Source organism: Atractosteus spatula, chromosome 2 (genome assembly GCF_055471065.1).
Source record: "Atractosteus spatula isolate fAtrSpa1 chromosome 2, fAtrSpa1.hap1, whole genome shotgun sequence".
Taxonomy (NCBI): Eukaryota; Metazoa; Chordata; class Actinopteri; order Semionotiformes; family Lepisosteidae; genus Atractosteus; species Atractosteus spatula.
Genome location: NC_142707.1, coordinates 32,065,523 through 32,175,034, shown reverse-complemented (window position 1 = coordinate 32,175,034; position 109,512 = coordinate 32,065,523). Strand labels below are relative to the sequence as shown.

The window sequence follows — 109,512 nt, the reverse complement described above, 5'->3', positions numbered from 1 at the left end:
AAGACAGAAAAGAGAGTAAGAATTCATTAATTTCTGAGAAAGTAATTAAGGATCTGTAGAGATTAATTGATAGTACTGCAGTCCTGTCACCCACAAGTAAGTTACTAGGGATATGATAAAGAAGTGAATGGAATGTTTTGGTACAAATCATTTCAGTCTGGATATACGCCTGTGTTTCTTCTAAGACTCACTGGTAGCTTGATTACAGTTTTGCCCAAAGTATTCATTTAGTTTCAGTTTAAACACTTCTATAAAGAACAGAAAAGTTAATATTTTGTTTTAATCCACACAACAAATTAAAAAAATATGAAAGTAGCTCCTTTAAGTCAGTCTGTATTCAGCTTTACAGAGAACATAAATAAAAACATTTTAAATAAGTTCCTCCTTAAAATAGATACAGTATACAGTATGTATCTATATACTGCACACCACCAATTTTTAGTGCTACCCATTTTAGGTTCAATTTATGTGTGTTCTCTACGTCATGGAATGCAGGTACATTAAGATACGGTCTTTATTGGTGAAATATATATTTAAGAAACTGGAGAAACTAACTTTCCCATTTCACAGCACTCATTTTCACAATGAGGCAGGTCAGTCATCATTCTGTAAGGAGTGTGAGGATTCTGTCATCAAGATAGTGACATGAAACAGTCATCTTTTCACAGATGAAAACGGAGACTCCTTGCCATTGCCAATGACGAAAGTCTGGCAGCATTGTTCTACGTTCATTAAACCTGAGGAAATGATGGGAAAGGAAACTATTGCATTTGTCAGGAATTCTGCTGCTCACAGATAAGGCCGCGGTTGCTAATTTTAAGTAGAAAAGCAGGAAATGTGACAGTGAGGCTTCCTTTTTCACAAACAAAAAACACACCAGACTGTCTTGTGGAAAGGTTTTGTGTTGTTGAGCTCAGTAATACATGAATAGCCAATAGGCTAGTCTACATGTGAATTGCACCTCTTTTTGTCCTTTTATTTTTCTGGGTGTTATGGCTGGAAATGACACTGAATTCAATCTCTTTGCAAACACAGATTCCCGTTTCATAGGTAAGATTTTTATTTGAATTATCATTACCGTTGTTCTTGTTGGTATCTTCATAGAACTTCATTAGTGTACGGTTTCTTTGGTGTTCTTTATAAGCAAAACCTTTGTGATCTGAGACAATAAAAAACTCCATTAAAACTACATTTTAGAGTACATAGAATATTTATGAAACCTTAGTAACCCATTTTATAATGTAAGTAATATATAAAATGTATTAATGAATTCAACATTCAACTAGTTATAATAGACTCATAAAAAATCAGTTACATTTAATTAAAATTTAGATTGGACTATTTTAAAATTCATCATAAGGATTTTGAAAATTGTACTATGTTTTGTTTTAAATTATTTGTTCCTTTGAATTGCTCAGCCTTGTGTTTGTGAATTTCTCAGCAAAAACTAAGAAAGTTTACTTACATTTTGTTTTTTTGTAAATTGGGTTCCTTAAGAGTCTGTTTGGCAGAAGTAAAAATTAACAACATTCATTTTTGTCCTACAACTCATATTTATTTATTCATTTATGTTTTTAAAAAAGTCTTGTTAATCTCAATCTCGAGAATAAATAGGTACAATGCAGTGCTTTGTATTCGACAAAATCTTCCACTATATCTGTTGTACCACACAGTGCCATCTTGTCTATGTTGATAACACATCCTGCCTCAGATACTGTAGTTGAAGCTACCACTGAGAAATAATTCAATTTTTATCATGAGAATATTTACTTTGCCAATGCTGAGCAAGTCAAGGTAAGTTTCTTTTACTTAAAGAAATTGAATGTAATCTTCCTGTCGCACTCCTGTTATAATAATACACTTAAATACATCTGTGGGTGTATGCCATCAGTCTAAGTACTGTAGGTATTTTTTCAAGCAGTGTGCTCTTGTCACAGGATAAATGGAAAAATATAGTATATAGTATTGTGCTATGTGCAGTAAAAAGTGAAGTTATATACAGTGCATGGAAAATGTTTCAGACAGTTCTGAAGGTGTTTTTTGTATGGGGACACAAAATCTGTGAAAATGCTATTTTTTATAGTAATAAGCCTGAGAGAAATGTCTCTCAAAACCATTGAGAGAAAGAATATTAATAATCTAGATATTACAGGATGGCGTAGCTGATAATAAGAGTAATAAAACAAATTGCGGAGAGCATTTGTAATCAAATGTACCTTACATCCCATTTATCCTGGGACAGTTCCATATTTTATGGTTTGTCTCATGGGTTCCATCATTTTTGCAAAATCCCATATTTCAGAAAAGCAAAAGGGCCTCCTCCCAGACAATCAAAAAAGATGCCAAATGGAAACGCCTACAAACCCCTCAGCAGGAAAGTGAAAAAAGATGGGAAGGAAACAACACATTCAATGTTTTATTACATGGATTTCTACTGTTTCTATTTACTGTGCAATATTTCTATTTATTCCACTGCAATAGTAAATGCTTTGTGTGACACTGTTTCCCTATCTCTCAGTGCTGAATCTATCGCACTTGCACCTTATTTTGGTTTGGGTCCTGTCTTCTTTTCCTTTTATGGTACTGTACTGTATGTGTGAATCTTAATATTATTACATACTGTCAAATTAAACGTCTTCTTTTGAACTGATAATTGTCATTGACATGAAATCAACATAAAAGAAAGGTTACAAAAAGAATTAGTTATCTAATTATTAGGTTAATTTGGCATTTTGCTTATTACCCAATGAGACATTTGTTAAATAGCATAAAATATAGTATATATATGACAGATATCATTAATTAATTCTGTTCTGGACTGGAAGTTTAGTTTAAGCCACTTAAACTTTTAGCATTTTATTGCATTCATTTTTAACATCATCTAAGCAGTACAGCAAAGCATAGTCTTTGATTGAAAGTTGCAGGCAAATATGTAAATCAAGCCTCATGGAAATATTATCAACAAAGAAATGCTATAACGATGAAGATTTTGACCACATGATAACAGACAGAAACTAAAAAGAACTTCAAACTACAAATAGTCCTACTGGCTGCTAGATGTGACCAGCTTTGTTAAGAATAAACAATGACCAGCGTTTGTTCTTCAGTTAAATAAGATTTAAATCACAAGAAAGCATTTTTAGTAGCCCCACCCTACTCTATTCATTAAGATGGTGTATGATCAACAGTATCAAAGGCAAAGGCAAAACTGAGGTCTTACAAAAGAAGGAAAGGTAAAAAGATCACTAAGTAACAGGACTGTTTCTGTACCTTACATTGATCTGAAGTCAGAATGAAATGGCTCAGAGATCTTATTGGAAAAGAACTAAGCCTGTACAGTAACTAAGTTGCAACAGCCTACTTTAGAACCTTTGCCAAAAAGAGTAAGTTAAATATTGACCAATAAGTACTGAATAGCCAAAGTTCTATTTTTAACAGATGGATAATAACTACATAATAAATAATTCACTGATTATTATTATGTATGATATTGGGGTTGATAATTATAAAGTTTGAAACAAGACGATGGAAAGAATATGTGGGGGGATTCATTTTACCAGTCATGCTGTATCTGGTGAGACTTAATTGTATGAATACCTGAAGCACTAAGCTTTCGAGTAGATAAATTGTTATCCGATTTAGAATCTTCAGACAAAATCTGCACATAAATCAGTCAATTAGACCATATGTTCTTAAAGGCTGGAGTTAAAAAAAAACAGATGAGAAAATAACTCTTTAACTCAGGCAACCACACCAGCAATGGAAAAATCTAAAAATATAACTGCATTCAGCTATAGGCTTTCACTGAACTACTAGTTAGTCAGTCTCATATGAAAGGGGAATTAGTACTCCATCGCTGTCCCAAACCCCCTCAGCAGGTGTCAAATGCAAGAACATAATAATCGAAAAGACATTGCATGTAGATGTCGCTGTACATAGAACAGGGACATCACGTACTACATACAAATGAGCAGCAATGAACATTAACTATGAACAATCATCAGTCCCAGTGTGCTAAGCAACAGGCCTTTTTGATTTTTCACATCATGACAATTCTGAGTGCAGTGAAACAGATGATGGTGCTGCACTTCTCCCATACAAACTACTGTACCTTACCAGCAGACAGCAATGAGCTGCTTCTATGCTGTTACATGTAGGTGTCTGACTCTGGGAGGCTGCCCTGCACAGTCCCAGACCAATCTTGTTACAGTATTGTATTGCCAGTGGTGCAATAGCTAATGCCGCTTGGTGCAGCTCAGCCTGAGTCTGCATGTCCTGTGGGCACTCAGTGCAGTGGATGAAGTCAGCATCATGTAAACTGAAAGACTACAGAAAGACTACAGAAACCAAAATTATCCTGCAGTTAGGATCACATCTTCCCCTTTCGCTTAACGACAGACTACTTTTCTTCTAAATTCTCTCTATTCATTGAAGGTTTCATTTCACACCTCTCTACACCTATTCTGACTTCACACCTCTTGATTGGTCTCTCTTTCTGTCCCCTGCTCCCGCCTCTCGCTCCTCCTCTCTCCCAGCTTTTGTTCTCCCGCTACATTACCTTTGCTTACTGCCCTGTCTTTCTCACACCTGAAGAAGGCTTCATGGCCGAAACGTTGTGTTTTCTTTCTCCCTTTTTTTCAGCATGGAATAAGCCTATTACTTGTATCATGTAAACTGGTGTGATGTAAAACCTGTGGGACTGGTAACCACTATGTAAGGAGCTGAGTATTGCTGTAATTCTGATTATTGTGACTGAAGTAAAGGTGGGGGACAAATAAATGGAAACACCTACAGTATCTAAAGTCAGTTAGCAAGGCTTTGGGACATCTCTAGGTACTGGGGAATAGAGCCAGCCTGGAATTCTGCATGATGAGGTGATGCCTGATGGAGATGCAAAATGTCTCAGGCATCATTCCAGAAAATTCCATAAATGCTTTCTTGGGTTCAGATCTGGTGACTGAGAAGGCTTTGATATATGGATAACATTAGTGTCACATGGTTGTGATGACACATACTCTGTGCATGGGGGTAGTGTCATCTTGGAGGACATCCTTCCCAACAGGAAAGAAATGCTGCAATATGGAGTGCAGATGGTCATTCATCACCACTTAGTAGTCATTTGCATTGGTGCTACCTTCTAAGGAAATGAGTGCACACAAATCATACCACGTAAATGCACCCCATAACATTAAAGAACCACCGGGACCCTTGACTGTTGAGAGTTCAGGTCTTTAGAGTTCTTTAGGTTTTCATCACATGTGGATTTACCCATTTGTTGAGAACATAGTTACTTTATTGTCCACTACTGTGGAAATTTGTCTTTGGCTTCTCCCATAAAAGAACAAAACACACAAGCAAAACATACAGGTCACATAAAATCACATGAAGTACATGAAAGTACATGGTGAAGAATGATTCACCTGATCCTATCACATTACGCAACTGCTTGGTTGTCTTTTTTTAATTGCTGCCTAGCTATAGTATCCGACTATGTGGAGTTCTTGGTGGAGCCTTTTTGATTGAACTGGGTGCTTGTGCCCCAGTTTAAAATGCGCAATCAGTTGAACCAAAGGTGCTCACCTGTTTTCCTTGAACTTCAAATGTATGTACATTTATCATGATTCTTTAATACACACCTCTTCCCACTGTTGCCTTTTTGCTGATGATGTATTTCCCTCATGCTTCCCTCCTATCCCCTTCCATGCTGACATCCCCTAAGTTTTGCTTAGATCTTGTGAAAAATCAGCAATCTGTGTTGTGCTGCTGAAGCTCTTTCCAAACTGCCCCAATAATCACCCCTCTTTCAGAGTCACTGAGGTCTCCTCTTGCAATCATGCTGCCCATAATGGTAGGTAACCAGGCCTGTCCACCATTTTAATACAGGACTCTATGCTTGTTTATTTGATAAGTTAAAGCATAAGTCACACCTGTCTGGAAGGCCTTTCAATATACTTGGTGTCCCTCATTTACTCAAGGGATTCCATTTTTTGTCCACCACCTGTATGTGCCAGCTCAAGTCTTTCTTGTCTGTCTGCACCTCCTGTTTACGTCCTGTGCTCCTGGGTGTGGGGCTGTGGTCCAGTTGAAGAGTTTTATGTTCCTTCCTGTATTGTGTGAGTTGAAGCCGTAAAGTTTACAGTTGATGGCCTGTAGGAGATCTGTTGCCTTATAAACAGTAACTTCTCAACAAGAAAATTGCCAGCCAGCAGCCATATCACTCTGCAACTCACAACTGGCAACCCACTGAAGCTAAGCAGGTGTGAGCCTGGTCAGTACCTGGATGGGAGACCTCCTGGGGAAAAACTAAGGTTGCTGCTGGAAGAGGTGTTAGTGGAGCCAGCAAGGGGCGCTCACCCTGTGGTCCATGTGGATCCTAATGCCCCAGTATCGTGATGGGGACACTATACTGTAAATAGGCGTCATCCTTCGGATGAGACGTAAAACCTGACTCTCTGTGTCAATTACAAGTCCCAGGGCGTTTCTCAAAAAGAGTAGGGGTATAACCCTGGCGTCCTGGCCAAATTTCCCATTGGCCCTTACCAATCATGGCCTCCTAATAATCCCTATCTATGAATTGGCTTCATTACTTTGCTCTCCTCCCCACTGAAAGCTGGTGTGTGGTGAGCATTCTGGTGCACTATGGCTGCCCTCGCATCATCCAGGTGGATGCTGCACATTGGTGGTGGTGGAGGGGAGTCCCCATTACCTGTAAAGCGCTTTGAGTGGAGTGTCCAGAAAAGAGCTATATAAGTGTAAGCAATTATTATTATTATTAAGAAAATGTAACCACTTTTTTAACCACCTGGGCAGTTATACTTAAACTGTAGTACATACCTGTAGTACATAACCATTCCCACTGTTATATCGCAAAATATGTCGTGTTGGTGGTAGTGAATCAATGTAAAAAACGTTAAATCCACAGTGTAATCAAAACAGAGGGGTACTTCAGAAAATACGTTGTACATTGTATTGAATCTTCAACTCAGCTTCCAACTTCTTTGCTCCAAGGCACCTTCTCAGATAAATAGTAGTTTGGTCTGGAAAAAATGGGCTGCAAGAACAAAAGCCGTAAGCAAGAAAAAAGAGGGACAATACCGATAAGATATTAAATTAGATTTTGTGGTATTTTACATGTTATGTGGCCAGTGTTTTATGGCACCCATGCTAATGAGACTCTGTTTTTGCCAGTAATGATGTTTCCTGCTTTTCTGTCCTCAGATAATTTGATCTTGGCTTTCTGCCTGTCGATGGTGGTGGGCCTGCTGATCGGCTCTTTGGTGTGGGTCTTCCTGACGTGGATGTCCAGGCGCAGGGCCTCAGCCAGCATCTCCACGCGAAACCCACGGCAGTCCCGCTCTCCCTCGCACAGCCGCTCCGGCTTCTACCGCAACAGCAGCTACGACAGGCGCAGCAACAACAGCCTCGCCAGCGCGGCCTTCACCTTTCACCGGCAGGCCTCGCTGGAGCAGCCAGACCCTCTGGGGCGCAAACCCAGCTTCCGGGCCTCCACTTTCCACCCGCTGTTGCAGTGCAGCCAAATCGCGCGCGAGGCCGAGGAGGGCAGTCAGACCACGCTGCCGCGGAGCACGGCCGGCTCCGGCTCAAATGTTGCTACCCCGGCCCGGCCAGACTCCTTCTGGTGCAGCAGCAGCCTGCGCGGCTTTCACGCCACTCAGACCCCCCCTCCGGCTTACGAGAGTGTGATACGGGCCTTCCAAGAGACTTGCACCTGAGACACTGTGGCAAACAGAGCCATGACTATGGTTTTCCACTTGGATACAGCTGCTTAAAAACAGCAATCCATCAGTCTAAAAATTGGGGCTTGTAAGGTCAATAACTGCTGGACACTTTGATTGGTTCAAGGGTTTTTGTTTTGATTACGGGATATGATTTGAGGATTGTGCGTGCATGTTTTGTCTGAGGTGGTTCTAGTCTCGTGATGACATCTTATTTTCTTCAACAATCTGTAACAGACCTGACTCTGGTCCACTTCCTTCTGTTAATGCCCTTCAGAGTCAGAATGTGCTCAACATCCCCGAATTGAGATACTATAACAGGCAGCACAATGCTGTTTGGTTTTTTGTGGGTTCAGAAATATCAATCTGACAAAAGCAAAACAACTCTGGAACACCACTTTCCCAATATTGCTAGGTTTCAAGAGGTAATGTCACGTTTCACAAAAACCAAGGTCACAAAAAAGGTCCTACTGCCAATCAATGTTGGCCCTATGGCTGAAAAACCCTTTTGACCTAGACATAACACATATAACATATCTGGATTCCAGCCAGACCATTAATAATTTCAAAATCAGCTCTCTTTGAGAAAGCTAAGAATTAGTTCATAATCTGTAAAAATTTCAAAATATTCAATTTCCAGTGGAAAAACACAGAAAGTGTGTCTGAGCTTAAAGGAAAAAAAAAACAATGGCAGTGTTCAGCTGTTTCAATATATTAACATTTTATTTTTATTTTAAATGTATGGGATATCAGTGATGCAATAAAAACAGGTTATCTCTAGAATTCAAGTGTTTTGATCGGTTTCCATCCAACAGAAGTGTAGACTTTATTGAACTTCATTCAACCTGTCACATTGACTGAAAGTATTCAATTACATCGGAAAGTATGTCCTAGATCTTATTGTACAGGAACACATTGTTAAAGGTCAAGTGCTATGTACTTGGGGTGTGTCTTTTGGAGGAGATAAATATGTGGTTTTATTATTGAACATATTTAGGTCTTTGTAATATTTTTTTAATAAAAAGCTGATGAATGTTAAAGTCTTTGCAGGCCACTGGATCCAAACATTCTTAATTAGTCCTGGATAACACAATGAAAGTGCAATTGCAAATTTGTGAATCCCAAATTTGAGTGAATTATAGATTAACTATATTTGCTATTTTTTCTTTTTTCCAATCTTTAAGAACATACAGTAAAGTATCAGTAAGCTGAGACAATTTTTGCCCTTCTTTTCATTACTTGTATCTTATTGCTCCAAAAATGCAATCAATCCAACTGCTCAGCTTCAGTGACTTAGCATGGAACTTTCCTTCTTTCTCAAGAATAGATAATAATACACTTTCTGTAATGATTTGTATACCAAAGGGCTATACTGTATGTTGCCTCACTTTGCACACATAATGAGTTAAAGAAAGACTGGGTTCTGGGCTTCAAAACAGTATATTGTTACACATAGGGGGCTATGAAAATAGAGTAATATCAAGAAGATATCAATACTTAAATTAAATGACCTCAATCCCCAAATTGTATATGATTTTTTTGCCAATAATATCCCAAAGCATTTGGTATGGTTAGAGGCACATGAGTTATTTGTTCCACTGGGCAAAACAAATGTTTATTAATAATGACAATACAATCGATAAACTACACACAGGCTTATATGTATACACATTTATAAGCATATTCTGTGTAAAACACAGACTTTACACTATGTATAAACTTCCCAATGAGGCATCCCAGAGGTCTAACATCCTAACCACCCAGAAAAACCCCAGACTGCTACCAAGTACTTGACTCTTAAATAATGCCTACAGAGGTCCAAAAAAGAGATAAGCTGCCTTCTAAACTAAACAGAATATGATCTGTGGTTCAATCTCTCTTTGTAAACTCAGTTATCACAAAATGAATGGGAAACTATGTCCCTATTCTAAAAATACACCCAATAACCAGGGGAGGCTGTTTTTAACCAAGGGATTCTTTACACATGAAAACAAAGTTCCTAACAACAACAAAATAACAAACTCTCTTAACAGGGACACTTAAAAATAAAAACTTAGCTCCAATCTGGTCTTTCCCGATGATCTGAACAAGGAGCTCTTGCCTTCAATATCTCTGTTTTTCTCCTTCCTTTACCCTGTCTTCTTCACTCTCTCTATCTGTATCTCTATTCCCTGTTATTCCCTGTTCCTGGACTGTTGATTGACATTTACCCAGAATCTATTTAACTAAGGTGTACAAAGGTAAATTTTGCAACTGCTTTGCTCACTGAATCTGGGACACCTAAATCTCAGCAAACATTCCCTTGCTTTGAAAATGGAAATGTTGACACAAGCCAGGTGCTCTTCATTGTACAGTATGTAGATTCACTTCATAACAACCTTTTCCAAAACTGTGCAGTTGTACTACCATAACATGATTCTAGATAGATTAAACTTCATGAATTAACAAATTATTCTAACCATTATCTGCTCGCTGTGTCAAAAAGTGATTTGGGTAGAATTTGATTTGGCTTTACAGTAATGAGATTGCATTTTCAGATTGTTTATTTTTAATATTATTATCAACAATTTATTAAGAGTTTGCTCCTTTATTTTTGACTAAACAGTTCTTAATAGGTGATCAATTAAAAAAAATATTTGTTACGTGTATTTTGCACTTTTCATCCAAAAGATTCCCAGAGCACTACACACAGATTGGGACCCCCTTCTGGAGTGTAGCTGTGCAGTAATGGATTTACCAATTGAATTAAGAGAAGTTTAGGAAAATCAACTTGTATAAGTCCAGAGTGGAGCTCAGGCAGGACACTGGGACACCTACTCTTTTAAAATCTGCCACGGGATCTTTAATGACCGAGTAATTAGGGCTCCAATTTAATGCTTCATTGCAAGAATGGAACCTCTTTCAACACAGTAATACCGATCAACATATTGCTGCACTCGTTTGGAAATTGAGGACCAGAGGGAAGACTCTGGTAGACTAGTAGCCACCTACTGGTCTACCAACACTACTTGCAGAAACAATCTGGATTTCCCTGTAGGTCTCTCACTCCAATACTCCACAACCCCACATCTGAGAACCACTGCTTCAGGTTATTCTTGTAAGAGTTAGGTACAGGTGGGTTTGGTGTCATGGTTTTCTTTTCCAAAAATTACATAATTCGTATTTTCAACTATTTTTTTAAAAAAAGAAAAGGAAAAAAAGCTTTTAGGTGATAAACACTGATACTTCGGCTTTACTTGAGCACATCATGGAATTTAATAAAACAAAAAACTACCAACTGCTCAAAAGTTGTGCTGATATTTCTAAACTTACGGTAAATTAATTCAAAATATAAAGGTTTACGGTAGGCGATGACGTAGATTTCCTGCGACACGTGTCGCCAACATTGGTGAAGAGTGGACACTATAGACAGTAGGTGAGCGATGTGGAAATGCTAAAGCTGTCTGCGAAAAAAAATAAAAAGGCTTCTGAACATTAAAACTCGAATAAATAGAGAAATTATTTTTGAGATGATTAATGCTGCAGTTGTAAGCTTTGATGTTTGCCAGTAGTTATGTTATGACACGTATTTATCTTTAAGCTACAAATGTAACAAATTAACTGGCGTTGCTTTCAGGGCTTTTGAGCTGTTCTGAAATACAGTGAAGACGTTTTAAAATAATTAGCCTTCTTCTATGCACGGGCAAACGTGCAGAATGATATCAGTAGTATTAAAAGATAATTCCAGTTACTAGTTTTTCATAAGTTTGCACAAAGTATATTGCTCGCCAGAAGTGTCATTAATCTAGCAGCTGTACTGCGTGTAAGCACAGATTTGTCAGGTTTTGTAAATGTAAACTTTGTGTTGCATTCCGGAATCCAGAATGGTCAAGAAAGAATGTACATATTCACAATGTGAGAGCTATGAGCTTTATTTTTTCAGTTCCCTTTTTCGAATAAGAATAGAATCGCAGTGAAAAAAACCACTAGAAGTTGTTTGAATTTGAGTCTACTGGGTGTACAGGTACGGCTCTCGGAAACGTTTTTTAAGCAAGTAGCACCCTGTTCCCAATTTATATAAATTATCGTTGCCTTTGGTCTCGTTTTTCACTGAATGAGTTCCAGTTAAATATAGGCGTTTTTTTCACAAACATATATTAAGTATTGCACGTAGCTGATCTCATTATTTTAACTTTTCTGCTTTTTCTGTCCCTGCGCCATGCCTTCCCCCCTCACCACACCAGTAATTTTAGGTATCTTATTTTTTATAAGCTACTGTATGTTTGCTGTAGCGAAATGTATCAACAGCTGTGTAGCATGTAATATAACACGTCTTCTAGCATAGATACAGCCTTGATAGTTCTTATTTGCTTTTCATTGCTGTTTTTGTGATACAAACAGCACCTTGCAAAAGTTTTCAAACTTTTTCTATGGGGTCCCCTTTTGTGAAATTACAAAATGATGCATGCACAATTTTTAGACTTAATCCTGATTTTTTTAAAGCTTAAACCTGAATGCTCAAACTAAAGACTTCTAAGGGCAAATCAGAGTACACATGAAAGAGTACAATGATGTGCTCACATGTCAGAGTACAATGAAAACTATAGAGAAAAAAAATAAATTTTGTTCTTTGCATAAATATTCAGACTAGTGAACTCAATATTGGGTAGAAGCACCTGTGGCAACAGTTACAGCTGCATATCTTTTTGGGTAAATCTCTCCAGCATTTTACACATTACTCCTTGTTATATTTGCTCAAGCTCTTTAAAGCTCTGTGGGCATTATTTCTAAGTCACTACAGTATACTGTAGATGTGGCCATCCTGCTAAAGAGGGAATTTACATCCCGGTTTTATGTATGAAGCCTGTTTGTTCCACTCAGTCTTAACAAGCTTCCCAGTCACATCTAATGAGAAGAACTACAGTGATGTGAAAAAGAAAGTACACCCTCTAACGATTCTATGGGTTTATATATTAAGACTTATCTGACCTTCCCCTCGTCCTCACCAAGTGTTAACAGTAGAGAAATCTAACCTCATGTGACAGATAACACACAATTTTACCAAAAAATCAGTGGTGCACCCTGTGATTTAGTAATATGTGGAATCCCCTTTAGCAGCAATAACCTGAAGTAAACATTTCCAGTCTCAAACCTCACCTGGGAGGAATTCTGGCCCACTCCTCCTCACAAAACTGCTTCAGCTCGGTGATGTTTGAGGCCATCTGTTTATGCACAGCTCTGTTTAGGCCCCGCCACAGCATCTCAGTGGGGTTGAGGTCTGGACATTGATTTGGCCATTCCAGAATCCTAATTCTTTTCTTTTTCAGAGATTCGGTTGTAGGTTTACTTGTGTGTTTTGGATTATTGACCTGTTGTATAATCCATTTCCGGCTAAACCTTAGCTGTTGAACAGATGGTCTCACATTTTTTCTCTTGAATGCACTGGTATAATGAGGAATTTATGGTGGACTCAATGGTTATGAGGTGTAGATGTCCTGAGCTGCAAAGCAACCCAAATCATTACCCCTCCACCTCCATGCTTGACATTTGGTATGAGGTTCTTGTGGTGATACGCAGTTTTGGGTTTTCGCCATACGTGTCATTTTACTGAGACAGCTAAACAACTCCACTTTGGTCTTATTTGTCTAGAGGACATTGTTCCTGACATCTTGTGGTTCACTCAGGTGCTGTTTTGCAAACCTCAGTCTTGCAGCAGTGTTCTTTTTGAAGGAGGGTTTTCTCCTGGCTATCCTTCCACTAAAGCCAGTCTTTTCCTAGTGATAGAATTGTGAACTCTATTATTTACCATATCGACAGAGGCCTGTATATCCCTGCATGTAGCTTTGGAGTTCTTTGAAGCATCATACAGTCTGATCTCGGGGTGAATTTGAACTCCTGGGTAGGTTGGCAACTGTTTTGAACTTTCTCCATTTATAAATTATCTTTCTCAATGTGGAATGATGGACTTCACATTGTCTGGAAATGGCTTTGTAACCCTTCCCTGACTGTTGAGCAGCAAAACAATTCTTTCTCTGAGACTGTCACAGATATCTTTTGACCTAGGCATGATGTGTTATCACAATTTTGAATGCTTCAGACCAAACTGGCAGTTTCTGATTTCATGTACAGGTTGGAAGCACTTCCTGCTGATCAACTAATCATGTGCACTTGTTAAGCAGCACCTGATTCTAATTACCTTCTTAACTGATAATGAAGCAGACAGGGTGCACTTACGTTTTCACACAAAGCTTCTGAATGTTGGCTGATTTTTTTTGTTTAATAAATGATGACCAAGTAAAAAGTGAGTGTGTCATTTGTCTCATTAGGTTAGATGTATCAACTGTTAGGACTTGGTGATAACTACAGTAGGTGAAGGTCAGAAATGTCTTACTTCTTAAAACCATAGAATCTTGAGAAGGTGTACTTTCTTTTTTAACATCCCTGTATCACATAATACTGCCATCATTATGTTTGGCAGCAATTGCATTGTGTTGAGTTTCTGTCTGATAGACCAAAAAAGTTCCTGTTTTGTCTAGTTTGACTACAGTACCTTTTGTCTCATGTTTGCAGTATCCCATGTTGATTTGAGATTAGTTCAGTACAAGTACCCATTGTGAAGAGATGGCATATTAGCTGTTTTATCCCATTTCAGCCACTGAACACTTTCAAATGCTAATATGTTAAATAATGTATTAAATGTTTTATTTCAGGTTACTTGTTACTTATACATATTGTGTATTCAGAGGATGTCTGTCTTGGCCTACTGTATGATTTGTTCTCGGAAAATGAGCAGTTCTACACCTGGAGTGAAGAGACTTTTGCTGTGGAAGGATATCTGTAAGTAGTCTATTACATCTCCCCTTTCTAATATGAATTACACTTACTTAACATGTTTCATGAGTATTCATTCCACTTAATTAACTTGGCCTAAGAAACTGGAGTGTACATGTGGTTGATTCAGTGAAATATATATTCTAAGGGTGGCTGAAACTGAACATTTGTACCATTTACTATTTTCTGTACAAGAATTAACCCTTTGCCTGCACTGAATGTCCTTTATTTCTACAAGGCAGTGAAATATTTATCTTGCCACATGACCTCAGATGAAGAAAAGGCCTTGCTGCAGGGTTACCTCCTGAATAAGGTGCTTATTGACGAATAGCTTGTCTAACCTATAATATTATTTATTCATCTTTATACAGTCTAGCATCAAGAATTCCAAAAGGTATTTTTTGTATCTCAGGAGGCCCCAAGGTTATCGGATCCTAGCCCTCATTGCCCGTACTGCCCATGAATGCCATACTGGTGTCTAAAGATTCAATAATCTTAAAGGCAAGAATGACATTTTCAAAAGAAGTATCCATTAATTAGTTTACTATTGATTGATACTGTTTGCAGACAACAGCCCTCTATTCTCACACACAGGTCTGTCACACTCAGTCCAAAGAGATGTGCTTGCATAGTGAAACAAATACACTTGGTCAAGACTGATCATGGGAACTGTTAGGGATTGAAAAGTATACTACTACTGTATGTACTAGCTTATGAATCAAAGGGCTCCAATGCTATGTTGTCTTTTTTGGTGTGCCATAAATCTTTATATTTCACCCCTTATAATGCAGGGAACTGTGTTTAGACATACCACAGTTAAAACTCCTTTCTATATTGTTTGGCAACAATAGTTTTATAGAAAACATAGTTTTATAGAAGTACTTTATTGTTGTAAAAAATTGTAAAAAAGAAATAGATTTGAATCTCCCTCCCCAAAATAAGCAATGTTAATTGAGCAAAAATTTTGTTATAGGACCTTATGGGTTTTGCCAATGAAACAAATAAAATTACTGACCAAACTAGGAGGGCCCCCTCCTGGGAAATGAATAAACTGTCTGAGAAAGTAACACAGAATATGATTACCTGAAGAGGATGAAACAGAACTAAACGACACCTAGACATGCACATTCTCAATTTGTCTACATTTTTTGTTGTCCATTTTCTCGTCTCTGTTGGCATTCATTTGGTGTGGAATTTCTTTTCTGAAAATAGTAAGTTAAGTGGAATGCAGTGTTGCTTGCTTCTCAGCCACACCATGTACATTAACCTAATGCTGTGATTAAGTGTTTAAGACTTAATAGTTCAATCAACAGTTTAAAATGTTCTGTTTGGATATAGATGATAATTACACTATCTGTAGATAAGAAAGTGATGACTTACACATAATTATATATTTACTGTATATCCTTTTGTTATTTTGACATGTGAAGATTGAACACACTGATAAAACAGTTAAAACCTACAGTAAATACCTTTGAGTGACATTGGCATGATGTTCTTTCACCATCATTCAGCAATGACATTGCATATTATATTTAATGTGTGCTTCTTAGCTTGATTTTCAGTGTCTGTTTTCGAAGTGCAATTCGATTGGGCCATTCGATCTTTTTTTCTGCACATTTTAGTTACAGTATGCATTCAAGTAAACAATAGAAAGTGTGTGATGCTTGACGGATCATGGTAAATCTGAAGAAAACAACATTTAAACCTGTTTTAGACATTGATAAATTTGGTTATACACTTTAATACTGAGGAGGTGAATAATGCATTTCTCTTTTTGATCATAGGTAAAATGATGAAGTTGTCCGGGGCTGTTATTTTAGGGTAAGGTCTGTTTCTTACTGGGCTTGCACCTTGCACATGGCAGGAGAGGAAGCAAGTAATTTTCCATTCACCGGCATCAATAGCATGACTTCCCAAGCAAAGTTTAATCAGGCTCAGGCATTATTCAAAATCCATCTCCAGGAAATTTGGAACAGAATCGATTTGAATATAATGGGTGTGGTCGTTACCAAATGTCCATGTGTGCTGCTAACAGCTGCTGCGTCTTTTCCTTTCCAGTGGCTGTGTTTTTATCACATATGAGATTGTATCTTTGAACAAAGCAGTGACTGTCGATACTCAAGCTGTCCTTCAAGAGAAGCTTAAGTCATATATCTATCTCAACGCCGCCCCCTTCAAGGAGCAGGAGACCTTTGGTATGTTTTCTTTTCTGTGCTGGATCTGTCTGCTTTTTTGAGTTAAGCTGTTCCCTCAGGCACGCTGTCTTGAAGTGTCCAGTTTGGTAGTAAGACTGCTTAGTAAGTAAGACTGCATGAATAGAAGCTTGGGTCTAAATCTGCACTGAAGGATGGACCTGGCGGGGACACTGCGACTGTGGCCTGGACTGACTGATAGCGTAGGGTAGGAAAATTAGAGGGAGCTTTCCTTCCCTTGTGACAAAGCCACCCACACATGATTCATGTGGATAACTTTAATGAATGCAATTTGACTTCTGTTGTTTTTCAAGGTAAAAAGTGTGATTGAGGCACACAGAGACGTTATTCTTGTTGTTGAAGTTAATTAACACATGCCACGGTAGAACTCAACTGTTTAGGCAGAGAGCTACTTTTTAAGGAAATTTTAAAAAGCAGACATTACTTTCGATCTTCAGTCCTTCTTGAAAGTCTATTTATTTAAATGTATCTGTTGTCTTACTTCTTCGTGCTAATAGACTGTTTATTATAGAATATGAACTTGAAAAGTAGAGGAGTAAGAGAAAACGTAAATAAAGCTAAATGAAACCAAAGGGGAAACTTAGAAATTGTTGCAGTATGAGTGTAATTTCCTTGAAAATCTTTCCAGGACTGATAGCTCCAGAAGGCATAGATAAATATCAGGTCCAGATTCAGGTCCCTTTCATTGTATTATGTGAACCATGAGAAAATCCATAGGAAAACAAAATCTCCTTGCAAAGAAATGTACAGTTTAGCCAATGATCAAATCATATGAACTCATTTAAAGCAGGCATGGACACTGAAAGGATATGAATATAACCCAAGAACATAGATGTGAATGTTAACTGGTGAGGATAAGCAAAGGCAGTGTAAAAAAATTGACTCTCTGCTGCAAGGCTGAGGGCTCTGATATTTTTTTTATTGTCTGTGCTTTTCTTCCGTTTGATTAAGTATATTTTAAGTCTTCTGTGCTTCTAAAAGTTCCTTCTAGCTTAGTTTTTTTTAATTTGACATCTAGTATTTCTTCACAGGCTTCCCAAAGAAAAAAGGCTTAGATTTATGTTGATATCTGTATCTGTCTTTTCTAATGTTTGGGAAAAGTGTGTTATATCTGATATGTGATGTATATAAATGTAGAGGATAGCAAAGAGATTAGACCATATTGTTTAGGATTGCATGTCTTGCATGAGTATTCATTTATTTTTTTCATTTTTAAAAACAATAGTAGTATAACAGTAAACGTTCTATTAACATAATAGTACAGCCTTAAGCTACAGTACTTGTATTATGTTTAGATCTCCTTGTAACCTTATTATGAAGGAAAGCAAAAACAAAACATTTTTGCAAACTAGTGACACCCATGTATACGCTGATGCACAAAGCCTAATGCATTAGTGTTCAAAATCAGCAAACCTCAAGCGCATTATAAAAAATAAAATCCTTTAGAGATTCATTTGTCTCAGTGGGGTGGAGAATTTCAGTAAACAAATTATTCCTGTTTTGCATTTTTCATATATTTTGTTAATAAAAATATTTTTGCCCCTTTGAGTATGAAACATTGTGGCTGTAACATGATTTGTAATTGCTCAGGAGGGATAAATACTTTCTGTATATATTGATAGATCCATAGGCAAGTTAGGTAGGTTTCTGTCTTTTCAGTATGGCTCTGTTGTGAGCAGGGCTAAAAGGAAGCAAAAACGAATAATGCAAGTAGTGGTGTATCTGTTGAAACCAGCTAGTGACAGTTTGTGTCATGTTCAGATCAAAATCTATAATCTTTAAAGGAACAAAATATGTTTCATTATCTTTAACGGTACCTCAATACTGCTTGTTTAGTAGCTGATTTAGACTCTAAGTAACAATCTGTTTTTCTGGCCCACACAAGAGGCAACACACCAACACACCAGTGTAACTCTGGTACACTGAATTAAAAATACACTAATTATTTAGGCAATAATTAATCTTTTAGTTTAGTATTACATTTCTGGATGTATCAGTGTAGTTATAGACCTTTCTAGGGATCTAATGCATTACCCGTTGTGTTTCTGCATTATTTAATAGAGCTTTTTCCAGTCTCTTTGGAAAAGTCTTATATAACATTCTTTTCCCACAGTATTCAGTACAGTAATGCAATGTACAGTACAAGAGCTGTCTTATAAATGGTGCACTTTAGTGTTGGCAAGGATGTACTGAGTAAGCAGTTTCTTTTTAAAGCAGTGTGATGTTATTCAGTGCTTAAGTGTTTTTCTTGGTTTCATTTAGTGTTTGAAAAAGACTCTGAAAAAGTCAAGATAAAAAAGATGGTAATTATTTATTTTTATATTGTATGTTACAGAATAGGATATTGAATACTTTAATCATTGTTTGTCATTGTATGTTCACATATTCATGACTTTGTCCCCAGGCATCACATACAAGGTGAGGAAGGAGCTGCACAGAGCAGCAAGAAGATTGCTAGAAACATCTACAAAGATCCTTCAGAGGCCTTTGGATGGTAAGAAAGTTTCCCTGATGTTACAATTGAGATGTTCTCTGAAAAGTGCAAAACAACAGCTTAAAACTGTGAAAAGGGTCTTTCATGTGAGGAGTGAAAGTGTCACAAGTGTCACAAATAGAAATGTCTTGACACTCTTTTAGAAGTCTTAAAAGAGCAGATGCTCGTATTCCTACTTGTAAATGTTGATAAATAGTTTTTAGGAAGCTTGAAATCTTCTCCAACAATACTGAACAGAAGGTATTCAGATTGCACATTGCTGTTCTTCACTTATTCCTATAGGAAAGCTCATTGAAAATTCTCATCTGAGATTTTACCTTGAATCAGAAACTGACAAAAGCTGCTTACCTTGAATACTATAAACAAAGCAAGAGCTCTCTTTTAATCTTGTAAAAAAAAAAAGTCAGACAAGTGCATAGGCGTGTCATAGAAACATACTTTGTTGGGGAAGAGACCAATTGGTATTGCTGGCTTAATAATACTATTCATATCTAGTTTTTGTGCTCACGTTTTTTTACAGGAAGTCATAACTCTATGAAAACAAAATGCACATGGAACCTTCTATTGGAACACAGCACTTCCTCACAGTATCCATATTACTGTGCTTATGAATCTGAATAAACTACGATAGCCTTACCCATAGTGCTCCTGTCGTCAGGAAGTTTTGGTCTGTCATAGACGCACCAGAACAGTTTAAAAAATTAGGCTATGCAACTTTCTGCTCTGAGGGTCTGCTATTGTACAGGTTCCTTAAAGGTCCAACCCTGCTATTAATGGATCAGATTAATGTCAGGAAACACCTGCTCCACTCTTCCTGTGCCATTCTGACCATTTTTTATAACTCTTGCTGTTGTGCTGCAATTTATTCATTATTAAAATAGCATGATTTTTACAGAGGAGATTTATCCCTCCATACATATTACATTTTATATTGTGCCTACACAGGTGCAAAGGTACAGTATTTGTAATTTCAATACTGTGACACAGTAGTTATTCAATATTTTCCCTTTTCCAAAACATATGCTGATAGCAGTATTCTATTTTTAATGGAGTTTCTAACTGGAATACCAGAATGACTCACATCCTGTTTAGTATAAATTAACTCTCTCTCCCATTTGTTTTACTTTGCTTCCTTCACCAACTTATGCAGCAGCTGCCTTTTACTCAGCTGAGCAGGTTATAGCCAGATCTGTATCTCAAGCGCCAAACCACTCAATACCCAGGCTAGCTGAAAACCCTTGAAAGACTTTTGTGAAAATAGCTATCCTTCTCTTTTCTTTCTTTCGCATTCAGTTATGTAAATACTATATGGTTTTTGGAAAAGCATTGATGCGCTGAACACTGTCTTTCGATGACTTATTTGCATTGAAAGAACAACTGAGCAAGCTGGATGTGGACCCCCATGAGTGCTCCCTCTGGCTGCTGCTGAAGAGAACCCGCTCAGCTGATCGAGACGAGCGCCTGCAGGCTGTCCAGCAGCTGGCGGAGAACTCGCACTGGCACGGTACGCAGGAAGGGCTGCAGGATAACTTGAAGCCCACTATGCGCTCAGTCGTATTCCTGTTTTTTTACCTTGGATTGCACAGTCGTGTCCCGACGTCTGCAAATGTGTCATTGGCAAATAAAGTTCTTCTGTGCTTCTGTCTGGCCGACGGGCTCTTGAATGGCAGGAGAGCGGAGCGTTGATGAAACTGAGCCTCAGGTTACGTGCAGTTTGCTTTGAAATTAACTGCACAACTGACTAGGATTGTGAGGCGAATCTAGCTAGCGAATGGGCTTCTCCCTGCCCAAGTACCTACTACCCAGAATCCACATCTCTGTAATGTAATGAGAACTCCCAGTTCTGTTGCAGTAGCTTGGGGAATGACAGGCTGGAGTCGAGTTACAGGCTTTACAGGCTTGCCGACAGCTTTATTGCCTTCTCATTAAAGAGAGATGAAGTACAGACATCTGCTGGATGCAGGGGAAGATCCGTTAGTTTATGATGATAAGTTTGTGATTCCTGTTGTTTTAGTTGATCAGTGTTATTTTAATTAAATATATTACCTACTTCTGCTCATTTTATCATATAAGGGAGGGTTATGTATGTCTTTTCACCATACATACTACTGTATATACTATACTTTAGTCCACTATCAATGGTATAGGGATGGACTCGTTATATACTGTATGCGAATATGGCTATTTGGGACACTTCTCTGCACCAAATCTTTGCAAACATCAAGACCCCGTTAAACTTTTCTTAAAAGGGTGTGCAATCACAGGAGGGTGAAACAATAAAAAAAAAAACCCAGAGGGGTTTTGATTAATGTCCCAGCTGAACTTTCAGTCACTCACAGAATGACAGGCAACTCCAGGGTGGACCAGAACAATCAGCCTTTGTCAGCACATTAAACATCAGCCTTGGGAAAAATAACTAAACAGGAATGGAAGGGGAAATGCCCATATTCAAAGAGTGTCAGGGGAGCTCTAAAGCTCGGAATGTTGATTCCTCATCGAACAGACTGGGCCTGTACTGAGCCTTCTAAATCCTGAGATGAGGGTGCTTTGGAATTTTTTTAACACACTTTCCTGCAGCCCCTGGTTGTGTAAGCCAGGAGCTTCATTTCATTTGAAAGAGCAAAATGATAATCCCCTGGGTAACATTTGGAAAAAAAAAAACATTTTCAGTTTCCCCGATTTCTGAAAATACCTCATCAATAGATTAAATGTGCTTTTAGTTAGTTGCATCTGGGTTCTTCCCCAGGCATGCCAAACATTAGACTTATTTAACTCTATTGTCATTTTAATATATTGTGTATCTTGCAGATTACCAGTACAGAACCGTGGCCCAGGCCAGTGATCACCGAACAGCAATCGGTTTAGCTCGCACAAAAGATGTGGACCTGCGCTTCTTTCTCCCCCCACCTCTCCTTCCTGCTGTTGATGATGTGGGTATACATAGTTTTTTAATTTGAAAACATGACGAGGATCAACTTGGAAATAGAATTGAAGAAAAATAGCAAAGGTTGAATGAACGAAGATCCACATGTAGACGTTAGAAATTGGATTTTGTATATTCAACTAAAACACTGTGATATTGTTTTTAGGTTATTGTCCCCGATGTCATTGTGTAAAACATTCTTCTAAACCCTGTCTCCTTTATATCTAATACAACATTTATTTGATTTAACAAGAAAGAAATCCATCTATTCATTTTCTAATAACTTCAAAAAGCACAGGTAATAGGGGAGCTGGAGTCTAACTAGGCAAGCAACAGGCACAAGGCAGGGTAGACTCTGGACAAGACGCCAGTCCTGTACATAGACACAAACACAGACATGCACACATTCACAACAGGGATGTGTTTTCTCAGAGACCAATGGACCTACCAGTATGTACATAGACTATGGGAGGAAACCAGAGCACCTCTAGGAAACCCTCTTCAACACAGGGAGAACATACAAGCTCCACACAGATAGCAGCCCGGGAATTGAACGCGGGCCCCAGTGCTGTTTGGCAGCAGTGCTAACCACTGTGCTCAAGAAGGAAATGTTTTTTCAAAAATTGTGCTAAGATAGCAAAGTTGTAAAGCTTTCAGTTCTCAGAGGCACCATTCTCTGAGACAAGGATAACAACAAGAGTGGCTGTTTCTGTTCACTGCATCACTGTTTTGTCTGGGGTATGAAAGTGGAGGTAGGATTCAGTTTTGGTCATAGAAAGACTTCTCCATGATCTCAAGTAGGGAAATTTCCCTCAGTTGCAACTGGGCAGTAAGATCCTTATCAGAACCAATTTCTTTTTTATGTTCATGAACATGCATTAAACATTTTGTTGAAATTCCAGATGTTAACCCTGGTTCAAAATTTTAACTTCTTTCATGATCAAATTCATTCATGATCAAAAATAAATTTGCACACCAGTCTGGTGCAATTTTACCTTTTCCTCTTAGCAGGTTTGCTGACGCTCTTTCAAGCTGCTTGGGATTGCTTATGGACAGCAGTTTTCAAGTCTTTCCAGAGGTACCCAATAGGATTCAGTTCAGGACATAAACCACTCCAGTGCTTTGGATCATTAATCCCCTGGAAGGCTGCCCAAAGCATGATGCTGCCATCTCAATGCTTGACTGTAGATTAGTGCTAAGTGGCTGGGAGATGTGCTGGGTCTGCGATAAACCTGACTAGTTGTCATTCAGATCAGTTGTTTACAGTTTGACCTCATCTGACCATATGACATTTTGCCAATGGTTTGCGAGGCAGGCTTTGAGATGGCTTATTTTTAATAATGTTTTTTTTTTCTTTTCATCCTGCCATACAGGAGAATTTTATGAAGTGTTCTGCATATTGCAGACTGACATACATTTTCTTCCATCTCAGCCATTAGACACTGTAGCTGTAGCCTCACAGTAGTCAATTTGGAAGATAGATGCACCTCCCGCTTGCTTCCTGTGCTCACGGGGATATTCAGAGACTTAGATATTTTCCTCCTGATCTGTAAGTTTCAATAACTTTATCCTTTACTTGGTGTGAAAGCTCTGAGCCTTTGAGTCTCTGCTTGGAATTTCCTACTTGACCAAACATCCTCACAGAAGCAGGTATTTGTATTGTGAAATCATAAGAGCCATTATTATTGCACACAAACACGAGGCACTCAACTAATTGTGTCTCATTAGGGTAATTGTGTCTACCTACATTTATTTAGGACTTTCACAGTAAATGGTTTGAGTATTTAAGCAATTGTGGCTTTTCCATTGATCTTTCATATTTAACATCCAAACTGGCATTCTGTCCAGGGTGTATCCTGTCATGCTCCTGTTGCTTACCAGGATAGGCTCTGGTTGACCTGCGGCCTTGTGTTGGATAAAGCGATTGGAAAATGTATGAACAGATTAAACATCTACAGTATTTACATGCTCTGTGACATATGTTGAGTACTGTACATAACAAACATTAATTGCTACTTCAAAGTGTCATGACTGCAAGCTTTAAAGCACCAACATACAAAAACTCTGCAAGGGTCTGAGTATTTTTTCAGTGCACTGTATGTACATGTTGTTCTAAAAAATGGACAGAACAGATTATTTTAAATGGTATGATTGCAAAATGTATTCAATTTTAATGCCACATCAGAAGTCTTTTGCAATACTATAGAGAACATTAATACTATGTTCTAAAAGATTATTACCCCATTTTTTCTGAGGACTCACTGAGAAGCTTTAAAGGAAAAACTAGGTCCAGTATACTGTCCGTTTTTGGTGTCATTGGCTCTGTTCCTTTGCAGTTGAAAGTACTTTTTTCCATGGCTTCAGACCCAGAGTTATATATGGATGTTGAGCTGGTAGGAGAGTCCAGGTTCACAAGTATCAATGAGAATGTTTCGTTTATATGTTGGAAAAATGCCAAATTTATCACACATGAGAAAATAAAATAGCAGGATCAGATCTTGATTTCTTTATGAAATCTGGCTGTCACCATAGTCAACGTGTTGTGTGGGCTAATACATTGTATACAGTGAAAACTAATGTAGTGTAATTTCCTGGATAACTACATGCAATGCAGGCATCTAGTTTGAAGAAACCAAACTAAAGTAAATATTACAGAGAAAGAATATGAAATGGTAGGAAAACAAAATAAATCCTAAGACATTTAAGTCCTAAAATTATTAGATAACTGTTAAAGTGATGCAAAGGAAGAAGGACCAGTAGAACAAAAGACAGGCAAGTGCAGACACCAAATTATGTTTAAGTAGCAGGAAAAAGGGACCTTTAACAACATGGTTTAAATTTAAAAAAAGAAACTACAGGCTGCAGTTACATAGAAGAGAAGGCTAACAGAAACTTATTCCAAGTGTAACAGAAAAAATGTGAATTTTGGGAATGAATAGAATGAAAACACTACAGGGTAAAAATGTCTTACACAGTGAATACGATGCAGTAGCTTCTCTTCTGGAGCTGTATTCACAGGTGTGTCTCAACCCAGACCTGGTTTTGCAGACTGAAATCTTTGTCACAAATGATTTTTTATTTGATTTTGAAGTAACAATAAGAGCGCAAGAGCAGCTCAATCTCATTTTTGGTTTTTGACTTCAAACATCTTTTTTTATGTTAGGTTAAAAACAAAGTCTGACGAGCAGTAAAATTAGGCAGGCCTGTTTGTTTGGCTGACACTTTTATCCAAAGCAACTTGCATTTTTTCAAATTTTTCCCATAGCGGGACATTTTACTGGAGCAAGCTGGGGGAAGCATGCTGGGGACAACAGTAGTACCCAGGGGATTTAAACCCACGATATTCCACACGTTGAGAGCCATGGCTGCTCCTACACCATATTAGCAGCATGTCTATGATCTTGACCATTTTTTTTGCACATTGATACTTTATTTGAAAAAATCACTGAAAGTGAAATGAAATATGGTGCAGGTCTCACTTTAAAACCGAAGGCAAGTGGAATGGCAGAATAAAGAGAACTTTCAGATATCTTAAATATTAAAAGGAATAACTTCTTATCTTATTGCAGGTGTTTTGTGTGTGGTTTTTAGTGTCCCAAGCTGCTCTGAAGTTAGATTTTGGGCTGTAGGTAATGAAATGAAGATTACTTCTTGGTTTTGATTTGGAACCTTTTAGAGTTACTCCATAGAAGACAAGCTGAGACAGCTGCTGGCGTCTCTGCCTCAGTCTGAGGTGGATCAGTGCATGCAGTACCTCACTTCTCTGGCACTGAGGGAAAGCAGTCAGTCACTGGCAGCCCAGAGAGTAGGTGACAACACCGTCGGCATCTTTTATTTTCACAGTTCACAGTGAATTGATTTTGATTTTTGTGTTTGTTGTGGATTCTTGCATACTCCTATGACGTTATCATCTCTCTAGCTGTGCATGTATTTGTTCCTCTAGTGTGCTTGGCTTAATTTTCCTGCCTTGCTGCTTCACTTCATGCTTTGCTGGTGTTGTAATGCTTATTAACTGATCGTGTATTCTGTTTTATCTATTTATTCTTTATATCAAAAGGAAATTAATTTAAGCAATTGTTTATAATATTATTTTTAAATCTGTGCACATATACATATTTATTAATATAATTATGTAACATGTAATCTTATTGCATTCACGTGTAATTACAGTCCACAGAAGTTCTCAACAATAATCGCATAATCAAATGGAAGCTTCTCTCTCCGGTTTTGCCTAGGTCAGAACCTAGTAGAAAGAAATGTTCCTCTTTGATTAGATTTCGTTCACGTCTGCTCGGTTGTGTGATTTCATTGCCTAGTGTGGCAGCACATTTAAAAATCTGAAGAAAATTCTCAAGTTGAAGCATGTTCCTTTGTGTCTTTAGGGGGGGCTTTGGTGCTTCGGAGGCAATGGGCTACCTTACGCTCAGAGCTTAACGTCGGTGCCTTCAGAGAAAGTGGAATCTTTCTGTGTGGAAGCTTTGGTGCAGCACTCTAAGGTAACAAATTCTGTTGAGGTAGTGGCCAGAGAGAGTGAAGTGGTGGGCAGTCAGTGGGTTTGCAGTGATGTAGTGGGATAAATTAAAGTCCTTGTTACTATAGTGTTTTAATGCTAAATAAATTTGTCAATTTCAGAGAGAATGGGAAATGAAGGAAGGGCTAACATGAAAATGTCTATTATAGTTGTTCTCTGAATGTGCACTTTTTGCCAAACGGCTTAATGCTGATAACCCAGTTAAAGTTTTCGGGGCGTAGATAGTGAAATTAAGATTATTTAGATTTGGACCCTTTTAGAGTTACTCCATTGAAGACAAACTGAGACAGCTGCTGGCAGTCAGCATCTGTTGTTCCCTTAATGCTCTGAAAAACAAATGTTGCAAAAATAATGAGATTCACCTTGGAAAGCTCCTACATTTCATCATTGTAATGAGATTACTGTGGTGAGAGAATAAAGCTGTACATTTTTGTTGCTGTACCAAATTTAAGAAACTTTGTAAAACAGTGAAACATTTTTACTTTTAAAGGTTACCTAATTTAAGTCCCAGCAATTGATAAAATATTATTTATGATCTGACACAGAGGATACGTATCAAAACAATTAATCAATTCCTTGCATTTATGTAGTGCTTTTGAAAGCTACAAAAACATATGTCCAGTAAGATCTGGAGATACATTGTGAAATTTTATTTTTACATTTAATTCCTGTAAAATGGTGAATTAGATGGCAAAGAAATAAACCTAGTGCTGTATACTGTATAAACAGAACAAGAAGAGGTTAATTCCAGGCAGAAAAGTAGATTGCAATAAAGAACACATAGAGCCTTCAATAGCCAAAACCATTTTTTTCTTTCTACTCTTTAACCTGGAATTAAAATCTACTTGTTCCTTTTGAGCCAGCATATTGACGCAGCTTCCTACTCAAACCTACTACTCTAAAGGCTTTTATAAAATTCAGTATTGCATGAATTATTTACAGCTCCTACATGTCAGTTATTACCATTTATGTTCTTGGTTCTGCACTTAAATCAGAAAGGTTGCCTCAACCTGATTGTGTTGCATCAGGATCATTTTCTCAGCTCATTTTACATGTAATGTATGATCTCAAAAATTAAATACAAAGGCTCTGACAATGAAGACAGTTTCATGTGTATTCAATAAGCAGATAACAAAGCTTTGCATCAATTTCACAGTAATAGTTTTTGTATATGGCTTATTAAGGGGTAAGACCATTTTAAAAATAGAAAATATTGTGTAACAAAGCATTATTCACTTGGAATATTTGCAAGAAAATTACCATCTCTACCTAAATGGATTGGTAATAATATTTGTAATTCTGCATTATTTACGGTTTCAACATCCTTTGATTTTGAAAAAGGCTAAATTGTTAAGTGTACTGATGGTCCTTTTTATGATTGTAGTTCATTATTGTACTGTAGTTGGGGTGGTATGTGGAATCTTCATGCATTCATGGTGACAGAAGATGTTTCTGTTCACAGGTTCCTAGTCATTGTGAAAAAATTGTCACAAACGGAGGTCTGCAGCTCTTACAGAGAGTGTACCAGTTCCGCAGAAATTCCCAGAAAATCCAGACGAACATCGTCCGCATCATAGGCAATTTAGCTCTATGTACAAATGTGCACTCAGATATAGTTCAGTCAGGTGAGTAACAGCTGTCTGCAAGGTCTTAATGAAAGGGTTTAGACTTGTATTTTACTTCATTTTATGCTTAGGCTTCAGTATTTGTCACCGAGATTATATAGGTTACTTTGATTATTGATTTCTCGAATGGCATTGAAGTAACAGAAATGAAGTAATGCTTTGTTTTCTGTCCTTTTCCTATGGAGCCTTGGTGCCTAACACACGTTAGTCATGAGTTGACCCACATTATGAGAACACAAGGTGGCATCCTGTGATAAGATTTTTTTTTACTTGTTTCATTTGGGTGGATGAGATGTTTAGTGCATTCTCTGATACAGATGACAGAAGCTCTTTTAAAGTATTCACAGGATTACTAAAGTACTTTGTGACATTCTAAATCAATACCCAACATTCTTTCTTTTTTAATGCTGTGATGCAGGTTGGATTTCTGTCCTGGCAGAATTAATGAAGTCTTCACATATCATGCAGTCCTCTCATGCAGCCAGAGCCTTAGCTAACCTGGACAGGGACGTGGTACAGGAGAAGTATAAGGATGGCGTGTATATTTTACACCCACAGTGTCGCACAGGGTGAGATTACTGGAACTTTTCTTCTTAGTCTGATTCTATTTACATGGTAAGATTGTAATAACTTTGTACACACCTGTTGGGGTCTTAGTGAGAATTTCAGTTCCTTTATTTTGGTGCTCACAGCTGTAATCTTTGTTGTTCTTCAGGTTTATGTTAAGTAATTTTTCAAGTAATTAGCTTTTATAAGTGTAACATAATACATTGTTATAATCTTATTACAGCATTATTATTATAACATTGTTATAATCTGTTTTAAAAAGTGAAGTTTGCAACATGAAAACTATACTTAAAAACTGATCAAAATAACATTTATATTTAACTACATATAAATGGGTCCCATATAAACTACATTAAAAAAATATACATCTTTCGCCTCTGTGATATGTTGCAGATATTAGATGTTCTCTCTCTCTTTCAACCATTAGAGGTTCAATGTCCATCAGTGCTGAAAGACACCGATACTCTTTCTGAGCTTCACACTCAAAGTGTCTTGCCCATTCCAGCCAGGCAATGAAAGCAGATGTCCTCTTCGTTCATGGCCTGTTGGGGGCAGCTTTTAAGACGTGGCGGCAGCAGGACTACATCCCTGTACGAGATGTGGCAGCAGAGAGCTTGAAAGATGACTACACGGAATGCTGGCCAAAGGTAACCTTCCTCAGCAATTTAAAGGCTTTTTTTTAGGGAGAAGTCTGGGGAAGGTGGTAATATTTAGCAAAACAAACCCCCTGCAAAATCACAATTAAATTTGAGTTTGCTTATAAGCTACTACCAATGATTTGGAACGAGAAGAGGGTAATCCATCTACAACTTAGACTTAATTATCTGTTTTCAGTGACTCTATATCTTTTATGGATTGCAGTGAGCCATAGCCTTTCCCAGCCCCACTGGTCAGACTTCACTTTGGACAGGAAACTAGTTAATAGCAGGGGTCACATGTTTATGTATTCACTCATACACTCACACATAAGGGGAGCAGTTTAGAGATGCTGTTTTACTTGGGCACCATGTCTTTAGGACTGTGGGGCAAAAACTGGAGTTCCTAGAGAAAACCTGAGACTCCACTCAGAACGTGTCCTAAGTACAGAAATGACCTTGGGACCCAAGAGTGGTGAGGCAGCAGTGCTCATCATGGGGACACCCACTTGAAATCATAAATCATTATCATCATTATATTGGTCTATCTACTGTATATAAAATGTATCAGTTGCATCAAGGCACATTCCAATAAAACAAAGCAAAATGCAGTAACTAATTAGAGACTCTGGTCTCTGGATCATAACAATACCATAATAGAATAATTGTGGGGGAAATAAATGAGAAAAAAGTCTGAAACTATAAGAATGGAAATGTGCCACAAAAGATTTCACAGCTCTAGAGAATCAGCAGTGCACGTTCAGTAGTGTCCCATCCATGTGCTTTAAGACCCTCTGGAGGAAGCCTGAAATTAGATCAGAGCTGAAGTGCTTCTTCCCTTTAGCTTATATAAGAACCTAGCTGCTAAGACTATACTGTATGAGAACCATTCTTGCTGGTAAGCAAACAGAGCTCTGGTTTTATATTCTCATTAATGTCGGTGAACACTCTAATATTTAATTTAGTTGTGCTTAAATTTGATCATTTTTTCTTCACCATCAAAGGAAACAATATGAATTTATTAAATCAGAACTGTTTTTATTTTCTTCTTAAAAATCAGTCACTCAAATCATCCTTTTAGTGAGGTGTGTATTGTTTGAAGGCTTGTAGGAAACCTAGAAAAAGCAATTTAGAAGGTTTATATAATTGCTTTATGTTAAAATAAATCAGATGAAGGCAAAAGCCTTCTCAGAAAGGCATTGTCCTCCAGCTGTGTAGTTGGAATATAAACGCCAAGTAAACACATTTAAGATACTTAATTCAAACTGATGGTTGAGAAGAAGAGACTTGATCATTTTAGTCTGTCACTTGCCTCTTCAGTACATTTCTTCATTGCTGTTAATGGAGCACTCTTGCTTCACCTGTCTGGCGTTTCCCTGAAGCATGCCATCCATTACAGTGGGTAAGTGGTAACTTACTGTTTCTCGTCTCTTCCTCAAATGTTAGACGTGGCTGGCCGCTGACTGTCCAAACCTCAGGGTCCTGTCAGTGGAATACGACTCTCATCTAAGTGACTGGAGAGCAACATGTCCTGCTGAAAAAGAAAGGTGCGCAGATTATTTGAAGGAATTACACTTTTCGTTATAAAAATTGTAAATGGTAGCACAATTTCATCAGAAGAAAAAACAGTGAGGAACTAAGACAATCTCAGATTTAAACTCTCTTACAGTACTAATAGTATGGGGTTACAGCAGACATTTACAGTAATTGAAGACATAAAAATTAAAAATCTGAAACCTTCTCATTGCCTTATAAAGAGAATTCCCTTAGATGGGGAATTAATCCTGGGAATTTAGAACTTTTATTTTTCATAACCATGTTTCAAGAAATCTTCACTTTGACTGATTTTTGTCTCCACTTCAGTGTTTCTAGTAAAATAGAAAGTTGATTCATTCGTCCCTTCGTTAGAAGTGTTTGCCCCATTGACAATTTATATACTGTATATATATCTTTTCATGCTTGTTTTTACCATTTACCATCTTCTTCTGTTTCAGAATCTGTTTCAGAATATACAAAGCTGTAACAGTTTATCATTATGAGAATAAAGTCTTATAATTAGCAAACTCTTGTTGTGCTGATTAATTATTCTGCAGATCAGTTTGATTAGTGCTTGACCCAACATGTTGATTTGGACTTACAGTAATTGTAGGTAGCCAGGCTGTTATAATTAACATAACTTTGAATTACAGTAATACTACTGTACAGTAATACTACGGGCTGTGCAGTGGCTCTGTGGCTAAGGATCTGCGCCTGTGGCTGGAAGATTGCTGGTTCATATACAGAGGCCAGCAGAGGAATCCTACTCCATTGGGCGCCTGAGCAAGGCCCTTAACCCCAACTGCTCCAGGGGCGCCGTATAAATGTCTGACCCTGCACTCTGACCCCAAGCTTCTCTCTCCTTGTCTGTGTATCTGTGTGTCTCATGGAGAGCAAGTTGGGGTATGCGAAAAGACAAATTCCTAATACAAGAAATTGTATAAGGCCAATAAAGTGATCTTATAAGGAACAAGTAAAGGGTTATTCCATGATCTTATCTTATAAGGAACTAATACTAAATTAACTGATCAGTGCATCATTTTTATTTTTTGCAGAAAGTCTCTGGCCTACAGAAGTCTTGAGTTTCTCAGAAAGTTAAAGGCTGCTGGGGTTGGGGATAGACCTATTGTCTGGGTGGCACATAGTATGGGAGGTAAGGTTTAAATTGTTTGGAAAAGTTCAGAAGTGGAATCCTTTTCATAATCTGGCACTGTTTTGTGTTATTGAATTGTAAAAGCCCTGTGATTAAAGTTTTCACCTGTTTTCTTGTCAAAAAGTACAGAGTGCTAACTTGAGCAGTATCGGAATTGTAAAATCACTAGCATTATAGTAAATCTCAATTTACTATAATACTAGTATAGTATCAATCTCCTCAGTTTTTTTGAAAGATTTTGTGATTTGTGTGTGTATTTTTTTACAATCTAGAATTGTAAGCAGGTTGTGTTCAAGTAGTTCATGAAAGTTAAAATAGTCATATTTATGGAGGAAACTGTGACTGTGGTCTTGAGCCTTTTGCGGCTTTCAGCTGAAGGAGGCAGGGAGCACTGTGTAAGAAATGCCATTCACCTGCAGGATTCAGGGGGTCTTAAGATGAGAATCAGTGATGTCAGACAATCCAATTAATCTTTGCATCATTACAACACATTCAAAAAGTCTGTGGAAGTTAAGCCCCTGAAGTTCCTAAAATGCAGGACACGGACACTCTGTGATTTTATAAATTGTACTTTAGATTTTGTACTAAAGAGATTTAAAGCTGCTTATCTCTTGTGCTCAAGACAATTTATAATGTTTTAATTATTGAACATTATTTTCATTGGAATATATATTTTTATTCAATAGAATTTATGTATATTTACTCATCCTGCTAATAGTGGATTACTAAATCCATAACAGCTGCAGTCAAATCACCAAAATATAGTAAACACCTCATATATGAATCAGTTGAATGACAACATCATGTCTGGTAAACTCTAGCATCAGTAAAATTCTGCAGTGCCATTTAGTTGATCATATCTCAGAATCTTTTCTTAAGAAGATATTTGCATTCCTATACTAAAACAAATTGGAGCTCATCTGGAATCCATAATTGAACAACATAAATGGCAATTGCATGATTTCATATGACCTGGATGTGATCAGTTAGAGTTTAGGCTGGAGACCTTGCCAGCAAGTGCTGCTTAACAGCTCCTGAATGATGGGGGCGAGTGCTATCATCTATCGGAATAAATGTGAGACCAGTAAAATGTCAAGATTGGTGAAGAATTTTGTGTTTTTGTGTCAAATCTGTTAGGTAACAAATGGTAACACTTTGCCTTCCATAGAAATACAACCAAACAAATAAATCTCTCCTTTTACAGCATATCTACAAGATATTATGTCAACAGTATTTCTCCAAATCTTACCCCAGAGCCTCACCTTCTTGTGTATATAGTCCAGAAAAAGGTTCTCCAATCTTCACCTTCATATGTAGCATCCAAGGCCTATGTGGCACATTTTTTTAATTTGATACTGTTGAAGATATCTGTATAATATCTGCATCCAGACACCTATGACATGTTAGAATTATCTTCTTAGTTGAATAGCAGCGAGTCCTACAAACACGCGTAGATCTTGAGAAAGAATCCTAGGGAAAGGTGTCATAACTCTTAGGTGTCTGCTTCATGTGAGGTCGTGTGGGGTCCAACTGGGCTGGCCAGCATCTTCTAAGATCATGAACAATCACCCTACACATACAATACTGATAAGTCATGCAACATGTGGTATTGAGAATCCTTCCTGCTGGTGTCTTAGGATTTCTTAGGATATATTTCCTCTCAGCTTATGATAACTAGTGCATCACTAGATGCAATTTAGCTTAAGGTCTGTTTTACAGTTTTTATATCTTATACAGTATGTCTTTAATCAAAGAATTTCCAGTTTCTGGGGGGGTTTTCTCTTCCATGACAAGGTGCAAGGCAACTTACAGAGACTACAGGGTGAATTATGCTACTCCTGCAAAGACACTTATGATAGGCCTTGCACTTAACCTCTCCTCCAAAGAATAGAACATAAGGAAGTCAAGTAAAAAGAATCATTGATTTTGAACTGGGCATCTCCTACCTTTTAATGTATGGATGGCATGTTCAAACTGAATCTGTTTGATCTTACAAGTTTGAATTTAGCAGTTTCTCTTTCAACCTTAGATGTTTTTCCTTATATTCACAGGTTTGCTGGTCAAACAGATGCTCCTTGATGCCTTAAAGGACCCTGACATGCAGTCCTTAATTAAAAATACACAAGGAATAATGTTCTATAGTGTTCCTCATCATGGAACCTCTATTGCTGAGTATTCAGTCACTGTCAAATATTTGCTGTTTCCTTCGGTTGAAGTCAAGGAGCTCTCCAAAGGTAAGGTCACTTCTTAAAGTCTTAAGTAAAGTTTTTATTCACTTTGTGTTATGATTGGATTTAGTCAAGTTAGTAGTTTAGGTTTAATATTTTCCCAGTGCTAAGAAGTATAATACATACTGTATGCTGTTTGTTATGATGTATGCAAACACTGCCCTAGTTGTTTTTTCCTGAGCTTACTAGTAATGATTTATTTGTTTTGCTCTCAACTGTTAGCTGTTGAAAATATTTGATGTTTTAAAAGGGGAACACCTTCCTGTTGTTAGAAACATGGAAATGACCTTCTTATATATCAAAGCCATGTTTACAACATTTCAGTGGCATATTTTAATTCTAAGATAATGGAATTTCGATTCCATTTTAATTCTAAGTAAACATGACAATTTTTCTATCCATAATACATCTTTTCCCATTTTTCAGATTCCCCTGCACTTAATGAACTCAATGACCGCTTTCTGTGCATGGCCAAGGACAGGAAGTTCAAGATACTAAGCTTTGCAGAAACACTACCCACCAGCATCGGTCCTATGGTGAAGATGCATGTAGTGCCAGTGCAGTCTGCAGGTATGTGCTTAGGCTGCTGTGGGGAGGTAAAATAGATACAGTATATTAAGGGAAATTAATAATAACTTAAATTAAGCAGCACAAGAAAAAACACATGGGATTGTATATTGTGAATTTCTTCTCATTTGTTCAGGAAAACGTAGCACTTGATTATTTTTGATGTAACGTTTAATCATGTTTACCATTAATTTTTCAGATCTGGGGATTGGCGATCTAATTCAAGTGGATGTTGATCATCTAAATATCTGCAAACCCGAGAAAAAGGATTCTTTCCTTTACAAGCGCAGTTTACAGTTCATCAGAGATGCGCTGGAAAGCTACATCAACAATTCATAAAAACTTATTAGTGTCGATAAGGACAACATATTGAAAGCACCTTCCCCAAGTGTTCATATCATAAAATTACAACTCAAATCCAGCGTATAAAAACCTGACATTATTTTGCCATATTGCATATGTATAAATAAAGATTTTGTCATATTTTGTTACTGAAAACAGATCTATAACATTATTAGTATTCAACAGAACATACTGTGTGTTATGAAAGTTTGATAACAAAGGAAAAGAAACTAAGAGTTTTGTAGTGTTTGCATTTTTAATAGCATACTGTATATGTCAGTGTTAATTAAGCCTCAGACATGGATACATAAATTACCAAGAGTTTACTATTTCATTGAGCAGGAAAAATAGAGCAGCGGTCTGTGTACAAGAACATAACTTATAATCTTCAGGTGATATATACTGTATATTTGTTATTATAGAATGTCTTTACTTTTACATGAACTAAATATTTGTAAAAGATACTAAGTTTACTGTTTCTGTTGTAAAATAGATTATTCATGAATAATCTTAAAATGTCATTGCACAGAAATGCAAATTAATTTGCATTGAGGAAAAACTATAAATTATTATTATAAATGATAAGAAATATATTTAACCCATGTTTACAAACCCTGGTACCAGATCTCAAATAAATATTCAGAAGTATAATTCCATTGCACTTTATATTCAAAGAATATCACATGATATTTGAATGCCATATTATAGAAACATTTTTTGCATTTGTATTTACATTTTGGGAGTTGTGTGGTTATTAACATTAACTGTGTGGTTATTAATACTTTATGTCTCTTAATGTTGCTTTCTCCTTTAGAATATTCTTATTCTTTAAATGTCCACCTTGTACCTACTTACAGTACATGGAATCCTGTGAAAGCCATTCCAATTACAGTATATACTATGTGAACAACATCCGGAAACATTTCCTGTCTGTATTTGCAGATATTTTGTCTGTCTGTTATTTTATAATATAATTGAAACTTGTTTATGAAAATCCATCAATAAATGAGAGACAACAAGCCCCTTACACTAACATATAGGCTGTTTAACAACAGCAGGCCAACAACCCCTCCCCACACACTTGTGGGTGAGATTATCAATGTGTATAATATGAACGCTTAAGGTGAGGATGTGAATTATAATTAATAATAATAATAATAATACCCACTGTGACTTCATTAGCATGTGTTGTGAAAACTGGTATACTTGTATAAATCTGTAAGGACACTGCACTTCTACAGTGTTCCAAAAAGACACTAAAGATCCTCTCTAGTAGTAGTCTACTAGGATGCTGTGGATCCACTGATTACACACTACAGTATGATCTGGACTGGGATGGCCAGTCTCCAAGGAAAACAGTTTGCTGCTGTAAGTGGTGTTAATGGATCAGAGGATGTTGATCCTCTGTACCAAAGTTTCCAAACCTGCTGCACCCCAACATGGTGACCAGGGACACTGTGCTGTATGAAATGTTGCCCTTCAGATAAGACACTAATTTCCTGACTACTTGGTTGTTAAAGATTACTTGATAATGTTAGCCAGGAATTCATTTGGCTGCAGGTACGCATCTTAAATGATGGCACATTCAAAGATGTAAAATAAAAAACTACTGACTTTCACATTCTAAAAAGCGCTTATTGTGTATATGACAATACTTATGATCACTGGGATGAACACAAAATATGTTTTAGGTATGTTTTGATATAATGAATATCATGTTATGCATGGAATTACCCAAAATAACATCTATTTATTCATATTAATCGCAAGATTCTCAAATGGATTGACTGTAAAGCAAAAATAAATCAAAGGTTTAGCTTTGCTGTTAAAATACTTTCAGAGATCGCAGCATAGTTCAAATAGTAAAGAAGGAAGATGCAATCCATTTTTAAGGTATTTTTTTCGCTCGACGGTGTACTTAAAGACCCTGAGGTTTATCCGGAGAATGTCAATATGTCATATGGCATTGTTAATGTGGAGAGATAAAGACAATTTTAAAAAGAGAAACATTAAATATTTCTTTAGAAGATAAAAGCTTGAGACTACCTCTTGAAACAGAAGAATTTAACAAAGTTGCTTTTCTTATGCAAATCCAGGCAAAACGGTCATGACAATTTCAATGGGTTGTGTACTGCGCCTTTAAATGCAGTCTATCTTGTCCTGTTTAGCTTTCCGTCCACATGTCCTGAACCACAATGCTTTTCGCATGGTTGTTTTTTAAGTAACCGGCTGCTGTTACATTAGCAAAGGCACGGGTATACTGCTTTGAAATTTAGAGCTTTGTAGCTCTACAGAGGTGAGTTTTCACTTATTCACCCTCTGGATATTTTAAAAAAAAAGTATTTAAGGGACTTTAGTACAGTTTATCGTTTAGCATTTCTGCTTAGCACGCCTTTAGGACTGTATATTTTTGTATTATAATTAAAGAAATAATCCAGCTCCGGTGAAGCTTTTACGGTCCTTTTATGAAACTTGACTGTCTAACAACCTTTACACGTAGCTATACAGCAGCTCATTGTGCTCTTAAGCATGTCTAGTAGTAGTATTTCAGTCTAATACTGTACATTAGTATTGGTAGTAAAACCCACACAAATAGGTTGTTCAATAGTAATGATGGTGTTTTTAATGGCGTTCATCTAAATGCTGTTTATAATTAATTCCTCTGATACAACAATTACCATGTCTGTATGTGTTATAAATGTCGAACTGAATGCATGTATTACTATTACAATGCATAAGTGTGTGTGAGAGAGGAGTTTATTCGCCGTATGTACATTGGGATTCGTTTTCGCTCGGTTTTCTCGGGACGAGTACAGTACAAAAGACAACATTTTCACATAATGTGCACAGTTCTTCTCAATATAGTAAATAATTAAATGGCAGTACAACAAAGCACAGTAATATACAACGGCAGTACAGAACAATGAACACGATGTAATTATTTCATATCATTGATACTGTAGAGTTGTCATGGTTTTCAACTTACCTTTCTCTAGGTACATATCACAAGTCTCTGAGGTGGGACAGCTACAAGTAGAAACATGGTGAATGTTATGAAAGGAGTTCTTGTTGAATGGTATGTATATCAAAAGCACTTAACTGTATTTCAAAAATATCCCTGTGCCTTTGCTTCCTTATTTGTAAAGGAAAATTTAAAGAGTTTAAAACACTTTGCTTTTTATATTATTTATGTGGCTAAAATTTGGTTTTTATTGATGTAGTCATTCTCAAGATACTTTAGTGTTCAACTTAAGGAGGCTATGCTCGGGATATTTAATGAGGTAGTAGGATAAATAATTGTAATGCTTTTAGTAAAACCATTTTTAAAAGAAACGAGGTTAAGTGAGGTGGTGCATTTGCAGTTAATGGGTCTCCAATAATTTTGCTTCAGATTGTAGTATTGTGTAATAATGATATAGGCTAATTGTCATTAAATGTGCATTGGGCAACTTTTACTGTTTGAAATTTACTCATGAAATCCAGGCATTTCTCATTTCTATTCTGAGCTCCATGTTAACTGCAGTTGCTAAAAAGGTTTGTGTGTAGTGACAATTTAAACATACAATAATTAGAAAATGTCCAAGATTGTAAAATCATATTACTAATGTTTTCAACTATTAATCTATAATATTTTAGGAGAAGAAAACTAAACACAGGTAACCTAAAATTTTCAAAGAAAGCTAGTACTTTTACAGAGTCACTCTGTATGTTGTCAGATTCCTGCATTTTTTAAAATGTTGTATTTATATTTTTTTTAATGTAGTGATCCTGCCATGAAGCAGTTTCTTTTGTATTTGGATGAAACTTCTGCTCTGGGGAAGAAATTCATCATTCAAGACCTGGATGACACGCACGTCTTCATTTTAGCAGAAGTAGTTCAAATCCTACAGGAGAGAGTGGGAGAGTTAATGGACCAGAACTCGTTTCCTATTACTCAGAAATAAAGCAACATGGAGATGTAAATGGAAGACCATGTTCAGCACAAACAACTTACACCCTTGTTTTATTAAGTGTACCTGTATAACAGAGTGTGCCCTGTACAATGTGTCCACATTATAATATGAACTTTTGTATTTTTTTCATTGTACAACTCATATGGATTATAAAGGTATACCTCAGATATTGTAAAAGTGACATTTTAAATATTTGAGGATGGTAAAATTTTATTACAGGAATAAAGAAAAATTCCTTGATTGCTGTAATGGAGGAAGCATTGTCCCACATATTTTGGGGTTCAGTTAATGTTTATATGTTCAAGGGCTTTCAGTTTTCTTAGCAATGCATTAAAGGACAACTGTGCATTATTTAGTTGGTTCTCAATGAATTCACATTTTTATTTACTACATGGCAAAATGTGTGCCCAGCTATTAAGAATCACGGGATTAGAATTTATAGTTTTTAAAGTAAAAATGTCATATATTGAAAAATTGAGAAGACCACAACCAGTTGCACTGAATCTGCAAATGTTCTTGAACATGTTGCAAGCTTGGTTAGTAGTTTTCTTAACAGTGCATTAAAGACAACTCTTCTGTTATGTAGTTGATTTATAATTAATTTACTGCAATCAGATGTGGGATTGCTTAAATTATGGTATGGGTGATAATGAAAATGCATTTGAAAATGACTAAATCAATATCTAAAACATGAATAATATTTATTTCTTCTTTCGTCATTTGTGGTGAAAATATCCTAGGTACTGTATTTAACAAATACTGATTATAGTAGTTGATCATGAACATCCACCATTATTGTATCTGGATGGCTGGGGAATCAGTGTAATCTGCTGTTCTGATAAAAGAAAACTTGATGCTTTTGTGAAAAAAAAAATGTTTATTTTATATTAACTGGAGAAATGTTGACTAGGTCCACAAACATTTAAACATTCTAGAAAAGGTAATATTTTTTTCAGGTAGTTTAATTTTGTAATATGACAATATTGACAAATACTTCACTAGATTCCATAACTAGGATAAAACCTACATCTTCATCTCCTGTAGTTCTGGATTCTTTTTGCTAGACATTATTTTATTTCCATAGCTGTGTTGGGCTGTAAATTACATGCATGTGCTCTGGTGCACCGTGTGTGTCATGAGGAACCAGGAGATTCTTTCCCATGAACAATTTTGATGGATCTGATGAGGTTTCCAGCATACAACTCCTTTCAGTGCATACCAGCATCAGGGCATACACAGTAGGTGCAAGATGAAGGCATTTTTTTATAGTTGTACTAGTTGTAAGTTTGCTAGAACAATATAGAACCACTAGCATACCTTAATATCAGAGCAGTAAAACTGGAACACTTTAATTTTTATTTGATTATCTCTTAATGGTGTTTGGAAGTCATAAGTCCCCATTACCTGTAAAGCGCTTTGAGTGGAGTGTCCAGAAAAGCGCTATATAAGTGTAAGCAATTATTATTATTATTATTATTATTATTAATATATATCCTTAAAATGTATTACAAAGTACCTTAACTGTCATTTAATCTTAAATTTTGATACTTATTCTCTGCATGATAAAATGTGTCCCTGACTATTAAGAATTACAAAACTAGAATTTCATTTTTATTTTAAAGTAAAATTTACATACATTGAAAAGTTGAGAAGGCCACAGTTACACTAAATCTATGAAAATTGTTGAACATCTTGCATATTTGAAAATGTGCTGTGTGCTGACTTTTCTGCATTAACTGTTATTGTGATGTAGTGGTCAGCATTGCTATCTCACAGTGCTGGGGCCCTAGGTTCAATTCCTGGGGTGCTATCTACATGGAGTTTGCATGTTCTCACTGTGTTTCCATTGGTTTCCTCTAGGTGTCCTGGTTTCCTCCCACAGTCCAAAGACATGCTTATAGGTCAATTTACCAGCAGCCATATCACCCTGTAACTCACAACTGCCAGCCCACTGAAGCTAAGCAGGTGTGAGCCTGGTCAGTACCTGGATGGGAGACCTCCTGAGAAAAACTAAGGGTGCTGCTAGAAGAGGTGTTAGAGGGACCAGTAGGGGGTGCTCACCCTGTGGTCTGTTTGGGTCCTAATGCCTCAGTATAGTGACGGGGACACTATGCTGTGAAAAGGTGCTGTCTTTCAGATGAGATGTAAAACTGCGGTCCTAACTCTGTGGAAATCCCGGGGCATTTCTTGAAAAGAATAGGGGTGGTACCTTGGTGTCCACCAAATTTCCTATTGGCCTTTACCAATCACAGCCTCCTAATTATCCCCATCTATGAATTGGCTTCATCACTCCGCTCTCCTCCCCACTGATAGCTGGTGTGTGGTGAGCATTCTGGTGCACTATGGCTGCACACTGGGGGTGGTGGAGGGGAGTCCCTATTACCTGTAAAGCGCTTTGAGTAGAGTGTCCAGAAAAGCGCTATATAAGTGTAAGGAATTATTAATTAGCGAATGTGAAAATTGGCCCTGTTGTGAGTATGTTTGTGTCCATGTGTGCCCTGCAATGGACTGGGGTCCTGTCCAGTATGTATCCTGCCTTGCACCTGTTGCTTGCCAGGACAGGTTCCAGCTCCCCAACTGCTACTGTATGTATTGGATAAAGTGGTTAGACAATGGATGGGTGATACTACAATAAAAGACAAAAAAGTCTGAATATTGATTCCCATAATAAATGATGAGAATAATGAATATAACAACTCGGAATGCCGAGACTGTGAAATAGCAGTAGGTGTGCAAAATGTCACTTCTAGGAGAGTTTAGAGACACAGTACTAGCATATTTATAGTCATAAACTACAGAAACCTACTTCTTGGTTTTGATTTAACAAAACAAATATTTTAGATATTGCATAACAGTAGTAAGTACGACAAAATTTCGACATCACTTGCAAAAAAGCCAACATGAAAAAAGAATCACAATAACTGAAGAAAATTCTAAAACACTTCATTGAAAGAAGATGGGAGTCTTCAATCAAATTGAGATGCACTCTCCGCGCGTTGCTGTGCTCGAAGCCTCGATGGTGCAGACAGGACTGGGGGGGGGATGGGATGGCAACCCGAGTCATGTGACAATCACGTGACACTGGAGTGGGGCCCAGCAGAGTGGCACCAACACACAAGAGGTAAGATAGGTTGATTGTTACATGCAGAAATCCCCAGAAATATTTGCAAAAAAAGTAATGTTTGCACGATTTTATTTGGCCTACAGTATTATTTATGTCATTTTAGATTTAACGTGAGCGTGACTTTTCTGATGATTTACAAAATATCGTGTAATGACGCGAAAATAGAAAATCGGGGCTGTCTGTAATTCACATATCCATTGTGTGCGAAATGAAGGACTGTGGCAGCTACTATTGATGTATGTAATTCAATCGACTTTTTGTTTGCATGTTTATTGTTAGTATTAGTGTCGATTTCATTTTTCAATGGTGTGGAATGAATTGGAACAAGAGCTGTACGGGCTGTCGAATCAGGTTTTATTACAGGTGTGTTCTGGGTTTCTGTATTACTGAATTGTTGTGAATTAATGTTATACAATGTTTTCATGAAATTAAGAAAATTGATTAAGTTTTGCTGTTTGTGAGTCTAGCGTGAAATTAGACATGTGCATGTATAACGGGTTATGTACCAGATTTACAGGATATGTCTTTTATGAGGGCTGTCTGCCCGCTTTTGGTCTCAGAAAACCCTTATGGTTTGCTAGAAAATATTAGTGTTTTTTATTTCATGTGAGGACTGCAGTGTTATAGAGCCTTTTGAACTTTCTGAATTTAACAATTTTGTTGCTGTCTTCTCTAGCATTCGTTGCGGATTTATTTTTGGGGACGAGAAAAGACTTTTCATAACCGCATTTATCTCAAAACGCGTGGTATTCAATTTGTGTTATGTTTTGTTAAACATGATCCAGTACGTAAGCGTGACTTACCTGATAGCTCTTTCTCGAGGATGCAGTGTTATGTTACTTTTGATTATTGTGTTTCCCCACTCGCATTCATTATGGGCAAGATGTCGAAATTGGGTGTTTACTTTATCATTGTGAGCTGCCTATAATTTGGTGCGTTAAAAAATCGATACCATCGATATATAATCGATAAACCTGAAACAAAAGGGCTAAATGGCTGGACAGTTGTGGTAGATGTGGTTTATGTTTTAGGTTATAAATATGATATACCACTATGCAATACAAAATATATGACTAGATGTAAACATGCTTAAAATTATTGCATTGCATGGTATGAAGATTTGTTCCAACGTCGACGTTTGTCAATGTATCTTCATTAAGCTTAAACAGCGGGGCATAAGCTGTTCTGGCTCCAGTCCACGGAGACCTTAACTTACGCTCTTCTCTTGTCATAGAGACCCTTGGCTGTTCCCGGGGATTCCCGACTCTGATTGGCGGCTGGCGCGGTGACGCAATGACGTTGCCGGGAGAAGGGACGCTCCTGCGGATGGCCAGTTGATACAGAATTGGGAGACGCGTAGATCACGCAGCTCCACAGGGGAGCAATCGTGCTGTCTGGAGAGGTGACACGCTTGTCCCAAATTCGGCTACATACGGTTTCCTTTAAACGCCGAAATCATTCTGGAACCTGAAGGCTGTTCTCACCTCGCCAAATCGCTTAAGTTTAAACGAACTTGTGTCTTTTTTTTTTTGGAAGCTTATCCTGGCTTTCGCGAAGACTCAACGGCACTTGGTTATATAGCGCGCTGGAAGTGTTGAGATGCTGTTTCCTGTGATGCGAGAAAGGAAATCTGGGGGACAGTTTGAAGAGCAGGATGATGGCACACGTCAGGTCGAGAAAGTGAAGATCCTTCAAGCTTCTCCTGTATAGGATGTACAGAGCTGACATCTGGCTGGCTTAATTTATCGACCGTGTCACATTGACGTTTTCGAGCGAACTTGAAGCTGAGATCCCGGAACGGCGCCGCCGCAGAGGTGCAGCTGGACCCGAGTCGCTCACATCCCGACCTGCAGTGTGGATGCGGGCTGTCTGGATCTAGCGTGACCGAGGGAGACCAGCTGTAAACTTCTTATAAACGAGGGATTAAAAAAAAAATCGAAACACTTGCTCGCTCATTTAAATGAAAAACATTGGTTTAGTTTTATACTAGATATTTGACTCTGCAGAATTGTTGAGTGTTGAATTTCCTTGAAACGGGACCGTCTATGACGTCTGTGATCCGTGGTTAAAAATTAACAACTATACGTGAAATTGCAAGTATCCACCACAAAGAGCTCCGTAGTTTGCGTGCCTTTTTTATTTATGCAATTTTAGTAGTCGAATGTCCTTTAAGATAAAGCATTTTTTGTGTTTTAATCTTCAAAGGATACTCAGGCGCTTTTGAACTTTTAAAAGGGTGCGTGTTGCAGGAGGCACGAGGTTGGTCTTGCTTTAGACAAACCTTTGCTTTTGCGGAAAAGTTAGGTTGCCTCGCTGAAATCCAAATTCTCTCAGATAATTCTGTCCTTCGTCCTCGGAAGAATTTCACCTTTTTACTATGCATTGGCTCCCTTCGCTTAGTATTGATGCAGCTCCCCTCTTCAAAAGCACTTAAAGAGTCGTCGCCAGTCATCCTAGCGCTACTCCTCTGAAGGGAGCATCCGAAGCGAAAAGCCGGCCGCCAGCACGATCCCTGTCCGAGGTGCTGCCCGCCAGGAGCGATGTTTGCGGCAGTGGAACATGGTCCCGTCCTCTGCAGCGACTCCAACGTCTTGTGTCTGTCCTGGAAGGGCCGGGTGCCCAAGAGCGAGAAGGAGAAGCCGGTGTGCCGGAGGCGATACTACGAGGAAGGGTGGCTCGCAACAGGCAACGGCAGAGGTGTGGTTGGAGTGACCTTCACCTCCAGTCACTGCAGGCGGGACAGGAGCACCCCGCAGAGAATTAACTTCAATTTAAGAGGACACAACAGCGAGGTGAGTCAACCTGATATTTACCGAGTGTAGTTAAGACTCGGCAGTTGCATTGTGCTACGCTTTGCCTTCTCCTTGAAATAAGTACAGTTATTTTCAGATGATTACAGTTCAGTAGTGCATTGCCTGTTTTTTTGGAGGGGAGAAATAAAAAAAAAACTAACACTTGCCTTTAGGTGAATTGCTGAAGACGCCTCTCATTGCATTCAGTATCTTACACTTTTCTTTTGAAAATTGACGAAGTTTTCACCTGTCAATATGCACTAATAATAGAAATTGCCAATTTGAAATTGATAGTTTAAATGTCAGTTTTTACTTTTATGTTTGTATCACACTAGTGCACATTAGTAAACTCAATTCAATTTATTTTTATTTTCAATGTATTTAATTCAATTTTTATTTTTATATAGCACCTTTCACAACAAGGTTGCCCCAAGGCGCTTAAACGTACTAATGTAAAGAAATGTATAATGAATAATTTAATCATGACTTTCAAAATTAATTTCTCAAAGGCCCATTGTCTTCTGGTTTTTGTTTCAACCCTAGTAGTCAAACAATGTACATTATTTTCTTAAGCTTTTTAAAAATTGGTTGCTCAAAACATTTACATCCTTAAATGTACAGGTGTCTACAAAACACACCAGAGTCTGGTTGGAAACTAATAGCTGGTCTAATTATTAAACTACAGAATTAAGCTGTGTACCTGAGTCCATGTGGAAAATACTCAGATTCATTGGAATTAAAGTTTTAAAACGTTCATTGAGACGTGTGAAAATGGTAGCTGTAGAGCTAACACTCCACTGATCCCAGTTTTGAGGATATTAAATCTATGAGGATAGCTGCTCATCTGACATCTGAATCGCCACGTAAGCATTTCAAAACCAAAACTGAAATGTTGCATGCAGATTGGTTTAGTCATCTGTTAAAAGAACCATATTGTAAGATGCTAAAAAGTGAAAATAACACTTTCCTATTTTGGGCTTGTCTACGGAAAGTATGGGGATCGTGATAAAAAAGGCTGCCGTGTTGTTGAAGTGTGTTTCTTGTGAGAGGTCATTAACTCTGCCTCATTAATTTAAAAAAAATGAATTCAAGAAAGGTCATAGAATAGGAATAACCCCCTTTTTACAAGCTACTTAGTTGACAAGATTGAACAATAAAAGTAACCAAAAATGGCAAAGGTGTGGCAATACCCTTTTAAAAATTCCTTTTTTACAATGATTTTTATTGCATTTTACATCAACAAAAGTACATGCTGTATAATTTACATGTCCTGTAACATTACCTTCATATGTAAATTGTTGATAGGGTGTTTTGCTGTAAATGGGGAATGCATTAAACAAAAGAAAAAAGAGAATTTCTAATCCCCTTCTCATGGCCCTCCCAAATCATCCCTCAAAAAGAAGGACAACTCCAGGAAAGAGACACAGGAGACACCAAAAGCACCAATAGCAACATATTAATTGTACTAAACAATCTCTAGGAAGCAAAAACAAACAAACAGAAGGCCAGTCCTCACTATCATCTGATTAGCCAATTAGTGAGAGATTGGGGTCTAGGGTGTAGAAGGGAGACCCAAAGTAGACCAGAAATGCTTGCCAAGCTTTAAAAACGTAATAGTTTACCTGCTAAGTGTGTCTCATTTTCATACTTTTATTGTGAAACTGGTATGTGACACAGATATATTGGAAATAAAAAGTAAAATTACACAGCAATGACCAGTAGAGAGGGATCAGTTCTGACTTCCCCTAGAACATGTTAAAAAGACTTCATTGATGTAGCTGATCTTACTGGCTATAGGTGTTGATCATTGTGAAGCCTGCTTATTTCCCCTGGTAAATTGCAGTGTCAAGCAAAATCCACAAAAATGCTTACCCCAAGTTATAGTTTGTGAAATGGAAGATCAAGTATGAAACGAAGCCAGGTGTTTGAATCCGGAGCTTTCAGTGGAGGGCAGAAAGCTCTGTAGTTCTCCAAACATTATAGGGATATAGCCCATGACTGAATGTTAGCACCTGGTTTGATGCAGCAGAGTCACACTTGGAAAATACATTAATCCAAATACTTTGATTTGGTGAGAGGTACGATGAAGTCTGGTTTTCCAAGTACTATTGTTGAGACAAAGTTGTAGGTCTGCTCATCAACTTCAGGAACAGTTGGACTGGCCAGATCATGTAGAAAGATGAGAGCTGTTTGCACTGCAAACCTGTTCTGTGTGTTGTTCCAAAGGGGGGTCTTGTTGGTTTGATTGGAAGATAGAATACTGGTCTCTGTTCTTTGCATGGATTCTCTTTTGTAGCCAGAAATAAAAAAAAAAGTGAGCAGCCAATAGTACTGTTTTAGCCCTAGGGCAAATTACCTGCATGTGAGGATTATAACAATTTATATATTTCTTATTTATTCATGTATTTCGTTTGCTGACAGTCTTGAGTCTAAAACAACTGTTTTTCAATGCAGCCGAAAACAACATAAATGCATATTTGCATTTGGACATTTGTCAAAATGCAAAGGAGACATCTTACAAAACCGATTTTACTCGTCTGAAGGCCCACAGTTTATTTGTCTTTTGCAAGAGGTTTTAGCTGTGCAATTATTTAGCTCATTTTTCAGTACTTTCATTATAAAGCCTTTTTGTGGGCTTATTAAATTAGATGGTAAAGTGGGTAGATAGTAGCTCAGCTGCAACCTGAACGTTGCATAAATTCTGGTCACACCTAAGCAGTTTAAAAAAGGAGTATCTCTTCAACTTTTGAAGGAACAAGCACTTAAAGATCACTTGGGAATTGACTGTTGGACCCTCCCCACACCCCAACCACACTGCGGTCTTAAAGTAGTGATACTTCTTGTACCTGAATTTGACAGAATATCTCCCTTGCTACCTGTACTGAAGCTACTGGCATTGGAAATATGTATATATATTATACAATTAATTTTAATTATAGTGCACTTTTCATAGGTTAATCTCAAAGTACAGTACAATAAAATTGAATATATGTAACAACATTAACAGGATAAAATCAGACAACATAAAGTACAGAACAATACAAGAAATAAAAAATCAAAATCAATACTACAGCAGGATAAAACCAGGTTTCACCAATGGCTTTCTTGTACATATTTATTTTTACTCTTGATTTAAATGCATCCTGATGACTTAATTTCATGGGGCAAGTTATTGCAGAGACAGAGAACAGCTATATCACCTTATAACTCACAACTGGCAGCCCGTTGAAGCTAAGCAGAGATGAGCCTTGCCAGATGGGAGACCTCCTGGAAAAAACTAAGGTTGCTGCTTGAAGAGGTATTAGAGGGGTCAGTAGGGGGCGCTCACCCTGTGGTCTGTGTGGGTCCTAATGCCCCAGTGACTGAGACACTATACTGTAAAAAGTTGCCGTCCTTCGGATGAGTCATGAAACCAAGGTCCTGACTTTCTTTGGTCATTAAAAATCCCATGGCGATTCTCGAAAAGAGGAGGGATGTTACCCCGGTGTCCTGGCCAAATTTCCCATCGGCCTTTACCAATCATGGCCTCCTTATAATCCCCATTCATGAAATGGCTTCTTCACTCTGTTCGCCTCCCCACTGATAGCTGATGTATAGTGAGCGTATTGGGTACTATGGTTACTGTTGCATCATCCAGGTGGATAATAGTTAATAATCACTATTATTGTTAGAACAAAAAGCACAGTCTCCCACAGAAGACAGATTAGTCTTTGGAATGCAGAGTTCGAATTGCGAGGTTGACCTGGAGTTGGAACAGTCCTTTGAGATAGGAAGGGGCAGTTCCACGAATACATTTAAAAATCAACAACAAAATCTTCTGAAATTCATAGGCAGCCAGTGCAGGGATGCCAACTCAGATGTAAAGTGATATTTTGCAGTGATTGTGAAGGAGACACGAGAGGGTGAAAACACATCTCTTCTGCATTTAGTGTAAATATTTGGACTTGATTCATAGCAAAATATTGTAATGAATTTGGGTTTCGGTACGGAATGGAGCAGGCATGGGACTCAGGGAATAGGGTTGAACACATTTATTAACTTGAACTTGAACCGGGAAAGGTACACACACAAGGACAGAGGTTACAGCGCTGCACCTTCACTAACACACACACACACGAAGGGAAGAGACTGTCTCCCAGCCTCCACCCTACTATATACAGTCCCGTAGTCCCGCCCCCAGGCGCTGTTCTCAGCCCGCCTTGCGTGCCCATGCTAAAGCACCCCACGTGGCGCTACAATATAATCTCACATATAACAGTATTAATGTAATATATGCAAACTGAAAAGTTTGTAATGGGAAATTACCTGAATTTTAACATTGAAAGACCCAGCATGAGGTTAGAAATGGGCAGCTGTTGGACATATCAGTGCTGTTTGATAGTAGCTAATTCAAGTATCTCATCCGGCCATTTCTTGAAAGAAGGGCTTGGCTTCTGCTCCACGACTGAGTTGCTTGTGCCAGACTCCCACAAATCTTTGTTTAAAGAAGTGCCTCCTGTTCTCAGTTTTAAATGCTCTTCTGCGTAGATTTCATTTGTGTCCTCGAAATTAAATATAGTTTAATTCCATTTGACCTCCTAGCTAGAAAGCAGAAGTTTCTGCATTTCTGCAATTTCACGCAGTAGAGCAAGAAAAATATTTAATTTTACATTTTGTTTTGGATGAAGAGATGTATGAGATCGCCTTTTTAGAACTTTATTCAGCACATCCTACTCTGTTTAGCGTAGATCATATTTTTGGTTGTCTTATTTTTAAAATGGGGATATAGCTGTTGATTTAATATTTCTGCTTGAGTTACAGATTGAAATACTGTATATTTCTCAATCTGGTTTGGTATCATTGAATTGCAATCCTGTGACTTAAAATGGGTCACATCAGAAATTTGCTTCATATCCCGAAAGAATAAGTTGTGAGATGGTTAAATAGAGGTTCTAAGGAAAGGAAGCACAGCAGACAAGTGACCTGGATTTGATGCACATATATATATTTAGTGGTGCTTCTTTTCTATGGGCATTATTCTGCCGAAATACTGTGGCACTGTATGCCATTGTCTGCTGTCTTGTAGCTTGTATTCATTGTATTCATTTGTATCCAAGATGTGTTTTGTCATGGGAGTAAATACTTCCTAGAAGACCTTCTGTAGTGTAATATATTAAATGCCTAAGTTATCCAAAAGATATAATATGGAAACTCCCCCCCTGAACCCTCTTTCTGATAGTAGTTCAGGTGTGTAGCTGCCTCAGCATGCGTAGGCTGCAAAGGAACAAGTAATAGGTTTATTCCATGCTGAAAAAAAGAAGAAAGAAAACACAACGTTTCGGCCGTGGAGCCTTCTTCAGGTGTGAGAGCTCTTTCTGACAGTGTCAGGCTGTTGGGGGCATTTCAAGTGTGTCCTGCAGGTCCACTGAATTTGAGTATCTGCTTAAACCTGCCGAAAGGAGACTCATTGCTGACTTATTCAGGAGGCCTCTTTGACTTTTCAGCCGCAGTCACGAAACGAGCGCCTCCAGGCAGTTGTCACGGCTCTGCTCTGAGATTCGGCATGCCAAGCCGCCAGTGATCACTGGGTTCCCATCTGCTCAGTGCTGGGCTTGGAGTTGTTCTGCTGGCATTCCCTCTCTTACAGGTCTGCATATTGTAATGCGAATGGCCTTGTTTCTGAAAGCTTTGGGGGTCACAGCAAAGTGAAACGTTTTGTAGAGATAATTTAGCAGGTTTGTTTCCCGTGATGGGTTGTCACTTTTATGCATAGCTGATGATAATGGTGACAGGGTTCCTGCCATCATCCAAGAAGAAACTGACTCTTAACAGAAAAAGAGTCCAAAGAGACCTTTAACAGGGTTGAAGTGTGGGGCTCCTCCGAGGTGAAGAATTGAATTAAGCCCGATAGCACTATATAAATCTGAACTTTTTTATCCCTTTACACACTTTTGGATAGTGTTTTTAAAAGCTTCTTGAATCCATCCGTTTTCTAACTGCTTCACCCAACTGGCTGAGAAGCCAGTCAATCTGCCAGTACTTCCTTCGACCAGGGAAGGAAACCAGAGCACCTGGAGGAAACCCATGCAAACGTGGGGAGAACATACAGTCTCCACACCCACAGAACTCCAGGTTCAGAATCGAACCCAGGGCCCCAGTGCTGTGAGGCAGCAATGCTAACCAGTTTGCCACCGTGTTTCTTTATCCTTTATTCCTTTCTATGAATTATCAGCATAAAGTCAGTTTTAACTACTTATTTGGCATGCCACAAATTAGCATCATTTTCACTGTTTTTCATGGTGAGACAACAGCATAAGCTACCAGTGAGAACAGAGTACGACTAACAGGTCTGTTGTGCCCTCCGTTTCTTTTCTACATCTTAAATAGTTCAGCTGGAGCCACCTGTTACTGTATAATGTAGAAAGAATTCAAGAAGGTGCTGGAGAAATCTTCATAATGAAGCTGTTATTTTCACGATGGAGGAGCGCACGAGCCTGGCAGGGTGATGCCTGCTTCTCGGCATGTTGTTTCCAAACCCCGTGGATCAGAGTAAGCCCTGCTGTTCGTGTGCTCAGTCCTCCTGTGGAACTGTCTGTCGCAGGCAAGGTGTCTGTGTTCTGAGAGGATTCAGCCTGAGAGGGATTTGAAAACAAATGAGTAACGTATACGTCACCTTGTAGGGAAAGGCAGTTCCTCAAAATATTTCCTTGCCACCCAATGTTTATTAACTTGAAAGAATTAATTTCTTTAATATATTGAGAGACTATACAGTTTGTGTATTGTAAAAACGCTGTGTACCTCTAGATATCAGTTGTGTAGTCAAAGTTTTTCCTCTGTTTTTTGTTTGCTGGTTTTGTTGTTTGTTACCTGCTCATTTTCTTTGCCAATCTCTGAATTTCCTTTGACACCACCATTATGGATTTTGTGCCTATTAATTCTGGCTATTAGCATTTTAAGTAATTAATTAGTCAGCACTCTAAGTAATTGACTAATCTGCTTGATTAAAGTGTTCAAAACTGACATTTGCAAAGCAAAAACAGTACATATGCTCAAAAGGCCTTGCCTGTCTATTTTAATTTGCCAACTTAAGATAATTAAAAGATATCTAATTTGGTCAAGTGGACTTTACTAATCTGCAGTGCTGTACTGTCAGTCAGGAAAGCCAAATGAGTTATTTAAAATACCCACTCATTTCTATTCATTTTACTGTACAATGCTTTTATTTTAGTCTGTTTTAATTAGCTTTAATGTAATTAGATGGATAGACTTCTTGCATCAGAAACTTTTTTTTCCCTTCATGTCTATCTGCTTTTTTTATCATGCAGTATGCTGAACAGAGCTTTGGAACATTAAATTAACTGAGCGGAAAGAAATGGTAGAATACTCTGCACCAAATCAGTGCACTAAAATGACACTGAAACTTGCTTATTTAAGTCATAGCGTGACCTGACCAATCCGTTATTTTATTTTTCTGGCAAGATATCCTGGCTAGGAAAACTTGCTTAAATTATTGTGCAAAATTTAACAGCTGTTTTAAGTTTATTATAATGTTTAATATTTTTATCTTACTGTTTGCAAAGGGCGTTTTTCCGATATCTTTGAATTTGTAGCATTTTACTGCATCCATGCAAAACCCTGCACTTGTCTACTATAACTGTGTTTTTCCAGGTGTTTGCCTAGTCTTGAATTTTTTTTGGATTGGTTTTGAATTTCATTTTTTTTACTAATCCTCCTAATCTGGGGTCATCCGCAAACCTGACTACTTTACTAACTGTACCATATAATTTATATAAATTAGGAAGAGCAATGGTCCTTTTACAGACCCCAGTGGAACTCCACTAATTACATAACTTGGGTTGTAATGTGGATTCTTGTTACCTAAATATTCAGTTTCAGAAATGGAAGCACCTCAATAAAGAAATATTTCAATGCTAAAACTAGGGATTCAGAGAAAAACTTTGGAATACCTGAAGTACAATTTTGTTGCATTAAAATTACATTTTAAACTTAAAGCACCATCTTAACATGAGTGAAGGCAATGTTCTTATCCAAATATTTTCACTGAGCGGTATATAAACGGACAGTTCAGACCGATGCTTTTTGCCTAATGAGTGAAATAGTTCAGTTCATTTAATTGCTTATGAAACACGACTATCGTAAGCACAAACAACTTCAACTCCTGTACAGGCTTCTCTCTCCAACCACGTCCCTCCAAAACCCCGATCAAATACTTAAGTATACTGGGAAATAGGCAATAAGGTTCCGACGGTTTCCCTCCTGTGCTACATGTTTTTTTTGTGAAGTGGCCATACAAACCTTGGATTATTGTACTGTGCATTCCACTTTGTCTTTAAGAGGACCAGCAGTGTGTCTGTTTATGCTATATGTAACAGGTCTCTCTTGTGCAGTTACTGCCCTGGCCCTTCTGAAGTCAAGAATACATGTCTTCCAGTGCTGGGCGACTGGTTACTATGTGGGATGTTATTTAAAATATGTCATTCTCTGTGTCTATGTTCCTCTTGACTCCACCACCTTCGTCCTCTGCTCTTTAAAGAATTTTGGTCTCATTTCAGATTGCTCTCTCTCTCTCTTAATCCCATCACATTTCTACTCTGGGCCGCCAGACCTGTCGTTTCTTTCTGGACATTTCTGCCACTGTTTCTTCAGAATACTACTGCTTGCCCGCTTTTCCCAGTCTCACGACGCGCTCTTACTCCTGTCCCTCCGTTGGCTTGCTGTAGCTGCATGCACCCATTTCTAGATCGTTCTAACTTGCCCGCTACCCCCTCCTGACATCCCTGCTCCTCCACCAGACTGTCCCTAATCTTTAGGGCCCTTTCATGCTAATTCCTGGTTCTCCAGTGTAAAAATGATCTACTCAGTCCCTGTCCACCTTTCTGCTTCTCTTCAAGACTCTCGCTTTTTCAAGAACGTTGACTGCCAATTGGTGCTGCGCTCTGTTCAGTGGCTTTCCTTCCTAGCTTGGATCGTTGATTCCTTCCACATTGCTCACCACCGAAGGGATGTTTTCAATGTTTTCTATGGCACTTCCAGCATATGTCTGCCCCACTTTCATGTTTCCTGATTTCCTGTTACTTGCATTTTTACTGTCTTTTGGATGATGCTTTGCTTGTACTTTGTTTTATGGTATGTTTTGTTAGCAACACTAGATAATGCCTGTTAAGAAAATGTTAAGTACAGTATGTCCCTTGGGCTATAAGGAATAGAAAAGACCTGTGACTCTTGATTTACTCATTGTTAACCTCTGACTGTGTTTGTGTGTCAGTACGATAGTTAATTTTAGACAGTCTCCATGTTTGCAGTGTCACCTTTCTGTTAGCTGGTTCGCAATTGCTAGGCCTTACTTGCTAGGCATTACAGTGAAGCTCTCTGATTAGTCATTTTCTCCTTCATTTGTTTAAAACTGACAATTGTAATTTATCATAAAAGATCTAAAGGGTAGTATATTTGTGATAGTGGAAATTGAACATTTCATGTTAACGGGGACATATCAGTTATTTCAATACAAACAAAGGATGCAACTGAATAAATGAGAATAAATGTATGTTTCTGTTACTCAAGGATATACAAAATCCATTTTTAGGTAGGCACATTTTACGTCTTGACAGTTTGAAAAGTGTGCAACTTAATGAATTCTGTCAGGCTATTACAGATAACTCATTTGTACAGTCCTGATATATGTAGAATACAAAATACAGTATGCCCTCCTTCATTTCCACTGGAAGATAATCAGGACCTTTATTTGTGATGGAAATTCTGATTGAGATATTTATTTGAGCCATTGAAGTGGGAATTTTATTTTTATTTATTGAATGCCTAAATCTGAGTGAAATCCTTAATCCTTCTATTCACATTAAAGCTTCTAAGGAGGTGCCTTTAGTCTACAATGGTGCACACCACATATCTTGGGTTAACATATTTAAAAATGTAGCCTGGACTCTAACTGTAATTATACCTCAGTGATATCTTTTCCCAGCGGGGCTATATACAGTATGCTCCCCCAGACATAAGAGAATGCCATATTGTTTGTTATTGAGTGTGTTTAATAGTCACGTTTTGTTTGTTCTCATTATAAATACTTGTCTTTTTCCTTAAGCATCAGTCACTGTCACTATTTTCACCGATCACTACCTTCATTGTACAGGAATATTAGTCTGCTGCTGGAAACAAACACTGTGGCTTGCTCCCATGTACTTCCAGCTCTTGTATAGCTGGTTCTGCTTTTGTTTTGCTTACCCTGAAACACTTTTCTGGAAAGGGCTATGTCTTCACATATTTTAAATTAATCTTGTGGTGCAAAGAAACCTAGGCAACTTGGCAATATGCTTTTGTGTTTCCAACGGGTATTAAAATAAGAAAAAGACTGGGACGCTCCCAGTTATTGGGTCCTTGGTAATTCTTAGTAACTGATTGAATATACAATGAATGAAAGATGATAACAGCAGAATTCCTTCTCAGTGATGGGTATCTTGTTCTGTTTTCAGGCCTCCCTGATGAGGCTCCACGTCCCGTTATCCAATCAGCAGGCCAAGGAGAAAATAGCCCCCATCACACAGCATAGCGATTGACTATGCGGAGGAGCACTTACAAATGTAAAGGAACAAGTAATAGGTTTATTCCATGCTGAAAAGAGAAGAAAGACAACACAACATTTCGGCCATGGAGCCTTCTTCAGGTGCCTTCTTCCACACCTGAAGAAGGCTCCACAGCCGAAACGTTGTGTTTTCTTTCTTCTCTTTTCAGCATGGAATAAACCTATTACTTGTTCCTCTGCAGCCTATGCATGCTGACGCAGCTGAACTACTTACAAATGTATATGTATACCAAATTTCACTTAGTGGGGTAGTAACCATTTAAGTGGACTTAAAGTAAGAACATTTATTAATCCAGGCTGTGAACGTCATCTTTAGAGTTGCATCAGGACATGTCATATAGTAGTTCAGGTGGGTAGCTGTGTCAGCATGCGTAGGCTGCAAAGGAACAAGTAATAGGTTTATTCTATGCTGAAAAAAAGGGAGAAAGAAAACACAACATTTCGGCCGTGAAGCCTTCTTCAGGCGTGAGCAACACAATGTTTCGGCCGTGAACCCTCACACCTGAAGAAGGCTTCACGGCCGAAACGTTGTGTTTTCTTTCTCCCTTTTTTTCAGCATGGAATAAACCTATTAATTGTTTCCATGTCATATAGTAGCCTATATTAAATAACTGTACTTTGTTGAAAGTCCAATAAAAAAACAATGTATAATATTGCTACACATTTGCTTCTGTAAAGTTAAAAAAAATCCCAGTGGTCTTAAACTAACAAGGGTATGTAAATGCACAGAAAAAATAAAACAACTTTGCTTTTGCAGTGTGGCTCAGCAAATCTCCTCAGGTTTGTTGGTATAGCGTAGCTTGTAGACTATACACTAGGTTTTGGGGGGGAAAACAAAAGGATTTTTCAAGCTCACTGCGACTTATTTTCAGAAAGAGAATAAACTAGACAAATCTGTCTTGCCAGAAAGGCATGTTTTTAACATTTGCTGACTTGGGCAATATTTTGAAACTACAGCTGGCTGACGGGTTTTTATTTAGTTTTCATTCGGAATGTTTGAATGGAAGTCTTGTGGCTCTGTTGATCTTTTTTGTGCCACGGTGCTTGAGGAAGGAGAGTGCTGTTTGTTTGGCATCCAGCCTGTGAGAGAAGGGAACATCATCGCCTTGGAGCATGGAGGGAGATGGATTCCCAGCAGCAGGAAACCCAGCCTTGTGGCGTAGCAGAGGTACAGAAACAAGCTAGATAGGCCAAGCGGCAGCCTCTCATTTGTACCGTCTTATGTTCTTAATTCACTGGGGAGGAGCAGTGTGCTCCTGTGCAGTTTTGATAAATCCCATTGTGGGATTATTATCACCATGTTAAATGCAACTGTTGTACATAATGGAGGCTCTGTTATAGAGGAAGCATTCACGCTCTGAATCTTTTATTTTTATGATCCTTTGCCAACTAGGATATTTTATTGGTAGCAAACAGAAGTCTTGCTTATGTCCGTTAGTCCAATTTTCTGTTATAATGATTAAACATGTACTGTAGTGTAATTGTTAATCAGAAAAGCTTCACTCAAGGGTTTGACAAAGGTCTGTGTTCATCAGTGAAACCGGGCTGTGAAATTTTAGTCTCCGCAACATGGTTAGGCAGCTTGTTCCAGACTCCCACAATCCTTCACGTGAAGATGTGCCTCCCTGTCTCGGTGTTCAGAGAGCTTTCCCCACTTGGGCCCTGTGGGTTGTGTTTCACTGTTTTTCTGAAGAAGTCCACTGAGGATTTTGAATACTTCAGTAAGGCCCCTTCATAACAGATCTGTTCAAAACTAAAATGATACACAGGGCAGGATGAAATAAATAAGATTGTTTGGATGAGTTTGTAACTGGTTTCTCCGCTTTTCTGTTTTTTTTTCGTTTACTCTTTCTGTTTCTTTAGACTGCAGCATGGCATTATGCAATTACATAATATAATAGTAGCAAAATGTATGTGCAGTGGATATACATGTAACTCTGTTCCCTATGCCAGTTAAAATAGCGGGGGATTTATCTTGGATTCTTGGAAACCTCTTTTTGCTGTTCTCATATAAAAGGCAATGTTTCTCTTAAAGAGTACTGTGCTGAATCAATTTATCAATAAAAACAGGCGAAGGAGATTAAGATTGTAGCATTGCTCTCATACTGAAAGAGAAGGGTTGAGCTGAAATGGAGAGCGATAATTCAAGGCTTTCAAGCAGTGCTGGAAGGGACTTGTTTTAAAAATAGTCAGCTGTAGCTGCAGGAGCATTGTTAAACTGATTTCTTGGTGACCTTTGAATATTGATTTTTTTAAACTAATGTGAAACTCCTTTTTCGCAAGCCATTTTTGTGTTTTACCGAAACAGAATGAAAGACATACAGAAAGTTTAGGTTAAAATTGAGAATGGACATGCTGTACCATCTGTGAATTTGTGAGTTGCCATTGAATGTCAGACCTTAGGTCATTATGTAATTATGGTGCTAACATGCAATATACAATATTTAAGAGGTGCGCAAGTATAAATCTGATCTTGAAGTCTGTATGACAGACAAATCTTGAGATTCTTCAAGTGCACGCCGAGATATGGGTGTATAACAGTTAAGGCAAATAATGGATGAGAGATTAGAGGCATTGAAATAAAATGGAAAACTTGGCAAGCCCAGGTTTCTTACAAAACCTTCACACTAGATTGGAGAATATATCATGCAGTCACCTTCAAAATATTAGGATGCAGTCTACCCTCCAAAAGAGCCTTCTTCTCCGTGACCTTATGTGTCATGTCAAGCAAAAGAGGACTAGAATTGGGGTCAAAAAGTCAGATCATGAGGGTATGCCGTCAATGCCAGCAGGTTTACTCTTAATCACATCTTGAACTGCCTCCTTCAGCTCAGAAAGGGATATAGGCACTTCTGTTCACGTTACAGTTCTATTCATTACCTATTCATTGCTCTTCAGGAGAAAGCAAAACATCATTCGCTTTCTCTGATAAAATTGGATGCTATTGAATGCATTCTACAGAAGGAGACAGCAACAGTTGAGAGCAAGAAAATTCCCCCAATTTAAGTTGAAGCCGAGTCTGGCACATCTCATTTTGTAATAGTGTGGTATAGATATGCTCGTGGAGTGCTTACAAGGATGTATCAGTTACACCAAATCTGTAGTCATGTGGGGAAAAAAATTGTCTGTCCAAAAAACATGCTTCTGTGCAGACGTTTTGAATTATCGCCGTTTATCTGCTACACCTCAATCAGACATGCACGTGTCTCCATCTCTGTCAAATTATCAGTTATAGTATTCATGACATCATCATTCATGACATTTATATCTGTGCCTAAACTAATGTCAAAGAGGACTTTCAGCAGGAAGTTAGTCTAATTCAGACATCATAGGGGTAAATTGTAACTTAGATTTCAGATTTTGTTTCTTTTCACTTTGTGTGGAAGGAGCAGAGGAGTCTGGCTCTTATCAGGTCACAATCAGGGATGAACTAAAAGCAAAGATCAGCCCCAGGGAGTAAAGATACAGGCAGATAGCAGGGGCTCGAGTCTTGAGCTGTCATTCTAGTTCACTGCTCTTGTGATCCCTTGTACTGAAGGTAACTAAACACGGTTTTCCCTTCAGCCACATACGAGTCTGAAAGCACAGTCTTTATTTATTCATCTCGTTTCTTAAAGCTGCACAGAAGACCTGCTCATTGCAGCAATAAGTGACAGTTGGGAGTGAGAGCATACAGGGGCACCAAGAAAAAACCCATAATAAATGCCAAAGTGATGGCACTCCATTCTGGTATTAAACCTGTAACCCTGGTAGCTGCTGTGCCACTCCTCTGCCCCACATCCAAAAAACGATACTCATAATGTCTTTTTTTGTTCCGCTAAGACTGGACTCCCCAAGGAAAGTTGTAACTACTTCAGTCCTTCTACTTCTATAAAATGACAACACGTCAAATGATATTAAAGATAATTTAAGGAAACCTATATTTTCATTTGAGTCCCACGTTAGCTTTCAATGTGGTTTAGTTGTACAGACCTGTCTGTTGTGAATTGTTCGATATGGATTGGCTATCTTTGCAAAAACGGAATTGTGAAACATCTTTTAATAAAATACGAATAGATTACAGATGCTCAATGTTGTGTGCATTACATTGATTTGCACTCGACACTTCATTAAATTTCATAGCACAGTTAATACTGCTTTGATCTACACCTTCCTTTGCCCCTATAGACATGTATTTAGAAGTGATGGTAAAGAGACAAGAGTTTTTCTCACCTGTCTAATATATTTTTAGAGTGTGATCTAGGGTAGATAAAAATGTAAGCCCAGTACAAATATTTGGTTTAGAAAGATTTTTGAGAAAATGGTACCAGTACATACCTATTATTTTCCCCTTTTGATCACTTGTAAAGATGAGCTGATTTTAAAGAGGAGACTAAAACTGGAAAGCCTGTATATCGTGTTCTTAAATTTTGCTTTTCAGAGAAGTGAAAAACTGATGGTGTCAGTAATGCCCTGTGAGAAAGACCCTTACCTTTTGCCTTCTTCCTCTCTCCCTATCAAATAGATCGTTTTAGTAAATAACACAATCCTGATTTTCTTATCCATCCATTTTCTAGCAGCCTTCCAAAATTCCAAATTCAGGGTTACAAAGAAGCCAGAGCCTGCCTTGGCAACAGGCGCGAGGTGGGAAAACTCTGGATGGGACGCTAGTCCATCACGGGGCGGACACACACACACACACAAGGGCCAGTCTTCCCTGAAGTCTATTAACCAGTAGGTCTTTGGACTGTGGGAGGAAACCCACACAAACCTGGAGAGAACTTTCCAACTCCACACAAATAGCATGTCAGGTCCAGAATTGAACCCAGGGCCCCAGGGCTATGAGGCAGCAATGCTAACCACTGTGACACCATTCCACCCATGCTTTTCTTATACAAATTGCAAATTACCTTTCATTTTCGCTAATGTCGAGGGCTTTTTCACATAAATGACAGTGCTCGCGTTCACCTCATGTTACCTTTGGCACTTCATAAAAAGTGAAAAGAGTGTCTTCTTTCTAATGCTCAAAGCTCAAGCTCGTACTTGGTGTATTTAATAGCTTCTGCAGCTATTCAGCTTCAGTTCGGGGCTCACACAGCTGAATTGCTTTTCTGCCCGGGAAAGAAGATTTGTTGATACAGCTGCTGCATAAATGCCATCTTCTAATGTGAATGTCAGTATGCAGCACATACTCGTGCATGAAAAACTGCCCAGTCAATTATTCCATCACTGTCTTTTTCTAAAGAAGGTAATTAAAGTGTAGGAGGCTGTGAACTTTAATTTTTCAGCTGGAGTATCTGACTAGGAAGTGATCTCAGATACACCAAACCCTTTTTTATATTTATATATTTTTTTCTCCTTTATTCTTATGAAGTCTAGAAACTAAGGTTTTCTGAGACTTGAGGCACATTTGTAGTCTGCTTAGAATCTAAGTTATCTTTCAGAGGTTTTCTATAAACCTCTGATATTTGGTCTCTTTTTACTCATTATTTTATTAGCAAGGGATGTCATTATACTGTCTTACAAAGGTACCATTATTTTTGTGCCTTAAGAGATGAACTAAAATAAAGTTGTATCTGTACAGTCGGTTGATGCAAAGGAAAACTACTTAGACATTTTGCTCCTTGGCTCCCTGAGGAATTTTCAGAATTGGACTTTAGAAGGAGCTAAAATGTTGAAAAGAGAAATCCTTCAACTTACCTTCCAGTGTGTTCTTTAAATAGATTAAATACACACGACTTACCTATCCACTTGCAGTGCTATAAATTCACATTTTAAATTTGTTGATCTAAAGCATATTTTACTTAAATGAAATCAAATGTGCTTTGGGATTTGATTCTTCATTGTGGATTGGACTCTTCTCATCAAAATGACAGAGCCTTAATCTCTTGTTGTGTATCCACTACTCAGGAATCTCTACTTATAGAGTCTACAATTATGTAAAAGTTGTATACAGCCTCAGCTGACGAGCACATAATTGTACCCACTGCTCATTGAGATTGACTGACTCATCCGTGATTTCTAAACATGCCTCTACCCTTGTTATTCACAAGCTTTGTAGCCAGTTTATCAACACTCAACGTGTCTTTGAACTTAAAGCCACATGTACACTTCTTTTTGCCGGAGAATGTACACGGTACGTTGAGGTGTTCAGAGAAGTCCTTTTAAATCCTGTTTTGAAATAAAAAAGGAACATGGAATTTATGTAAACGCCATTAGAAACAATCTGTTAGTAAAAATCTCTGTTTATACAGACTACACAGTGCAGCTTTCCCCTGGGTATACTTGGGACATGGGGAAAACATTAAAACTAAAGAAGCCTCTATCACAGCTGAGACAGGGTGTTCCAGACATGTCTTTCTGAGGCATTACTGGCTGCACATTGGCTCTCCCAGTGCATCTCCTGACTCAGTGCTGCAGCAAGGGAGAGGAAATTGTTTGAGTGATGCTGATCTGTGGTAAAAGCATTACCTGAAGAAAATCGAGTTTTCTAAAGGTCTTTACAGCAGATCAGACATTTACATCTGCACTGTCCTGAAATATTTGCATTTTAGGAGTGCAAATGCTACGGTGTGAAACATCTGCCTGTCAGAGTAGCACAAATAGATCGCCATTTCTGATTCATTACTTTTAACGTTGTGCATTACCACTACGTTTAGTCGTACTTGATTAGAGTAATTGTAATTTATGCAAAGCAGTTAACTTAGAATTTACAGCAGTTATAAAATTTGATCTCATCTTATGGATTTAGGTGTTTTTTTTTTTTGGTTAACAATGTAAAATGTTTTTCGTTCCTGAAAATCACTGTAAGTATAAGTATATTCATTGTAAGTTTCACCTGCGAATAGAAACAATTATGAACCATTCGTTAGCACATTTTGGTCACCTCTGTGCACTGCTTTCAGAATCTCCCAAGGGACAAATAGACAGGTGGGCTGGACCCGATTACATTGGATACATTTGGCATTTTGATTATGATTACTCTAAAAGTCTAACATTCCTCACGGCTGCAGTCAAAACTGTGAGGAATTCTTGAGAATTTCACTGGCTTGTATTATTTCTCTCAGCCAATCCCCATTCTTTTTCTCTGCTTTTTGAGTGGTTGTGTCTACAGTATATATCAATAATTATCTATTATTCTCAATGCTTATATCAGTTGGATAATTAACACATTTCATTTGCTTGATCTTTATCCCCATGTGTCAAAGCGTTGCTGCAAAATGTTCTGATAAACAGAATTCTCAGAACTACATTTTATTTGGAATGTATTGCGAGTGAGCAGATAGTTTTCTGCAGATTTGTAAAATGAGTTAACAGAAAAACCAATGAAAAAGAAAAAGCAAGATATGACCGAATGCCTCCGTTAACAGCAGGGGACATGGAAGTCCCATTTCTACAGCACAGTGCCCTTTTTCAATTCCCTGGGCGCAGGGCTGTTTACATCTGTTCTCTGGGTTATGACGAAGGGAGGGATTACATGAGACAAAACAACTTAGTCTGAAAACAAGGAGCGTTTCCAACAGTCTGATAGGCCTAACAAATGGATTTCATGCACTTTTCCCTCTGAAAAACATGGGATGAAAAGTCAGATCTTTATTCATGGGCTTCAGAATGCTCCACACTTTCTAACTACGCCACTGTAAATGTTCACACCCCTGGGGCTTTCAAGCAGTAATTAGCTATCTTAGTACAATACTTTCTGGGTTCACTGCTGACTTACTGTGCACATCTGCTGGTTCTGCAGTCAAGGCCGATGACCCCACTACAGCTGACTAATGCTTTTTCTGCTGTAATGTTTGCATATCAGCTTTTTCTACTGTAATGTTTGTTGTTTAGAGTTTTCATGTTGCAGTCTCTCGTTTTGGTACCCAAAAAACATTACAAATGTGCTTTAAAGCCCAGATACTTTGGAAGTGCTTTTGTAAGGCTACCACACAAGTGAACACTGGGAGAAACTTTTCTTGACCTGTTCAGTGTTGTTCGTGCTAACTCAAGAGTGAAAGACTAGAAAACATCATTGGCAAAATCACAACACTAACTAAAGATGTGAGGTAAAGGATCTCAACAAGTCTCATAAATCCAGCAGAAGTCCCAGTTTCAACTGCGGTGTTCATCTTCAGGAAGTTCAAGGCTAATGCAGTGGCTGTTACCACCAGGATAACGATGTAAGAACGTTTTATGCAAATGTGCAGTCAGAAGAGTGGTTTGGGAGGTTGTCCCGAGGTAAGAATGGCTAATTTTTTACAATTTGTGGGGGGAGAGTATATAGTGCATGGGATTTATGTGGTCCGCAGTGGTAGGTTCCGTAATACAGGTTGGCTAGCAGCTGTGTTGGAAAAGCCTCTATAGAGCAACAGGACTGTGCAGAAGAACGTAGGGCCAGTGATGAAGGTGCTCCCGGAAACTTGTTTTTTTTGGTATTTTCACTGAAATGGGGGGGGGGAGACACGGACGTGATAGAAGATAGAGCCCGGGTGAAAGTCGTGTGAAAGTGAGTTGTGAGTTTTTTTCCAAAAATCCAAAGTTCAGCAGAGTCAATCTTGGCTAGGACCTAGGGGTTCAGAACTGAAGAGTTCGGAATTTGGGAAGAGGCAAGTACTATCTGGCACAGACTAAATGCCTGTGCTCTTTAAGATCCCACTGTGTGTTTTGACCGCAGCCGTGAGGAAGTGAGAAACATTGAGCAGTGCGAAGCCTTAGGCATCTCTCATGTTTGAAATGGAGAACAGTTTCAGTCATGCAGTTATGCAAAGTAGTGCTGCTTCTTCAAAAAAAGTCAAAAGGTTAGGAAATGAAATGATAAACTATGGTGACTTGCAAAAGCTTGTAATTGTATTTGTTAGCATGAAAGCTGAGTCATATACAGTATTATAAGTAATAATTATATAAGTATTCTCCTCTTTCAGTGACGCCCCATTTTGTTGAATTAAAATTAAAGTCTACACATCTTTTTTAAAGTTAATGTTTTTAATCAAAATTTAACTCATTTAGGGGTGTAAGAATTGCAGTGGCATCAAAAACGACACAGAAAATGTTTTAGAAAATGTTGCAGTATTCACACCTTTGCAAGTATCTGCATCATTTGTAATTCAACAAAATGGTTCATCTTTGAAAGGGGGTGAATACTTTTACTAGGCACCATGCATGGCTTTTTCAATTTAAGATGGCTGTAAATAAAACCTTTCACTTTGATTTGATTGGTATGTATACCAATATACCAGTGTATACCGCACTGATCTTTGATCAGTTCAGACATTCTGGGGAAGAGCTGTATATTGTCCAGATCATGTTTTTAATCGCTTTGGCCAGAGTCATGTTCCTACCGTCCCATGAAAACTGCTGCCCTGTGTCTGGCTGCAAATCTTGAGCCTGCTGGACTGTCCAGCTCAGCCATTTTCTCTAATTGAGTTCAGGAGCTGATGGATGCCATGCCAAAATGAAACTACCTCTTAAACATCAGTTCTTAGACTGCTCCATAAATGCTGTCAGTGGTCTCTTGCTTTATGGCTCAGAGGCAGAATAGGTGCAGCCAGCATTTACAGTGTCCTTAATAAGTAAAAGTTCAGTGAACCGAACATTCTTCAGACCAGAAATGAGCTTTTGTGTTTCTGGACTGCAGTTTTTTATTCCTATTTCATTTTGGGAAGGTTTCTCTTGACAGAAGATAAAGCTGGCAATAAAAGCACAACAATTAATTTAAAGAAGCTGATGTGGCCTGTGCTATTTACCTCAAAGTGAAGGGCTATGAGCTGCGGTTTGTAGGATATCTAATTCTTTCTTTAGAGTTGTTATCGGAAGAACAGTTTTATTAAAGCGAGTACTCAATGAGCAACTCAATGTGCTTTATTCTGGGTTTTTCTACAGTATCCTAATTGTGTTCATTCTGTTGTATCTTTTTTAGCTTGTAGTTTTTTTGTTTTATTTTTGGAGCACGAATTCTGCAAAGACAGCATCTTGGAGATGCATTCAAACCCTGCCTATGGTGTCCCATTTGTTTTTAATTCAAAACCCGGGTGCTTAAACTGAAGACTCCTAAGGGTAAGAATTTACTCTAAACATCAGAAAAAATTAAATTGACAAAAACAGAAATATGTTAATTCCAGTATTCAGTAGTATTCAGACCCATGAACTCAATATTTGGTGGAAGCACCTTTTGGCAGCAAAGTCTTTTTGGGTTAGTCTCTACCAAGTTTACACAACAGCTTGCTGCAGTTTTTTCTATTCTTGGTAGACTTGATTAAGTTCTCTCAAGTTGGGTGTGCCTCACTTATGGATAGCAGTTTACAAGTCTCTCCAGAGATTTTCAATGGGATTCAAATTGGCTTTGACTGGGCTACTCAATCAGATTCAGCTTCCTGGTCTTAAGTCAATGCAGTGTAGCTTTGACTTGGGTTACTGTCCTTCTGAAAGGTGAATTTCACTGTTTGGATAGAATTGAGTGGCTCGACTCTTACCCTTTAAACATACTGCTACTGTCACGACATTCGACACAATGCAACCCTCACCTGTGGAAACTGAAATTTGTCAGACCAGCCAGGTTCAATACCATGTCAATTATTAAAAAAAGTAAGACCGTTCTTGAGGCCGGTGCCTTTCAGTATCGGTCATTTCCAGGTTGTAAGGTGTCGTTAATATAAAAAGTAGAAAAGAAATTTCATATAATTGTAGAAGTCTGGATTTACAAATCTAAATAATTTTTACCCTCTGGAAAAAGTGAAGGTCCCCTTCTTACCAAGCTGTTACATTTTCTATCCACATAGCTATGTGTCTGTACTGTATTTTATTTAATTTTATGAAATATCTCACCGTTTTAGGTTTTATGTCACACAAGTGTCACACAAGTGGAGCTGATCTACAACAGGACGTTAAGAAGAGTATTACTGGGTGACACCAGTGGCTAAGCCCCCCACTCTCCCCCCTAAAAGAGAACAAGATTTAAAAAATTGTATCACAGCATTCAGGAAAAGTGGTGAGAAAAGACCTTATTCTTAGTGTTTATATCAAGTTGGAAATCTGTCACAAGATGTAGGCTTGTAGTTGTTCTAGAATTAAAATAGATAGATAGATAATACTTTATTAATCCCGTAGGGAAATTGATGTGTTACAGCAGTCCAGCCCAAGACAAGCAAAACAGACATCAGAATAGTTATAAAACAAAAGACAAACAAGATAAATAAAAATAAATAAATACATAGGTGTGTGCAAAATGTGCTGATCATAGTCACTGTAAAAACAATAAAATATGTGCAAAATGTGCATAGGTTTATACAGACTGATTGTCCAAAAAATACAATGGAGTAAACATGCTGTCCATAGAGGAGCAAATGAAGGGCTAAAAGTCCTAGCCTAGGGCAGCGTTATACACCCTGACAGCTGCCGGGAGGAAAGACCTGCGGAAACGTTCCCTTGAACACCGTAGCTGGAGCAGTCTATTGCTAAATGTGCTCCGCTGCCCAGATGCCCAAAATGATTGACCTATAATCTCTCCTCCTATGTTTTGGGAGTAATTAAATATCTTGGCATTTGGGTCAGTGCCTGAGTGTTCAGAAGGCTAATATTAAGCTTGAATAATTTTAAAAATACATTTGACTTCATTTTAGCTGACGTATGCTGTTTTGTACAATGGGACAGACTCCTCTTAGAAAGGGGGTTTTCAGATGGTAGATTGTATAAAAACACAAGTTATGCTTTAGTTGAATGAGGCTGTAAAAGTCCTTCAGAAACACTATACAACACCACATATGTAATTCTCTAGAACCATTTTTTGCAAATGACATTCCAGGCATGCAATTGTTTATAACGGTTTCATAATGAGACTTACATTCAACTTAAAGCTAAGAGCAAAATTCCAGGTACAGAGAAGTAAGGTAAAAATGAAGGAAGATCCCATTAAGGCATTGAAAGCTCAGAATGAATGCAGATACAGCTCCCTAACACTGGCCCTGGTGCTTGTGTTAAATTGTATTTTCTTGTATGTTGTTTTATCATGTGTGCTGTTAATGAAGGCGTTATGATTTAAGCCTTGTTCAAGTAAAGTGTTACCCAAACAGGTTACATTTATCAAGGCTTCATATACTAATGTTGTGTAACAGCATGTGGTGTTCTTTTCCGTTTGTATGACATTCTTCTTCTTTATCAAATTCACTGAATTAATTAAGCTTTTTTGCTATGATGACCATTGCATAACTCTGTGACCTTGTGCTGTGCTGGACTTTAAACAGATGAGCGCTGTTAGTTATTGTGGGTCATCCTATTTACTGCTCCCAGCAGTCTGCATGAAATGAAGATTTAATCGGAGGGAAACTAATGGCATCAGTAAGAGGAATAGTGCTGCCGCCACTACTACCTTATGCTTAGTTAATGACCTGGATGTGTAAAGCAGGGTGTTGAACATCTATAACGACTTAATATATTCGTAAGTTTTATTGACAAGTTTTTACCAAGCTTGAAAAGCAAAACAAAATTTTCCCCTCCCGAGCCGTGGTGGTAATGGGATAGAAATGGTGATGCTTACAGTCCTGGAAAGGTGTGGAAATTATTGCAGCATTCCCGTGACAGCGCTGTCAACGTTATCTCATTGAGGGCTAAGTAAATCACCTTCCCAGCACTGTAAGCTACAACTAGAGTCAGCAAAGGTATTTGTCAAGTTCACATAAACAGCACCTGGACCTGAAAGTATCTGAACCACCTGAAGCTGAACTCAGCGCCCAAAATTGTTAAACACCCGTTCCTCAATGTACGTAAAGGTTCCTTTTCCACAAGCCTTTACGTAACCAGAATTTTCCGCAAGTCAGAAGCAGCCCTTTCCAGCACTGGGGTATCGTAATGACTGTTCCAGATATTTAAAAATGAAAACATATGGCTTAGTGAAAAAAAAACCTTTTATTAGAATACTTAAATACCGATTGTAACTTACACTTAAAAACTGGCTCAGTTTTATCAAAAAGAAATTTAAGACCGTGTTCTAGTGTCACGTTCAATTTATACTTAACGGGTTTGGGGTTTAGAAACGTCCAAGTTGTGCAGAATAAGCTTGCAGGCCTGTTTTCTCCTGCAGCAATTGAAATGTAAAGGTATACAGCCCTAGCTTTCTTCAAATCCTCCAGATTTTTTCTGTCCCAATTTCTTGAGTCCTTAAGTTAATACGACTAAAGATCACCGTTGATGGGATTGTCGCCACAGGGAGCCGACAGTCGGGTAATCCACAGTCGGGGGATCTGGCTCGCAGATCCGTCTCGGGGGGTGTCTACAAGTACGCATCACACTGGCAACTGAAGGAACTCATGGTGGGAAAGTGTCTTGAGTTCTGTTCACACCCCTCCAGAAGCAACAAGAGAGATCGATCATACTGCAATCTAGTTCTTTACTAATGGAAAAAATGGAAAGCAAAAACGGAAGTATTTGGATATGAAGTAGTGCCGAATGGTCCAAGTGGTCTCTGTCTTTCCTCCTGTATCGTGTTAGAGCCTGATTGTAGTCATATTAATGATTTTTTTAATTCTTATCTTCCTTAGGATGGTTGTCTTCAGGTACATTTTGAAAAACGTTTTGGTATTTTGTCCTTTGATTAGCAGTGCTGATCTGTTGGCTGGATGCCTCTCTTTGATGTACGTCCACTTTAGAAGCCGGAATAATTCAGACTTGATTATGTAGTTCAAGTTATGTAGATTATGTAGTTCAAGCTGTCGCAATTAAGCCCGTGTTTTTTTATATGTAAACCTGTTTTGACTGCTGCAATTTTGTGGTTTTCAGTGCTTTTGTGTCAGTATGTTGTATATCTGGTCAAACTGATTTTAAAGTGCTCTTGCTGGTAGGATCAATATTTAAGAAACATTTGTAGTTGTTATGGTTTTGGAGACATAATTAGAAAATTGTGGATGCAAATCCAGGGTGGAAATATTGCTGGTTTATCTTTGAACAACTCAAACTGCTCCAGTATAATGTCCAGCTTTGTACAGCTCTGTTGGAATGTTGTGTATAGAAAATACGGCTTTGTATAAAAGCATCAGCCTGATATTTTTTTTATTCCTTAATACAACATTGCATGTGGCTGGATCAAAGCATGTTTTCCATCCACGGTCTGTAAAGTTTGTTGCGATCAGTCCTGTACCTGTCTAAAAATAATCTAGTGTCCTCAGACCTGCCTCCGTTAAATCTTCCAGGATTAGGCAGAAGGCCGGAGGATAAATGCGGATTTGAAGAGAAAAGCATCCCCTCTGTCCTGTGGGACACCAGGTGGATGATGCTATTGGGCTCAAGTTTTTGATGTCTGTCTAGTGTGAATGACAGTGCTGCAATATTTTCCAAACCTTATTTGTTACAGGCAATTCTCTGTTCCCTCAGCATGCCTCTCATTCAATCCACTGATCTGGCAGCATTGTTGTAAACTGCGCTGCCAGATTGTCACAAGAAGATGGAGAAAAGTATTGTGTTTGACGCATTTTAAATGCTTATCAACGATCCCATTAATAATGTAATACATCACCCCGTGACTAACTGCAGGCAGTAAGGACAGTCAGGAAACATAAATGAATGAAGAGTAACAAAAGTGCTTTTCTGGCTGCTCACTCCATAGGAACCCACATCACAAGGAAAGTGGTTTGAAGATTGAATGTCATTGTTCCCTTGTGAAAGCAAAATTAATATTGAGGATTTTGTTGACGTTTTGATATGCAAGGGTGGGAAATAAAATGCTTACTCAGCTTGTGTGGTGAAGTCCATTTGTTCAAGGTTGTGACTGCAGAAATGAGTAATACAAGACAAACCCGTGTGCTGTGGCCCACTCATCTGTGAGCTGTCTCCCACAGAGCTAGTTGAACATCCAAGTACTTCATCAGGTTTATTTGCAATGGCAGCAGCCTGGGCCTTAATGAGCATGATGGTGACTTTTACCTAAAGCAAATTAACACAAGACAGACCTGTGGAGATAAAGGACCTCTGTCGGCTTCTTCGGGCATCATACCACTTTGCCGTTTTCATTCTACGGACTGTATATAGACCTAATGCTGTGCATTTTAGTTTGAAACGGTATCTTCTTATTCTGTCAGCAATATATCAAGGCTGCGGCAGAACAGGGCTGAAGAGTGCGCTATGTAATCAGTTATATTCACAATACCAAAAAAAAAATGCTGGGTAGCACTCAAGTTAAAAAATATTAAAAGCGATTTCATAACTTACTGTATTACTGCAACCTCAACACGTTTCACAATTTATGGTGGCTTCATCTGCGAGGGCAAAATAAAACCAATTAAATCAATCAGTAACTGATGCATAATCCTGTTCTGAACTGGATGCCTTCTAAGTTTAAGCAACAAGAAAGAAACATTCATCCATTCTTAGCTGAACACTTTAAATGTAAGAGCATGTAACATAAGCTTATGAAATCCATAAAGACTGGTTTGGCCTAGCAGTCTTAGGTAGTGTTTTCCTATTGTCTTTCGGCATTATTATAAATCCTGGTTCTGTCTGACCAGTTGTCTCCCACCTTTCCCTTAACTTTTGAATATGTACGTTATGTCACATCATCATCTTCTTACCTTTTCGTCAATTTGATGGTGGGCTGCAGCGTGAATGATAAAGCCAGTTTTCCTTTGCCTATAAGGCAAAGCGAAATGTACAGCCTATATTTTTATATTGTGGTTTTGAGACCATTACAGTGAATTAAAGCATTATACCATTATAATGCAAGGGAGTGGCAGACCACTTTGCTTCACGATACAATTGTGTTTCCAAAATGGTTTCCGATGCCCACAGTAAAGTTAATATCCTGCATGTGATATAATCCACCATTCCACCACTTAAAAATTCTGCTTACTCCACTGTTTCATTTTAATCTATGCTTTTTTTTCTTTTTTAACAGCATTGTTTTTCTGTTATACGATTTAAGAATCGCCAGTTGTGTTTTTCACGTCTCGCCTCATGACTATGAACTCTGTAACCTCACACGAGAGTGTGACTCCTCCGATATGCTCTCCTTCAAGCCATTTGTCTTTTAACACATCGCAGGCAGCGCAGATTAAAGGAGAGGACAGGACAGAGAAGAAGAGAGGGAGGTAGATTTCCTTTCATTTATGGGCATCCAGGTTTTAGGGATATTTTGCACTGGAATATATTCTTTTTTTTTTAGGAGACAAGGTCTCTTTTATCTTATTTATCTTATTTATTTCTATATTTATCTTCTTGGCCCGTTGAGGCATTATGTAGGGTTTCAGGTTACTGGGTTAGCTTTCTCAGCTTTCTGGGTCTTAAGAACCTAGGCCTCCAAGAAACATTGTTCTGTAAATAGCTTTGTTTCATGTTGTATGGATGTAAAATTTCATGTCCTTTAGTTTGTGTTATTGTTAATAAATGTATTATTTTGTTTTCTCACTCTTTTTTTCTCAGACCTGCCTGCCCCCCCTATTTGTGACAGAATTAATCTAATAATTTTCAGTTGCCTCCAATCATGTAATTTAGTTGCAGTGGTATACACGCATCTTTGGGGAGGGGAAGAGGGACCTCAGGTGATTGAACAATAACATTTTATGAAAATAATTTGTAAGTCATAATGCATAACAGCTGTTTTTAGTCATTTTAAATTTCTAATTGCTCATGTTTTCGATAAGCGGGTTAAATTAAGCAGTTTAACACAAACCTTCTTTATGTATATAGCTGCTACAGTGTTTTGTGAGCTGGTATGATATACTGTACATGTCCAAAGGAAACAAGCTTACATACAACATTATTCATAACATTTCTTAAAATACTAGCTTGTTTTTTAGTGTTTTAAAGTACAGTAAATGCACCCACAAACGATGAATGTTTTTCCATGAGCAAGAAACTTGCAGGATGCCTTAAAAAGTTGTTGTACCAACAATTCTGGAGCTTTTTGATGTTGTATTCTGTTTCTTCACGTATAGTAACACACTTAATGTCTCTTCCTAGTGTAATGTTGTGCCATTTGGTAACTCTTTTCTGCAGAAATCGAGCACAGTCTTAACAGCCCTCCCCGTCATCAGTCCTGAAAATGTCTAATCTTTAAGCCATCCTCATGATTATTGCTCTGCAGTGTTTACCATCTGAAAATGCCTTTATTCACTCTGTCCACCACACTGCGTTTAATTGAGTCAAATTCTGTTAATGTGGGAAATGGGAGCGAAGACTTGAGCATTGTGGAACCTGCAGGGTTCCCACGCTCATGGCAATCCTGGAAAAGTTATGGAAAATGAAATTTCATTTTCCGGACCTGGAAAAGTTTTGAAAGGAAAAATGATAAAATATCCATTACGTTTTGGAAAAGTCATGGACATTTTTTTAATTGACCCCAAATTACCATGGCTGTATCATGTCATTTTGTTCATAAGTTAGCAAACTTTTAAAAAGAGGCTACAGTGTTGCTGTTGCCAACATGACACATTATAGTGTCGCGTCTCACGGGAATTTTATAGTGAGCCGTAGGCTAGCCTGGTGCCCATCTAAAATGCCGGTTAAATGTGTTTTCAGTGACCTCTGGTTAGCTGATGAAAAATACAAGCTATGGGTCCAGGAAGATGAAGACCCAGGACGTGCGAGATGTAAATTATGCAGGAAAAGAAGTTATGGAAAAGTCATAGAAAAGTTTTGGAATTTTGTGGGTAAAAATGAGTGGGAACCCTGAACCAGTACCTCACTATAACTGGGTTTGCCTCCCAAAACTAAGTTACACTTACTTTACAAGGTAACCTTATTCATATTTCATTACACACTCGGAAGCTTTAATTTTTAGTTCATGAGCTCTGCTCTCAAGATGCCATTATAATGTAGCCATTAAGATTTGATCATGGCTCCTTGCCATTGGTGTCAAACTATAGGAGAGCAATAGTGTAACAGTGTTGGGGAAAGGCAAAAGAAGGTTGTAGTTGTAGAAACAAACTTTTCCAGTGACTTGCTAAGACTCATTGGCCCCATTCATTCTTCCAGGATTGATTGCTCCTTTAGTTCAGATTAACAAATACCTCTCTAACCAGCTGTATTGAAATGCTTCAAATTTACATGATGTGATGGCCTCAAAGTATCATTAGGCAGTTGAATTTAATTCTTTCAGGATTGTCAAAAAGTGTGGAATTTGTGGTAATTAAGAGTTCCCATTTCTATGAAAAAAAGTCCTTAATTTCTGAAAGGTTTTTCTGTGTGGTGCTTCTACACACAAAGATTTCTTTGCAAACAAGTTACACATCCCATTTACCAAGCTTGTCATCCAGGCTGTCATAGTTAATTGACTGAGTTCTTTCATTGGAGTTCGTGTCTGGCTTAGACCGTAAAAAATAGAGATTACGTAGCCCGTATGTGTTAAAAAACACAATTCGAAATATGCCTGACATGGTATTTTTTTTCATATTGGTTGTTCTGAGTAACATATTCACAATTTTGCTTGTAAAATTGAAATTCGGCCCACCAAGCTACCAATTGAGTGAATCACTCTGTGCTTCACACAGTCACGCATGAGCCACTAAGGAATGCTTCGAGTGGAAACTCTTAATGTCTCTTTCAGGAAAGTGCTACTGAATATTCAGTTTCTGAAGCGTGCACTTAGAACACTTAAATGCCGTGTTCACATTATTCCAAGGTAGTAGGCAATGCTAGCGAAAGAGAACAATTTGTTCCTTGGCAGTTTTAACAGGATTAAAGAAAACAAATTTATGATAATTTTACTAGATTTCATTTTGCCGCGAACTCTTGCATGAGCTGGGATATATAGGACTGTCAGAGAAACTAATACATGGGCCCTGTTCTGCCTCTCGCATGGATACGCCCTTGAGGCACAATGTCAAATTGGAAGCGGCAAATTATCCTTTCACCTTGATTTATGAAAAATAAATCTGCAGTCTCTCGCATTTAAGAACCTGTGTAGTACTTGAGTCTTGTAATTACAGAAACACTCGACATGATTTGTTCTCCTTCAGGTTTGGGTTTTGCCAAATGTTCAGCTCTTTCCAGTAGGTAGACTTCCGCAGGTTTTCATTTCACCGTTTGAAGTTTCACATTGTTTTCCTAGCTTCAATTATTTTCTGTGCGTTGTAATTTTATGGCAGAGCACGTCGCTGAGTTTTGAATCAGAGTGGTTTTGTATGTCCAATCTTGTTTCAGTCTGATGCTGTGATGTCCCTCACTTTTCAGGTGGTACTGGTGCGATGGAACGAACCCTTTCAGAAACTGGCTACGTGCGACGCGGATGGAGGAATATTCGTCTGGATCCAGTACGAAGGCAGGTGGTCTGTGGAGCTCGTGAACGATCGGGGTGCCCAGGTGAGGAGGCAGGGCTGGCTCCTTGATTTTTCCCCGCTAGGTGGAGGCACCATATAGAAATGTTTGAAGGGAAGATGGTTGAAATCGGAAAGTTAGTCCATCAGCCAAGTAAAGATTCCAAAACCAGTAGTTGCTAGTGTCTTGTATAGTGACTAGATGATGTTTTCATACTGAAAATGCTATACTGGTGGGCAAATTGATGTTTATTCTTTTAAAAAACTCTTGTCAGAGTTCTAATTCAGGCTTCTCCTCACTGGTGGAGGCAGGCAGCTTTGTGCTGTGCCAGTGCTGCCATGGGGTAGTTTCCATTTTTCTGGAACTTTTTGTGCTTGCAGAGAACCTCATTTCCCTGCTAGATGTTTACAACATGGCTAGATGATTTAAGTAAGAAATAATCCATAGCATCTTAGTAAACACCAGTGCGAGATTCTGTATAAAAAAGTTTGAAAGAACTCCCTTCTAAGGGTTAGATGGTGCTTAATTTTTCTATACCACAAAGGCTAAAGGAAATTGTGAAAACATAGGGTAATTTATAATTATATGTTAATGCAACCTTTAATGTAACTAACTTTTTTGAATAAGGTATTAAAAAATCGTTTGAATCTTTAAAAATGGAGTTGGGGGCCTGGAAATTCTGTGCCTGTGGTCTTCAGGAAAGGCTAAGAATAGAATCCAAAATGCTGTTTTCCACATAGTCGCTACTGGAATATTTTCTGAGAGAAGTCACAAGGCGAGAGACATACCTAGAAGACAAGGCAGGGTAATAATGTGGGAGAGCTGTACTTCTCTTTTTATAGTCAAGAATGTCAGTTAAATGCCTCCAGTGTATTTCAAAATGCACAGTAACCGCGATCTCAGTCCCCCTGTGCTGTAATGCAAAAATAGTAACAATTAAAAATGTTTCACGCTGCAATACACTATCTAAATATATGAATGCTAATATTCATGTACTCATAATATGTGCTTTTTTATAACTGCACCGCTGTTCAAATGTTTTCAGAAAGGAATATAATTCATATTGTAAGTGGACCAAATTAATACTGCTTTAATATGTTTTCAGTTTTAACTGGTTTTCTTTAGGTAGCACACCAGAGTCAAGTTGCTCTGAATGTAATAAAGCTGTTTGTCAAAGTCAGAGAGTTGTAGTGTGGAGGCTCTCTCTAATGTGCCCTCTGAAAATAGATATTGGATGACAGGATGGAAAGTTGTTTTTTTAGAACGTCTAGACCTACATCTTGTATTCTGACAAACACAACAAATCAAGTCCTTTGTAACTAGAGCACTGTAGAAGCGCAGCGAGTAAAAATGCAGTATATCTGTAATTTGCCTTCAGTACATACATATTACAGAGGTAACAAAAGAAAAAAGAAGCAGTAAAGGCAAGAGCCAGATTTAATTTTACTTTACAAGCTGTATTGAAAGTATAGGACTTGAACAGTGTTGTAGAAATCTTAGCAGGTCGCAGTGGCTCTAATGAAATTGTAATCTCCTCAGAGGTGGTACCACATGTGATAAGTCTGTGGCCTATTATAGCTTGTCTTCAGCAGACAAAGAAGGCCTGAATCCACAGGTTTTATAAATAAATCTCTAAAATAATCTGGAGCTAGAGCGTTGTTACTTTATACTTGAACAGGCAAAGCGTAACTAGACCTACTGCACAGGGAGCCAGTGCAATTTAAATGGGACAGAAGTTATGTGATGATGCAGAGTACATTTCGTATACAAACCACACAGTTGTGGACATTTATGCCATTTAGTATTTGGAAGACAGGGAAACATTAAAATGTCCTAGTAATTTAACCTTTATGAAGTAAAGTACTATATAATGTATGAATATTTAAGGATCAAATGTATGAAGCATGTTTGAACTGTGCAGTGTTCAACAAAGTGAAGTGTCCTTGTGGCGTTCTTAACATGTTTAAAAAAAAGTAAAAAATGACAGCAGATTTCTATCAGCGATTTGATTTCAGCAGTACAACAAAAACACTGAAGTAACCAGCTGTGAAAAGTGGATGTTAGAAGAATATGAAAAATAATCTTTTACAGTAATTAATCTTAAAAATGTTGTTCTACATTCCTATCTTCCTTGGAAGACACAAAAAAAGGGCAGAAACCTCAGTGATGGTATCGCGGTCAAGTTTGCTTGAGTACCAAATCAGAATACCAGTGATTCCCAAAGAGTATAATGGCAAATAACTTGACCAAGCGGCTACATGTATACACCGAAGAGCAAGGATCCCAGCACAGTACCCTGTGGAACACCCTGACAGCCAGATCAATGAACGGATGTTGCAGTGACCCCTCAATTTTCACAGCAGGATGCCTTGTGTCAAAAGCAGCACTTAAATACACAAAAAGAAGAATATTAAGTGGTCCAGAGTCAAAAGACATCAACAAGTCATTATCTCAACCAGGGCTTTTTCATTCCTGTATCTAAACCTCAAATGAAAAGGTTCACATACTGTTGCTGACAAGATGCAGAATGAAATTGCAGTGGAAACTGCCTCTGCACACTTCAGAATTTGTACAAGAAAAGGTTGGGAATAGGAAGGTAGATGTTTCCTATTTAGGTCCAGGCCAGGTTTGAGGTATTATATAGGCTATTTGAAATGTGTTTTTTGTTGTTGTTGTTGTTGTTTTTCTGCTTTTATTTAATCAATGGAAAAGAATTGGTGGATAATTTCCACCATCTAGGCATTTTGTGTCAAAGTTATGAATTTACCACAAACCTCTGAATTAAATAAGCATTTTAGCAAGATCTAAAAATGTGCTCGAAAGCCATTAGATCAGGATAGTACCTGCAGTAGATTTACAGTAGATATTTTTTCTTTAAGAAATTATTGAAGTTTACATGATGTTCATGTTTTCATTTCATTTGGATGTGAAGTAAAAACAGATAAAGACTGCATGATAATCTTGGTATAGGACATGATGTGGCATTCAGTTGTGAGTGAGCATGCATGGCAGTTAAATACTTAATTTGTAACCTAAATAATTTTCTTTTTGCTCTTGGTACTTGAAAGAGAACCAGGAACAGGATGTACAGTATGCCTGTAAAAAAATTTTTTGTGTATCGGACTTAATATACCTGAGTGGGTTGCCTGGAATTTTAAACAAGAAATGATTTTTTAAATTAAAAATGATTCAATTAAAGAGCGATATGTTCTGTCTTCTTCAAAGGTCAGTGACTTCACCTGGAGCCATGATGGGACCCAGGCCCTCATCTCCTACAGGGATGGCTTTGTGCTGGTTGGCTCAGTCAGCGGACAAAGACATTGGTCCTCAGAGATTAATCTTGAGAGCCAGATAACCTGTGGCATATGGACACCAGATGACCAACAGGTAGAGTTGTGCTCTGTTTTGAGTCTCAGTTTTCAAGAAAGAATGAAATTGCAGTGGCATAACAGATCAGTTTGTGTTAGTAAGGAGTTTTTTTAGTTTAAACGCTGATGGTTAAAGGGCTGTGTGAGTCCATTCTTATAGAGAAAATAAAGCTAAACATGAATTATTACTTATCCTTACTTGAATTATTGCAGCACACAAATAGAAAAGAGGAGAAAAAATTTGAAGTGTTCGTTCCTAAGGCATGAACTTGGACTTGACCAAATGCTGAGTAACATTTTGACTTTGTTTTATGCTAAAACACAAAGTGGCGTATACATAGGTTAACAGCTGCTTTAGTACCTTAGGTGCAAGTTTCTTAAAATAGATTTGAAATATTTATTTATTTCAAAATTGGAAATAAGGGGCGATTTTAAATCAAGAAGTCTTTAAAGGCTACATACATGTTTATAAACAAAATGGATCTTATATAAGAATACTGAAATACATCTCTTTAACTTAAATGTGTAACATTTAAAGAAGTCTTGATTATTTTAATAATCAGATTTACACCAGCATGATTGTTGACAGCCTTTTTGTGAGATGCTCATTCATACATTAACAGTACAGGTTTTAGCAGGTGTTTAGTGTTGGTGAGAAATATTATGTTAATTAGTTTACACCTCATTTAACCCTGTAATGAGAAATTCAGTTTTATCTTTATTAAAGCGACGACATTATGGCTAAACTGCAATGGAGCTCTTAGTCTGAATACTAATGCTGGAGGACTGACTGAATAAATTGTGACCCTGAAATACGCAGACAACATTCTAATGAATTTAATTAGTTTCTGTTTGTTTTATATTGATTACATTCTGCTTTAAAGACACATGCATAACGCTGAAATAGAGCTGGAAACAAAGAATCAATGGGAAGACTGATATATCTAGCATTATGATAACTGGACGTATTTTATTATGATGTTTGTCTTCGAAGAACATAATCCAGAGCAATTGTACCCACAGCTCCTTAATAAATTGGTTGTGTGCTGTATTGGTTTATTTTATGATAGCCAGCTTCATTACTGCTCACTTGAGCAGTTGGTTCTATGACAGAGTTAATATTACACTGTAGACTTATTAAAGAACTTAAATATTGAAACCTGTTCTCACTGTGAGAATTGCTCATTGCTCTTCACTTATTATGTATTATTACTCTCGTCTACTTATTCAAATCAATTTTGAAATCTTGGAAAAAGTGAAAACCCATGAAGTACGTGGAATGGGGAGTGAAATTGCAGCAGACTCCCTAAAGAAATGATTAAAATCCCAATGTGGCGGAGCGGTGGCACTGTGGCTGGAAGGTTGCCGGTTCGAATCCCGCGGCCGGCAGAGGAATCCTATTCCGTTGGGCCCCTGAGCAAGGCCCTTAACCCCAGCTGCTCCAGGGGCGCCGTATAAATGGCTGACCCTGCGCTCTAAACCCCGAGCTTCTCTCTCCCTGTCAGTGTATCTGTGTGTCTCATGGAGAGCAAGTTGGGGTATGCGACAAGACAAATTCCTAATACAAGGAATTGTATATTAAGATAAGATCTTATCTTATACTTCACTTTTAAGCACATGACACAAAGGGCATCAGAATACAGTTTTATTTCTCTCATTATTACAGGAAGAATTTGAAGTCGGTCTAGCTTAATTTCTGAATAGTTCTTCTCTCTTTGAGGTGCAAGTCTATAGTGAGTCATGCAAAAGAAGACTGTCACATCTTGTCAGTTTGCATGGTCCAGGCTAACATAACATGAATGTCAAGATTGCTGAAGGCATTGTTTTATGCTTCAGAAACTACTATTTTGGTGTTTGCTCACAGAATGTTTAAATGTATTTGTCCTATGAATTGTTATTTGCTCACAGAGAGCACAACAAACATCTGAGTCAATTTAAAGATGTTTTACTCTACAAAATATACTGAATGTTAATTTTCCTCCTGATCTTTATACCAGTTCTTAAAATCTGTGTCTATGTGATCACCTCTGTTATACAAAATAGTGAGATTGTTCTTAAAATTAAGCATTGTTGTTTTATAAAATGCTGAAGGAGACATTATAAATGCAAAAATTGCTAACGATTCCCCTATTCATTTGTAGTGTTTTTAATGTATCACATCATATTTTCTGTTTTTATTTTGTGAAAACACATTGTAGACTGTTGCTTTAGTGTTAGTGGGATAGATTGCGGCAGATTTGATGTGACTAAAGCAGATTTAAACTACAAGTGACCTGATCCTCTTAAACATATCAAGTTATTTTCTTTCCAGTTCAATCGCGGAAATGCTGTGGCATTTTATATAATGTCGGAACTGCCTGTCATTGTAAATGGGATATTTTGAGCTTTCTCAAATTCCTGCGTTGATGTAATTTCCATATATAGTGTACATGTTCAGAATTGTGGGTCATTTCTATATTATTAGCTTTTTTTGTGGTGGCTGCTGCATTTTAATATTTATTTCATTTTGGATTGTGCCTCAAGGCCCAGCATTGCACAGAACTCTCTGACATCTGAATGTATGCTGCAAAATATTTTTGAGGTAATTTACTGTTCTTGAGAAAGTATTTGCCCCCTTTCAGATGTTCTTAATTTTTTATTTTTTCCCCAATGAATGTTAACCGAGATTTGTGTGAGTTGGTATTTCTTGAATTGATTTCATGAACGTTGTCATCCAATGTCCTATGTCTCCGTGTAACAAGTTAACGCCTTCCTTGTTCAATTAATTAAATTGAAGAGATAACTAGGGCCAGCTGAGCAAATACTCTATTAAACAACCATTTGGGATTAAGGCCAGCGCGCGCTGTAAGTCACCCTTAGGGTTTTAATAGCAATTCCAGCATCTCGGAAGGGTCCGGAAACACTGTGTTCTCACTGGCTCATGTGGACCCCTGCAGGTGCTGTTTGGCACCGCGGACGGACAGGTGATCGTGATGGATTGCCATGGGCGCATGCTGGCCCACGTGCTGCTCCACGAGTCCGAGGGCATTGTGAGCATGTCCTGGAACTACCCCAGCTTCCTGGTGGAGGACAGCAGCGAGAGCGACACGGACTCGGACGACTATGCCCCGCCACAAGGTAATCCCATGAACTGGGATGCGTCTCGCCAAGAGAACCAGTTTCCGAAACTTCAGGAAAGCTTTCCAACTGGTTGTGTGGTCACAACCCACAGTTGTATACTGTGCTGGATATTTAATGCTGTATTCCAGCAGTGCAGACCAGGATAATATTGTGCCGTTTGATTTTCATTGCCAACTGATTTCCCCACACAAAAGACCTGGAAATAGAACACATTTTGGTTTTCTTTTCTTAGATCTATTCTGCTACTTAAAATTACACACACAGCAATTAAGAAGTTGGTAAGTATTCTTTACAACAAAAATCTGTGATATTTGCTTAATATTCACTTTATTATATGAAGCTCATTTAAAGCAGCTGCCTTTTTGTCTGCAATTTACTTGTTTAAGTACGACGAGAAGTTTTGATATGTACTGTATATATACAGTATTAAAGCTTTTATCTATATTTGTGCACCTCATTACCTATGGAGTATGGAAGGACAAAGGCTATGACAGTGTATCTGGGGTCAAATGTGCTCTTCTGAATTTCTACATACAAAGCTGAGGTCTGTGGGCTGAGGGTAGTCACAGAGTGCTCATGGGATTGTGGCTAGTAGGAACATCACCAAGTCACTAAGGTGTTCAGGGTCCTTCTTTGATTAAAAAAATATGGTGTCAATTATATTCCTCCGTTTGGAACAGCCAGTGGTGTGTTTTTATTTTTTAGTACAGATGGTCAATTAGGAATAGTTTTTCTGTGTTCAGGGCTGGGTTAGTGCTGGGATGTGTAACTGTAATTGTTTTTTGTAGACTAGGAAGTGCTCTAGGAATTCATGTTCTTACAATGTTAAGCAAAGAATATGACTACTTGATCATTATAGGTCCTATCATTCGTAAGAACAGAGGTATTAACTGCGGTATCCTGGCTAAATTTGACTTTGAGCTGGCACAATCTGGTCAATTTATTTTTTTAAGGCAGCAAAACCATTGTAAAATATTATTCTTTGATATTATTGGAATGCAGATTAATCAGTATTGGTATTAGTGTATTGTTGACTCCTCAGGGGAGTTGTTCTTTACCTCAGCAGAACAGGTCCAGCCTCATACAAGTAATTAAGTGGATGGGTATACTGGCATGTTTGCTTTCCAGAACCAAAGAATTGTGCAGTAAAGTGAAATTGACCATACTTGTTCCAGTAACACAAAACTAGGTTTAGCTGATGGGCTAAGACGTCATATAAATATATATATACACAAATTTAGAAAAACAGTATTCATCACAGTATTCTTCCTTTCCCTAAAGAAAGCACTCTGTCATTGTATATGTGATCCAGATATCTCTCTATATTTCCTTCTTTTTTCATACAACGATGATAGTGATACTTTGGTTTCTTTAATATACATAACAGCATTTTGTCTTGATTTGCCTGTAGCTTAACATAAATGTTTTTTTTTAATTGCACTCCTGATAATAGTAATTACTGTTTCATTCCAGAACTAAGACATTAACTTATACCTCTTTTTGGTGTTTCATCAGTGATGAATCATTTCAGTGTAGCGCTCAAGTATGTGTGTATATATATATTTATATGAAGCATGTGTACTACTCCCACGTGATTATTTTTGATAAATCATAGAGAGATGCATGCTTTCTCTAAAGTAAAACTAGTGTTAAAGAATATTCTTCAAAGACTACATATGAAAACAACTTGGGTTCTGTGCTTTGAATGAAGGGTAACTTGAAATGTGTAGTGGACCTACTATAGAGATTCTGTATGATCTGTGCACTCATAAAAAATATTCACTAAAGACAGCTGCCAGAGATAAGGGTATGTAGTTGTCCAAATTCTTTGCTTAAAGATAATTTAGAAATCTGTTTTGGGTGCATCATTGAATGTGGTGTGTTTTATGGTAAAACATTCTTGTGACATATGGTGACATGTGAACATTCGTAAATAGCTTTGAAATCCTTGAGCACTGAATGGCCTTTATGAATTGCTGAATTTTGTTGAACTGAAACAAGTCACTGTGACTTTTCGAGTAAATGTTGTAGTGTAGCATTGTGAGAAAGACTTAGGGAAGGATGTGACACAGTTCTCAACTTTCAGAATATCTTTAAGACAAAATATTGAAATCTTTAAATGGTCATTCATTTTCCTAGATGGTCCAACTGTCTATCCAATTCCAGTACAGAACATCAAACCTTTGCTAACCGTCAGCTTCACATCTGGGGACATCAGTTTAATGAATAACTATGATGACCTCTCACCTGCTGTGATCCACTCAGGACTGAAGGGTATGTGCACCTCAGAAGGACTATAGTGATCATTTTCATTTGGTATTGTCTTGGTGTTTTTAGAGTATGTACACTATTTATTGTCTATATAGAAAATTCTTCTATAGGTCTTTGATGAGTTTACAAATTGCCTTACTCCTCTTACTGTACTGTGGGTCTTTATCCCTCTGTTATATTTTATTTTTAAGGGTTTAACCATCAATGCAACACAGTATGCAGTAAGCTTTTGTTTTTTTTATTTCTTTGTTACTTTTTTATATATTCTAATTCTATTAATTAGAATGACAATACACACACTAAACAACACAAAGCTTAAACATACAACATACAAGTAACATACAAGCTGTTTACAAACTACGTCTTTACCAATCAGGAAACCCTAGACTGCTACCAAATATTTAAATCCTATACAACACCTACACAGGCCAACAAGAGAGATAAATCTGCCTTCTAAACCAAACAGAATGTGATCCACAGTTAAATTTCTCTCTGTGCACTTGGATAATACAAAATGAAGGAGAATTTTATCTCCCCATTTCAACAAATGAACCCACTGACCCGAGAGGCCCTTTGTAGGTTTTTTTATACAGGAAATCAAAGTCTCCTAAAATCAACAGAATGGCAAGCTTTCTTAACAACGTTCAAATACTTAACTAGAATCTAGTGTTTACGGATGAGCTGGACAGTGACTTCCCACAGGCTCACTTCTCCCACTGGGTACTTTCCTCTCTCTTCTCTCTCATTCTCTTCTTTCCGTGTTCTCTTGTCTTTCTTTCTTCTCTCTGTCTCTGGACTGTTGATGACACTTTCATCATTTACCCAAAACTTGATTAACCAAGGTAAACCAGACAATTCATTTGATCAGTGTGTCTCACACCCAGCACCACTAAGTAAACACTGTTTACTTATTCTTGCTCTGAAGCTCCGAGAACTTCAAATGTTTATCCTAGACAGGTGTTAACCATTGTATCTAGAGTCTTAAAGACACGTCAGTAGCCACTTCCAAGAACTGTAACAGTACTGTATAGTATAAACTTGTCTTGTCCTTTCTTGACTGCTTGGGTTATTGAGACTGGTACTGTGTTCTCAGACGTGGTTGTGCAGTGGTGCTCGCAGGGTGACCTCCTGGCTGTGGCTGGGGTTGAGAGGCACGGTATGCCTGCAGATCCAGGATGTATGCCCAGCATGAGGAACGCGCTGGTCAAGTTCTACAATGTCTCTGGAGAGCATATCTACACCCTGGAGACCCCCGCCCAGGTGAGTGGGGTGGTGAGTCTGTTTTTTGTAATCACCCCGGCAAATCAGTTTACATCCTTAAGTCTCCCTCTGCCTGTAGTAATCAGAGAGGCTGGACAGATAAAGGCAGATAAAGTTTCTTCTCCGTAAATATTCAAGAGCAAGGCTAAAAACGATTGGGTTGAAATAGTTATAAATACAAAAAGTCTATTAAACACAAACCTAATGTGCTTTTAATTAGTTTTGATAGCAGTCTTAATGTACCTTTAGACCAGTGGCACAAATCCATAAAACCGTGAGCTTTCACTACAGTGTTTCCCTATACTGCATGGTAAGTCTCACACGCACAAGCTCATCTTCCTGACTGGCCACATAGCATCACTCTGAAGACGATTTGGCAGCCGTCATTGTAAGTATTGTAAATAATGCAGTACTACTGATGCATTTTCCCTTATGAAAAATGTATGGAGGAGGACTCAGTTCAAAGTTGCAGTCTCACTTTTGAGTTACAGAAGCATCAATGTTAATACATACTGTATTGTGATCTAGTAATTAGTAACTTATGGCCTTGTCTTGAGTTGTGCAGATTCTGTACTTTTATAATTTTCTGCCTGGAGCCCTAGCCCTATTTTTGATAAGACAGAATTGATTGGTGATATACATGCTCTGCGGGCTGGCTGACAGAAGCTAACACTGGCAAGAGAAAGGGTACATGTTCCCTGAACCTGTCGACATGGCTGTCAGAGCTCTGGTACTGCAGGGGAGATATTGTCACTGCACTTCACTGCCCACTGAGAGGTTTCAGGGAGAGAAGTCACTGGCGCCAATTGCCCAGGAGGACAAGTATACAGGTCAAGCGCAGCCTTGAGACTCTGACTGGCAGCAGGGAGAGATGTCTCTTTTTTTTTTTAAGAAACAGGAAAAGTGTGAGGCCCTAAAATTTTTTTCTGTGTCTCCTGTTGTCAGTTGCAAGCTTAACAAAAGCCACTTATTGTTCAGAACTATTTTAACACAATCTGTCAATTACTGTTCTATGAGTTTATGTGATAGTCACGGTTCCATGCGAGGTTGTGTCCCCCGCTGCCCGTTCTGGCCCCCACACCTGGGGCGCGAACCCGGGTCTCCGGCGTAACGCAACAGGGCACCAACCGCGTGAGCTAAAGGAGACCTCCCTCAGCCCAGGCAGCTGAGGACCCTGATACGCGCAGTGAGGGTGCTGACGTCACCACACTAGCTCCGCTACACTTACACCACTCAAATGCCACCAAGATCTCTCTTCTTCCCTTTGCAACCCAGGCATATCAAGAAAACTTGAATAAACCCATGTAAGAGCTCCTAACACAATAAAAGGGGCGGTGCGGTGGCTCTATGGCTAAGGATCTACGCCAGTGGCTGGAAGGTTGCCGGTTCGAATTCCGCGGATGGCAGAGGAATCCTACTCTGTGGGCCCCTGAGCAAGGCCCTTAACCCCAACTGCTCCAGGGGCGCCGTATAAATGGCTGACCCTGCGCTCTGACCCCAAGCTTCTCTCCCTGTCTGTGTGTCTCATGGAGAGCAAGTTGGGGTATGCAAAAAAGACCAACTCCTAATACAAGAAATTGTATATGGCCAATAAAATGATCTTATCTTATACCATGATACAAACCAGGTGAGCTAATTAGTTACATATAATCCTCTGAGTCTCCCTCTAGGGTGGCCTCTAGTGGCAGTCTCGGTGTAGTCACAGGCTACTCGGGTTGCTTGCCACAATGTTTTATGTATGGAATACTGTATGTTAATTAAATTAAGAGGAAGCCAGATATTAACCTCTATTTTAGTTAGTGGGTGTGTTTTGAAACTTTTAATTTTCAGTTTTAATTCTTAAGCTGAATTTGTGAGAGAGAAGGAAATACAGAGCAAGCTATGTCAAATGAAATGTCTAAAACCCACATAAAGGTGTAAAAGGCCAATAAATCTAGTGCACACTACACCTTGTAATCTATTGTAACATTTCTGGTGATCCCATCTGAGGTAATGTGGGAAGATGAGATGCTTGTTCCTTTCATGTACCAAGACACACTCACACATTTGCTGGGGAACACTGCTTAGCCAATCATGTCAGTCCAACACATAACCTGAAATTCCTTAATGGTCATAAAATAGCAATGTAGCACAGAAATGTAATCAGTTTCAGGTTTGATATGAAAAACAATATATGTACTCAGTATTATTTTAACTCCACAGCTGTCTTTACAGATTTTTATAAAATAACCTGGAAATACTCGGCATCTGATTTTGATTGAATATATATAAAAGCAGAGATAAAAGCCAGAAATATCCTTAAATTTACTGCAAGAAATGCATTAATAATTTAAGTGAATACTTGCTGCTTAAAAAAACTAAAGTCTTCAAACATTTAGAATCCCAGTGCTTGCCGAGTCTAAACTTGGCAGTTCGCAATTCAATCATACTGTAAATGTTTGCATTCATTCTGAGTCTCGTGTTTTTCCAACATCAACCATCAAGGCAGATGCTAATAATAGAAGTAGTGATATGTCAAGCCCTCCTACAATTATCGTGAGTGAATTTATTCATCATGATCTGACTGTACATTGTCACTTACGGCAGTACTCATCCAGATTACAGGAACTCTTATTTGAGGAGCTCAAGCTGTCTTTACAAAGTCCTTCACAGGCAGGGATATAATGACAATAGACATAGACAACGATAAGGAATGACAGTTCAGACAATAGAATAATAAAGAAATACATTATTTGGAAAAAGAGTTTGGTTGTCATTGAAGTCCAGACAGAACAATGTTTTTCTTTCTTCATGTAGTTTGCCATTGAAGAATGGCTTGTGTTAGTCACGTAATAAGACCTGAATAGAACTTTGAAAATGAGAAAGGTCTCATGGGTTGGTTGTTTGTGTATTTGAATGCACCCATTATCAGAAGTCCCTTTCTCCTGGTAAGGACTGCAGCAACCTGGAGCCTGTCTAGGTTATATAGTATAGGACACACAGTGAGACCAGTCCATCCTGGTAAGGATGACAGTCTACTGTATTTGTATCCACACCTATATGTACACACAGAGGGACAGTTTAGAAACCCCTAAATACTTGGCCACACATATTTTTGAAAATTGCAAGGAAACCAGCGCACTCATTGAAAGCCCAGAAAAACCCTTCACAAGAAGCGCTCCAGTCCAGAATTTCAGAACCAAACCACGACACAAAGGTTGTGAGGCAAGAGCTCACAGTCATGTTACTGTGTCACCTATATATGAACGTCTTAAAGCTCTCTGTGCACAGTAGTGACAGTGTAAGTTGTGTGAGCTTTCCACCTCAGATATTACTTTAGTTCCCAATTCTCTTAACAGACTGACATCAATCATTGGATCTTTCAATATCAAGATGACCAGGGAGTCTTAATTTTTGTGGACAATTACATGTATTACTGGAGTCATAGTACTGGAGCTTATATTCAGAATATTTTCATCTGTACACTAAAAAAAACTACTGGTATTTGTCACTTGATCTATTTCATGTTGACTACAGTGCAACACTAATGAACAGTGTTTTATTTTGAGTTAATTTACAGTTAACGACCGGTCTGTTCAACTGCGTATTTTCCATACACGGGTCAGTTTTTTTGTGTGCGGTTGTGTAGAATGCTCCTATACTTACGTATTTATTAACAATCACAACATAATTACTGCTATTCTGTGCTGATTTATATGAATAAATGGATATATATGTAACATTTAAGTGTTTTGTTAAGCTGTACCAATTTGTCTTTCATAATTCTTTGAGGTATATTGAATAATGTTTATCGAACATTCGTTCATTCTAGAAGATTGTATTAAAGGGGGACTGCAGCACTGTTTTTAGACTTCAGGGGTAGAAAGAATCAACACTGATACATGATACAATAAAATCCTCCAATTTAAATGACAAAAGTTCCAGGTACACGCAACGCTGTATTCTGTGATGCAGAACGAGGCAACAAAACGTCTGGTGACGTGATCCGGCATTATTACATTGTAAACAAGCAGGCTTGTGAATGCATCTCTTTTAATCCAATAGAAATATTGCTCTCGAGTTCAAGACTGTTTTGCCAACAAATACTACTCACTTGTTAACTCTGCATGCAGGTCACGTTGGAACATTTCTGCAGTGAAATCTGCTGCACAACCTGTACTTATTCGCTTGTCCATCACATTAGGCATTACAGTGACTAGTGAGCAGGAACGGGTGACATCACATGGCAATTCGTGGGAATTCGAATGTGAGTTTGCAGCAGCATGGTGACTTACAGTACTTTCACAAAGTTCACGATTTTGTGCTTAATTTGAAATTTGTAAAAAATATCTATAGCATCAGTGCATTTATTTTGTTACCAGGTTTTAATAACCGTTCTAAGAAGTTGGGACTACAATAGAGGTGTTGTAGTGACGTAATTTAAGAAACAGGAGGTTAACTAATCCACACAGTTGCACTAATTCCTAAAATAGCAATTTTTGTGTCTTGTAACAGAATCTGTACTTCACTTGACAGTCTGACTTGACAGCCTGCCTGACAGTCTGCCTGAGCAAGCTTCGATAATGAAAAAAAAATCAGTATGGCAGTGAATGTGCATCTGAAATGGTGTCGACTTTTAGATTTTTAGTTTAAAAGGTGGCGATTTTGCCAGAGAATAAACGTCGTACATCTTTGTCATTTCTTTGCAGCGGCCGATCACTACTATATGCTGGGGGCACCGGGACTCGCGGCTGTTTCTGGCTTGCGGACCGGCCCTGTACGTGGTCAGGGTGGAGCACCGGGTCGCCACCCTGCAGCTCATGTGCCAGCAGGCCGTTGCCAGTGCGCTGCGGGAAGAGAAGGACATCAGCAAGCTGACTATGCCATCCCGCCTCTGCTCTTACCTCACCACAGCCTTCATACCAACCATCAAGGTAGCAGCTTGGTTCTGCGGCTCTGCAGGCCTCTTCTGTGCTGTGGTGCACGGGCGATATCTAGATTTTCATTGTAGAAGTGAATGTTAGTGGTTAAAAAAAATAACTGGCTCTCAGGAGTGCTGTCTTTGTGCGCTGTGATCAGAGGTTTCTAGTTCTTGTGTATCTCTCATTGTGCAAATATAGATTTGGCTGGGGGGGGGTGTTTCCAAGCCAGATAAATAGGGAAGAGTAAGACGGGTATGTTGGAATCAAGAGAGGCAATGCTTTGATCAATGGAAATGTGATGTGTGAGATTGAAACAATGCTATAGTCTGTTTTTATTTGGGGAAAATGTACTTAGAAGTTTATAATTACAGAAGGCAGTTTATTCATTGGGGATTCAATGTTTCTACAAGCTCTAATGCCAAGTACTTGTTTTTGTGCGTTTGACAACCATCAAAAATACATTTATATTGAGGAAGTTGCTGACAGTTTAAGGCTTCTCTATTCATGTTTTTTAAGGTTTTCAAGTGCAAAAGGTTATATGTTTTAATTTCTGAATCTGAATTTTGGCTTTGTTGCACTACTATAATGTGCTCCACTGCAACATACCAATGAAATGGCCATCGTCCAGTATAGTTCACTATATTGCCAACTAGCATTGGCCAGGAAAGTGTCTACTGACAAGCTGAATAGAACAGAAGGAAATGTTAGTCTGGTTAACATACATCTGCACTCCAGTATTGTTAGTCAAAGAGAAAAAGCACGTCATCCAACCCACAGTCTGTAACGAAGTGAGAATCACACATAGGAAAGCATCTGTCCTTTGAAAAGGAGTGTGGGAATTTACTCCTGCATACATTGCATTGTATGCCTAGCCTGTCTTAATTAATAACAATAATTGCTTAAACTTATATAGCGCTTTTCTGGACACTCCACTCAAAGCGCTTTACAGGTAATGGGGACTCCCCTCCACCACCACCAATGTGCAGCATCCACCTGGATGATGCGACGGCAGCCATAGTGCACCAGAACGCTCACCAAACATCAGCTATCAGTGGGGTGGAGAGTAGAGTAATGAAGCCAATTCATAGATGGGGATTATAAGGAGGCCATGATTGGTAAGGCCCAATGGGAAATTTGGCCAGGATGCTGAGGTAACACCCCTACTCTTTTCGAGAAACGCTCTGGGATTTTTAGTGACCACAGAGTGTCAGGACCTCGGTTTTATGTCTCTGGACATAAAAAGGACAGCGCCTTTTTACAGTACAGTGTCCCTGTCACTATACCAGGGCATTAGGACCCACACAGACCACAGGGTGAGCGCCCCCTGCTGGCCCCACTAACACCTCTTCTAGCAGCAACCTTAGTTTTTCCCAGGAGGTCTCCCATCCAGGTACTGACTAGGCTCATGCCTGCTGAGCTTCAGTGGGTTGCCAGTTGTGAGCTGCAGGATGATATGGCTGCTGGCATACATGTCTTCTTGTATCACATTTCTTTGTGCTGAGTGTTCCACACCGGGCCACAAGGTCTCTCATTTTCTCTTGTGTTTTCCAGCCTCCCATCCCTGATCCCAACAATATGCGCCATTTTGTGAGCTACCCAACCCCTGGCAATGAGAGGCTCCACTGCACCATGAAGCGCACTGAAGACAATCCTGAAGTCGGTGGGCCCTGCTACACCCTGTACTTGGAGTATCTCGGCGGTCTAGTACCCATCCTGAAAGGACGGCGCATCAGCAAGCTGCGGCCTGAGTTTGTCATCATGGATCCCAAAACTGATGGCAAAGCAGGTAATACAATACTGCAGTTCCCTTGCAGCTGAATAAATCGGCTTTCTTTTTTTTTAGCAGGAGTAAATTACATTTCTGTAAGCTAAATGGTATGTAAACCATTGTACTTCAAACAGAGGTGTTCTTTGCTTCCACTTGACTGTTCATGAGAAGTTTTAAAGAGCTCTGGATGAGTAAAATATTTGTTTGAGAATATGATGTATGGAAAATAACACGGGTGATTCATTATCGAATTACATCAAAATGAAAACGCCAAAAGCCATACTTGATTATTTTCCTAGAAGCTGTCTTTGGGGGTTTAAAAAGTTTTGCTTATCTGGAACAAATGAGGGGGAGAATATCCAAGATATGTTTTATGTCATGATATAATGAGTAATGTATTGCTGAAATTGCTTGAGTGGGCTGATGATGAGCGAATTGGTGATATTTTTTGTTAATATCCTGCCATCCTCAGCCCCCAGCCTACTTCTTTGTAATCCAGTTTCTGAATACAAATTCAGTATGTGAGTTGTGGACTAATAGCTTGTTGGTCTTTGTCTAAGTGTGCATATGTTATGGAAAAAGTTTTTTTTTTGTTATAAAACAGCACCTCTGGGGGCAGTAATTGTTTGCCATTTGCACATGTGCCTCCTGTCTGTGAATGAGGCTGATTTTATTGTCATCAGTCTAGCACATTTATGCCTTTACGTTCAGCCTCTGTGTTCCAGCAGTAACTTCTTCATCTTAAATGACATACAGGACCTTTAAAAAGTGCAAAATGTCAGATGTCTAACTAGCAGCATTGAGGTGTAAAAGACCTTGATCTTTTTGTGGAAATGTCAATGAAAATCCATTCCCACTTCTGTTTGTTCCCTTTACCTCTGTTTTTTACAGTAGACTAGTGAAGTCTCCCTCTCTCCCTCAGGAATAGCTGTGTGTGAGAAAGCCTGCAGAAGTTTTTGCAGCTGTATTTGCTGCCAAAGGTGCCTCTATCAAGTATTTTCTCAGGGGCTCTTGATTTGTCGTCACAGTTTTGATGACATTTAGCTTTTCCACCCCTAAAAACATAAAGTGTGTGCATTCAAGTCGTGACTAAAATTACTGAGAATATATACATCATTTGTAATTCCATAGCATGGGTCTTTACTGGAAGAGGGTGGAGGCACGGTACCTGTGTGAGGAACATGACCTACATCTGATAGCTGTACAATATGTGGCTACCTTTTGTTTTTGTCATAATGCAGAAAGCTCAGTCTGGTTTTGTACTTGAATAGTCCGATATTTTTTGTTTCAATCATAGGACTGACTGGATATCGTGAAGTCCGTATCCATGCTGCTGTTTTCATTACTGTTCCCCAGTGCTCAGCTTCTTTGTTTTTCAAACCAGGTTATCCACAATCCAGTGGGAGGAAAGAGTTACATAACAGAAGCTTAAATGTGAAGAATACAGTTATTGTAAAAACAGTAACATGTTTTAACTAATATGTGATCCATAGTAGAGTGCAAATGTGTCTCTTCCATACACTGTAACTCATGATTATTAATTTATTAGGTTAAAAGTTGTTTCTGTTAAATAATGTAGTGTAGTGTTAAAATGTAGTTGTTATAGCTGAATACTTCTTTCAGATGAAGCATTATTGTTCACAAATATAGGCACAGTGTATAGAATATTAAGAACATACCTTGATAAATTTTAAATACCTTTTTAAGCCAAATTGCATTGAGCATTCACACTGAAAAAACATCTTGGAACTATTGTATTCTACTTATTTGACCTGTTGAAACTGTATACCACAGATAAATTGTGGGCTCGGATGTTTCTTCTAACAGAAGTGTTAGCAGAAACATTTTCATCAGTTTCAGCAATCTGACAAAATGGAAAGGCATCTAAGAAAGCATCTAAGAATTCAGCCATAAGGAACAATAGTCAACAATACAGAGATACATGATGTTTAATGAATCCACATTATTGAATACTAACACAGTAGCTGGAAATGCCTGGTAGTTACTAATCTCACATTCTTCACATAATGGTCTCAGTAGCAGTTCGCAACCCTTTGCAAGGCATCGGTTGAAAACTTCTTTTAACTATTGACACTGCTTTCAAGTCGCAGTGATCTGGCGTAGTTATTTTAGCAGTAAAAAGTGTTTTAATCAAACAGAAATTGCAGTAATTAGCTTGTATGGTCTTGCATTTATCAAGTTACTTGTTGCCCTGTGCCTTTCACAGTACAGACACTGTTAATCAACATGGTTGATGTCAAGTGCTACTCAGCATAATTAATTTATATATGTATGTTCAATAAAATGACAGTGCTCCTGCTATTAAAGAGGTTTTTCTTCCATTTACCTTTGGAAATGTTTTTCAGTTTGAAAGTAGTATTGCTCTCTATGCTCAGTTTGTACAATGTCTTGCAAATAGGTTCAGTCCCTTCCAGCGATGTCACATTTTGCTGCATTTCAAATGTAAACATTTTTAAAATCCAGTATATAATCAAAACCTGAAAGTGCAAACCCAGTGCTTTCACGGGAGAAATCCCAGCAAACTCAGCACGTGGAAGTAAAAAATAAAATACGGTTGAAAATTTCCCTTATAATAACTTTGTGAAGTTCTTGCAGTTACTATGTTAGGGTTCCTTCTGTGTATGCTGATTGTATGTTTCTTGAGCTTGCAGGATTCTCCAAATTCACTCCACATTTTCGCTCTGCTTCTTTTTAGATGAGGTTTATGGAAACAGCTTGATTTCCTCTGTGATTGACAGCTGTAACTGCTCTGACTCGAGCGACATTGAGCTCAGTGATGACTGGGTGGGAAAGAAATCTCCAAAGATCTCGAGAGGCAGCAAATCACCTAAACTCCCAAGGTATGCGATTCTGTCCATCAGAATGAAGAACTGGAGTGGGTGGCATGGTGGCACTCTGGTTAGCAGTGCTGTCTGCTGGGGCCCTGGGATCAGTGTCTGGGGTCTTTATATGGGGTCTATATATTTGCCTTGCTGGTATGGGCTCCATCTCCCCCCAACCCCTGTTTTGGATAAAGAGGTTATAAGATGGAGTGGGTACTGTAAAATTGCCTATTTTAGATTTTTTCAAAAAAATCTCTCTTGTGCAAAGTCTTTAAAAATTAACAGTTAAGTTTGTCTTCCTTTCCCACAGAGAACAATACAGAGAAAAGGCTCAATGCCTCAGTTATTCATTTTGTATATCTGTTGTGTATTTGGGGTGCGGTGTCCCTTTTAATGTTATCTTTCTTCCTGTGTTATGCATTTGTTTGATAAGTTTAGCTGGTTTCCTCACACAGTGACTTGAGTTTATTGAACAAGAGGTGTGGTGTGTAATAATTGAATCGTCCTCTAGTAAGGAAATGTCGGGCTAAAAAAACATTCAGCTTGTTTCATCAGCTGTGATGAAACCGAGAAACAGTAGAGCAAGAACATAATAAAAGCAGACAAAACTAAAACTGATACCTTGACATAAACAGGTTTTCAAATCTGGATTTCTCAGGGACAATAAAATACCAGAGATGTATTCATCTCATGTATTCAGATGTCGATTATACATATTAAATAATATGAATAACAAATAATATAATTACACTTCAATATTGCACGTCACCATCTGCACAAAATTTAAAGCTGTGTTTCTGTCAGTTCTTGATGTCTTAGTGCTAACCTCATATTTGCTGCTGAGTTTTCTGGTTTTTGAAAGTTCCTCTCAATGTAGACTGTTTTGTTTTTCCTCTTACTGCTCTTACCCATGGGTAGATCTGCTGGGTGTTAAGACATTTTGGTGAACAAAAACGCAGAGCAGAAAGCAACAGAAACACAGCTCATTCAGCCAGTCACTGCGTGCAGAATTTTTTTTTTCATTTATTGTGTTTCCTAACAATATTCTACCTAAAAAGTGAACTTAAAATATTAGCACAGTATTATTATAACAACAATTTTGGGTGGTTCTTTGCCTTACATTCAAATGAGGTATTCTCAGATGTATTTTGGACAATTCTGAAATTCGGAGATCCTGATCCTGCTTAAATTGAATGTTTATTGGTCTTCCAGCTGTAAATATTGTAGCACACTCAGTACCTGCCCAAGTATGCTTTGGAAACACAAACTGAATATTGTTAATTGCTTGAAAAAATGCCTTCAGCTTTGCTTTGTACCAACAGGATTAATATTGAAGCTAGAAAATCTCCTAAGCTATCCCGGGCTGCACAGGAGATATCCCGGTCACCACGGTTACCAATCAGAAAACCTTCTGTTGGATCTCCCAGCCTGGCTCGTAGAGAGTTTCCTTTAGAAGACATCACTCAGGTATTGTGTCGTTTTGTATGACCAAATGATTGGGTGTTCTCTATGCGTTTTCATTTAAAAAGCACAAGTACTACTGAAGCTTCAGATTCCTACTTTGTGATGAGTTCTTCTAGTCCATTTCGAGATTAATTTTTAAATGCTGTTGGCGTTTTTGGAATGTAGAATTGCCCCTTATTTTTGTTAGACCCACGATATCTTTGGAAAAGACAACTGTGTGTTTTTCACATCTCAGCTGTCAGCTACAAACCTTGTGAACGCACACGGGAGAATAAGGGGCTGCAGGCAGATTCCTCCATCCAGCCATCCTGAGAGCTGCTTGTCTTTTGACACATCAAAAGCAGAGCAGCCTCGAACCGCAGATCCAGCACTAACTGCAGAATACGTGCGTCTCTCACCTACAGTGCCTGGGAGGCCACAGGGGACTCTGTATCACTAAGAGTACAGAGAGCCATGGTCAGCTGATCCCACCCCACCATTGCCTGCACTCAGCCAGTTGTAGGCCACTGCTTGGGAATCACAGTCACAGTCGGCTATTAACACAATCCACTCGAACCTGTGACCTCAGGGCTCAGCCTGCTCCCGGGCTAGCACCTTTATTGCTTCAGACACTCCTTATTTAATATTGTTAAAATAACATTTAATAATGTTATAATATCTTCAGCTCTTAGAGGTTATTTTTAAAAATCTGTAAAAAGTATTTAAGTTGAATGTTTTTTTTATTCTATACAACTGTGTTCCAGACTGAACCTGTGTCATAATCGTAAACTAATAATTCCTTTATGCAGGTTTCATTTAGGTTCGGTATGCTCCACTATATTAACTGTTGATGCTTTCACTTTTTTATAATGTTACACAATCCTGTAAAAGAACATTTTTATTTTATCATTACCAGTTGTGAATTGTTATTAACATTGTAATTGTTAACCAGAAGGTGTGAAACTGCTTTAAGTGTAGAGTGGAACCCTATATTCAAGTTAATATTGACCTTTTGACTTAATATGCATCTAAAAATTAATATATTTATATAAATAAAGTGTATTGGATAATTTCAAAGTAACCATTTCAATTAAAAACACAATTTCAGTTTGCTAAGCATTTTTTTTAGTATGTTTTGCTTCCAAGTCTGATTTTTCCCTTTGCTTTTACAGCATAATTATCTTGCTCAGGTCACTTCGAACATTTGGGGAACGAAGTTTAAAATCGTAGGACTCACATCCTTTTTGCCAACTAGTCTTGGGTCAGGTAAAATTTCATTTCAGCTCTTACAGTGCTTTGCTCTTCTTTTGGTAACTTGTAAAACAACTTAATTATAAAAATTAACCCTCTGTAGAATGTGAGGAAAAATAAAATATTGTAGAAGGCAACAGTCACAGGTCCAGAAAACTTTTTTAAAAATTCTAAATTTCAGGCTAGGTAAGGGATGTCAAGGAGGCAAGATAGTGATAGTCTCCTGCATAGTCTTAGGTGTGCGAATACATTACATAGGGAATAATGTATAACAGAAGAAGTATGCCTTTTACTTACTGATCTTCAGAAGAGTTTGCTTGCTTGACTTTACTTTCAGTCACTTTTTTATTGCGGATCTTCATGAGGGTAAAATGTTTGCATACTGTGAAAGCAACACCTTTTTTTTATTACCTTTCCAGTCGTTTACAAGACAAGTTTGCTGCATCTCCAGCCCAGACAGATGACCGTTTTCCTGCCAGAAGTGGTTAAAGTTTCCATGGACTACATCAACCTTCCTGTATTCAACCCCAATGTGTTCAGTGAAGATGAAGATGATCTGCCAGGTACACAAAAATACACTAATAATTATCAATTAGAATGCATGAAAAAAAACATTTGAATATTATTTAACAAATAACTGAAGGTAGGTGCTATTTATATATTATTTCAAATAACAAGGGGCCAATGTGCAGTAGGCCCAAGACATAAACACTATACCATCATTATTGATAAAACGATAAATGCTTTAGCTGCTTTTAAAGTTAAACTCTAAGACCGTGGCTGGAATGCATGTTTGATCAGTAACCTCATGAAAAAGCCTATCGGTGCAGCACTGAACTGTTTATAACTTGAAATCAGATGCAGAATGGAAGAATCATTACAAGTGAGACGGGGCTATTCGGCTCTTCTAGACCATTGGATCATTAGTAGCTCATTGATACCAGGGCTTCATCCAGCTGTTTCTTGAAACCAACTGAAAAGAAATGATTAAAAAAATACAGTTGGAAAAAAAAATATCCGAAAGGCACTGCTTGGTGTGGGAGTTTAAGTGGCAGACAAGTGGCAGATACAGCATTGTTCATGTGCCAAAGTGTCAGTTCCCTAATCTTGATGCTCGGGATCCATTGCTGTTAGCCTCTTTAGAGAATCAACAGTTTTTCTTTTCAGTCTTTTGTATTGTGGTAATGAGCCGATGAAGACCTGGTACTTTTGCAGCTTGTTTTTACTGTAGATGTTGCATTTGTATATAACCTTGCGTCAGTACAAAATAAATATTTTCCCTTTTTTTTGTCTTGCTGCAGTCTGTGGTACGCATTTTATAGACACCTTATGAGTTTAATTTTTTACATGAAAAAATTACTGAATATATAAGCAAACCGTTAGCAATGTATGACAGAGTGAGTTCATGGTTAATTAGAAGGCAATTATGTAGCGTTGTACTGTGTAAATATCATAACGCATGTAAACACCTCCAGTACATCATGTTAAGCAATGATGAGCGTCTGTCAGTTATACACTTAGCTTCACCATTATCATAGTATTCGAGATAATACAAAACAGTTTTACGCAGTTGGGAGGTTTGAAATTAGAGCTAAATCGATTTTTTAATAAGTATTAATAAGAATAAAAGTGTTTTTGAATAAATATGAATAAATATCAAAAGCTCTGTGGTATTGTAAATTGGGAGCTGAGAGCAATAAAATTAAAAAAGCAGTCTAAACTTGAATGCTAAAAAACTAAAAAGTGGTAACATCATAATTCACTGCCACTAAAAAAGCAGACATATTTTTAGTTTCTGATAGAGACATTCGAAGGAACATTCTGCTCAGAGTGCCAGGAGAATCCTTGCTGCACTGAGCAGATGGCACAGTGTAGGTTTGCATTTGTTACTGAACTGTAGTGTTGGGGTAGAGATATTTATAACTGAAGAGCTCCTTTGGAGCCCTGCTTGCTATTAATATTGAATAACATTTTCTTGCACCTTCTGTATTCTTCAGTTAATTAATTCTGACATTACTGCTCATTGACATGAATTTTGCATACCTGTGTTGTATCATCATCCCATACATTTTGTAGTAGTCAAACATGTCCATCTTGTCATCCTACATCAGTGTGAATGCAGATGCATCTGTCCAGGACCTATGTGAAATCAAACAATGTGTTCTGAAAACCTGTTATTTTGCTTGTCTTTTGCAGTAACTGGACCTTCTGGTGTGCCCGATGACAACCCCCCTTGCACAGTCAACATTCCCATTGCTCCAATCCACAGCTCTGCTCAGGCCATGTCCCCGACTCAGAGCATAGGACTGGTTCAGTCCTTGCTGGCCAATCAGAACGTGCAGCTTGACGTCCTGACAAATCCCACTGCAGCAGCAGTAAATGTAGCGGCAGCAGCGGCGGTTGCGGGAGTCTCAGATCACGGCCAGGAAAGCATGATGACTAGCCAGTATCCAGTGTCCAGCAGGTATACTAATCCCGGCCAGGTGATCTTTGGAGGGTTGGAAATGGGGCGCCTCCTTGTTGGACCCCCTCCCTCCCATCATCAGCAGCAGCAGCCACCACAGATGCAGGTGCCACAGCCTCCCATACCTTCCAATCCGCCCCAGATTCCAGTGCACCAGCTGCCCCCTACAGTGAGCGAACACGGGTCAGAGATCACCCGAGATCACGAGCACCTGCAGAAGGGCAAGCCGCTGCGGTCAGTCCCTCAGCTTGCGGATGGGGATGCGGTGGTCTTCAGTGCCCCGCTGGAGATCCAGATCAGTAAGATGAACCCCCCTCCACCATATCCAGGAACAGTGGCGGCGGCCGCCGCAGCTGTGGCGGCGGCAGCGGCGGCGGCAGCCTCTGCAGCCAACAGCAACAACCCCGTTCCTCCCCCTGTGGACCTCTGCCTGAAGAAGAACGAGTTCTCGCTTTACCCTCCAGCCCCTCAGTACCAGACCCCACTGGGCTACGAGCGAATTACTACCTTCGACAGTAGCGGAAACGTAGAGGAAGTCTGTCGACCGCGCACCCGGATTGTCTGCAACCAGAACATGTATGCTCTGCAAGGCCCAGGCAGCTCTGCCACCCTAAGAGTCACTTCCTCCGAGAGCAAAAAGGTACAGCTTCCCTGTGCGTCAGCCACGCTCAACCGGCTCACGGTTCCACGTTACTCCATACCTAGCGGTGACCCGCCCCCTTACCCTGACCCTGCCAACCAGACAAGTCTGGGGAGGAATCCTGGCCAACGCATAGACAGCAGCCTCATTCACGCCACTCTGCGGCGCAACAGCAGGGAGGCGGTCCTCAAGGTCTCCCAGATGATGGATTCCCACAGGACTCTCCCAACCAAGTCGAAAGTTAACAGCGCATTAGCTGCATCTTACCAACAGAGAGTGTCGACCGCGCTGTACACCTGCAGCCAGTGCAGTAATAACAGCAACAGCACTACTGGAAGTACAGGTGCTGGGGGCAGCGGCAGCAGTAACAGCAATGGCATTACGGGCGGGAGCATTGTCCGTCAAGATTTTGCAGCAGGCAGCGCTGCTCAACACAGCACGGTCATTGTCCACTCCAATAGCACCTCACCTCTGGCTTCCCAGTCGTCCTACAACTTGCTGAGTCCTCCGGACAACTGCAGGGACAGGACAGAGTACATCAATTCTGCCTTCACTGAGGATGAGGCCCTTAACCAGCAGTGCCAGCTGGAAAAATCTCTCCGGCACCTGACTCTTGGTGAGGTGGGTCTGGCTGTAAAGCGGCCGCCTCCCTATCAGTGGGATCCTGCAGCCACTGAAGAGATCTGGGTCCCTCAGGAACGGACTCCACTGGGACCCCCTCCTGGGACTCATAAGCCTCCTCCTCTTATCCTTAACCCAGCCCAGCACTTAGATGTGTCTCGGCTGCCATTTGTCCTCTCATCTAAATCTCCCACCAGCCCAAATGCCGCTTTCCAGGCGGGTTACCAGATTGCCTTACCCTATCCTCCAGGAGCTGGTTACAGTGGACCCCAGCTTCAGGCCATGCCGCCTCCTCCACAGCCCTGTTCACCTAAAGAAGTTGTGGCACCTGTCCCCTTCCCCCAGCAAGAGCCTGCTATGGTCCTTCCACCTGGTTATCCAGCTAACCTGGCCAACTTGGCCTGCTGTCCACTGCCACCCATGTACCCAGGCACTAGCTCCTGTGCTGGCCTTCAGCTGCCCCCCATAGGCTTGCATCCCTGGAACACTTACAGCCCTTGTCCACCTATGCAGAACCCCTCAGGGACCCTGCCCACCAAAGCCCACCTGGTTGTGGAGAAACCAGTTCTTTCTCCTCCCCCTCCTCCTGCCGACCTTCAGAATCACATGACCTCCCCAGAGGCCATGGACGAGGCAGGGGAAACCTTCCAGGAAGTGAACGAAAGCCCCATTCCCCAGCGTGCTGAAAAGTTTAGCAAAAAGAGCCGCAAGAGGTTAGACAGCCGGGCAGAGGAGGCCAACGTTCCAGCTATCACAGAGGGCAAGGTGAAGAAGGAAGGCAGGGCTCTCGGCGACTTTAATTCTCTGATCTCCAGCCCCCGCCTTGGTCGAGAAAAGAAGAAGCCCAAGAGCCAGAAGGAGCAACTCAAGGCTAAGAAGCTGAACAAGACCAATGAGTTCCAAGACAGTTCAGAAAGCGAGCCAGAGCTTTTCATCAGTGGGGATGAGCTCATGAACCAGAGCCAGAGCAGCAAGAAGGGCTGGAAGAGCAAACGAAACCTTCGCACTGCAAGCGAGCTTGACGAGTTCAAATGCCGCAAGGCCAATGAGAAGGAGGACCGTGGTCTGGGCAGCGAGGACTTTGTCTATATTATGGCCAATAAGCAGCCTCTATGGAACGAGGCTACTCAGGTCTATCAGTTGGACTTTGGAGGACGAGTCACACAGGAGTCTGCAAAGAACTTTCAGATTGAATTGGAAGGAAGACAGGTATGGGTCTCTCTTTGAACCTTTAAGTATTTTCCCGTGTTTTAGAAAACTGGAAATGAAAAGAACTGATCTGTTTAACATATATGTCTGCGTCTTTTTTAAAGCATGAAAAGGCTAGTAATAAATGCTTTTGTAAATCGTGCATACATATATTACTCAAATGATCCTTATTTCTTTTTTTTTTAATTTATGGATTGCTGCAACATGACATTACAGAAACCAACGTGTGTTATCTGAATTGCTTTGGTTATCCTTCAGTGGAGGGAACAGCCTAGTTCTCTCTAAACGTTGTGCCGCATGTGGCAGTGAGAAGAGGTGTTTGTTATGAAGGTGACTGTCGGTCACTGTCTTGTCTTTCCAGGTGATGCAGTTTGGCAGGATTGATGGCAACGCTTACATCCTGGACTTTCAGTACCCGTTCTCTGCAGTGCAGGCCTTCGCTGTGGCCCTGGCCAACGTCACCCAGCGCCTCAAGTGAAGAGCCTTGGCACCCAGCGGCCAAGGCGACGCTGCCCTCTCTTCTGAGGGTCCTGATAAGAGCCAAACAGAAACAGTTCAAGTTCATTGTGCATTATAACAGAATGAGCCGAGACGGCAGGATTTCCATGCCATTTGCTGGCATGTTCAAAAGCTGTATTTCTAGTGCAGGGCTCACAGAAAGGTGGTAACAACCCAGGTGTCATCTCTGGGGATATGGGCTTAGCTTACTGTGGTTGGTCTGCAATTAATATACTGCTCTAGCTTCCTAAAGCTAGTAGAAACAGACTGTCCTCTTTACAGACTGCCTTATATCCATGTTTTTGTTTCCTATGTAAATTGTTACGTGGGTTTTTTTCAGTCCAGTTTTTAAACACAACAGAAATACTTGAAAACTATATCTGGAAAAGTAATAGCTAATCCGCTAGAGCTTACAGGTACTACCGAGCACTGAAATTAATATCTGTAAGAAGCTAAAGAGAAATCTGAAGTATTTAGAATAAATTAATAGATTTATGGCTTTATTATAAATATTATGCATTTTGAACAAAAAGGTCATATTAAGTCTTTAAGTATTTTGGCTCCACTATTAATATTTGAATTTGTTAGTGCCTAATTTAGTGCTTTGTGTAAGTATTGAGGAAGGCTACTGAACAGTTTGTAGGATTTTTACTTTCCGAATTTGAACCTGAAAGTGGATTTCATTCATTAACGTTTTTAGTTTGGATGTTCATAGAAGTACTTGAAAAGAAAGATGCAAAGTGTAAAACATATGTGATAAGCCTGCAGTTAGCATTTTTAAAGTCAATTTTTGCATTTAGATAGGAGGAACTTTTAACAAATTACTCATTGACTCCCAATAGTTCTGTGCATTAAAGTTCTTGTAGTACAATTTATGCGAACTATTTAAATGTATATATTGTTTAAATATTAATATTCTAATTGTTATTATTGATCTTTATATTTATGTAGCATTACTCCGTTTTAGTACCTTGTTTACACAGATTTTCAAAAGTGTATTTAATTTGGGAACCAGGAGGCTAAAGTATTTGTCCTAACATTTAACATTGACCTGAATGGCCTTCTCTCATTTACAATCTTTCTTATGTTCTTAAAAGATGTTGATTTGCTTTTGTGTTATAACTTGTTGTGCAATTGCGTTAGTTTCAATTCACCTTTAAAATGCTGATCGGGAGGAGCCATCACTTATGGTGTGGGGAGGAGGGGAGTTTTTAATTGTGAGATTAACAGTATTACTAGTTTCCACATGTGAAGTTTTCAGCTCCTGTCACTTCTGTGAAGTGCTCATACTCTTACCAAGGGGGTCTGTAAGCAAGGTACAGGAAGTATTTTTGTATGTTTCACTTTTGACATTTCGTATCTTTTTTTAATTCTGTAAGCATTTGTTACATATCAGTAAATCATTGTAAGGATTACCAGTGTTTGGGGCTAAAGATGCTTTCATACTTGACCGTACATAAAAGTTTTAACCGAAGAATGCAATGGCACTTTTCAGAAGTGCACGTTAGATCACACATGAGCATTTCGTCCGTCACTTGTAGAAGGAAACCGGATGAACTGCACAGTGTTGTAAGTTGCAATTATTTATCTTGGCAGTCCAGAGTGCATGTTAAGCTTGATCAGCTCCGTATATGAGCAGACATCTAGTGCAAGACATGCAGCTGCCTGTTTTCTCCCTCCACAAACTGAAAAATCTGTGACATTGAATAGTAGTAAGATGGTCTGTCTACTTGAGGCAAAATTAAGAATGGAAATGCACTCTTGTTGACAAGACTCACGTTTACAAAGGTTTCTTTTTATAAATAGGGGTTATCAGTCAAACTGACTTTTGTATTTAAAAACCTTAGCTAAAATTGTCTGAGATGCAGTCATTAATGCTGCATTAAGTTATGTCATTCAAAGAGGGCGGAAAGATTTATTTCTAATGTATAATATTGAAGTTGAAAAGAATCCTCTTTGCCTGCCAAAGGCAGGAATCGTGTTGGCTACATTTAAAAAAAACAAAATTGTACTGCAGAAATTGTATTATGTGCACAAAGAGCTCTGGGAGCTATAAATAGTTGTATAGCCATGTGTGTAAGAACTGTACAGTGTGTTTACCCTGAACTCTGCCCATAAATTCACAAATGGTCAGCTGCTTCCTCCTACTGTTCAGTCCGGTTCACGAAACGGGAGACATTGCTTTATTTAGTTCTTTGCAGGCATCATTACACTGTGGTGAAACGACACGTCGAAGTAAAGATTGCATTGGAATGAAAAGCCTGATAAGGGAGAGATTTCCAGTGCCTCCAAGACCTATAAACTACATACTCATCTGCACAAATATTTTTTTAGAAGGGGGTTATAAAATATTTGCTTCCATTTATGATTAGAATCACCCACACTTTCAGATCATTTACCTTGTAGTTGACATGTTTGGAAACACAATGAAAACTGAGGCTCTCCACAGCCCCCACATGAGTTTGTATTTATTTTACTGCCATGGTGTGCATTGTGTAAACGTATTGCAGTGGAAGAATTCTGTCCTTGGACAGTCTGCTTTGCCAGCAATGTTTGCTCATGGATGTCAAAATGCCGTTTGTGAGTGCTCTCCAGATTTGCTCACCCTACAGTGCAGAGATGGATTGGTGAGCCGTACAATATCGACGGACATTAGTCGAATCAGCGATGATCTTATTTGATTTGTTTGGGCTCAGGGTTTTGCTTCAGGTAAGACACGTCTCTGAGCTATGTTACTTTGCTGTAATTCTGAGCTAAATTACTTTGCTGTAATAAATAACAGGTCACATTGGCTAAGGATCAGTCAGTGTGATCTTGCAGGTTGAGTGTAACCTTTTCTTTCCTAGAAAAGAATATGGATTGTTTTTAATTCTGTTCTTTTTATTTATGCTTTCATTGCCTGGCATTGACAGTTTAGTTGTGCAATATTTTTAAAGGAATTTTTTTCACACACAATTTACATTTTGTCAGTACCTTTAGACAGGTAATAAGAAAAATGGGCAGACACTTTATCCATCCTTATGGTTGTTTCTATACAGTTTATTTATACAAGAATATTTCTGAAACTTATTCAATTCATTTTGGATTTGATGGGGGTTTCTTCTGTGTCAAAGAAATATGTGACCAGTTTATTGTGAGGGGTTGATGTTGGGTGTTATGCAAGACTAACTTGTAATGCAAAAGAAAGAAATTAGTAAATACAATGTGATTGAGCATAGTAGTTTGTGTGGTATCACAGGACTTGTCTGTAGAGTAAATTCTGTTGGTGTTATTCGTGAAATCAACAGATTTCATCAGTGTTCCCCAGTTTTGTGTTTTAATTAATTTGTAAAGATGCGTGTATATATTAATGTATACATGCACATTTGCCTTGTCAGCACGAATGACAACCCCAGTTAGAGGCGATACTTGCTTTTTAAGAAGATATTTAGGTGAGTGTTTATAAAAGATAATAGAAACAGCACTTTCGTTAGTTCTAGATTATTCCATATTTATGGAAAAAATGACATCTTGCATACTTTAGTACCAGTTATAGTTTAAATACCATTGAAAACAAGCAACAAAGGCTCACCCATCATTTAGAGTTTGATTCAGTGGTTTGTATTGAAAATTACAATATGTTGCTTCTTATTTGTGCAGGTTTGATTGATGTACTATATATATATGGTTGTCAAAAAATACTTGAACCAAAATGAGGACTTTCTTGTTTGACTTGGTTTCAGAACCTCTGCAATCAAGGTTCGTGGTGATAAGGCATGGCTTTTGAGTTATTTTTCTTAGTGTAAATAGTTTTACAGTTTTATACTTGTATTTTCCTAACACTGTCAGAAATAAAAAAAAGATCTTTGTTAACTGAGGAAAAAAAGCATGGGTTTGCTTCTGCTCAAAAAGAAAGCAGTCACCTTAGTATATGCTGGCAGGAGTTTGTGTTATTTTTATAAATGCATTGTTTCGTACCATAGTTTTGAACAGACTTAAAAAGTCATCCAGTTTAGTTTGTGGATTGTTTCCCAAAACCAGTCAGACAGGTGAATTATGGTAGTCTTCTTCAGCCAGATGTTTTTTTTTCTTGTATAAGGCACTTGAAAGATGCCACTGTTTGAAATTGGGCTGACAATGTTAAGGTTTGTGCTGACTTTTTGATCTGTTTTTCAATTTTTAACACCATTTCTAACAAACGGGGACACTAAACTGCCCGGTTTGTTTCCTTATTTTAATTTTGCATTCTTTTTGTTCTCCCGGTTGTACAGCTGTTACCTTAAATGATACAAGTATAATTATTGTAACTGGTTTTTGCCAGGTTTTGTAAGTACTGTATTGACATGGAAGTAACATACTGCCCTGATGTTATTTTTAATTATTTTTTTTCTTAGAAGAAAAAATGGAGTTGTGTGAGTTGTCCATCTGTTGCTTAATAAAATTTGCAGACTGAAAAAAAAGCAGTTTTTGTGAAATTGGTTTCCTACATAATGAGACTTAATGGTAGATGATAGTAAAATTGTTCATTTCCTAGTGCTAACCTTATGATAAAAAGGCAGTCCTGATAATTTAAACTATATATCCATCCATTTTCTAACTGCTTCATCCAATGCAGGGTCACTGTTGAGTCATGCCTATCCCAGTAAGCAGTAGGTGCAAGGCAGGACACAATCTGGAAGAGATGCCAGTCCATTGCCAGGCACAGACTGACACAGACACACACACATTCACGCCAGGGTCAGTTTTCCCAGAAGCCCATTAATCTACCAGTAAATTCTTTTTGCAGAGTGAATACTGTTGAGCTGTGGATATTTTCTGAGTTCTCAACTACTGAACTCTGTCAATGTAGGCTTCGCAGTAGCATCCCTACACAGTAGTTTATCCCTTGCCCAGTTGGAGGGATAGCCTGGTCTGGGCAGTTTTTGAGTGACTTCGCCATTGGATACATCTCCACATTTTTACTAAATGATGACATTCACTAATTGCACAAGCATGCGGTCATGCACAAAAGCAATGTCCTCAATAGAAGCAATGTCCAGAGTACCATTTGACTTCATGGGAAAAGCAGGGGAATTGTCCAAAGGCATTAACGCTATAAGAACATGAGAAATGTTACAAATGAAAGGAAAGTTGCTAGTTACTAGATGCTCACTGATATGAAGTTTTCATCCAGTTGTTATTTTTTGAAAGAAGCAAGATTACTGCCTTCAAAATCACAGATGTCGAGCTTCCAGATCTCCCACAACCTTTTGTGCAAAAAGGGTTTTCAGTTTTTAATGTACAAAGTGTACACTCGTGTCCTCTGGTTCAGTTTTAAATGTTGTGCATTGAAATGTCAGCTGGGTTGACTGTCAATGCCACTGAGGAATTGTAATACTTTGTGCAATTGAGATTGCAATCTTTTCTCTTCAAGACTAAAAAGTTCCAACTCTTTTAGTCGGTCACTGTAGGATATTCCTTTAAGTCTACAAGATTATCTAGTTGCCCTTCTCTAGGCTGAATTCAAAGCAGCAATCCATAATGTGTTTACCAAATTTACACAGAATATTCTCAGTGAATCATTATAAATGCATTATACCTTCCTGCATAACACCCTTTGATTAAAATTCTTCACCTTTACATATATTTACCTTATTATTCTTCTGTTTTACTTTGATATTGCTTCCTACCATTACACTACAGTCTACTCCAGAGGATGTAAATGTCAATATAAGCACCTTTCAGTACCTTCTTCCATCTTGGTGTTTCCAATTTGTTTCTTTCAAGTTTTTATTTTAGCTACTTGAATATAGTGCTCTGCAGTTGTCTACATTAAAAGTAATCTGTCTGGTGTTTGAACTCTTGAATATCTACAGTGCCATGCAGAAATATTCAGACCTCTGCACAGTTTTCACATTTGGCCGGTTCAAAACGGCATATTCAAAGCAACATCCAATGTTGACCATCTGGTAGTTTTACCAGTCTACTGAAAAATCTTACACCTGCATTATCTTTAAATTAAAAATATATACTCTATTTACAGTATATAGGTTGGGTCACTTCTGGTTTTACAGAAGACTATTTTTATGAAGGATTTAAGAAACAATGTTCACTAAGTTCTGACTATGTTCTGACTTCAAACACTGGTTTATAAAAAGACTGTGCTATAATGGTAACACATTGAATACATTACTACTTATGATAGTATAGATATATGATGCATTTTTATAATAATAAACGACTATACAGTACATCAATACAGGAAAATAACACTAGTTATCATAGATTATTTGCTCATCAATAATCTAGGCCATTTTGCCTAAAATACTAAACAAATGTACTACACAAGGTTGAACATAAAAGCTAATTGAGAATACATTGTTTCACGTAATAAAATGCATACTGTAAAAGCATATCCGGCCTAATTACTCGTTTATTTTGCAGAAAAACATGATTTGTTAAAGAATTAAAAATGTATATATTGCACTGATAATCACCTTTATACAAAGAGATTAAACTATATTACTATCATTATCCTCCCTTCTTATAAAGCTGAGACCCCATATTAATCAGATTATTTGTTAAAAACGGATGAATTCTACATCTTGTTTAAAGGTCTTGCGATCATTCTTCTGTTTCATCGAATACATTTCCAAAGGTACCGTTATCTTAAAACTCTGGAATTACTATTACAAGGTGATGGGTGGGGTTTTCTTCGGATGTGTTTTAGATTAACAATGCTCCATTACAAATATGATTTTATACAACCTCGAAGTTGGACATATTAGTTCCCTTTTTTTTAAAAATGATCATACAGTATGTTTCTGGAACAGGCTCAGGTTATGTTGCTTCTTTATATGCTTTTTTTTCGGTT

At 38.5% G+C, this 109,512-nt stretch overlaps 4 protein-coding genes across 5 annotated transcripts; all 4 read left to right on the top strand.

Moving 5' to 3' along the window:
- The first annotated feature begins 919 nt into the window (after nt 1-919).
- On the top strand, nt 920-8,776 carry myct1a (myc target 1a). 2 transcript variants are annotated; one of them, XM_088927353.1, is made up of 3 exons: nt 925-1,050; nt 2,303-4,713; nt 7,219-8,776. In XM_088927353.1, the coding sequence occupies exon 3, from the start codon at nt 7,248-7,250 to the stop codon at nt 7,731-7,733; it is 486 nt and encodes a 161-aa protein (XP_088783479.1). In that variant the 5' UTR covers nt 925-1,050; nt 2,303-4,713; nt 7,219-7,247; the 3' UTR covers nt 7,734-8,776. The 2 variants fall into 2 exon arrangements, with proteins under 2 accessions (XP_088783471.1, XP_088783479.1); XM_088927345.1 differs by lacking the exon at nt 2,303-4,713 and having other exon boundaries at nt 920-1,050.
- Nucleotides 8,777-11,113: 2,337 nt separating this feature from the next.
- Nucleotides 11,114-36,993, top strand: serac1 (serine active site containing 1). Its single transcript, XM_088908438.1, has 17 exons — nt 11,114-11,151; nt 14,426-14,552; nt 16,334-16,370; nt 16,608-16,744; nt 19,167-19,256; nt 20,629-20,760; nt 22,065-22,186; nt 25,856-25,984; nt 26,562-26,675; nt 28,173-28,335; nt 28,754-28,904; nt 29,408-29,549; nt 30,984-31,084; nt 32,129-32,226; nt 34,278-34,460; nt 34,881-35,024; nt 35,221-36,993. Exons 2-17 carry the CDS (start codon nt 14,462-14,464, stop codon nt 35,358-35,360), a joined length of 1,974 nt encoding a protein of 657 aa, XP_088764564.1. The 5' UTR covers nt 11,114-11,151; nt 14,426-14,461; the 3' UTR covers nt 35,361-36,993.
- Nucleotides 36,994-37,553: 560 nt separating this feature from the next.
- Nucleotides 37,554-40,819, top strand: gtf2h5 (general transcription factor IIH, polypeptide 5). The gene is made up of 3 exons (XM_088939821.1): nt 37,554-37,659; nt 38,360-38,439; nt 39,127-40,819. Exons 2-3 carry the CDS (start codon nt 38,405-38,407, stop codon nt 39,305-39,307), a joined length of 216 nt encoding a protein of 71 aa, XP_088795947.1. The 5' UTR covers nt 37,554-37,659; nt 38,360-38,404; the 3' UTR covers nt 39,308-40,819.
- A 1,602-nt stretch (nt 40,820-42,421) lies between these two features.
- tulp4a (TUB like protein 4a) lies at nt 42,422-107,119 on the top strand. The gene is made up of 16 exons (XM_088908437.1): nt 42,422-42,437; nt 43,675-43,842; nt 43,977-45,232; nt 74,940-75,068; nt 78,249-78,410; nt 81,328-81,508; nt 83,651-83,785; nt 84,876-85,042; nt 89,731-89,955; nt 91,495-91,729; nt 94,428-94,572; nt 95,877-96,021; nt 97,170-97,263; nt 97,668-97,811; nt 99,445-102,182; nt 102,544-107,119. Exons 3-16 carry the CDS (start codon nt 44,981-44,983, stop codon nt 102,658-102,660), a joined length of 4,869 nt encoding a protein of 1,622 aa, XP_088764563.1. The 5' UTR covers nt 42,422-42,437; nt 43,675-43,842; nt 43,977-44,980; the 3' UTR covers nt 102,661-107,119.
- The last annotated feature ends 2,393 nt before the right edge of the window (nt 107,120-109,512 follow it).

Excerpts from the sequence above, each read along its gene's own strand:
- myct1a (XM_088927345.1), top strand. The coding sequence starts at position 993 with ATGGCTGGAAATGACACTGAATTCAATCTCTTTGCAAACACAGATTCC. Across the intron at positions 1,051-7,218 it reads CACAGATTCCCGTTTCATAG|ATAATTTGATCTTGGCTTTC; the intron begins GTAAGATTTTTA and ends TTCTGTCCTCAG.
- gtf2h5 (XM_088939821.1), top strand. The coding sequence starts at position 38,405 with ATGGTGAATGTTATGAAAGGAGTTCTTGTTGAATG. Across the intron at positions 38,440-39,126 it reads AAAGGAGTTCTTGTTGAATG|TGATCCTGCCATGAAGCAGT; the intron begins GTATGTATATCA and ends TTTTTAATGTAG.
- tulp4a (XM_088908437.1), top strand. The coding sequence starts at position 44,981 with ATGTTTGCGGCAGTGGAACATGGTCCCGTCCTCTGCAGCGACTCCAAC. Across the intron at positions 75,069-78,248 it reads TGAACGATCGGGGTGCCCAG|GTCAGTGACTTCACCTGGAG; the intron begins GTGAGGAGGCAG and ends TCTTCTTCAAAG. Across the intron at positions 96,022-97,169 it reads CTTTAGAAGACATCACTCAG|CATAATTATCTTGCTCAGGT; the intron begins GTATTGTGTCGT and ends TTGCTTTTACAG.
- serac1 (XM_088908438.1), top strand. The coding sequence starts at position 14,462 with ATGTCTGTCTTGGCCTACTGTATGATTTGTTCTCGGAAAATGAGCAGT. Across the intron at positions 19,257-20,628 it reads CCTTCAGAGGCCTTTGGATG|AACAACTGAGCAAGCTGGAT; the intron begins GTAAGAAAGTTT and ends TTGCATTGAAAG. Across the intron at positions 32,227-34,277 it reads GGTGGCACATAGTATGGGAG|GTTTGCTGGTCAAACAGATG; the intron begins GTAAGGTTTAAA and ends TTATATTCACAG.